This window comes from Hemiscyllium ocellatum, chromosome 40 (genome assembly GCF_020745735.1).
Source record: "Hemiscyllium ocellatum isolate sHemOce1 chromosome 40, sHemOce1.pat.X.cur, whole genome shotgun sequence".
In the NCBI taxonomy this organism is placed as follows: domain Eukaryota; kingdom Metazoa; phylum Chordata; class Chondrichthyes; order Orectolobiformes; family Hemiscylliidae; genus Hemiscyllium; species Hemiscyllium ocellatum.
Window position 1 is genome coordinate 27,225,078 of NC_083440.1, and position 144,179 is coordinate 27,369,256.

At 46.8% G+C, this 144,179-nt stretch overlaps 1 protein-coding gene across 1 annotated transcript; it reads right to left on the minus strand.

Moving 5' to 3' along the window:
- Window positions 1-70,702: 70,702 nt before the first annotated feature.
- Window positions 70,703-113,407, minus strand: LOC132834481 (paxillin-like). The gene is made up of 9 exons (XM_060853396.1): window positions 112,932-113,407; window positions 82,819-82,970; window positions 81,668-81,744; window positions 77,568-77,667; window positions 76,868-77,050; window positions 76,318-76,491; window positions 74,034-74,115; window positions 72,031-72,179; window positions 70,703-71,162 (listed from the first exon to the last, which is right to left on the minus strand). The coding sequence occupies exons 1-9, from the start codon at window positions 112,942-112,944 to the stop codon at window positions 70,890-70,892; spliced, it is 1,203 nt and encodes a 400-aa protein (XP_060709379.1). The 5' UTR covers window positions 112,945-113,407; the 3' UTR covers window positions 70,703-70,889.
- Window positions 113,408-144,179: the final 30,772 nt, after the last annotated feature.

Below are 144,179 nucleotides of genomic sequence, written 5' to 3' on the forward strand. Positions count from 1 at the left end.
CAAAAACAAATCTATATTAATTCAGTGATACAGTTACTGCCGAAATATCATGCTTATATGTATTATTTGTGATGATGCTTGAGGTGATTGGATAGAAACAACATTGTAAAAGGACTGACTTCTGACATCTCGGAGATATGAATTGATACAAGGGAACAGATGTAAGCATGCAGCAAGTTAATATACTTTCACCAAATATAACATACACAATGCAATAGCATGAATTTACAATACTATTGCATTGGGGGAGGGTGATCTTCAAACGCATAAAGTTTTTTAAGTTTGAGAAGGAAGTATTTGAGTCTGAAACTCGGGTCCTGAATCTAAATAAAGAATTGATGGATGAATGAGCAATGACAGATTGAGGAACCTTAATAAAGAAGTTCTCGGTGAATAGAGTCATAGTGATTAACACTATGGAAACAGACCCTTCTGTCCACCCCGTCCATGCCTACCAGATCTCCCAACCTAATCTAGTCCCACATAACAGCACCCGGCGCATACCCCTCCAAACCCTTCCTATTCATATACCCATCCAAATACCTCTTAAATGTTGCAATTGTACCAGCCTCCACCACATCCTCTAGCAGTTCATTGCATACACGTCCCACCCTCTGCGTGAAAAAGTTGCACCTTAGGTCTCTTTTATATCTTTCTCAACCTAATGATATGCCCTCTAGTTCTGGACTCCTCGACCACAGGGAAAAGACTTTGCCTATTTACCCTATCCATGTCCCTCATGATTTTATAAACCTCTATATGGTCACTCCTCAGCCTCCGACGCTCCAGTGAAAACAGCCCCAGCCACTTCAGCCTCTCCCTGTAGCTCAGATCCTCTAACCCTGGAAACATCCTTGTAAATCTTTTCTGAACCCTTTCAAGTTTCACAACATCTTTCCGATAGGAAGGAGACCAGAACTGCATGCAATATTCCAACAGAGGCCTAACCAATGTCATGTTCACCCGCAACATGGCCTCCTAACTCCTGTACTCAATACTCTGACCAATAAAGGAAAGCATACCAAACGCTTTCTTCACTATCCTATCCACCTGCGACTCCACGTTCAATGAGCTGTGAACCTGCACTCCAAGGTCTCTTTGTTCAGCAACACTCTCTAAGACCTTACCATGAAATGTATAAGTCCTGCTAAGATTTGCTTTCCCAAAATGCAGCACCTTGCATTTATCTGAATTAAACTCCATCTGCCACTTCTCAGCCCATTGGCCCATCTTGTCCAGATCCTGTTGTAATCTGAGGTAACCCTCTTCGCTGTCCACTACACCTCCAATTTTGGTGTCATCTGCAAACTTACTAACTGTACCTCTTATGCTCGCATCCAAATCATTTATGTAAATGACAAAAAGTAGAGGGCCCAGCACCGAACCTTGTGGCACTCCACTGGTAACAGGCCTCCAGTCTGAAAAACAACCCTCCACCACCACCCTCTGTCATCTACCTTTGAGCCAGTTCTGTATCCAAATGGCTAGTTCTCCCTGTATTCCATGAGATCTAACCTTGCTAATCGGTCTCCCATGGGGAACCTTGTCGAACGCCTTACTAAAGTCCATATTGATCACATCTACCGTTCAGCCCTCATCAATCCTCTTTGTTACTTCTTCAAAAAAACTCAATCAAGTTTGAGACACATGATTTCCCATGCACAAAACCATGTTAACAATCCCGAATCAGTCCTTGCCTTTCCAAATACACGTACATCCTGTCCCTCAGGATTCCCTCCAACAGCTTGCCCACCACCGAGGTAAGGCTCACTGGTCTATACTTCCCTGGCTTGTCCTTACCACTTTTCTTAAACAGTGACACCACGTTAACCAACCTCCAGTCTTCTGGCACCTCACCTGGGACTATCGATGATACAAATATCTCAGCAAGAGGCCCAGCAATCACTTCTCCAGCTTCCCACAGATTTCTCGGGTACACCTGATCAGGTCCTGGGGATGTATCCACCTTTAACCGTTTCAAGGCATCCAGCACTTCCTCCTCTGTAATCTGGACATTTTGCAAGATGTGACCATCTATTTTCCTGCAATCTATGTCTTCCATATCCTTTTCCACAGTAAATACTGATGCAAAATATTCATTTAGTATCTTCCCCATTTTCTGTGGCTCCACACAAAGTCCGCCTTGCGGATCTTTAAGGGGCCCTATTCTCTCCCTTTTGTCCTTAATATATTTGTAAAAACTCTTTGGATTCTCCTTAATTGTATTTACCAACGCTATCTCATGTGATAATTACTAAAGAGGAAGAAACTATTGAATGATTTTCAATATTGTTGTCTTCAGGTCAACTATAAGATAGGACAGTTGAGAATGTGCAGAACTGCCTGACTGTGGATTTGATCAGAAAGTTTTCTGATTCACAACTATTGACTAAGTCTGCATTGGTAATGCTTGGGTAGAGCAGTCGGTTTCAATTATGCAATCTCTTCCCAAAGACCGCTTTGGTGAGCACATTCCACATGTATGTGTGTGAGATCCTGTCAAAGACCTTCTACTCCAGGCTGTTGGGGGAGGCTTCCAACTCCGCTGTCCTGTCCTGCACATAGGCGATTCTATCCCTGGGAAGTGTGATGCTGACAGTACAGTCAGGTTTGCTCGGGGTGAATCACTGATCCGAAAGCACTTCTAAACCGATTGGTGATTAACTTAGTCAGATTATTTCATTTGACAACCATCAATGAAGTTGGTCGTTAGTAGTCCCTCGTCCCCTTCTGATTGCAAATGAGGGTGATGAAAACTTTTTTCATGGATGCACAAAGCCTACCTGGTAGAAGTATGCTAGGGCCTGGCCAATCACAGCTCACAGAGTCGAATACAACTCGTCTCTTCAGCGAGTCTTCCTCATTTCGATGGACTCGAGGGTCTTGGTCAGCACATCCGGAGATAATGGTTGGTGCAGCCTCTCTCATGTGCTGTCATCGAAGACCAACATGACAGCAAGGAATGACCAGAAAGCCGTGCTGTCTGTGGGCTTCGTGACAATCCGTCTGACACAAAAGGATTTGCTCATCCTCAGTATGTCAGTCTGAGAAAATGTTGCAGAACCATCTTCTTTCTTCAGGCTCTGAGCACATAGCACTCACCGTTCAACTTCTGGAAGACCAAAGGTGAGCACCTTCTCCATGGTGTGGACCTTGGACGAGGAGAGTATCTTGGAGGCTTCTGACGTACAGAGTGAGGCTCGTTGACGCTTCACGTCTGGGCGATCCTCCATGACATCAACCCCCATCGCATGCAGCAGGTGAGGATTCTGCACGCTTTTCTGGAGTTTGAGATTCCCCTTCACGGTTCTCCCTTTTAAGCACCTCTATGTTTTCTGGGATCACCTGTTACACGGTCAGATTCCACTTTCCCTTGCTGACCAGCAGGAGGCAGGGGCCAGAGAACAACGCCAACTTGACATCGGTGGACTTGACCAAAACACATCCTAATCTCTCTAGTCTCATTTCACAGGAGAAGCACTGGAGGCTGGTGAACATCTCTCATCCGGTTAGCACGGCTGCATTACAGCACCAAGGTCCCAGGTTCGATTCCAGCCTCCGGCGACTGAGTGTGGAGTTTGCACATCCTCCCCGTGTCTGCGTGGGTTTGCTCCAGTTTCCTCCCTCAGTCCAAAGATGTGCATGTCAGGTGAATTGGCAACGCTAAATTGTTTAGAGTGCTAGGTGCAATAGTCAGAGGGAAATGGGACTGGGTAAGTTACTCTTCGGAGGGCTGGTGTGGACTTGTTGGGCCGAAAGGCCTGTTTCCACACTGTAGGGAATCTAATCTAATCCACTTGCTCATGAAATTCTGTTTAAACGGGCAGGTGTTTGACTCTGTAGGCAGCATTCAGTATACTGAGCCCATTTGATTTTGATCACCAGGCCAGTCTCATCCTTCTTTCTTCTTTTCTCTCTCGTCTTCATCTTTTATCTTCTCTTCCTTGAGGCGGTGATAGTAGAGGAAGATGGCATCAGTGGTGTCTACAGCAGTTGTGAACCTTGAGCTGGAATCCTTGTGTCAGTCGTGGCTTTGTTGTGGTAGGCCCAGTTGACAAACCCATTATCTTGTTTGATTACATTGAAACGGTGTTAATTAGACAATGGAACTGAGATATTAAACCATTAAACTTGCAGCATTCACTGTCAAATTCAATCAATCCAGAGAGATATGCAAGGTTTCAACGTGACTGAACATTGAATTTATTGTTGCTGAGACATTGCAACAGGGTGTCAGGTGGAACAATAGACCTGAGTTTCAGTAGAACACTTTTCTTGAGACGGGTCAATTATAAAGAGGAATATAAAATATCCAATAAAGGTTTTATGCAACACCCATCCTGAAATAGAAACTGAATTTAAAATATGACAATGACGTTGTTACATTATAATACTGTTAAGTCACTGCAGTCGGAAATGACCAAGATAACGAGATAAAAGCAGGTCTGAAGTCCCACGGAAGCTTGTGGTTTAAAATTAACCTATTGGACGACAACCCGGTGCCGTGTGATGTCTGACATTGTCCACCCCAGTCCAACACCGGCACCTCCACATTAAAGCTGAAAGTCACTCCAATCAGAGAGATGCCACAGAGACCATCAGGACATCGAAGCAGGGAACTTGTGAGAAGGAAGAACAGCTCCAACTCCAACTAGACGAGCTTAATCGCACATTTTAAGCTCGTTTGCGGGCACAGATATTTCAGAACTGTTATGTTACTAGGGATATTAGAGGGAAAAAAACTGGTTTTGTAAAGTTGTATATTTATCGATCTTCTATTTCAAAACTAGTTAATCAAATGTGATTACTGGTGTTAAACGAGGCCTACTAATTTTGCAATAGGTCAGAATATATGAAAAAGAAGCCTACAGTGGATATGGTCAATGTCTACAGGGAAATGGTCATCTCCTTGTTTAATCATTTTGTCTTAGTATTTTTCAGGAGAAAAGAAATCATTAAGTAAAGTTTCACTCATGTCCTTTAGGGAAGGAAACGTCCATCCTTACCTTGTCTGGCCTTTATGTGACTCAGGACCAACAACAATGTGTTTGGCTCTTAACTGCCCTCTTTTAACTGCCCTCTTAAGGCCATAATTGCTATCCTTATTGGTGAGGTTCTCATCCCATGTAAGGCCACAGATGTTATGCTTGGGGTAAGAAAAACCCTGGTTAGATTTCATTGGGATTACAGGAAGGACCACACATTTGGAAGAATATATTGGCCTTAGAAGGAATACAGAGCAGATTTGCAAGAATGGTGCCTCTACTTTTGGAGTTTAGGGATGAGGACAGACTGCACAAATTAGGCCGGCTCTCCTTCGAAATTAGAAGGCAGGGTAGATAAAGATGAACTGTATTCCCTGGTTGGCGATTCTCGAACAAAAGGAAATAGTTTGTGAATTAGGGCCAGTGTGTCCAGGAGAAATGTTAAGAAGCACTTCTGCTTGGGGAAAGCTTGTGGAAAGTTGGAAGTCTCTTCTACAAATGGCATTTAATGCTGGTTCAGATGTTAATTTTAAAACTGAGATAGATTTTGTCTTTGTTATGCATACATATGCAGGAATAAGTCACAAATACAGGAGTGTATAAAGTTACCTTACAGATCCGCCATTGAATGGCAGAATACGCCTGAGAGGGCTGAATGGCTTGTTGCTATGTCCCTTTGACTATTAATCTCTTCCCAGAACCGATCCAAGGTATTTTCCAAAAGTGAGAAATGGGCAGCAATCAACTTTGACTCATTACAAGACTTTCACTTTTCAATGGTTCAAAGCTAGTCTGCTTCCCTCAACCGTGGCTGAAACTGTGAATTATACTGTTTTAGCAACATTTCCCTCACGTTTGTGCTCTAACTGGATATTATTATGGATTTTTACAAGTCTGCCCAACCTGCCCAGTCACTTTCCAAAAAAAAGTCCACCTCCCATTCTTGATGTTATGACATCCCCTCCAGAATTAGGCCAGTTAATTTATAATCTCACTCTTTACCAAATAGATTAAAAAATTCTCACATTATATATTATCCACCGATTGCCTAATAAATGGTTTAAATACACATAGAAATATCACATTAACTGACTGTGAAGAGCTGAAGTGCTTAGAGTAACGCACAGAGCCTTTATCTAAAATATTCCTTAACAGGAGAACAGATGGCCAGAGGCTTGCAAATTTCACTGAAAGATTTTGTTTTTAATTCAATGGACAAAGCATTGCTTCTTTTTCAATGACTGGATGAGTATTTGGTTGCCATTGATACACCCTGCAACCCTAGAATAGGAGAAGGCCATTCAGCCCCTCTCCGGCTTGTTACACTGGAACGGGATGCCATTCAGCTCAGATTACTCTTGACAGATGCTGGCAGACTTGCTGAGTTTTTCCAGCAATTTCTGATTTTGTTTTTGACTTACAGCACCCGCAGTTGTATCTGTTTTTATTCAGCACCTTCTCCAGCCTGCTACAAAAATGAGGCCATTTAGTAGCTGGAGGAGATGGCCTCGTGGGATTATTTCTGGACTGTTCATCAAGAGAGTCAGGTAATGTTCTGGGGGACCCAAATTTAATCCCAATACAGCAGATGGTAAAATTTGAATTCAGTAAATGTTTGGAATTGAAGAGGCTTATGATGACCACGGATCCAATATTAATTATCGATCCACTCATGTCCTTTCAAGAGGGAAAACTCCATCCTTAAATGGTCGGCAGTATCTGTGATTCCAGGCCCACAACAATGTGGTTGATACTCACTTGCCCTCTAGGCAATTAGAGATGGGCAAAAATGCTGGCGCTCGTCAGCAATGCCCACACTCCATGACTGAATGGAAAAGCCCCTTTTTGAGACTGATACAGAGGAAGAGGAGGAGGCAGTTTAGCTCAGTTTGAGGTGATAAAAAGGAGAGGTTGAAGGCCCCTCTCATGTGACCTTCCTGAAAATCCCCTTTACATTCTCTTCTCCAGGAGAATCACTCTCTCCATCCTACCCTGTCCTTTGCTCTCCTCCTTTGGGAGTCAAGGGATTGATGTTTCTATTCATGAACAGGTGAAACGGGTTCTCAGCTACTAACAGTGATTTTCTTCATTACTGATCTGAATGATTAATATGAATGGATATTTCATCGCACTCATGAACTGCTATCTGAATTTCGACTAAAGCAAACAATAAATAAATACCTTTGTGCTGCAAATTAAACTTGGCAGCAGCCATCCGACTTGATGAATTACACTTCGGCTCTATGTCATCTGCTCTTCTTATATTGTAATAAATGAATTTTATGACATGCACCAGCCACAGAAGTAAGAAGCTTTCAGATATGGCGAAGAGTAAATTCAGAGACCGCCTCCGGTTCTCCATCTGGAGTCAGTGGGACTCTGTCCCTGGCTCTGACCCTTCAGTCCGTTATGGACTCGATTAGCCACTAAAATATGTCTGCATCTCAGAGTGTTGAGCTGCAGGATTAAAGCAAATGGAACCAAAATCTGAAAATCTTGCCAAAGCCATTAAGTCCAACATATACAGAATCAGTGACATAGTTAGGTTTTATATACCATTCCCATGGAATATTATTAATGTTCAAATTTGGTTCAAATAAAGTTCTTTAAAACAAATCCGAGTGCAGGGTGCTGCTGGTACTGAAGTTGCAGTTCTCTCAGTGTAATTTGTTTCAGTGATGGTGAACTAGAATGAACAGTCTCATACTCCACACAGCAGTGGTTACACTGTGCACAGGGAGGATATTCAAGAGAGATTCCAGAAAATAATAATATCCCAAAGACTTGGGATTATATCAGATTTGTTTCAGCGCCGTTGGGTCACAATCTTGGAATTCATCCCCTGTGCTTTGTGGTGATGCTGTTGGTTTACCAATCTATTTTGTCACACTTTTTTTCTGTAAGCTGGGTTTAAGAGAGAGGTGAGGAGCTGTCTACTTGGAGAGTTAATAAATCAACAGTTTGTGAGGTCTTGGTTTCTTTAACAGTTGGAACAAGAGAAGCAGTCTGACTGGGTGTGGCCAGTTGTCACATACCAAGGTTTTTAAGTTTTTCCTTTCATGTTTAGATTTAGCTTGAAACAATCGCTGTTGTTGCATTGAATAAGTGAAAGCTTGTCTCTAAAACAATACATATCGTCCTGTATTGTTTTCCAACTTGTACACTAATCAACTTGCGAATGGGCAGAAAAGATAGCCCAAATTCTTAACCGGGACACTGCCTGTACTCCTCAGAAAGTAAGGATGTGAATTCAGTAGATCTGCAAACGGGTTCAGAGAAACAGATTTACAAGTCATTTAAACTAGCAATGCAACTTTACAAAATAATGAAAGTGGTAATTCATCAATTCAGTTCATTTATGAAGGAATAGAATTAAACAAATAAAAGCCTGATATTCAGCTAAAATCAGACTTTATTTTAAAAGTTCATATGTCATACTGGTCTGTACGTTACTGAAATGCGATATTTTGGTTAAATTCCTTCGAATCTTTGGCATTCTGCAGCATAGGGCGCCCGTTCCTGCACGCAGGGTCTGTTCTCCAGACAGGGTGAATTCCAGAATGAATCAACAACCTTAACATTCGAAAGTAGTAACGGAAGAAAAAGTGAGAAACAACAGATACGATTATAACAACAGACACAATCACATTCAATCATACACTCACTCTGTCAGTCACTTACAGGTGCATTCACAACATACTGACACACACACACACACACACACACACACACACACACACACACACACACGCACACACACACACACACACACACACACACACACACACGTAGAGCCTTACACGGCCATTATAACACTTCATCACAAAATCGTACATGCATTTCTCATACGAATCAAGCATACCGACAAGAAAACAGTTGTCTCTCAAGCCATCTCCACAACAAACCCAGGTACGACCCTGCACATAATGCCGTCTTGATGTTGAGTGACTCACACTCACCCACCTCTGGTATCACTTCTTTTGTCCATGTTAGAAGCAAGGCTGGAATGAGATCAAGAATGGACTGGCCCCGGTGGAACACAAACTGGCTGTCACTGAGCAGGTTATTGCTGAACAGGTCCTGCTTGTTGATGATACTTTCCATCCTGATGAAGGGCTTTTGCCCGAAACGACGAATTTCCTGTTCCTTGGATGCTGCCTGACCTGCTGCGCTTTAACCAGCAACACATTTCCAGCTCTGATCTCCAGCATCTGCAGACCTCACTTTTTACTCGATACTTTCCATCACTTTACTGATGTTCGATATTAGACTGATGAGGCAGAAATTGGCCGGATTGGCTGTTCTCTCCTTTTTTTTGCACACAGGATACAAGAGGGCAATATTCCACTTGCTCAGATAGATGCCAGTGTTGTGGATCCAAAGGAACTGCTTGACTCGGGGCACCACAAGTTCTGGAGCACGTGTCATCGGTGCCATTGCTGGAATGTTGTCAGCGCCACAACCTTTGTCCGTTAGGGAAGACCAAGATGAATCTACCAATCAGCACTTCTGTCTGAAGAGTTTTGTGAACGAGTTCAGCCTTGTTTTTGTACTGAGTCATTTGGATTCCCCATTGTGCATTATTGGAGATATATTTGGAGCCATGATCGCAAAGGGCTGCTTACCCCTCCCTAGGCAGAGAGAGGCAACTGGTGGTGAGTTTAAGCTGGGGGTCAGCACACCGTGCATGAGTGTGAAAGGAAGAGTCCTTCATGGTGACATTCTGATCGACTGGTTGCCATTGAACAGACACTTGATCAATTATGTCATTCATTATGCCAGATGTTTTGAATAATCTCAGTGCTCCAACACTGGCATGGAAAAGGCTCTTATGATGCAAGTGGTAGTGACCTTACCTCTGAAATACAAGAACTGTGCTTAAGTATGAGCAGCACTTGAGTTGTCTGAACAGGTTGTTAAAAATGGCTGCATTCTGTGAATTGTCACTTATGACATGAGTGCTCTCATGCTATACACCTGATAGGAACGAGTGTCTTCTTCCCAAATCTGATAGGACAGGTTTAAGGTGCCTGATGGAGTTCTGTACCATGAGATGGGATCCTTGTCTGATTCAAGGATCCATGGAGGGACCCGTTCCCTCATGAGAACTGCGTGTAATCGTGCCAGCTCTGTGAACATTGGAGAAACTCAGCAGGTCTGAGAGAATCTGAGGAGAAAGAAATTGGGTGAATGCTTCAAGTCCGGTTTGACTCTTCTTCACAATGGCTTCGAGAAGATAGGACCTAGGGCAGGAGCATTGATTCTGAGGGGAACGGGACACTGAGCAAAATTAGATGGATTCTGATACTCGTTAGTGGAACAGAACAAGGAAGGGTTGGATTCTGTTTCTAGACTGAGTGCGATCTCCAGATCCAGTCCAGTCCTGCGCAGTGTCCAAATCTCTCCAGTAATCAGACATATCTTGGGTGGGCTACATTTTCAGGGAATGATTGAGGCTGAAACTGATTCAATGTCGATGCTGCAAGTTTCCAGAAACCATGTACAAAGACAGAAAATGTGAGGGGGCATCATTTATTGAGGATTTGAGTCTGTGCAGACTATTTAAATGCTGTCCTGGAATGCATCAATTATAAAATGTGTTTTCTGGTACCTGTGCACCCAAAATACACTAAATTAAACCCAAGACCTTCTTATTTACGCTTAAACTGTACCTTCTGTTGAATATAGTGCACCAATTTATTCAATCTGTAATTTTCACTTCTTGTTCCCTTATAAAAGTCACCGAACTTTGAGGACAGTGACCACAATTCGGTGACTTTTACTCTAGTGATGGAGAGGGATACGTGTGCACTACAGGGCAAGAATTATAGCTGGCTGCAGGAAAATTATAATGTGGTGAGGCATGACTTAGGATGCGTGGCATGGAAAAGTAGGCTTCAAGGGAAGGTTGCAATCAATATGTGGACCTTGTTCAAGGAGCAACTATTGAGTGTCCTTGATAAGTATGTACCTGTCAGGCAGGGAGGAAAGGGTCGTGTGAGGGAGCCGTGGTTTAATAAGGAATTGGAATCCCTTGTTAATGGGAAGAGGGCGGCTTATCTAAAGATGAGGCATGAAGGTTCAATTGGCGTAATTGAGAGTTATAAGGTAGCCAGGAAGGATCTAAAGAGAGAGCTAACAGCAGCAAGGAGGGGACATGAAAAGTCCTTAGTTGTAGGATTAGGTGTGTCAGGAATAAAAGCATTACTCGGGTAGGAATAGGTCCGGTCAAGGATAGTAGTGGGAAGTTGCGTGTGGAGGCTGAAGAGATTGGGGAGACACTGAATGAATACATTTCGTCAGTATTCACTCAGGAACAGGACATTGTTGCCAATGTGAACATTGAGTCACAATTAATTAGAATGGATGGCTTTGAGGCATGTAGGGAAGAGGTGTTGGAAATTCTGGAAAGGGTGAAAATAGATAAGTCCCCTGGGCCTGAAGGCATTTATCCTAAGATTCTCTGGGAAGCAAGGGAGGAGATTGCAGAGCCATTGGCCTTGATTTTTATGTCCTCGTTGTCTACAGGAATAGCGCCAGAAGACTGGAGAATAGCAAATGTGTTTCCCTTGTTCAAGAAGGGGAGTAGGGATAACCCTAGTGACTATAGGACGGTGAGTCTCACTTCTGTTGTTGTCAAAGTCTTAGAGAGAATTGTAAGGGATAGGATTTATGAACATCTGAATAAGAATAATGTGGTCAAGGATAGTCAGCATGGATTTGTGAAGGGCAGGTCATACCTCGCAAACCTTATTGAATTCTTTGAAAAGGTGACTAATGAGGTGGACGAGGGTAAAGCGGTAGGTGTGGTGTATATGGATTTTAATAAGGCATTTGATAAGGTTCCCCATGATAGGCTACTGCAAAAAATACGGAGGTATGGCATTGAGGGTGAGCTGGTGGTTTGGATTAGGAATTGGCTGGCTGGAAGAAGACAGAGGGTAGTAGTTGTAGGTAAAGGTTCATCTTGGAGTGCAGTTGTTAGCTGTGTTCTGCAAAGATCTGTTTTGGGACCATTGCTGTTTGTCATTTTTATAAATGACCTGGAGGAGGGGCTAGAAGGTTGGGTGAGCAAGTTTGTGATGATACTAAAGTTGGTGGAGTTGTTGACAGTGAGGAAAGATGTGGCAGGTTACAGCGGGATAGAGATAAGCTGCAGAGCTGGGCAGAAAGGTGGCAAATGGAGTTCCATGTAGGTAAGTGTGAAGTGATTCACTTTAGTAAGAGTAACAAGAAGATGGGGTAGTGGGCTAATGGTCAGATACTTGGTAGTGTGGATGAGCAGAGGGATCTTGGTGTCCATGTACACAGATCTCTTAAAGTTGTCACCCAGGTAAATAGTGCTGTGAAGAAGGCATATGGCGTACTGGCTTATATTGGTAGAGGAATTGAGTTCCGGAGTCCTGAGGTCATGTTGCAGTTGGATAAGACTCTGGTGCGGCCGCATTTGGAGTATTGTGTGCAGTTTTGTCGCCATACTATAGGAAGGATGTGGAGGCACTGGAACGGGTGCAGAGGAGGTTTACCAGGATGTTGCCTGGTATGGTAGGAAGATCGTATAAGGAAAGTCTGAGGAACTTGGAGCTGTTTTCATTGGAGAAAAGAAGGTTTAGGGGTGACTAGATAGAGGTGTACAAGATGATTAGGGGTTTAGATAGGGTTGACCATGAGAATCTTTTTCCACATATGAAGTCAGCTATTACGAGGAGGCATAGCTTTAAATTAAGGGGTGGTAGTATAGGGCAGATGTTAGGGGTAGATTCTTTACTCAGCGAGTAGTGAGTTCATGGAATGCCCTGCCAGTAGAAGTGGTGGCCTCTCCCTCTTTATGACATTTAAACGGGCATTGGATAGACATATAGAGGATAGTGGGCAAGTGTAGGTTAGGTTGGATCGGCGCAACATCGGGGGCCAAAGGGCCTGTACTGCGCTGTATTTTTCTATGTTCTTGTTTAGTTAATTCACTTAGAATTGGTGTCTAGCCCTGAGGAAACTGCAGTCTCTCAAATTGCATCAGTCTTTACCTGCTGGCCATGGGAGCAGCACATCTCTTTGTTAGAACCACTGAAGGTATTCTGTGGCAGATTCAATATTATTATTTCCTCTATATTTCCTGAACCTCATCCCTGTGTGCAGTGTTCACAATGTTCTGCTTTATGCAGCGGTGAACTGATCTGTCCGGTTCACAGTCACATTCTGATTTAATCGATTTATTACAATCTGCTTCCTGATCATGAAAATGAAATATTTCACCAAGAAAAATGCAGATGTAATTTTCTCAATACAATGGGAGTTAATTTGCTTGATAGGGTTTTAACTCCATTGTTTCCATATGCTTCAATTTTGTTGATCAGTGCTCTGACAGTAAGACACATTTTCGTAACTAGACGTCCATCAGAGACTGCAGGGTCAGAACAAAGGGGAGAATCCCAGTGACACAAAGATGAAGAGCAGAAGAAAGTCTGTGATTTTACTTTTCACCATATCCAGCACCTTCATAATTCTGTGCTCAGTGCATGTTATGGAATTCTTTTATTTTCACATTTGGTGACATGAGACTTTATGAAATAGTCTCCAAACATTTAAATGCACCACATGCACTCGATATCCCTTACTATTTGCTGATGTTATCTTCGAGGAATTCCTGTCTGTCTGTAAAACATGAGTGTGTTTTGACGTCGTTCTCATAGTAACTTCAACATTTTCGCGATGTTTGATGTAAAACTGTCTGCGTGTCATGGTTTTCTCAAGTCTGCAATTGTTCCATGTTAGAGTGGCACTGTCACCCTCTATTCTGCCAGGCTGGTCCACTCTTCAGAATCTGCAGATTTTGGGAGGTACAACATTATGCGTCAATTTCAACTCCACTACATCACATTCCACAAAGCCCACATCCCAACCAACTATCCGCCAAACATACACACACACACACACACACACACACACACACACACACACACACACACACACACACACACACACACACACACACACACACACACACACACACACACACACACACACTGCTCCTGGATTAGTTTGAATGAAGTTCTCCAGACCTCTGGTAAACTAATCTTCATTGTCTTCAATTCTCACCTTGCAATAGACATTCGTGTCCTTCGGTTCACTGGAAATTATTTGCATCATCTTGTGTAAAGTTAGAACTAAATAAGTTGTTTAATTGCAGTGCCATTTCCTTGATTCGTATGGTCTACTTTTGGATTCAAAAAAACACACATTTTCTTGACTAATGATTTTGTGTTTACATGCCCTTAGCATTTATGTTCCCAGCAAGTTTAACCATTGGAGTCACAACATGTAGGAGAAGAAGTAAGCCATCTGCCAACCAATGTGGTCACACCTCATGGAGATTATTAATGGTGAACGATTGTGTTCACGTGTGAGAGAGATACAGATACAGTGTATTCATATAGGTACCCGATAATGCAGAAGTGGCCATTGAGGGGCCGGACGGGAGCATGAGATAGGGGGTAATGAGAAACACAGCGATAGGCTGAGACAGGGAGAGATAGAGACACAGAGAGAGAGAAACAAGCTGTGAGAGAGACAGAAAGAGAGGAGAAGGACTCCAAGAGGCTCTTAACGAGAGAGAAAGGGAGAGATGAAGGACAGTGAGAGGCTGAGAGAGATGGAGAGAGGGAGAGACACAGAGATAACAAGAGGCTGTGAGAGATAGTGAGAAATGAGAGCGTCAGTGAGAGACTGACAGAGCTAGAGATGAGAAAGGCAGTGAGGGGCTGAAAGAGTTGGAGAGGAGGACAGTGAGAGGCTGAAAGAAAAAGAGCAAGAAAGGAGAGGGAGAGCAGTATATTGACAGAGAGGAAAGAGTGAGTGAGAGCCTGAGACTGAGAGAGAGAGTCTGTTGGAAAGATACAAAGATAGAGACGTAGAGAGAAGAAGAGGTTGTGAAAGATTCAAAGATAGTGAGAGAGTGAACGACAATAGAGACAGCGAATGGAAGAGGGAGAGAGAGGGTGAGAGACAATGAGGCAGGAAGAGGGTTAGTGAGACTGATAGAAAGCATGTAAACAACTGCGAGAGTGTAAGACAGAGCAAAACAGAATGCTATGCAATACTCCAATCATGGTCTCACCAATGATTTGTGCAGCCATAATATGACGTCTCAACTATGCCATACAGTCGTCGTGAGACGCGATTTCCAAGGAACCAGGTAATTTCAACCCTTGGTTTTTCTGATCGAGGGCTCTACCATGAATTACCAATAATCTGCTGCCCTGGTTTGTCTTCTGTCAAACGTTGATGTTTTCTTAGAATGACAATCATCGTCATTCATTGTCCATTTGCTACTTCTGGATAAAAATTCCACTTCACAGAAGGTTAACATGACCATACAGCCAAAAATTAGGGGGACAATTCTTGTATTTCCGCTGTTTGAAGTCAGGAAGTGAGAAAGACTTGCTGAGACCATACAGAGAGTTTGGGGGCGCAAATATCTACCATAATAAATAAACGATTTGCAAATTCAGAAAATAAAAGTAGCAATTTTACATGCTGTGGCAGTCAACAGGATGACAAATACTGTGTGTGTGCAGTTCTTATCAGGCATTGGAGAAGGATAGGTAGCAAAAAGGCATCAAATTATTGCAATGCTGCACTGAAATTTTAAAACAGAGCTCGGGTCAATTGCGCCCCTTGATTTTGCACCCGGCCTGACGATGGCACCCAGTTTCCCACCCCCCCAACTTTCATTCTCGTAACTTTGTACCTCCACTACCCAAGTATTTCCACAAGCAATATGTAGGTTGGGGAACGTGCAGAGTCGATGTACAGGATGATATGCAAGTTTGCAGATGATACAAATATTGTCCGAGTAGTTTTGACAGTGAGGAAAATAGTGTCTGGTTAGATAGTTAGAGAAAGATTGGTCAGATGGACAGGTCAGTGGCCGGTGAAATTTAATTCTGATGAAAGTGAGGTGATGCACTTTGGTAGAAGTCTGAAGACAAGGGAGTACTCAGTGAATGTTGGGACACTCAGAAGGCCAGAAGAATAGAAAGATCTTGAGGTGATTGTCAGCGGATCCCTGAATGCAGCATGAGACGTTAATAGGTTAGATTAGATTAGATTAGATTAGATTAGATTAGATTAGATTAGATTTAATTACTTACAGTTAGTTAAGGAGGCAGGCAGGACACATGTCGTTATCATCGGGGCACAGATTATACGAGCAAGAAGATCCTGTGGAAGGTCTGCCAAACTTTGGTAAGGCCAAATTTAGTGCAGTTCTGGTCACCACATCATAGCGAGGATGTGATTGCATTGGAAGGAGCAAAGGAGCTTCCCCAGATTGTTGCTACGTGTGTCGCAATTTACCCATGGAGAAGGAAGCTTGATAAGCTCAGGCCGTTCTCTTAAGAACATGGATCTCGGTATATAGGACTATGAGATGCTGGACAGGGTGAGTAGGAAACAGTTGGTCCCGTTAGTCACAGGGCCAACAACAACGAGGCATAATTTTAAGCTGAAAGGCTAGACCTTTAAAGGGAACATGAGTAAAATAGTTCCCACTGATATCATGGAGGGGGCTGCACCTTTCTGTGTGGGATGGTCGGTGACCTCACAAACTTGAAAAGTACTTGGATGAGGACTTGAAATGTCACAACATTAAAGGCTCGGGGCCAAATGCTGGTGGATGGGACTGGTGCAGATTTATTGTAAATTTGGCGATGAGCTGAAGGAACTCTTCTGTTCCATAATTTTCTGCCGTAGTAGAATCCTGAAGTTAAGCTTCTGAATTAGTTTCAAGTGTGTTTTGCGTTTGTATCGAGAAAACGTATGTTAGTGTAAGTGTCTGCTGTTGTTGTTGTGACCGATGTTATTTTCAGGTTCTCTCTTGGAGTGCTCAGACATAGATAAAACTTAACAATGAGTTGTAAAACTGTATTAATAAGAGCAACAGTGTGAGGTATTGAAAGTTTGAATAACGTCAGCAAATTGAAGATCATCACTAAAAACAGGATCAACAAATCGCTCGATATTGGTGGGATTGATCATGAGTGAAATCGTGTTGCTGTTTTGAAGACAGGTTGGAATTAACATTGAGACGTGACGGCATCAGATTTATCCAGTCTTTGGGGTACTCAAATTCAGACTTAAATCTCAATGAGATCACATCATTAAAATAAAGCTGTAGCCGTAATCTGTTTGTTCAGAAACAAATTAAAGGTGTCTTCAAAGTTTCCCAGTGGAGATGTCACATCATATAACATAAGGCTGTCGAAAAATGTTAGCTCCAATTAAGAGCGAATTCTCCAAATCTGACAGGTTGAAAGCAGCAGGAAGGGAGAGGCTGTTTCATAAACAGCAAAATGCATCTTCCAAGACAAACGGTGGAAAAACTGTACGACACTGTCCTTGCCAGTGTTGGTATTCCTGGTAAGTCTTTTAAAATGCTATGTTATATAAATATCTGGATTCTATCATACTTATGTTAATTTATGACTATTAATAATATTATTTTAATTTAGCAAGGCAAATTCCAATGCCAGGCGAGAGTGTCCTCACTTACTGAGTTAAAAGAGAGCAGTTTGTCAATTGAGTCTACTCAGTATTGTGTAGCATTGTCTGTTTATCAATTCTGGGCAGAATGGTTTTGCAATGACGATGCATGGATTATTTTTTAGACTGATCACCGGCTCTGGCTTATCCCAGAAAATGTTTAGAACTATCACTTTCTGTCTCTGTGGTGGGTAAAAGCCTGCGATAGGTCAGATAAGTTTTGTAACAATCCACCTGTCAATGACATCAGGCTTTTCCCGGGTTTTGGTGTTAAGATATTTTGTTGATGGATCTGACTCAGGCAACTTGTTCCAACTGGGAGCCCAGATACAACGTGGGCATGGGATGGATTGAGCAGGTCGTTATGGAGTGGTAAGCGAGGGTCAACAGAAATGTGTTGATCACGGAGTAGGAAGTATGATGCATGTTGTTGAATTATTTGATTGTCAAAAAGACGTGTGATCTGTGCCAATGGTAAAAATGAAAAGATGTACAGTACTGTGCTGCAGATTTGAATCGGAAAAATGCTCAAATCTGGAGTGTTGTGGTTACCAGCTCTCTCACAGACAAAACACAACTTTGCCAAACTGGATGTTTCCCACTTTGCTTTTGGTTAATATTATCCTTTGATGTTCCCCAAACAATAATGGTCTATGGGAAGGTGCTCCCATGTGCATTCATTTTGGATTGCTGCTTCGTCTTTGGTCATCATTTTGAATACGTTAATATTGTTATTAATAATAATAGGTTGTTTTGTTGGCCCTGACATTTCAGTAAGGAAAAGCCTGTTTATATTTTTAGACTGATTTACTATGATGCCATAATAATACACATGAGCTGCAGGATGATGGTCTAGTCACATTATCATTAGATTATGAAGGCAGAGACCCAGATAATATTCTGGGGACCGAATTTAAAACAGTGAAGATCTGTGCGATGCACTTCGGACAATCGTTTCAGACTCAATGGCCCACGCGAACATTTTCTGCTCTGTATAATACTGGTGATCTCCGTAGTGATAGCTGGTTAAACCGTGGGGTTTTCTAGCTCCAGTGTGTGCTCCAAATCTGGCAGGGGCATCTGTATTCACAATGTGACAGCCGAGGAGAGAAACTTAGTGTGTGAGCTTGGGCAGGAAATTTTGCTTAATCTCAGGGAAAATGTCTGATTCTGAAACGGAATGTTGCAATGCTGCATGGATTCAGGGTTTATTTGTTTGGAAGCTATTGTATACAATCTTGGACAGCTGCCAAATATTCGCATTCTTATGATTGTGATGGGCATCCATTCATTGTGCAGATTGTCAGGATGTGTAAACCTGTACACAATGGGGGCACTCAATGCCCGATCATTTCTTCATCCATCCTGTGGAGGGCATCCATTCTGGGACACTGTGAACTGATTCAATGCCCTCTGCTAAAGTTCATGTAGCATGATTATATAATTCTGGAAGCATTCTGAGCTATTGAGACACCGAAACCGAATACAGCAATTTTGTAATCAATTTCCTGCTACATCTCTCCCATTCTTTGTTTTACTGAGATCAGTTATCACTGTGCGGATGTTATGGTGTTATGGGAAACTCCAGCCAGTCAGAGTCACTTATAAAGCAAGTGAATTCATCCAACGCTGAACCTAAAACAAAATTGAGTACATGACTGTGTATCTGTGACAACTCATGTTCTTCCCATCATCTTTTTTTTAAAAATCTGCAAGTGATTCAATTAGAGAGTGTGTTTCAGATACATTCAACTTCATATGACATGAAGCAAAAGATGTTTTTGTGTCATTACTCACAGTCTGGGCTCAGGCAGGGATAATGTTGAATCTGTAACTTCAAGTGTCTTTTTTCCTTTCTCTTTATTCCATTTACTATAATGCTAATTGTATTCCTGGCTCGGGGCAGGTGTGGTCTTTCGAAATGCAGCACTCGCTATCTGGTGGCCATGGCAGTGTCCGATCTACTGTTCATTGTTTTTCATTTCGTACTCTTCAAATTTTCACGTTATTATTACGCACAGTGTTTCCTGCACATTACTCCTGTTTGTAGTTTCATGTATACCCTGAATTGCTTGACCATTGATTGTTCTGTTTGGTTCACCGTTGCCTTTTCTTTTGATCGATTTGTTGCCATTTGTTTTCATCAGATGAAATCTCAGTATTGCACAGAGAAAACTGCAACACGTGTTCTCGCAACAATCTGTGTTTTCTTTGCTTTAAAAAACATTCCCAACTACTTTCGATTTAAACCTGGAAGGATTAGCGATAATGTCCCATGGTACTGTTATACCACGTCCAGTTATTATAATGACCCTCGGTGGAAAAGTTTTCAATATTTTGAACAGATTTTAACACCATTTCTCCCATTCACTTTTATTCTCTTTATTAATATTCTGACTGTCAGACACATCTTCGAGGCCATTAAGGTGCGCAAAGGTCTGAGGGGTCAGGGGAAAATAGACAACGATCCAGAGATAGAGAGCAGACAGAATTCCGTGGTTTTACTCTTCGCCATATGTGCCAGCTTCATACTTCTCTGGTTGGTTTTTGTCTTAAGTTTTTTTAATGTTGCTTATTCCTTGAATTCTGGTGCTGCTTCTCTCTTTCAACAAGTCGGATATATGTTGCGGGACTTAAATTGCTGCACAAACGCATTCATTTATGTGGTGACATAGAAAAAGTTCAGAGACCAGTTGAAGGACACTGTGAAATATCCAGTTATGAACATAATTCAGTTGATGGACTCGAAACATTAACTCTGTTTCTGTCTATACAATGCTAGTAATCAGGTGTACTTTATTTCAACACATTTCTATTTAATTTAAGCTCTTTCTGCAGGAGAGAACGCACATAGACAAGTGGCTAATAGTAAAAGTTTTAGAAAATGAAGTTGAGCTAAATAAATTCCAGCGATTAGATAATGTTTTTCAACAGAAATATGAATTTGAAAATGAGCTGAGGAATACACCAAAATACAAGGTGCAGTCGACAGCAAAGAAGGTTAGCTCAGAGCACAACTGTGTGGGCGACGCATTGGCACAGTGGTTTGCACTGCTGCCTCACAGCGCCAGAGACCCGGGTTCAATTCCCGCCTCAGGAGACTGACTGTGTGGAGATTGCACGTTCTCCCTGTGTCTGTGCGGGTTTGCTCCGGTTTCCTCCCACAATCACAAAGATGTGCGGGTCAGGTGAATGCTAAATTGCCTGTCGTATGAGGTAAGGGGTAAATGTAGGGGTATGGGTGGGTCGGTGTGGACTTGTTGGGCCGACGGGCCTGTTTCAATACTGTAAGTAATCTAATCTAAACAACGGGATTCTGATCAGATGCAGATGATTGTGAGGTGCTGCACTTTGGAAAGGCAAATCAGCACAGGAGATTGGTGAGATCATGAGAGCGTTACTGATCAAAAAGACATTGAGTTGCAATTTCGTAGTTCCTTGAAAGTGGATGCACAGATAAATAGGATAATGAAGAAGGTGTTTGGTATGCTTTCCTTTATTGGTCAGTGCATTAAATATTAAGAATGGGAGATCATGTTGCAGCTATACAGGACACTGGTTAGGCCACCTTTGGAATACTGCACGCAGTTTTGCTGTTGATATTATAGGAAGGAAGTTCTGAAACTTTTCGGGTTTCAGAAAAGCTTTACAAGGATGTTGTCAAGGTGAGAGAGATTGGGCTGTAGGGAGAGGCTGAAGTGGGTGTGGGACTGCTTTTCTTTACCTGGAGTGTCAGAAGCTGCTGGGTATCCTTATAGAGGTTTTTCAAAACATGAGGGCCATGGATGTGGTGAAGAAACGAGGTCTTGTCCGCGGGTTGGGGGAATCAAAAACTCGGTTTAAAATGAGGGAGGAAAGACAAAATAATCAAAGGGACTGAAGGGGTATAGTTCAGATGCAGAGGATAGTGTATCTGGAATGAGCTGCCAGAAGTATTGGAAGAGTCAGGTACAACTATCATGATTTAAAAGCATCTGTATGTGTACATGAATAGCAAGGGTTTAGAGAGCTTTGGGCCAAATGCTGGCAAATGGCCCTAGATCAGTTGAGGCCATCTGATTAGCGTGAATGAGTTGGACTGAAGGGTTGTTTCCATAGTACATCTCTGACTGTATGTTGATGCGGTTACCATTCAACATGTTTTCCTCAAACTGATTCGAATGTTCCACAGGAGTAAACTGCTCAAGAGATAAAGGTGTGCACAATCACCGTTGAACATATACTCCCCGTTAATCACATTTACCTGGTAGAGGATACCCAGTTTGCCTGCTGTTTAAAGTAATGCCTCACTGACTGGCTATCTCATAAACCTCTCAGAGAACACTATGTGTCAAGGACCATTTCATACTGAATATTCTTCAGGGGGAATTGGTGCAAACAAATAGAATGAACAGTTCCAGCTGATGTCATTGCATCAGAAATGAAGGAAGGTGGAAATACAATAGGGTTAAGCCAGGAGTGTGAGGGCTTGCACCTTGTTCAGAATGACTGTGAGCCGATCTCTGAACATTTATTTGTGTCTGTGTGTGTGTGTGTGTGTGTGTGTGTGTGTGTGTGTGTGTGTGTGTGAGAGAGAGAGAGAGAGAGAGAGAGAGAGAGAGAGAGAGAGAGGAACAACAACTCTGCCTTCAATGGGACACAATTTAAATGAATTCAAACATAATGAATAAAAAATTCCAATTCTGTCTCTCTGCCTGTTGTCTCTTTTCTTTAAAGTGTTACAATGTCAGTCTCATGAATCGCAATGTCACATGGTCATAGAAATGTACAACATGGAAACAGGCCCTTCGGTACAACTCGTCAATGCTGACCAGATATCCTAAACTAACCTAGTACCATTTGCCAACACTTGTCCCATATTCCTGTAAACTCTTCCTTTTCATATACCTATCGAGATGCCTTTTAAATGTTGTAACTGTACCAGCCTCCACCACTCCCTCTGGCAGGGCATTCCAAACACACACCATGCTCTGAGTGAAAATGTTGCACCTTAGATTCCTTTTAATTTCCGCCACCCTCTCACCCTCAACCTATGCACTCTAGTTCTGGACTCACCCAGCCCTGGGAAAGTGCCTTGTCGATGTATCTATCCATGCCCTTCTATAAGGACACCCCTCCACCTCTAACGTTCCAGGGAAAACAGTCCCAGCTGATTCAGCCTCTCCCTATAGCTGATACCCTCCAACCCTGGCACCATCCCTGTAAAAGATTCTGAGACCTTTCAAGTTTCAAAACATATTTCCAAGTGGAGAGAGACCAGAATTGTGCACAATATCCCAAAAGTGTCATAAATATTGTCCTGTAACAGGTTATAGTTCAACAGGTTTATTTGGAAGCACTAGCTTTTGGAGTGCTGCTCCTTCTTCGGGTGGTTGTGGAGTATAAGATTGTAAGACACAGAATTTAATATCTTACAACCTTATGATCTTATGCTCCACAAACATCCAATGAAGGAGCAGCGCTCCAAATGCTAGTACTTCTAAATTATCCCATTAGACTATAACCTGGCGTTGTGTGATTTTTAACTTTGTACATCCCAGTCCAACACTGACACCTCCAAATAATGTGCGGTCCAGCCGCAACATGATCTTGCAACTCCTGTACTCGATGCTCTGACCAATAAAGGGAAACATATCAAATGACATCTTCACTATCCTATCGATCTCCGACTCCACTTTCAAGGAGCTATGAACCAAGGTCTCCTCATTTAACAATACTCCCCAGGACCTTACCATTACATCATGCAATTTAATGGATCAATCCTATATCTCATCAATCAGCCAATCATCCGGGGAATGGGTCTAAACTAATTTCACCTTGTTTGGATCAATGTCTATGGTTATGTTGTGTGTGGAATCCAGTGTTACATTTCTGGGTTCGGCCTATTTATCTGCATGACGTTTTGCAGGAATTGGGCTTCATGCTGAAGCTTCTCAGTTGCTGAAGAAACACCACAATTTTTGTAGTGACCCAGACTAAATTCATACAGCAGCAGAAGAACGTGCTCAAATAGTCCTTTACCCAAATTAATCAATCAATCCAGAATGTTCTCATTCAGATTTGTATCCATGAAGCAGCTTGTTGCTATGGGAACAGTCCGAGGGTAGTGCTGGCATCTCCACCCTTGCCGCACATTGTACATTTCCATTTTTCTCTTCATGCAATGGATACAGAGAAACGTTCAGAGAAACTTGGACGAGGTGCAATAAGAGCATGCATCTTTTTGAAGACAGCATTCTAATTACTTTTTCATAAAAATATATTGTCAATAATTAAAAATAAAATATGCCAAGCAGCAAATCTAAATAATTGTTTTGAGCATTTGTTTGAGGGGCCAGAGGTTCAGCCACAGGTTCCAGTAGTTAAGAGATCCCAGTCCAATATATTATTGCTTCTGTATAGTATCCCAGTGGGAACAGATACAGGCTGGAATAACAAAACAGAAATTGCTGGAAAAGCTCAGCAGGTCTTGCAGCATATATAGAGAGAATTCAGAGACAACATTCCACATTAACAGCGAACACTTCTGCTGAAGGTCACTTCAGTTACCAAATTTCACCTTCTCTGAAACCTTTCACCAGCACCACACCCCTTCCTATGATGCAATCTCCTGCAGCTCCGACACGCCTCCCTATCTCTGAAAGCCTCTCCAGACCCTAAAACACTCCCTGAATCCGAATCCTCCTCCAGTCCGTCCACCACTCCCAATCTCTGTCACCTCTACCACTCTTTTCACTCCTCCCTCAATCAGTAAACCCCTCCAATCCTACAACCTCCCCTATCTCTGTTACCTCCTCCAGCCCCTACACCCCCATCTCTGTAACCTCCTCCAGCCCCTACACCCCCTCCCTATCTCTGTAACCCCCTCCAGCCCCTACACCCCCATCTCTGTAACCCCCTCCAGCCCCTACACCCCCTCCCTATCTCTGTAACCCCCTCCAGCCCCTACACCCCCATCTCTGTAACCCCCTCCAGCCCCTACACCCCCTCCTTATCTCTGTAACCCCCTCCAGCCCCTACACCCCCTCCCTATCTCTGTAACCTCCTCCAGCCCCTACATCCCTCCCCATCCCAGTAAGATCCTTCATCCCCTCCACCACACACCATGTCTTTAACCTTCTGGTGCGTATTTGGGAGGGGAGTGACTTCTACAAAGATTGCTCATCAGTGACAAACACATTGAGTTGTTTTTGTTGCATTCAGAGACGTGGGATATAACCGGTCCCTGAGGAAGGGCCCATCGCAGAGAGCACATTTCCCACTGAACCTGGGCTCGATCGGAATTTCTGTAAATCAATGAACTTTTCAATTCAATCCAGATCCGTTTACTGAAAAATGATATTGTAAAACTGAGAGTAACCAGCCATACGTGAATTAATGATGAGAAACTAGACAGGATTCATTTAGAATCTGAGAGTAACCGTGTATCTCGCAGGTATTGTCAGGAATATAACAGAGTATCTCACTTTGTTATCTCCGTAACCATTTTCTTTCATTCTGATTGCTTTCTGAAGATAGCACTGTGGATCTTGTCATTCACACTCCTATTTTTTACTTCTTCTCTTCTCACATTTCCCCACACCCCAGTCTTTGCACATTTTTGATCATTATTATCACATTGTCATCTCAGTATCTCTGCCCTCTCCCCATCACTGATTTTCCCTTCTGTTCTTTGTTCCACATTCCACATGAGTTACAAGGAACAATGCAGGCAGTTCCTTCTCGCACACAGTCGGTACATGGGCGGCACGGTGGCACAGTGGTTAGCACTGCTGTCTCACAGCGCCTGAGACCCGGGTTCAATTCCCGACTCAGGCGACTGACTGTGTGGAGTTTGCACGTTCTCCCCGTGTCTGCGTGGGTTTCCTCCGGGTGCTCCGGTTTCCTCCCACAGTCCAAAGATGTGCGGGTCAGGTGAATTGGCCATGCTAAATTGCCCGTAGTGTTAGGTAAGGGATAAATGTCGGGGTATGGTTGGGTTGCGCTTCGGCGGGTCGGTGTGGACTTTTTGGGCCGAAGGGCCTGTTTCCACACTGTAAGTAATCTAAATCTAAAAACATGATCACTCACTGAGATGCAGGGACACAGAAGGGTCATCAATTCTCAGACAGAGAGGATCAGACAGAAAGAGTATTCGGCCCGACCCCGATCCCACTGTGATTTATGTTTTATTTTAACACAAAAACCGGCCTGTAAAGCAATCGATTATAAGATTGAAATGTACTGTGTCAATCTCTCAATAATAATCCATAGGAACCAACTGAATAGTACATTACGGAAAGCCGTGTACTCCAAATGCTGTGAACATTAAATAAAACAAAATTGCTAGAAAATTTCAATCATTTTCTCTGATGTTTGATCATTGAAATGAATTATTATTATTTTTCTCTCCACAGGTGCTACGCGACCAGCCGAATATTTCTGGCACTTTCTTTTTACATCCTGTCCATTTTCCCCGTGTTCAAAAGGCATGTCAATAATTTAATTAAAACAGGCATTCGCGTAAAGTTCAAGGTATTTGTAATTGCTGTACAACTTATAAAACTATTAGTATGTTACAATATTAAAGATCCAATTACAGACACTATTATGGAGATAAACATTAAATATATTAACATAATCCATCAGGCATGCAATGAATAACAGAGATCTGAGTGTAAAGTGAACTTCAATATCACGTATAATAGCAAAGACTGGGAAATAAATTCGACTAATCACACACAGAGGCTGCGATATGTAGAGACTGAATGAACCCCAAAATCAGCTATGAAACATTTAACTTGTGGCACAGGCTTACCCTCTCCCATAACATCTTTTAAAAGCTGACTGAACTACAATAAGTGCTCCCCCACTGATACCTCAGTCACTGATCCTGCCTTATTCTCAAGAGAAGGTTGAGCTTTGCCCTTTCACTCGAAGGGCCATCTCTGTATTGATTGAGAAAGTTTCTTGAATGCAATTCCAAATCCCTCCTATGTAGTCCCAAGCTATGTTCCTAACGTTGAAATCGTATTCTGTTACAACCCCAAACTTTTGAAGACTATCTGTGATTTTCCTATGTATTCGCTCTTCAATTTCCCGCTGTCTGTTGGGGTGGGGTTTTGGGCGGGGGCGGGCTCTATAGTTCAATCTAGCAGAATGTGTTTCCACTTTTCAAGAAGGGTGGTAGAGAACACTCTGCAATAGTAGACCAGTGGGTTTCCATCAGTGTTAGAGAAACTAGCGGAGAACACTCTATAGGAGAGAATTCATCTCCACTTACAAAGACAAAGTGTTGATCATGGATAGTCGGAATGGCTATGTCAGAGGGACGTCCTGCCTCAAAAATCTGGTAGAGTATTCGTTGAGGTGACCAGGGTAGATGAGGTTGGGCATTTGATTTAACTGACATGCATTTCTATGAAGCCTTTGACAAGGTTAATAATGAAAGTAAATACGCCTGGCGTCTACAGTATCTTAACAAATTAACTCCAAAATTGGTTCAGTCAGAGGAGGCAGAAGGTGTTGATTGGAGGCTGTCTGTATAACTGGAGGCTGGTGTCCAGTTGTGTACCTCAGGGATCAGTGCTAGGTCCCTTATTGTTTTTGATATTCATAAATGATATTGATGTGTTTGGAGTGAGATGGGAAGGACGTGGTGTAGGTGGAGGGTCAGATTGGGGACATTAAGTACGTCTGCACGTACATTGACCAGGTGACTGACAGTGAGGAGAAACATCTCAGGTTAGTTAGAAAGACAATGATTGCTCAGATGAGTAGATCAGTGGCAGATGAAATTTAAATCTGATGAAAGTGAGGTGCTCGTTCACAGGTTGAATTTTCTAAGTGGTTTGTAAAACTGAATTAACAAGGAAGGTAATGTTAATGCAGTGTGCAGTAGAACAGCTCTCATGGATTTGTACAAGATGAGGTAAAGAATGATTGAATAGCCACAGCAAAATGAAGGTTATCAATGAAAGGAATATCAAAAGATGTTTAGATATTGCTGGGACAGATAGTGCTTGAAAAAATGCAGTTATTTCTGTTTGGAGATAAGATGCAATTATCATGTGAGACGGAGCAGCTTCAGATGAATCCATGGGGTACTCAAACATAGTGATACATCATTCAAATAAACCTGGTGTCGTAGGTTGTTTGTCGAATTTTTTTTTAATGAAGACTTAATCGCGATTTCCCATGGAGATATAGACAATATATAATAAGGTCTCTGGAGCTGTTAGCTCCAATCCCGAAAAAAACCTTCCAATTCTAACAAATTGCCAGCAGCAGGAAAGGAAAGGTTGTTTGACAAGCAACAAAATGCATCTTCTAAGGGAAAGGGTTGAAAAGGTGTATGACACCATCCTTGCCATTGTTGGTATTCCTGGTAAGTCTTGTAACAACTTAATTTGCATAAGTCTCTACATTTAATCATTCTTATTTTTTACCTATGGCTGATAATTATTTTATTTCCACTTAGCAAGGCAAATACCGATGCCAGATGACAGTATCTTCACTTACTGAGTTTAAACCTATTGGTTAGTCAATTAGGAGGATCCTCAATAATGTACAGCATTGTACGTTCCTCTATACTGGGTTCTATTTCTCTAAAACGCACTTGTACTGAGGACATATTGATGAAGTCTGGCTGAGCACCGGCCTTGACTTGACTTGTCCTGGAAAATATTTGGCAAGACCACTCTCTGTCTGGTAGTTCAAAGCCTGTTATAGATCAGATGGGTTTTGTAACAAGTCTTAATGATATCTGATGTTTCCTATTCCTTGATGTAAAGGTATTTTCCGGGTAGATCTTGCACAAACAGCTTGCTCCAAATGGGAGCCCAGATACAACGTGGTCAGTGGGTGAGCTGAGAAGTGGAGTGATCAATGAAGGTGGCATATCCTGTGTGCATTCGTCAGTCAGTGGATATGTGGGGGGATGTGAGGACAGATTACTGGGAGGGGTGTCGTGCACAGGGTTCCAATTATGATGTGCATGGTTGAATTATGTGATTGTCAAAATGCATGTGAGTTGTATCATTTGTAAAAGCATGCATGGGTACTGTGGTGAACAGTTCAGTCGGATAAACTCTGTGATCTGGAAAGTTGAGTCAGCAACTCTCCGACAGATGATCAAACAATTTGGAACAGCAGGATATTTCCCATGTTGCCCTTCATTGCTATTGTCCTTTGATGTTCCCCAATAGTCGATAACAGTCGATATGAAGTTCCCCTCTTGTGAATTTGTTTGGTCTTTGGCTCTCCATTTGCAAACGGAATTATTAGTCTCGGATGCCAAGCTGTGATACTATTCTGGTGATCGCCATGGAGAGTGCTGGGTAATCTATGGGGTGTTTAACCCAGGATAGATTTGAATCTGGTAGGGGGATCTCTGTTCACAAGGAGAGTGTCTAAGTGGGAAGCTTGGCCGCCTGAGCCTGAACATCAGGCAGGAAGCATTCCTTAATCCCAAACAAAATATGTGATAGCCAAACTGGAAAGTTGCAATGACCAATGCTGCATGGATTCAAATTTTATTTGGATGGGGGTCGGATTGGACACTCTTGGATAAATGTTAAAGTTCTTCTGATTGTTGTGGGTACCCAACTTGGGACATGGGGGTTTGGATTCATGGCTGAATACTTTCATGTTTCAAATTCTCAGAATGTACATTCATGTACAGAAGGGGAGTGCTAAATGTTTAATCATTTGTTGATCTAAACTGTGGAAAATTCAATGCCTGTCATTCATAACATGAGGATATACAATTGTGGAGGCAATCGGAGTTGTCGAGGCTCCAACACACAATATCTTCGTGTTGCAATCCGTGCCTTTGTGTGGGTGTTGTTGTCTTATGAGGAAATCCAGCCAGTCTGAGTAACCTGTGAAGCAAGTAAAATTAACCACTGTGGACAACCCTCAAAAAAAAATTGAGTTACATGACCTTGTTTCTGTGAGCAATCTGTTGCCCGTGTTTTTCCTATGTCTTTTAAAAACTGAATGATTCATTTAGAGAAAGCTTGCAATTTTTAGTTGAGAGTTTTTAAACTTCACATGACATAGGACAGCAATTATCTTTGTATAATTACTTATAGTCTGGGCTCAGACACAGGGAATGTTTGATCAGTGTCTTCAAGTCTCTTTTTTTTCCTTTTTCTCTCTTACAGTTTGTCTCATGATTATTGTAATCTTATCTCGGGGCAGGTGTGGTCTTTCTACATGCACTACTCGCTATCTGGTGGCCATGGCAGTGTCTGATCTACTGTTCATCGTTTTTAATTTTGTACTCTACAAATTTCCACGTTATTATTATGCACAGTGTTTCCTGGACATCACTCCTGTTTGTAGTGTAGTCTGTGTCCTGAGTAGATTGACCATCGATTGTTCTGTCTGGTTCACCATTGCTTTTTCTTTTGATCGATTTGTCGCCATTTGTTTTCATGAGATGAAATCTCAGTATTGCACAGAGAAAACTGCAACGAGGGTTCTAGCATCAACGTGCATTTTTTTTTCTTTGAAGAACATTCCCAATTACTTTCGATTTAAACCTGGGGTGGTTATCAACAATGTTCCATGGTATTGTTCAACAAGACGCAGTTATTTTAAAGACCGTCGTTGGGAAAGTTTTAAATTTTTTGAAAATTTGTTAACACCTCTTTTACCATTAAGTTTCATTCTGTTTATCAACGCTCTGACAGCCAAACATATTTTCGAGGCCATTAAGGTGCGTAAGCGACTGAGGGATCAGAGAAAAATACAGAACGACCCAGAGGTAGACAGCAGACAGAGTTCTATGATTTTGCTTTTTGCCATATCCACCAGTTTCATTCTTCTCTGGTTGGGGTATATTTTATTTCGCCTTCGATTCGCTGCTCACTTGGATCCTGCTGCTTTTCCTCTTTTTCTACAAATTATATATATGCTGCGGAATCTAAGTTGCTGCTCAAATGCAGTTATTTATGTGGTGATGCAGAAGAAATTCAGAGACCAGTTAAAGTATGCCACGAAATACCCAGTTTTAAAAATAATTAAATTGATGAATAAAACAAGCAACTGAGAGCCAACATGAGTTGCACCAACTAATGTAAGCGAGGAATCCACGTGAGGTATGGACCAAAAGGAGAGGGATGAGCAGCAGCATTTCTTCCAGATAATCATAGAGATTTACAGGATGGAAACGCACCCTTCAAACTCATACATGCCGACCAAATATCCGAACATAATCTAGTCCAATTTGATCACTTAGCCCATATCCCTTTGAACCTTTCTTATTCATATACTCGTCCAGATGCTTCTTAACTGTTGTAATTGCACCAGACTCCACCACTTCCTCTGGCAGCTCATTCCATACACGCAACATCATCTGCAGAGAAATGTTGTCCCTTTGGTCGCTTTTAATTCATTCACCTCTTAAACCTATGCTCTCTAGTTGTGGATATCCCCATCTCAGGGAAAAAGAATGTGCCTATTTACCCTATCTATGCGTCTCATCATTTTATAAACCTTGTGAAGGTCACCCCACATATTCTAATGCTCCAGGTAAAATAGCCACAACCTATTCAGCCTCTCCCTATAGCTCAAATCCTCTAAACCTAGCAACATCTTGTAAAGATTTCCTGAACTTTTCCAAGTTGCATGACATCCTTCTAGTAGGAGCGAGAGCAGAACTCCACACAGTATTCCAAAAGTGGCTGAAGCATTGTCCTGTACAGTCACAACATGTCTTCACAACTCCTATACACAGTGCGCTGACCAATGAAGGAGAACATACCAAACGTCTACTTCACTGTCCAATCTACCTGTGACTCCACTTTCAAGGAAGGATGAATCTGCAGTCTAACGTCTCCTTTTATTTAAGCAGCACCCCTGAGAACCTTACCATTAATTGGATAAGTTCTGGCCAGATTTGCCTTTCCAAAAAGCAGCATCTAGAATTTATTTAAATGACACTCCATGTGCCATTCCTCTGCCCACTGGCCCACCTGATGAAGATCCCAATGCACTCTGAGGTTTCCTTATTCAGAGTCCATTACACCTCCAGTTTTGGAGTCACCGGCAAACATATTGACTTTTCCTCCAATATTATTCAACTCATCTTTGTAAAGTAGTGGACCCAGCACCGATCCTTATGGCATGCCACTGGTCACCGGCCTTCAGTCTGAAAAGCAACCCTTCACCAACACCATCCGTCTTCTGTCTTTGTGCTGGTTCTGCATCTAAATGGCTGGTTCTCCCTATATTCCATGTGATTTTATGTTGTTAACCAGTCTACCAAGAGGAACCTTGTTGTAATCTGTACTGAAGTCCATATTGGTGGCGCACTCTGTTCTGCCCTCAACAATCCTCTTCACTACAAACTCAAAAAATGACTCGTTCAAGGAAGTGAGACATCATTTTCCATGCACATAGACATGTTGACTATCCCTAATCAGATCATGCCTTTCCAAATACATGCAAATCCTGTTCCAAAAGATTCCCTCCACCAACTTGCCCACCACCAATGTCAGACTCACCGGTCTATAGTTCCCTGGCTTTTCCTTACCATCTTTCTTAAATAGTGGCACCACGTTAGCCAACATGACAACACTCCTTTTCTGACAGGCAAGGAATGATTTCATCTGAGGAGCAAAACTAAAGAGATTGGAGAAGCGAAAGCCAGTGTAAAGTACTGTTCACAACGAGTATAAGATATTAGGTACTGACAAACAAAAACAAAACTGAAAGAGTAACTAGAACTGGACAAAAAATAAATTCATCCCAAGTCATCAGTTCTCATTGAGTGAAGTGGATATAAAAGAAATGACCCAGATGAAAGGCGAGCTATTCACGAAAGTTCAGAGTGGGAAAACCAACAATTGGCACATGTCCGCTCTGGCTCACAGCATTCTCTCATATATACACATGGAAAAAAGCTTTTCAAGTAAGCTTCTAATATAAAGAGTAAATAATATCTTGTTTGGATTCTGTATATTCAATTGCAAATTTATTTTCATCAGCAATTGATTGTGCTGATGCATTGCTGGGGAATGCCCAACCAGAGGCACCTCTTGACTCACTCTCTGCACCTTTCCAGTGACCCAGCACTCCCTCCTATTTGAGATTTTTTTTTAAAGTACCTCTTTAGACAAGTTATTGTCATCTGACCTAAAATAATCTTTAGTGGATCAACATCCACTCTCTTTATTTTGTCGCGATGAAGTACATTTTAAGTCTGTTTGGGATTATGCTGTGTTAAAGTGTACAGTGATGATGCTATCATGGTTAGTAAAGCCGTGTTCCAGGCAGACAACCTGGGTTTGGTTCCTGGCAATTGCAAATTGATATTTTTGCATTGAACAAATGGAAAACTCAAAGACTAAAGGAATTTGATCAGTTTGAAAATACCTATGGCTCTTATTCCAAGAGAGTAGGCATAGACAGAGGCAGCCCAGCCAAACTATTGACCTGCTGCTTTGTCTCACACCCCCTCCTTTCCTGCCTGCACCCTCTCATCCCACAGAGTTAACTCTGGCAGTGCTTCATCACTGGGGGAGTTGTGCACCGGTAGATAGAGCTGGGAACATAGAAAAACAAAGAAAATTTACAGCCCAGGAACAGGCCCTTCGGCCCTCCACGCCTGAGCTGATGCAAATCCACTGTCTAAACCTGTCGTCCAATTCCTAAGCATCTGTATCCCTCTGCTCCCCACCTCCTCATGCATCTGACCAGATGCTTCTTAAATGAATCTACCGTGCCTGCCTCTACCATCTCTGCTGGCAATGCTCTTACCACCCTCTGTGTGAAGTACTTGTCGCGTGCATCCCCCTTAAACTTTGCACCTCTCACCTTGAATGCGTGACCTTTCCTTATTGAATCCCTCACCCTGGGAAAAAAAAAGCTTATCTCTATCCACCCGGTCTATACCCTTCATGATTTTGTAAACATGAATCAGGTCCTCCCTCAATCTCCTTTTTTCCTAATGAAAACAATCCGAACCTACTCAATCTCTCTTCATAGCTAGCACCTTCCATACCTGGCAACATCCTCGTAAACCTTTTCTGCACCCACTCCAAAGTGTCCCATTCGTTCGGGAATGTGGTGACCAGAACTGTACACAGTATTTTAAATAGGGCGACCCAATGCCTTTTATAATTTTGACATGACCTGCCAGCTCTTATACTCAATAGCCCGTCTGATGAAGGCAAGCATACAATGTGCCTTCTTGACCACGCTATCCACCTGTGCAGCAACCTTCAGGGTACAATGGACCTGAACTCCCAGATCTCTTTGCTCATCAACTTCACCAAGGCTCTTCCATTTACAATACAGTTCGCTGTAGAATTAGACTCCCCAAAATTCAATGGGAGGAATAAACCCAGTTGGTTATAGAGAGCAGTGACAGGGAGGAGATGGGAGATAAGTCGACGGGTGGAGAAGGAGGTTATTTGAAATTGAAGAATACAATGTTGAGTTCTCCAGCCTGTAGTGTTCCCAGGTAGAAGATAAGCTGTTGTTCCTCCAACAGGGAATGTGGCTTGTTTTGGCAAGAGAGGAGGCCAAGGATGGTCATGTTGGAAAGGGAGTGTTTGGGGGAATTGAAATGGGCAGTGATTGGGAGGTTCAGTCAGCCCCTGCAGACTCGGCTGCGATGCTGGGTGAGCCTTTCCCAGTCACTCAAAAACTCCGCTTCCAAGTGCCAGCTCCTCCAGTCAGCTCCCAGCTTCCAACTCCCACTTTGAGGTTGGGTTTGATTTGATTTGGTTTTCCCAAGCAGTCTGTTGAAAGCTGCTGGTCAAGTTTCAGCTGCAGGCCCAGAGAAACAGCTGCTGGGGAAAAGAGACTCCATGCTGAGCCTTCATCTCTCTCCTGTAAGAAACTATCATTGAATTTAACCGTTTGCCAAGGGGATGACATGGGATATTGCAGGAAATCGGAACAGCTCTTTATTAAGTTGAGTTTTTGTGTCGGTTGGGTTTGCAAATAATTAGTGTATTCTAAATTGAATTTGTTTTTCTTTGTGTGTGAATAAATTCTGCTTTGCTTAAAACCGAGTAGTTTGACCAGTTACGTTGCTTTGGAATGTTTACCTTACATCTGCTTAAAACAATGAGAAAAGTTAGGACCTGGGCTACCTTCTTGATTTGATTTACGGGGGTCTGGCCTGGTTCATCATATTCATGAACGTATTCAAATATCTTTAATCATTGTAACTCGACTTGCATCCACAACTTTCAGGCTGTCTGCCTGGCCTTACACTCATTCTTGAAACATTTGGATAACAAGACTATCTCTGTCAGGCTCATAATCATTGACTAAAACTTGATACGCTATAATTCCAACCAAATATTCAAACTCCAAGGCCCGGGTCTCTGCTCCGCTCTCTGTAACTGGATTCTCAACTTACTGACACACAGAACAGAATCGGTGTGAACAGGTAACACCACCTCCTCCACTGGCACGGTGGCACAATGGTTCACACTGCTGCCTCACAGCGCCAGAGACCCGGGTTCAATTCCTGCCTCAAGTTTGCACATTCCCCCCGTGTCTGTGTGGGTTTCCTCCGGGTGTTCCAGTTTCCTCCCACAGTCCAAAAATGTGCAGCTTAGGTGAATTGGCCTTGCAAAATTGTCCATAGTGTTAGGTGAAGGGGTAAATTTCGGGGAATGGGTCTGGGTGGGTTGCGCTTCGGCGGGTCGGTGTGGACTTGTTGGGCCAAAGGGCCTGTTTCCAGACTTAGCAATCTAATCCTCAAGATGGCAGCCTGCAAATCTGTTTACTCAGCAGCTTTCTATACTCCCTGCACACTCATGACTGTGTGGTCAAATTTCATTCTATCTCCATTGGCAACTTCACTGTTGACACCACCGTTGTAGGGTGGATCTTAAACAATGACGAGACAGAACGCTGGAAAGAGATGAGGTGATTGGTGGTGTGGTGTGAAGACAGCAATCTCTACCTAAACGTCAAAATGAAAGAGCTGGCCATTGACTTCAGAACATTGAGAGGAGGTTTGCCTCTGTCTACATCAATAGAGCTGAGGTGCAAGTAGTCTAGTGCATCTAGTTCCAAGGAGTAACAATCATGAACGATCTGTCCTCGTCCACCACATTGACGTGACAGTTCAGAAAGCACAACAATGCCTCTAGTTCCGCAGGTGGCCATGGCAATTTAGCATATCCATGAAGACTTTTTCCACTTTTTGCAGATGCACCACAGAAAGCCTTGTATCCTGATCCATCACAGTTTGGTATGGCAGCTGCTCTGCCCAGGGTCATAAGAAATTACAGAGGGTTGTAAACACAGTCCATTATTCAAGCCAACCTTCCAACCATTGCCTTATAGAGTCATAGACCTGTACAGCATGGAAACAGGCCCTTCAGTTCAACTCGTCCATGCTGACCAGATGTTCTAAATTAATGTAGCCCCATTTGCCAGCATTGGACCCATATCCCTCTAAACCCTTCTTATTACTATACCCATCCAGATGTCTGTTAAGTTTTGTTATTGAGCCAATCTTCAGCAAATCCTCTGGCACTCCATTCAATACACGCACCATTCTCTGGGTGAAAACTTGATCGTAACGTCCCTTTTGAATCTTTCCCCTCTCAACCTAAAACTATGACACCTGGTTTTGGATATCCCCTGCCCCAGGGAAAAGACCTTGGCTATTCACACTCGCCATGCCCCTCACGATTTTATAAACTTCGATAAGGTCAGCCCTCAGTCTCTGATGCTCCATAAGAAATAGCCTCAGGCCATTCAGCCTGCTCCCAAAAGCTCAAATGCTTGAGTTTCTTCGCTGCCTTGGGAGAAAGCCCACGGAATGGAAGACACCTCTACTTCAGTCATAATCTCTTCCAGCTTTGCCGTCAGAGAGGCGATGCATGAAGCAACAGATTGAAGAACAGCTTCTTCCCTGCCGTGGCTAGAATTAGATTAGATTACCTACAGTGTGGAAACAGCATTCTGAATGGAGATTTCAAACTTAATGTTGATCTAACTCTCTGTGCACTTTCTCAGCAGCTGCAAACATTATATTGCTTTCTCTGTTGTATTACCCTTACGAACTTTGGATCGTATCATCTGCCTGTATTGCATGCAACACAAAACATTTCAATATACTGAGGGTAATGAAACAATAATAGGTCAAATCACTTTCTCTGGCAATTCATTCCAAATGCGAACCCCTCTCTGTGTATAAACGTTGCCCCTTATTCTTTTTTAAATCTTTCTCCTTTCAATTTAATGATAAACCACGAGTTTTGAACTCCACTATCCCCGGAGGAGGGGGGGGGGGGCATCTCTTGTCTTTCTCATTATGAATTACCCTTATGGTTTTATGAACCTCAATAACGTCACCCCTCAACCTTCAGTGCTTTGGTGAAAGCAGTCCAAATCTTATCGACTTCTTTTTGTCTTTGAATCCTCCTTTCCTGGCAACATCTTGGGTAATCTTTCCTGAGCTCTCTCCATTTTAATAATATCCTTCCTATAACAGGGTGACTAGAATGCACACATTAATTCAGAAGCTGCCTCACCAACATCCTGTAGAACCTTAACAAATGCCCCAACTCCGAAACAGTGACATGATGCTGGCATGAGGAAAGGCATTACCATCTCATCCACAAATGGAAGGGGGTACGACAGCAGACTGACCCCACTGTGGCTCTGTCACTGTCCCAGGGCAGAGCTTACTGACCCCACTGTGTCTCTGTCACTGCCTATTCATCCTCTCCCTGTAGCTCAAATCTTCCAACCCTGGCAACATCCTTGTAATGTTTTTCTGAGCCCTTTCAAATATCACAACATCCTTCTGATAGGAGGGAGACCAGAATTGTATGCAATATTCCAAAAGTGGCCGAACCCACAACCATAATATGACCTCCCAACTCCTATACTCAGTGCTCTGACCAATAAAGTTAAAAATCACACAATATCAGGTTATAGTCCAGCAGGTTTTTTTGGAAGCTTTAGGTTGCAGAGCGCTGCTCCTGCATCAAGTGGTTATCTTCTTCCTCAGGAAGCTGAAAAAATTGGAATGACAGCGAATACCCTTACCAACCTTTATAGGTGCGCCATCGAGAGCGTTCTATCTGGATGTTTCACTACCTGGTAAGGTAACCTTACTATTCAAGATCGGAGAAGGTTACAGAGAGTGGTGAACTTGGCCTGGGCAATCACAAAGGCCAACCTCTCATCCATAGAATCCACCTACCAGGCCCGCTGTCAAGGAAAGGCCGCCAGCATTCTCAAAGATTCATCCCTTCCCGGCATCTTCTCCCATCAGAGGAGAAGGTATAGAAGCCTGAACATACGCACCAGCTGGTTTCGAAACAGTTTTTACCCTACTGTTGTTAGAATATTGAACGGACTCAAACTTTTAGCATTTGCCTGTACCTGTGTTTTTTATTTTTGCGACTGTGCACTATTATTTACTATTTATGCTATTTAATTATGTGATCTGCCTATAATGCTTGCAAGACAAAGTTTTTCACTATGCCTCAGTACACGTGACAATAAATTCAATTCAAATAAACATATTGTGACTATAACCTGGTGTTGTGTGATTTTCAACTTTGTACATCCCAATCCAATATGAGCACCTCCAAATCCTGACCAATAAAGGAAAGCATACCAACCACCTTCTTCGCTATGTTATCTACCTGCGGCTTTACTTTCAAAGAGCTCTGAACCTGCACTCCAAGGTCTCTTTGTTCAGGAACCCTCCCTAGGACCTTACCATTAAGTGTACAAATCCTGCTAAGAATGTTTATCTCTACATCATATTAGTGAACTGACAGCAAGTAGTTTCTTAGTTTATTCCCCATCCTTGATTTGTCAGAACTATTTTAATATTCAAAACTATTGGTGACAGTTAGAATTCAGAGACACCAAGTAAAGAGTGCCTGGTCAGTTGGCACCACTCTGCCTGAAAATGGAGTCACCTTTCTGATCAACTGCTATGACACAAACAAAACCTTGTAATTGTGCCATAAATAGAAAGCGATCTCTGTTCACATTTGACAGCGGAGCCTCATACCAGGTAACTGTTCTCGCATTCACCTTCTCACCATTTCCTGAATATCTAGAAATTTTCTTTTGTCTAAAACCTTTTGCTTTACTTGTTTGCCTGGGATCGAAGGAACTTGCATTCTAACAAAACTAAGAATGTATCTTTCAACATTTCTCTACTATATATGTATGAAAGCCCTTTGAAACGGAAGGATTATATTTAGTTGGCACAGAAAAAGTCCTGTGCTGATTCCACCCCATCTCCTCCACTTCCCGCACTTCCGCCCTTGAACCCCGCCCCTCCAATCGCCACCAGGACAGAACCCCACTGGTCCTCACCTTCCACCCCACCAACCTCCAGATACATTGTATCATCCCCCGTCATTTCCGCCACCTCCAGACAGACCCCACCACCAGGGATATATTTCTCTATCCACCCCTATCAGCATTCAGGAGAGACCACTCCCTCCGTGACTCCCTTGTCAGGTCCGCAGCCCCCACCAACCCAACCTCCACTCCCGGCACCTTCCCCTGCAACCACAAGAAATGCAAAACTTGTTGCCCACACCTCCCCCCTCACCTCCCTCCAAGGCCCCAAGGGATCCTTCCATATCCGCCACAAATTCACCTGCACCTCCACACACATCATCTATTGCATCCGCTGCACCCGATGTGGCCTCCTCTACATTAGGGAGACAGGCCACCTACTTGCAGAACGTTTCGGGGAACACCTCTGGGTCACCCGGACCAAGCAACCCAACTACCCCTTGGCTCAACACTTTAACTCCCCCTCCCACTCCGCCAATGACATGCAGGTCCTTGGCCTCCTCCATCACCAGACCCTGGCCACACAACACCTGAAGGAAGAGCACCTCATCTTCTGCCTCGGAACCCTCCAACCACAAGGGATGAATGTAGATTTCTCCAACTTCCTCATTTCCCCTCCCCCCACCTTATCTCAGTCCCAACCCTCGGATTCACCACCGCCCTCTTGACCTTCAATTTTTTTCCCGACCTCTCCACCCCCACCCCCTCTTCGGCCTATCACCCTCCTCCTTCTACCTATCGTATTACCAGCACCCCTCCCCCAAATTCCCTCCCCCCTACCTTTTATCTCAGCCCACTTGGCAAACCAGCCTCATTCCTGAAGAAGGGCTTATGCCCGAAACGTTGATTCTCCTGCTCCTCGGATGCTGCCTGGCCTGCTGTGTTTTCTCCAGCACCACGTTTTCCAACCCCAGAGGAGAGCAGTCAGGCGGCCAAAAGGGGATGGGGGCAATACTGAGGCAACCAGAAAGAAAAGCTGAGGGAATCTACAGCCTTAAACATTGAGACTAAAATGTAATGTTGGATTATGGAGCACATCTGGTGCACACTATAAAATAGACAGGCAGGGAGGAGGGTAAGGCAATTAATGACAGTTGCCTTAACATCAGTGAATCTGTACAAACAGGACACAGAGTAATAACATTCACGGAGCTGTTCCTCTGTGAAATTTAATAATAGTACAGTCACAGAGATGTATAGCACGGAAACAGACCCTTCGGTCCAACCCGTCCATGCCGACCAGATATCCCAACCCAATCTAGTCCCACCTGCCAGCACCTGGCCCTAATCCCTCCAAACCCTTCCCTATTCATATACCCATCCAGATTTATGGCGGGTTTATACAGAATAACATATACCCCGGGAGGGAGTTACAGACTGGAATCTAATCGAGGGGTTCAGGGTGGGTTATATACAGAATAACAGATACCTGAGTGTGAGTTACAGACTGGAATCTAATCGAGGGGCTCAGGGTGGGTTATATGCAGATAAACAGATACTCCGGAGTGAGTTACAGACTGGATTCGAATCGAGGGGTTCAGGGTGGGTTATATACAGAATAACAGATACCCCGGGAGTGAGATACGGCCTGGAATCTAATCGAGGGGTTCAGGGTGGGTTATATACAGAATAACAGATACCCCCGGAGTGAGTTACAGACTGGAATCTAATCGAGGGGTTCAAGATGAATTATATACAGAATAACAGATAACCAGAAGTGAGTCCCAAAGTCACAGAGTCATAGAGATGTACAGCATCTAAACAGACCCTTTCATTCAACTCGTCCATGCTAACCAGATATCCTAACCTAGTCTAGTCTCTTTTGCCAGCACTTGGCACATATCCTTCCAAACCTTCCCATTCGTATACACATCCAGCTACATTTTAAATGTTGCAGTGGTACCAGCCTCCACCACTTCCTCTGAGAGCTCCTTTCATTCACGTACTACCCTCTGTGTGAAAACGTTGCTCCTTTGGTCTCTTTTTATATCTTCCTCTCTCACTCTAAACCTATGCCCTGTAGTTCTGGACTCCCCCACCCCAAGGAAAAAACTTTGTCTATTTATTCTGTCATTGCCCCTCATGATTTTATAAACCTCTATAAAGTCACCCCCTCAGCCTCCGACGCTCCAGGGAAAACAGCCCCAGCCTGTTCAGTCTCTCCCTGTAGCTCAAATCCTCCAACCCTGGCAACATCCTTGTAAATCTTTTCGGAACCCTTTGAAGTATCAGAACATATTTCTGATAGGAAGGAGAACAGAACTGCAAGCAATTTTCCAACAGTAGCCTAACCAATGTCCTGTACAGCCGCAACATGATCTCCCAACTCCTGTACTCAATACCCTGACCAATAAAGGAAAGTATACCAAATGCCTTCTTCACTTTCCTATCTACCTGCGACTCCACTTTCAAGGAGCTATGAACCTGCACTCCAAGGTCTCTGTGTTCAGCGACACTCGGACCTTATCATTAAGTGTATAAATTCTGCTAAGATTTGCTTTCCCAAAATGCAGCACGTCAAATTTATCTGAATTAAACTCCATCTGCCACTTCTCAGCCCATTGGCCCACCTGGTCAAGATCCTGTTGTAATCTGTCCACACTATCTCCAATTTTGGTGTCATCTGCAAACTTACTAACTGTACCTCATGCTCACATCCAAATTATTTATTTAAATGACAAAGTAGAGGACCCGGCACCGAATCTTGTGGTACTCCACTAGTCACAGGCCTCCAGTCTGAAAAACAACCCTCCACCACTACCCTCTGTCTTCTACCTCTGAGCCAGTTCTGTATCCAAATGTCTAGTTCTCCCTGTATTCCATGAGATCTAACCTTGCTAACCAGTCTCCCATGGGAATCCCTGTCGAATGCCTTACTGAAGTCCATATAGATCACATCTACCGCTCTGCCCTCATCAATCTTCTTTATACTTCTTCGAAAAACTCAATCAAGTTTGTGAGACATGATTTCCCATGCACAAAGCCATGTTGACGATCCCTAATCAGTCCTTGCCTTTCCAAATACATGTACATCCTGTCCATCAGGATGCCCTCCAACAACTTGCCCACCACCGAGGTCAGGCTCACTGGTCTATAGTTCCCTGGCTTGTCCTTACCACCCTTCTTAAACAGTGGCACCACGTTAACCAACCTCCAGTCTTTCGGCACCTCACCTGTGACAATAAATGATACAAATATCTCAGCAAGAGGCCCAGCAATCACTTCTCTAGCTTCCCACAGAGTTCTCGGGTACACATGATCAGGTCCTGGGGATTTATCCACCTTTCTGTTTCAAGACATCCAGCACATCCTCTTTTGTAATATGGACATTTTCCAAGGTGTCACCATCTATTTCCCGGCAGTCTGTATCTTCCATATTCTTCTCCATAGTAAATACTGATGCAAAATATCATAATCTAATCTAGTCTCTTGCTAGCACTTAGCCCATATCCCTCCAAATCTTCCCATTCATATACCCATTTAGCTGCATTTTAAATGATGTCATTGTATCAGCCTCCACCACTTCCTCTGGCAGCTCATTCCATACATGAACCACACTCTGAGTGAAAAAGTTGCCCCTTAGGTCCTTTTTATATCTTTCCCCTCTTACCATAAACCTATGCCCTCTAGGTCTGGACTCCCCCAACCCAGGGAAGGGACTTTGTCTATTTACCCGATCCATGCCCCTCATGATTTTATAAACCTCTATAAGGTCACCCCTCAGCCTCCGACGCTCCAGGGAAAACAGCCCCAGTCTATTCAGCCTTTCCCTGTAGCTCAAATCCTCGAACCCTGGCAACATCCTTGTAAATCTTTTCTGAACCCTTTCAAGTTTCAAAACATATTTCCGACAGGAAGGAGACCAGAATTGCACGCACTATTCCAGCAGTGGCCTAACCAATGTCCTGTACAGCCACAACTTGACCTCCCAACTCCTGTACTCAATACTCTGACCAATAAAGGAAAGCATACAAAACACTGCCTTCACTATCTTATCTACCTGCAACTCCACTTTCAAGGAGTTATGAACCTGTACTCCAAAGTCTCTTTGTTCAGCAACACTCCCTCAGACTTTACCATCAAGTGTATAAGTCCTGCTCAAATCTGCTTTCCCAAAATGCAACACCTCGCATTTACGTAAATTAAACTCTATCAAGTGGAATATAATTGAAGGTTTGGAGTGTTTTTAAACATACATGGGAATCTTACCTAGGTGGTTCGTGGTAAATCGTATAATCCCAACAGTGGGAAAACAATCCCTTCAGCCCGATAAGACCACACCGACCCTCAGAAGAATAAACCACCCAGACCCATTTCCCCACATTTACACCTCACTAATGCACCTCACCTACGCATCCCTGAACATTATGGGCAATTTTAACAGGGTTTGGATTGGATGGTTAATATGTAGGATAATAGATGGGAGATTTACTCTGTATCTAACACCCCAGTGTCACTATCCTGGAGTATTTGGTGGGGGAACAGTGTAGAGGGAGATTTACTCTGTATCTGACCCCCATTCTCCCCAGCCTCTGAGAGATTCAGATGGAGAAAGTTTAGAGGCACATGCATGGAGCTGCCCTGAGTGTGTTTGATGGGGATAGCTCAGCCACTGAATTGTAGATTTGCAGCCTTGGATCAGAATCCTGTGTGGCCATGCCCCATGCCAAAAATCGAGGATTTCTCAAATCTCAGACTGACCTGCTGTGGGTTCAAATTGTGTGTTGTCTACAAATAAAAGAAAACTAACGCACCTACAATTAAACATAGCTCTTTCTGGAACTTTGTGTGTCTGTTGGTTTCAGTGTCTTTAAACGGGATTGAAGATAAATGAGACAGTGTGAGATAGACACCATTGTAACCAGTATGGCAGTGCGTTACAAAAGGATATTAATCTCTTCAGTGAAAGGAGAAAACAAAGGACGATAGTCTTAAAAGTAGGATAGTGGGGAGTCAGTAAAATAGTATAGTTTATGACTTCAACACATAAGAGGATGAGAAAAGATTTGGAAATATTTCAGCAAAAGGAATTGATCGCAGGTCAATTTTAATTGTTCAGTGCAGACTTGCAATAATCTTATAATAATCTGAGAATAACCTTTTCAATCCCTGGTAAAATCTGGGGACATATTATGAGTCCTCCTAAATGTTGTTGAGTGATGGTTAACTTCCAATGTTAGTATCTGTCTATTTCTCTCCCATCTTTCAGAACACATGGAAACCTCCACATACAGCAGGTGAATCCTGTCTGGCTCAGCTCCTTTTTGAGTTGGTCCATGATGGGTAATTTCTCCTCTGGGTTCTTCCCTCTCATATCCAGTTGCTCTATATAAAAGTCACTAAAGCCCCACAATTTGATTGCAGTCCGCAGCTCACTCCTGGGTATCTGTTATTCTACATAGAATCGTCCCAAATCCCCTTGATAAAATTCCAATTTGTAACTGGCTTCCATTTAGAAGGGACTCTGTACACTAATCACCCGAATCCTTTGATTAGTTTCCAGTCTGTATCACACTCCTGGGTATCTGTTATTCCATGATTTAACCATCCAACCCAGGGATGTATAGGTGAGGAGCATTAGTCAGGGGTAAACGTGGGGAAATGGTTCTGGATGGGTTATTCTCCTGAGGATCGGTGTGATCTTGTTGGTCTGAAGGGCTTGTTTCCCCACTGTAGGTATTATATGCTTCACCCGGAACTCCCTCGATTAGATTCCAACATGTAACTCACTCCCATGTATGTGTGACTTGCATGTTTAAAAAACACTCCAAAACCTTCAATTATATTCCACTTGATGGAGTTGAATTTAGATAAACACAAGGTGCTGCATTTTGGGAAAGCAAATTTTAGCACGACTTATACACTTAATGCTAATATCTGAGGGAGTGTTGCTAAACAAAGAGACTTTGGAGTGCAGGTTCATAGCTCCTTGAAAGTAGAGTAGCAGGTGGATAGGACAAAGAAGGAGGTGTCTGGTATGCTTTCCTTTATTGGTCAGAGCCCTAGCCAGGTAGGATTCTGACCCAAAGCTGCAAATCTACAATTCAGTGGCTGAGCTGTTTCGGGTTTTGTAAATCATGTGTCTCTCAGATATTAGCAGCTTGGAAGGTAAGACAGACCTCGCTGGAATGTGACATTGTCTCTCCGCATTCACTGTAAACAGGTTCTGGAAGTTGCATTTTAATCACCTTCAGAGAGCTGTCTCTATTTCCAACCTCTGCTGGGATCAATGAATGGAAATGGCTTTTGAGACATTACCACCCCCCCTCCCTTGCTGAAAGCATTCCTGATCCAAATGGGTTAGGTGGACATCTTAGATTTTTCCACAGCCACCATTATATATGAGTACAGAACTGACGTTGACTTTATAAATAGGGAAATGCAAGAGAGACTGGCAACATCTATGCAGTTTGAAAATGTGAAACATTTATCCCCCACTAACAACTAAAATTCTCTGACCCTACCATCAATTAGAAAGGCAGAATGATAGACTGGGTGAATGGGCAAAACTACTTGGGGTTAGGTATTAGTGAAATCACCCTGATCCTGTCCCCATCAAACACACTCAGGGCAACACCATGAATGTCTCTGGACACTTTCTCCATCTGAATCTCTGAGTCTGGGGAGAATGGGGTCAGATACAGAGTAAAGCTCTCTCTACACTGTACCCCCGCCAACACTCCCAGGACAGTGACACTGCACTGTGAGATACAGAGTAAATCTCCCTCTCCACTGGGCCATCAAATGCTCCCAGGACAGGGACAACGCTGGGTTAGATCCAGAGTAAACATGCCTCTACCCTAAACTCAACAAATACTCGCAGCAGATCTTTGTACACAAATCGCAGAAAGCCAATGTGATGGTTTCGCCCAATTTCAGATGTGCTTTTGAGACATGTTCCCCTCTCCTGTGCTGACAGAATTCTTGATCCATAACTGAATCCTTCTCTGTTCCTGCCCCCAGATTAACATTGTACCATTTAGTCTGCATTGTCCCTTCTTAGTCGAATATCCAAACACCATCGCTTCCCATCTCACTGTATACCATCTGCAAGAGGCTGAGAGATTATCCTGTACCAACTATGAGGGGCTGTTTCAATCTGTGAAACCAGGATAAAAGATTCCGAAGGTGTCATCCATTTTCGGGATGTTGGTGGCAGCCATTTCATGTTAGCCGAGCACTCACATTGACTTTATAAATAGAGAGAGGCAAGAAAGAGTGGGAACTTGGGGAGTCCATCACTGGGTTAGATAGAGAGCATGTGTCCCTCTACACCTTCTCCATCTGAGTCTCCCAGAGTCTGGGGAGAATGGGTTCACATACAGAGGAAAGATCCCTCTACACTGTCCCATCAAGCACTCCCAGGTCAAGTGTCAGCACAGAGTTAGATACAGAGTAAACTTCCCACTACAATGTCCTATTGGCTACTCCCAGGAGAGGGACATATATTTGGATGCAGAGTAAAGATTTCTCTCCACTGTCCCCCATTAAACACTGCCAGGACAGGGACTGTAAGGTGTTAGATCCAGAGATAAGCTCCCTCTGCATTGTATTTAAACTGCCCATATTACAGTCACAGACAGTCACTCAGTCCATCTCTCTCTCTCTCTCACTCATACACACACACTCTCACTCACACATTCTCACTCATACACACACACGCACACACTCTCACTCACACACACACGCACGCACACACACTCTCATTCACTCACACACACTCTCACTCACTCATATACACACACACACACACTCACTCATACATACACACACACGCACACATACTCACTCACTCACACTCTCACTCACACACACACACGCACACACTCTCACTCACACACATGCACACACACACGCGCACACATGCACACACACACGTGCGCACACACACAACAAACATGGAAGGACTCTACAAATGCAACACAAAGTTCTCTGTTTGATTCACTCTGTTCTGTTCTGATTCCCCGTAGACTGCTGGTTTTGAACATCCATGTGGACAGTCGTCCTAATTCCATGTGCCATGTCCTGCTTCCAAATACAGCATCTGACTCCAATCCAGAGTGTGATCCTGGAGCCTCTCCGTGTTGGAGGGAGGTGACTCTGGAGCCTGACCCAGGTGTGTGAATGTCCTGTGTTCATCTGACATCCAGGGATTCTTTAAGGGAGCCATAATATTTGAAAATCCAAATATATTGTGGTCATTCCATATCCCTGTGAAACTGTGTGTGTGTGTGTGTGTTTGTGTGTGTGTGTGTGTGTGTGTGTGTGTGTGTATACCACCAGAGCCCTGCATTATTGGGTCAAATATGACTTCAGTTTGAAAATATTAAACATTGGGCTCACACTAGTGTCTAAGAGCCTGACTGTAGGTAGACATCCTGAGACATAGAGAGGGGGATATTTGCTGAGGATCTCTTGGGATTTTCCTGCTGTATGTGTGATTCCCAAAATCTAATTCTCTGTCTCCCTCTCTGTCGCTCTTTGTCCCCATGTCTCTCTGCCCCTGTGTCTGTCTGTCTCTCTCTCTCTCTCTCTTCCTCCCCCCCCCCTCCCCCTGCCCTGCTCGACATACAGCCATTTCTAACTTGATTTTCAATCTTTTATTTCTTTTCCCTTTCTCAAAGATACTGGCAGAGTTTGGGAATTTAAAACATGGAACACGTGCCTGCTAATAAACAGCCACATTTCTTCATCTCTGCTCCCATTGCTCCCCAACACCCCCTCTCGCCCTACACACGCACACACACACTCTCACAATATAGGCACTGTGCACAGGATTTGTCGGGGGGCGGGGGGGAGAGAGTCAGTGAGGGTCTGAGCTCAAGTATCATCACAGAAATGTCTGTGTGTGACAGAGTGAGACCATGCCTGTGTGTGTGTGTCCACCTGATGCACAGTTTCAGTGTCAATGCCATCATTCCATAATGTGACAGTAAATCACGTGTTTATGTAATGGTCCTGGAATGATCCACAAACCGTACAATGTCCATCACTCCCATTCACTCGCTCTTCCATGTGTATACACACACACACACCCTCACACACCACATTCAGTCTTTCATACACATACACTCTCACACTCGCAGACATCCACACTGATGTGCACAAGCTAACACATTCGCTCACAAATGCACTCTCAAACATTTTCAGACACATTATCACAATCTTTCTCTCCCTCTCTCTCTCTCTCACTCACTCACACACGTGGTTTCTCTCTGTCTCTCACACACACACTCTGTCTCACTCACATACACACATTTTCACTCACTCATTCTCTCTCGCACGCACTTCCATATACTCTCTCAGTCACACACGCACACTTTCTGACACACACCGACAACAGCCTCAGATTCACCATCTCTCACACTTGCTCTCTCTCTCTCTCTCTCTCACACACACACACACACTCTCTCTCTCTCTCTCTCTCTTGCAAACTCTCTCTTTCACTCTCACTCTCTGGCACACTCACACAGAAAGTGCATACACACATTCTTCCTTTCACACCCTCTCTCACATGCATGCACTTCCTTCCTCTCTTGTGTGCACACAATCTTTCATGCGCACACTCTTTCTAACATGCGCACACGCTTTCTTGCATACACACAAATTCTATCTCGTGTATGTGCACACTTGCACACGCAGACAATCTTTCTCTTGCGCATGCAAACCCACTCTCTCTCATGCGCGAACACTCATTCTCTCTTACGCGCACGCAGATTCCCTCTCTTGTGCATGTGCAAACGCACTCTTTTTCACACAAGCGCACTCTGTCTCTCACATGCACACAATCACGCTCGTTCTCTTCTACACACACATACTGTCGCTGGCACACACCCTTTCACATATGCACACACTTCCTCTCTCACTCTCACATTCTCTTTCATTCACACACGATCTCTCTCATGCATGTGCAAACTATGTCTCGCACACGCTCACTCTCTTTCTCAGTCACATGCTCAAATCTTCCCTCTCACAAGTGCGCACACTATCTCTCAGGTGCATGTGCACATTCTCTGTCTTTTGCACACACGCACTGTCTCTCGCACGCATAAACTTTCTTTCTCGCACGCATGCACTCTCTCTCATATACACGCACTCTTTCTTGCGTCTGCATGCACTCTCTTGCATGCATGCACTCTCTTTCTCTCATGCAGGTACGCAATCACCCTCTCGCAAGCCCTCTCTCTCACGCTCTCTCTTGCGCGTTCGCACATGCACACTCTCACATTCGCACACCTCTCATGTTTGCATATTCTCCTCTCATGCACGCTCACGCTGTCTTTCTGCTGCACAGTCACACGTGCTCTCTTTCACATGCACATTTTCTGTCGCACAAACACACTCATTCTCATATATTCACACACTCTCTCTCGCTTTCTGTCAACCACACTCTCGCACATGCACACACACTCACACGCATGCGCACACACTGTCTTCCTGTCACATGCACTCTCTCTTATGTGCAGGAACACTCTCTCCCTCATGCACAAACTCTCTTTCTCTCACACATTCTCTCTTGCACATACAATCTCTCTTGCTCTTGTACACGTGCTTACTCTCTTTCTCATGTGCACACATTCTCACACTCTTGCACAGATGTACACTCTCAAACACACTCTCTCTTTCACGCATGCACACAATTTCTTTGTCATGTACTCTCTCTCTCGCATGCACACACTTGCTGTCTCTCATTCTCTCTTGCGTGCAGGAACGCACTCTCATGTGTACACACTTTCTCATGCACAAACTCTCTTTCTCTCACACATTCTCTCTTGCACATACACAGTCTGTCTTGCTCTCACACACACGCGCATTCTGTTTCTCACATGTGTACACACTCTGTAAAACACACTATTTTGTGCATGAACACACTCTCTTTCTGTCATGCACACATTCTCTCTTTCTCTTGCAAGGAACACTCTCATTCTCTCCCCGTCGCCCCCCTCCTCCGTTCCCCTCCTCCCTCCACCCCTCCGTCCCCCTCCTTCCCACACTCTGCTTCGCCCCCTCTCCATCTCCCCTCTCCTTCCCTACCTCTCCTTCCCCTCCGCTCTCCTTTCCCCCTGTCTCCCTTGCCCGTCTCCTCCCCCCATTCCCCCTATCCTTCCTCCCCCTACCACCACCACCTCTCCTTCCAACCCCCCTCCTTACACTCCCCCCACCTTCCACTCCCCCGCCTTCCACTCCCCCGCCTTCCACTCCACCTCCTTCCACTCCCCCTCCTTCCACTCCCCTCCTTCCAACCCCCTCCTTCCACCCCCCCTTCCAACCCCCCCTCCTTCCAACCCCCCTCCTTCCAACGCCACCCCTTCCAACACCCCCTCCTTCCAACCCCCCTCCTTCCAACCCCCCCTCCTTCCAACCATCCCTCCTTCCAAACCCCTCCTTCCAACCCCCCCTCCTCCCTCCCTCCTCCCCCTCCCCCACTCCCCTCTTCCCCTCCCCCTCCCCTACCCTACCCCTCCCCCTTCCCCCTCCCCCTCTTTCCCCTCCTCTTTCCCCCTTCCCCTCCCTCTTCCCCTCCCTCTTCCCCTCCCCCTTCCCCTCCCCTTCCCCTCCCCTCTTCCTCCCTCCCACTCTTCCCCCGTCCCCTATTCCCCCCTTCCCCTCCCCCTCTTCCCTCCATCCCCCCTTCCCCTCCCCCTCTTGCCCCCTCCCCCTCACCTCCCCCCTTCCCCCCTCGCTCCCCCTCCCCCTCTTCCCCTCTCCCCTCCCCCTCTTCCCCTCTCCCCTCCCCCTCTTCCCCTCTCCCCTCTTCCCCACCTCCCCCTCTTCCCCACCTCCCCCTCTTCCCCCTCCCCCTCTTCCTCCTCCTCTTCCCCCTCTTTCCCCCTCCCCCTCTCCCCCCTTTCCCCCTCCCCCTTTTCCCCTTTCCCCCTCTTTCCCCCTCCCCCTCTTCCCCCTCCCCCTCTTCCCCCTCCCCCTCTTTCTCCCCCCTCTTTCCCCTCTTCCCCTTCCCCCCCTTTTCCCCCCCCCCCTCTTTCCCCACTCTTCCCCCCTTTCCCACCTCCCCCTCTTTCCCCCACTCTTCCCCCTCCCCCTCTTTCCCCCACTCTTCCCCCCTTTCCCCCTTCCCCCTTCCCCCTCCCCCTCTTCCCCCTCCCCCTCCCCCTCTTCCCCTTCCCCCCTTTCCCCCTCTTACCCCCTTCTTTCCCCCTCTTTCCCCCTCTTTCCCCCTCTTGCCCCCTCTTCCCCCCTCTTTCCCCTCTTCCCCCCTCTTTCCCCCTCCCCCTCTTTCCCCCTCCCCCTCTTTCCCCCCTCCCCTCTTTCCCCCCCTCTTTCCCCCTCCCTCTTTTCCCCCTCCCCCTCTTTCCCCCTCCCCCTCTTTCCCCCCTTTCCCTCCATTCTCCCTACTGTCCTCCCCCACCTCTCCTCCCCCTCCCACATCCATCCCCCCTTCCTTCCTCTCCCTTTCCTTCCTCCCTCCCGCCCTCCTTTCTCCCGCCCTCCTTCCTCCCGCCCTCCTTCCTCCTGCCTTCCTTCCTCTCGCCCTCCTTCCTCCTGCCTGTTCGTTTGTGTGTGCATGTACAGGCCCTGCCTGTTCCTGTGTGCGTGCATGGGACAGGCCCTGCCTGCTTCTGTGGGTGTGCATGTACAGGCCCTGCCTGCTTCTGTGTGTGTGTGTGTGTGGGACAGGCCCTGCCTGCTTCTGTGTGTGTGTGTGTGGGACAGACCCTGCCTGCTTCTGTGTGCGTGCGTGGGACAGGCCCTGCCTGCTTGTGTGTGTGTGGGTGTGGGACAGGCCCTGCCTGCTTGTGTGTGTGTGGGACAGGCCCTGCCTGCTTCTGTGTGCGCGCATGGGACAGGCCCTGCCTGCTTCTGTGTGCGTGCGTGGGACAGGCCCTGCCTGCTTCTGTGTGTGTGTGGGACAGGCCCTGCCTGCTTCTGTGTGCGTGCGTGGGACAGGCCCTGCCTGCTTCTGTGTGTGTGTGTGGGACAGGCCCTGCCTGCTTCTGTGTGCGTGCGTGGGACAGGCCCTGCTTCTTCTGTGTGTGCGTGTGTGGGACAGGCCCTGCCTGCTTCTGTGTGTGTGTGTGTGTGTGTGTGTGTGTGTGTGTGTGTGTGTGACAGGCCCTGCTTGCTTCTGTGTGTGTGTGTGTGGGACAGGCCCTGCCTGCTTCTGTAGACATGCGTGGGACAGACCCTGCCTGCTTCTGTGTGTGTGTGTGGGACAGGCCCTGCCTGCTTCTGTGTGCGTGCGTGGGACAGGCCCTGCCTGCTTCTGTGTGTGTGTGTGGGACAGGCCCTGCCTGCTTCTGTGTGCGCGCGTGGGACAGGCCCTGCCTGTTCCTGTGTGCGTGCATGGGACAGGCCCTGCCTGCTTCTGTGGGTGTGCATGTACAGGCCCTGCCTGCTTCTGTGTGTGTGTGTGTGTGTGTGTGGGACAGGCCCTGCCTGCTTCTGTGTGTGTTTGTGTGGGACAGGCCCTGCCTGCTTCTGTGTGCGTGCATGGGACAGGCCCTGCCTGCTTGTGTGTGTGTGTGTGTGTGTGTGTGGGACAGGCCCTGCCTGCTTGTGTGTGTGTGGGACAGGCCCTGCCTGCTTCTGTGTGCGCGCATGGGACAGGCCCTGCCTGCTTCTGTGTGCGTGCGTGGGACAGGCCCTGCCTGCTTCTGTGTGTGTGTGTGGGACAGGCCCTGCCTGCTTCTGTGTGCGTGCGTGGGACAGGCCCTGCCTGCTTCTGTGTGTGTGTGTGGGACAGGCCCTGCCTGCTTCTGTGTGCGTGCGTGGGACAGGCCCTGCCTGCTTCTGTGTGTGCGTGTGTGGGACAGGCCCTGCCTGCTTCTGTATGTGTGTGTGTGTGTGTGTGTGTGTGTGTGGGACAGGCCCTGCCTGCTTCTGTGTGTGTGTGTGTGTGTGTGTGTGTGTGTGTGTGTGTGTGTGTGTGTGTGTGTGAGAGAGAGACAGGCCCTGCTTGCTTCTGTGTGTGTGTGTGGGACAGGCCCTGCCTGCTTCTGTAGACGTGCGTGGGACAGACCCTGCCTGCTTCTGTGTGTGTGTGTGGGACAGGCCCTGCCTGCTCCTGTGTGCGTGCGTGGGACAGGCCCTGCCTGCTTCTGTGTGTGCGTGTGTGGGACAGGCCCTGCCTGCTTCTGTGTGTGTGTGTGTGTGTGTGTGTGTGTGTGTGTGTGTGTGGGACAGGCCCTGCCTGCTTCTGTGTGTGTGTGTGTGTGTGTGTGTGTGTGTGTGTGTGTGTGTGAGAGACAGGCCCTGCTTGCTTCTGTGTGTGTGTGTGTGGGACAGGCCCTGCCTGCTTCTGTAGACGTGCGTGGGACAGACCCTGCCTGTTCCTGTGTGTGTGCGTGGGACAGACCCTGCCTGCTTCTGTGTGCGAGCGTGGGACAGGCCCTGCCTGTTCTTTGTGCGAGCGTGGGACAGGCCCTGCCTGCTTCTGTGTGTGTGTGTGTGTATGTGTGTGTATGTGTGTGTGTGTGGGACAGGCCCTGCCCGCTTCTGTGTGTGTGTATGTGTGTGCGTGTGTGACAGGCCCTACCTGCTTCTGTGTGTGTGTGTGTGTGTATGGGACAGGCCCCGCCTGCTTCTGTGTGTGTGTGTGTGTGTGTGTGTGTGTGGGACAGGCCCTGCCTGCTTCTGTGTGGGTGTGGGACAGGCCCGGCCTGCTTCTGTGTGCGAGTGTGGGACAGACCCTGCCTGCTTCTGTGTGTGTGTGTGGAACAGGCCCTGCCTGCTTCTGTATGTGTGTGTGTGTGTGTGTGTGTGTGGGACAGGCCATGCCTGCTTCTGTGGGCGTGCGTGGGATAGACCCTGCCTGCTTCTGTGGGCGTGCGCGCGACAGGCCCTGTCTGCTTCTGTGTGTGTGCGTGGGACAGGCCCTGCCTGTTCTTGTGTGCATGTGTGGGACAGGTCCTGCCTCCTTCTGTGTGGGTGCGTGGGACAGGCCCTGCCCGCTTCTGTGCGCGTGCGCGCGATATGCCCTGCCTGCTTCTGTGAGTATGCACACGATAGGCCCTGCCTGCTTCTGTGGGTGTGCGCGCGATAGGCCCTGCCTGCTTCTGTGGGTATGCACACGATAGGCCCTGCCTGCTTCTGTGAGTATGTGTGCGATAGGCCCTGCCCGCTTCTGTGCGCGTGCGTGCGATAGGCCCTGCCCGCTTCTGTGGGTGTGCGCGCGATAGGCCCTGCCTGCTTCTGTGTGGGTGCGTGGGACAGGCCCTGCTTGCTTCTGTGTGTGTGCGTGCGATAGGCCCTGCCTGCTTCTGTGGGCGGGCGTGCGTGTTTGACAGGCCCTGACTATTTCTGTAAGTGTGTGAATGACAGGCCCTGCCTGTTTCTCTGTCTGTGTGTGTGTGTGTGTGTGTGTGCGTGTGTGTGTGTGTGTGTGTGTGTGTGTTTTTGAGACCGTGGCTGTGTGTGTTTAAAAGACCCTGCCTGCTTCTGTGAGTGCATGTGAATGACAGGCCGTGCCTATTTCTGTGTGCATTTGGATGACAGACCGTGCCTGTTTTTGTGTGCATTTGGATGACATGCCGTGTCTATTTCTGTATGTGTGTGTGTGTGTGTGGGACAGGCCCTGCCTGCTTCTGTGTGGGTGTGGGACAGGCCCGGCCTGCTTCTGTGTGCGAGTGTGGGACAGACCCTGCCTGCTTCTGTGTGTGTGTGTGGAACAGGCCCTGCCTGCTTCTGTATGTGTGTGTGTGTGTGTGTGTGTGTGTGGGACAGGCCATGCCTGCTTCTGTGGGCGTGCGTGGGATAGACCCTGCCTGCTTCTGTGGGCGTGCGCGCGACAGGCCCTGTCTGCTTCTGTGTGTGTGCGTGGGACAGGCCCTGCCTGTTCTTGTGTGCATGTGTGGGACAGGTCCTGCCTCCTTCTGTGTGGGTGCGTGGGACAGGCCCTGCCCGCTTCTGTGCGCGTGCGCGCGATATGCCCTGCCTGCTTCTGTGAGTATGCACACGATAGGCCCTGCCTGCTTCTGTGGGTGTGCGCGCGATAGGCCCTGCCTGCTTCTGTGGGTATGCACACGATAGGCCCTGCCTGCTTCTGTGGGTGTGCGCGCGATAGGCCCTGCCTGCTTCTGTGGGTATGCACACGATAGGCCCTGCCTGCTTCTGTGAGTATGTGTGCGATAGGCCCTGCCCGCTTCTGTGCGCGTGCGTGCGATAGGCCCTGCCCGCTTCTGTGGGTGTGCGCGCGATAGGCCCTGCCTGCTTCTGTGTGGGTGCATGGGACAGGCCCTGCTTGCTTCTGTGTGTGTGCGTGCGATAGGCCCTGCCTGCTTCTGTGGGCGGGCGTGCGTGTTTGACAGGCCCTGACTATTTCTGTAAGTGTGTGAATGACAGGCCCTGCCTGTTTCTCTGTCTGTGTGTGTGTGTGTGTGTGTGTGCGTGTGTGTGTGTGTGTGTGTGTTTTTGAGACCGTGGCTGTGTGTGTTTAAAAGACCCTGCCTGCTTCTGTGAGTGCATGTGAATGACAGGCCGTGCCTATTTCTGTGTGCATTTGGATGACAGACCGTGCCTGTTTTTGTGTGCATTTGGATGACATGCCGTGTCTATTTCTGTGTGCGTGTGATTGACAGGCCGTGCCTGTATCTGTGTGCGTGTGATTGACAGGCCGTGCCTGTTTTTGTGTGCATTTGGATGACAGGCCGTGCCTGTTTTTGTGTGCATTTGGATAACAGGCCGTGCCTGTTTCTGTGTGCATTTGGATAACAGACCGTCTCTGTTTTTGTGTACGTGTGAATGACAGGCTATGCCTGTTTCTGTGTGCATTTGGATGGCAGGCCGTGCCTGTTTCTGTGTGCATTTGGATGACAGACAGTGCCTGTTTCTGTGTTTTTGGGAGACCATGCCTGTTTGTGTGTGTGTGTGTGTGTATGTGTGTATCTCCATCTAGATGCACAGTTTCCGTGTCAATGCTGTCACTCTGTAATGTGACTGTGTGTAAACCGCGTGTTTATGTAACAGTCCCAGTAATGATCCACAAACCATAGAACATCCATCACTCTCATTCACTCATTTTCTCTCACGTGTTCACGCACACACACACCCTTGCTCATCGCATTCCTGATCCATAAGGAATCCTTCTCTGTTTCTGCCATCCGGGTTAACATCGGACCATTGAGTCTGCATTGGCCCTCAGTCTAACATCCAAACACCATCACTTCCCATCTCACTGTATTCCATCTGCAGGAGGCTGAGAGATGATCCTATACAAACTGAAGGGCTGTTTTAATCTGCAAAAACAGGATACTCTGTATCCCTTTCTGTCTGTTTCTCTCTCTCTTTCTGTCTGTCCCTGTATCTCTCTGCCTGTCTCTCTTTCTTTCTGTCTCTCTCTCTCTCTGCCTCACTGTCTCTCTCTCTCTCTCTCTCTCTCTCTCTCTCGCTGTCCCTGTATCTCTCCGACTCTCTCTGTCTCTTCAATCTTTTATTTGGGTGACGTTTTGCTCTTTCTGACAAATGGAAAGCCCTCAGCACTCTCAGGAATTCTGTGCTTCTTATTAATTGGTTAACAACAGTAAGGAAGTTTCTCTGAGTGGTTTACTGAGATGACATCAGAAATCCTGTGGACCACTTTCATCCTCAGACACATTCCCAATGACCGTAAACAGCATCTGCTTGGATCTTCCTCAAGTCTACTGCTCCTCCCTATTCTCTCCATTGGCAATTTGTGTATCATCTGCACATTGCGATATGTCTTGTTTAATGGAGGGATGTACAGAGTAATGCAGATAGTGTACAGAGAGCTTTAATGACTCCTGGGACAGGTACAGCACAAGGGAGAGCTTTCTATGATGCTGCAGTCAAATATCTGAAGGTCAGGCATTCCCAAGCAGAGACGCAGAGTTAAACTCAGTTTAAACTGCATCTATCACACACACACACACACACACACAGACTCAAAGACATTCACCATCTCACTATTGTTCTTTCACGTACTGTCTCTCACTCTCACGTACTCACACTCTCGCACTCTCTCTCGGTTTGGTTCTTGTGTGTAAATGAACCACGGTGACCTGAGGTGGAGGATGGGATTAGGGATTTGAGCTCAGTCATCAGGGTTGATCATATTCAGTGACAGAGCATGCTCGAGGGGCCGAATGGCCTACGCCTCCTACCTTGTATGTTTCTGTGTGATGTTTCCAGGGTCACTGACAAGACTCTCATTGGGTGAGAGGGAAAGCTATGGGGACGACCAAAAAGGCTGTGACCCGGTATGGACAGCCTCACTGAGTGGGCAAGTCATTGGCAGATGGAATATAATGTGGAGAAATGTCCATGTGCAGCACAGATTTCCAAACTAACTCAGTGACAGATTAAAATCCCCGTTCTCTGCCCAGTCCACACTTCCAGACCCAGGCAGGTTTTGTCCCTCAGTTTCTGACTGGATATTATTACATTGCAACATGAAGGTACTGAGTGCAACAGAGTTTGCTACATCCCGTCATATCATCGACTTTGCTGTCAGTGTTTTGTGAATTATATTTAAGATATTGGCAAGTGGAACAGCACATACTGGAACGTGGTTTGCAGGGGGAATAGAAAAGGCACAATGTTAGTGTTTGAAATGGTGAGAAATTCTGAAACATTTTTGTCCAGGGGGTTTGGCTGATCTTGTACATAAACATCAGAAAATTAACATGATGATAGTGTCAGCAGATAGGAGGACAAATGATACATTGACTGTTCTTGCCAGGAGGTTTTGTTAGGAACATGAGCTTAACATGACAGGGAGTGAGTTACAGACTGGAATCTGAATGAGGGTCTCTGGGTGGTTTACATACAGAATAACAGATACCCAGAAGTGAGTTGCTGACTGGAATCTAGTCAAAGGTTTGAGGTGTTGAGGTGGTTAATGTACAAAGTCCCTTCTAAATGGAAGTCAGTTACAAATTGGAATTTTATCAACAGGATTTGGGACGATTATATGTAGAATAACAGATATCCAGGAGTGAGCTATAGATTGCAATCAAATTGAGGGAATTGGGCGACTTATAGACAGAGCAACGGGATACAAGAGGGAAGAAACCAGGGGAGAAAGTACCCACCGTAGACCAACTCAAAAATGAGCTGGGCCAGACAGGATTCACCTGCTGAGAAACCCCTGAATTTGGGATGAAGCCTAGCCAGACAGGATTCTGATCCAAGGCTGCAAATCTACAATTCAGTAGCTGAGCTATTTCAGGTTTTGGATATTTGAGTTTCTCAGATGTTAGGATCTTGGAAAGTAAGACAGACCTTGCGGGAATATCACATTGTCTCTCCGCATTCACTGTAAACAGGTTCTGGAATTTGCATTTTAAATCACCTTAAAAGAGCTGTCTCCATTTCCTATCTCTGCTAGCATCAACGAAAGGAAGTGGCTTTTGACACATGCCCCTTCTCCCTTGCTGAAAGCATTCCTGACCCAAATGAGTCAGGCAGACATCTTAGATTTGTCCACAGTCTCTATTTTATATCAGCACAGCACCGACATTGATTTTATAAATAGGGAAATGCAAGAGAGACTGGCAACATCTGTGCAGTTTGAATATATGAAACATTTATCCCCCAGTAACAAATAAAATTCATTGACCCTACCATCAATAAGAAAGGGAGAATGATAGACTGGGTGAATGAGCAAAAACTGTGAGGTGAAATCACCCGCCTCCCTGATCCTGTCCCCATCAAACACGCTCAGGGCAGCTCCATGAATGTTCCTCTAAACTTTCTCCATCTGAATCTCTGAGAATGGGGTTAGATACAGAGTAAAGTTCCCTCTATACTGTCCCCCATCAAACACTCCCAGGACAGGGACAGCACGGGGTTAGATACAGAGTAAAGCTCCCTCTATACTGTCCCCCATCATACCCTCCCAGGACAGGGACAGCACGGGGTTAGATACAGAGTAAAGCTCCCTCTACACTGTCCCCCATCAAACACTCCCAGGACAGGGACAGCCCGGGGTTAGATACAGAGTAAAGCTTCCACTACACTGTCCCCACATCAAACACTCCCAGGACAGGGATAGCACGGGGTTAGATACAGAGTAAAGCTAACACTACACTGTCCCCACATCAAACACTCCCAGGACAGGGATAGCACGGGGTTAAATATTATGTGCAGTTTTGGTCTCCTTACGTAAGAAAGGATGTATTGGCACTAGAGGGGAGTGCTGAGGAGCTTCACCAGGTCGATTCCAGAGTTGAGGGGCTTGGTTTATCGGGAGAGGCTGAGTAGATTGGGATTATATTCATTGGAATTTACAAGAATGAGGGGGCATCTTTCAGAAACAGATAAAATTATGAAGTTAGAAGTAGAACGGATGTTTCCACTGGCGGGTGAAACTGGGACACCAAGGAGTAGCCTCAAAATTAGGGTGAGACAGTTTAAGGACAGAATCAGGAAGGGAATTCTTCACCCAGAGGGTTGTGAATCTGTGGGATTCTCTGCTCAGTGAGGTGGTTGAGGCTTCCGCATTGAATGCTTTCAAAGCTAAAATAGATCATGTTTTTGAACAGTAAATTCAGGGTTAAGGTGAGTGGAGAGTAAGTGGAGCTGAATCCACAAAAAGATCAGCCATGATCTTATTGAATGGCGGAGCAGGCTGGAAGGGCCAGGATAGTGACAGCACGGGGTTGGATACAGAGTAAATCTCTCTCTATACTGTCACATCAAACACTCCCAGGACAGTGTTAGAAATGGGGTAAAGTGTTGTTTTTGCAGATATAGAAAAAGCACACAGAAATGGGGTACAGCAAGAGAACTATTAACCCTGCAGGTATTTGGGGACTTTTCAGTGTATAATTGTGGTTAATTAAATACTAACTTTGGTGTGTCATTACTATAACAACAAGTTCTTTTTGTAAAATTATGCTTTCAGCAAAAAGCTGAGATAACCGAAATGCTTGAGCTACACAAAATGATACAAGTTAGTGAAATGTCCGAGGATGGAATGTACCAGTAGAATTGATACGAAATGTTTAACCAGATCTAGATGTACTGTCGACAAAATAAATGTATGTGTCAGCACTTACAGAAAGGGAGGTTGCCAACCTGGGGAAGGGGACAGTAATAAGTGTGGGGCACAGCTGGGCAGTGGTCTGGCACAGTGAGAGAGATTGGGTAATTAGGAGTCTGGAGAGATGACCTCACTCAGCTCAAAGGGTATAACTGTACACTAACCTAAGCTCTAATTTGCTCATTTGCTTATGCAATTGAAGCCCTTACTTGCAAGTTGGTAATAAATTGTCTTGTTGCCAGTTTTGGTGGTCTCGCCTAAGTTTTATTGAATTTTGTTTCTAACAGATTTGGGGGCTCGCTCTGGGATCCCAAGCTCCGGTCGCTGGGCATTCTTGGAGATACGGAATAGGTACACCTCGCTGATTTCGGCGATCCCTAATCTTCCCTTGTTGCCGAGACGGCTTTGGACGAGCGTGATCCAGACTGGGAGACCCTGGAAACAAGACGGGTTGAGACGCAGCGGGTTCGCTCGGGTTACTCTTGTGCACAGGACCCAGGTAAGAAAAAGGTATTGAATAAGTATTATCCGGGCGACCAGGGTAGACAACGGTATTTGCTGCTATCACCGTGGGGCAGGGAGCACTGACACATGGAGGGTCGGGTAACTTTTATACACAAAACCCGGGTAAGATATATTTGTATATCTCCGGGTGACCAGGGCAAGCAACGGTTGTTGCTGCCACTGCCGTGGACTGGCATGCGGCGGGTAACGTTTGTGTACAGAAGACCTGGGTAAGATATATTTGTATATCTCCGGGCGACCGGTGCTGTGGGACAGGGCACGCTGACACGCGGTGGGTTTGGTTAGGACAACTCTTGTGTATAGTGTATACAAGACCCGGGCAACTGGGTGAACCGGGGTGAGCAGTGATAGTTGTCTGGTTAAGCAACAGTGGTTGCTGCCGGACATCGTCGCGGGACGGAGAATATTCGACCAGGTAACTCTTGCGCACAGACCAAGGTATGAAAAGGGACCTTTAAGTATTACCTTGGTGGTCAGGACGACCTTGGTGGTTGGAGTGACCTTAGGTGGTCGGGCACATATGAGAAGTACGGGGAATTGGCAACACATAAATTAAGGTATTTAATTTGAAGAGTGAGGTGTCTACCTGATTCGATCACCCAGCCTTAGACCGGTTGGGAAAAGGGGAAATCCCCCCATGCGAAGGTCAGGACCCTGAAGTGGGTGTGGAAGAAGGTGACACCAGACCTCAGTAAGGTTAACTAAATTACATAAAGAATCGCCCGATCGTAGAAATGGGGAATAAAAATAGTGATTTAAGTTTAGAAGGGGACATGGGAGGGACGTCCGAGGACCACATCCCAACGGGCAGTCCTTTAGGAAAAATGTTAAGAGATTGGAAGTACAATCCTCGGACGCGGGGAAAGGATAAAAACCGATAAAATGTCAACGAATAATAGCCTTACAGTCAGGAGGAATCAGATTATGCTTCGTGTCAGAAGGGCTAGTAGCTGAAGGGCTACTGAGGGTGCATTTCATAACTAACGTATGGCCAGACGCCCAGAAAAATATTCAAAAGCTAGAGGAGAAACTCCAAGTGTCTGGGAGACATGGTGTCTGTGTGTGTGTGCGAGAGAGAGAGAGAGAACAGAGCTGAACAGCTAGTAGAAAGTTTAACCCTTTGTGATTCAGTGTGAATGCACATTTGTTTGTTGGTGATTGAATGTTCCCTGGAGCTTGAGATCGGGGACTGTTTTGAATCTGATTTCTATTATGGAAATTTTAACATGATTTCTTTTACGGTTAAGGATTTTGCAAGATTATGAAATAAAATGTTCTTTTTACAGGTCATGACTGCCTTACTATCAGTTTCTAACTAATCCCTTTTATCCTTACATGAAAACGATTTATGGAGGACAGTTGAAGTTTTAACTTGAACAGACAAATCCTTTCAAGGCAGCTCTGGTTATTTCACAACCTATAGCATTGTAATTGAGTATTGACTGGTCAGGACTACTTGGGAGGACTAGTTTTGGATTTGAATCAGGGGACTGGAGCCCGGTGATTGTGGTGGATTTCAGAGTTGGGAACTGTGTGCATTTTGAATATTAAACACTGAATAAATGAATTTATAATATATAAATATATATTTACAAGTAAGATTCCAAAATGTACAGGCTTTTAAAAAAAGCAAGCATAAATTGATACAGGGTTACACGGAGCAAGAAATATTGCAATATTTCTTTAAAAGAATCAAGGTCTAAACAAAACATTGGGTGACGAGGAATGGCCGTGAGGTGCCCTAAAGCTGTTTAGTTGGATAAATCAGCTCAGCAGTTGATCTGGAAATGTAACATGACGAGCAGAAACAGAAGGCAGAAATAATGATAAGCCACGGTTAATGAGGTAATAAAGAAAAGGACAAAACTAAGAGGATAAAGAAACCGGAATGGTGGTGGGCAACATGTTGAAAATAAAGTGAGGAGAATGGATGGGGGAGGAGATATTAAGGGGTCTGGTAGAGAAGAACAAGGATCAAAGTGGAAATCCCCACAGCCGGGATGTTATTACTGTGGAAAGACAGGTCACTTTAAGAGAGAGTGTCCAGATCCGAAATAGGAAGTAAAGCCAGTGCCGTTTATGAACCTTGATGAAAAATAGGTGTATCAGGAGCTCCTGCCCCCGGGGACCCACCAGGAACCCTTGATAAATTTAAAGGTGGGACCTTACAAAGAGGACGCAGTTTTCCTACTCGATACGGGGGCAGCAAGGTCATCCTTAAAGTTTAAGCCCAAGGGAGTGGGAACGAAAAATAAAGTTAATTGGATTATGGCAACAGTTTGGTGATGAGAGGCACGAAGAATCAGTTTTGCGTCCATGACGAGATATTGCCACCGAATTGGGGATTTAATTAACTGCAAAAGGTGCTGTGGAATCTGTTGAGGTTCTTAAAAATGAATGTGCTCGAGCAAAACAATTACGGAAACAGAGTGAGAAGGCACAAGTGACGGGTAAACAAACAGAACTGCGCGATTACAGTTTTTAAAATGTTTTAGTCACTTGTTGTGTTTCCACCCTGAATTATATAAGATATGTAATTAATAATTAATATCTATAATAATTCAATTGTGTTAGCCTGAATCAATATTAATTGGCAGGATTCCTTCATACATTCTCAGTGACCTGTCATATTGATTCATGGTTAATTTAAAACATGACTGCATTAATTCATTGTTAATTAAAGAGTAGAAAGCTACATTACTGGCCAGAGTGTGTGCAGGCAGTGGCAGCAATAGCCTTATTGGTAGAGGAGAGTCGGAAACTTACTTTTAGGGGAACTTTAGAAGTCAGCACCCCACATCGGGTACGGTCAGGGGAAGAAAGGGGCATGATTAGAAGAGCTGCTCTGAGGGAATAAAAAAGACATCGGGTGGGTGAGGGAGTGATACCAGCCAAAAACAAATTCCCCAATGTGGACCCACGTTGGAAGGGTATGGATGAACATGCTAGAGGAAAAATGAGGGACTTTCGAGAAATGGTCATTTTGGGTATTAAAGAAGTAGCACTTCAATTTTTTAAAGCCTTTAAAGTAAGACATGAACAGGTGAAAGCCCCTTCAGCCTTTTTACAGAGATTAAAAGAAGCCACTAGAAACTATTCGGGAATGAATCCCAATGATCCGGGAGCACAGGGACTTTTAAAGGTCCAATTTGTGACTAAATCGTGGCCGGACATACAAAAGAAATTACAGAAATTAGAAAGCTAGAGTGAAAAATAGATAGAAGATCTGTTATATGAGGCACAGAAAGTGTGTGTGAAAAGAGAAGTGGAGAAACAAAAACAAAAAACTAAAATAATGGTTGCAGCAGTTCAATAAATTACGACGAGAAAGTTAGAATCAGAGAACAGATAGAGATCAGATGGTAGGGGAAGGAAGCAACTGGCAGGATGTTATTACTGCGGAAAAACAGGACATTTTAACAGACAATGTCCAAGGTTAGGACGACAAAGAGAAGCGGTAGCATTGATGATTTTTGATGAAGCTTAGGGGAGTCAGGGGTTCCCTCCTCCTGAGACCCACTGGGAACCTTTGATAAATGTAAAGGTGGGACCTGAAGGAGAGGAAACAGTGTTTTTAGTGGATACAGGAGCAGCACGATCATCCCTAAACTTTAGACCTAGCGGTGTTAAATTAACTAACAAAGGTCTCAAGGTTTCTGGTGTAAAATGCAAAGAATTCTTAAATCAGGATGCAGGACAATGGCTCACAGACTCTAGGATCTTGAAATATGAGACAATCTTAATAGAACAGGATGACCTTGTGTTAGTCACAGACAGTTGCTTGAATCCAGCTGCATTTCTGTGGTGGAGAGAGTGGGGGGTGGCCCCTGGCAATCCAGAACATGACTGCCTTGATATTACTGAATATCAGACTAAAGTGCGAATGAACTTAAGAGACGTACCGTTGCATGCGAGAGCTCGGTTGTTTATTGACGGGTCCTCCCGGATGATTGAGGGTAAAAAGCACAATGAATATACTGTAGTAGACGGGATAGAGGGAAGCATTATCGAGGCTGAAAGACTGCCTAACGGCTGGTCAGAGTTCAATGATAAGTTTTTAAAGAACTATATTGTGGCGCTTGGCTCTTCTTTGTCTATTCTTAGGAATAAAGGCCTGTTGGTACAGACACCGCCACTCGAGTTTGCAGTACATCGAATATAACTGGGGTGATTGGGTCCTGATCAAGACCTGGAAAGATACCAAACTGCACCCAAGCTGGGAGGAACCATTCCTAACCCTCCTAGCTAGTGAAACAGCTGTCTGGACTGCTGAGAAAGGGTGGAGTCATCACACTTGCGTTAAAGGTCCTGTGGCGGATTGGCACGCTCATCCTACAGACAACCCTCTGAAAGTTAAGCTGAGAAAGAAAGAATGAACTGAGACAAAAGGCTGTTTTAACGTATGATTATATATATATCATTGTTATTGATTGTAAGGGCTGTGTGGACTCACCTCTCCCTGGCACCTAAAAGATTAAGTCAGATAGGCAGGACGGTAGACAGGGGTTAAAGTTGGGCGGGTATTAGTATACTATAGTATTGTAACATTAGTAGTACTAACTATTCAATGAGATGGGAAAAAAAATCACTTTACTTCACTATGCCAAAATTATGCTGAATAAAAGGGACTTGCCGACTGTTGGGTCTGTGAAGAGGTCCCACACCATGGCAAATCTGGAATCCCCATCTCGATAATACCGTTCACTAAAAAGGAAGTATACGATGTACAACAATTTGATGTGGGTTCAAATAATACAAAATGGAGATTTGAAAGAAACAAATATAGCTTTGCGGGATGGTTCCCAAGGCCAGCTCCGAAAAATCAGGGCGCTGTTGATAGTCTTAGAATTTCCCCACCGAAAGGAGCAGTAAATACCACCTGTTACTGTAACCAGAATGATGCTAAACCTTTCCAACTAGGAAAGTCATCTTGTGTCCACACCAGTCAAGCCACTGCCCCGACCACTCCCCGAATATTAAACGGAACATATTGAGTATGCGGTCTGAAGGCCTATCCATTTATTCCCGGGGAAAAATATGTTTGTGTGATCAACACTTCCTCAAAACCAGAAAGGTTGCTGTTACCTCGCTTATATAGTCCCTCACCTCCAAGTAGAAAAACATGAGCCCCTCCTGGGAAAGGAGGAGGGGGGATAAGACGTAAGACCCGAGAGGTCTCTGATGAAGACCGTCTGCCGTGGACACTGCTCCCAAACTACGGCACTACAAGGTTAGGTGTGGAAACACAGAAACTGGCAGCCGCCCTTGAACATTTAATTAATGATACCGCTGGCGCAATGGGAGAAACTCAATCCCAAATATCGGCCATAACCACTGAAATGATTGCCACAAGACTAGCTTTACAAAATCGAATGGCTTTAGATTATCTTTTGGCCGAAAAAGAGGGAACTTGTGCTCTGATCGGTAAAAAATGCTGCACCTTCATCCCAGCCACCTCTTCCATAGTGGAAGACAAGGCAGAAATAATAAAGAAAAAGATAAACCATATCAGACAAATCGGAGGTGAACTCTAAAAAGATGAAGGATGAGGATGGGAATGGGGTAACTGGAGATTGACCAGGTGGGGAAAATGGTTAGTGAATTTAGGCATTTATGTGCTACTAATAATTGTAGGTTTACTGATAGAGTTTAATGTGTTAAAATGACTAAGCTGATAATGTCTTTGGGAGGACAACAACCAATAATGGTCGTGACAATAGCACAAGCGCAAGAAAGCGAGAGTAACAGACTACTCCTAGAGTTTGAAAAAAGACAAACGTAGAAGGACAGAAATGACCAGATTGAGAACCTCGACACCATAGGGTGAAATCAGGACAGAAAATAAGATTGTAAAAAACAACAAATGGTTAAGAAAAGAAATGGGGGAGTTGTTAGAAATGGGGCAAAGTGTTGTTTCAGCAGATATAGAAAAGGGGTACAGCAAGAGAACTATTAACCCTGCAGGTATTTAGGGACTTTTCAGTGTATCATTGTGGTTAATTAAATACTAACTTTGGTGTGTACTTACTATAACAACAAGTTCTTTTTGTAAAATTATGCTTTCAGCAAGAAGCTGAGATAACCGAAATGCTTGAGCTACACAAAATGATACAAGTTAATGAAATGTCCGAGGATGGAATGTACCAGCAGAATTGATACAAAATGTTAAACCACATCTAGATGTACTGTCGACAAAATAAACGTATGTGTCAGCACTTATAGAAAGGAAAGTTGCCATCCTCGGGAAGGGGGCAGTAAAAAGGGTGGGGCACAGCTGGGCAGTGGTCTGGCACAGATTGGGTAATTAGGAGTCTGGAGAGATGACCTCACTCAGCTCAAAGGGTATAACTGTACACTAACCTAAGCTCTAATTTGCTCATTTGCTTATGCAATTGAAGCCCTTACTTGCAAGTTGGTAATAAATTGTCTTGTTTCCAGTTTTGGTGGTCTCGTCTAAATTTTATTGAATTTTATTTCTAACAACAGTGACAGTGTGATGTTATTGTGGTTCTGTTCGCCGAGCTGGAAGTTTTTGTTGCAAACGTTTCGTCCCCTGGCTAGGCGACATCATCAGTGCTTTGGATGCAGTGTGATGTTAGATGTAGAGTAAATCTCCTTCTGCACTGGCCCAAGAGCCTGGAGATTATTAGGTTGTTAATCATAGAGCTTGCTTGGAGATGAGGAGAAGGTGGGACTGGTGTTCAGAGTTGGCCTCCCCCGGGTCATGATGGGCTCGGTCTCATGGGAACTGTCTCTCTGGTCACTCTGTGCGAAGTGTGACTTCACCCTGCCCCGTTCCCCACCCTGTCCCCCACCTCTGGGACCCAGTCTCTCTCTCCCCTGTTGCTGCCACCCGTCCCCCATCGCTATGGTGACCATCTCGTTAGCTGTGACCTCACAGCTCCTAGTCAATCCTGAGGAAGGACAGAGTGTTGCTAGCTATGGTGCGGCCATGCCCCCTCCCTCCCTGCGGTGGATGTGGTTTCCTCAGCTCTCCAACAACCCAGTCTCACCGTTGGCCATTCTCACTGATCGAGTGATCAGGACATGGAGGGTTGTGCCCGTGACATGCCCAGTCCCAATTGTTACCTTGGACACTGCTTTCCCTGTGGGTGACCCATGAGACTTTCCTGTTCACATTGTTTGGTGCCGGCTTGCCCACCACAGATGCCACTTTGCTGCCCCCCACCCCTCCTTGCCCACATCCTCACTCGTCCCCATATCCAGCGAGCTATCCAGCACGACGGTGATGGGTACATGGAAGCTGATTGAGCCAGTCTGACAGGCTCCCCAATTCTCCAGTCTCACTGCTCACTGTCTCCGGGCACACCCGGCAGTGCCTCATCAACAGGAAGGTGGCATTGACCACAAAGGGCTCTATCCCAGGCTCTTCCCTGGTGGAGTCTGACTGATGGGCAGAGCTGAAAGTGTTGATTGAAGATTCGTTGTGTGGGGGGGTCAGTCCATTGGGGGTTGATGAGTTGCTCTGGAGGCAAATATTACAGACGATGAGAGTAGACAGAATCCCAATGGACGCCTGTTCTTCATCTGCGTGGGTTTCCTCTGGGTGCTCCCGTTTCCTCCCACACTCTAAAGATGTGTAGGTTAGGGTGGATTGTCATGCTAAATTGCCCCATAGTTTTCAGGGATATGTAGGTTATGGGTAATTTAGCATGGCCAATCCACCCTAACCTACATATCCCTGAACACTATGGGTAATTTAGCATGGCCAATCCATCCTAGTGTTCAGGGATGTGATGGTTAGGATGGATTGGCCATCCTAAATTATCTTTAGTGTTCAGGGATGTGTAGGTCAGTTGCATTCATCAGGGGTAAATGTTGATTAATGTGGAACAGGTTTGGGTGGAATACCCAATAGGTTCGGGAGGGTCGGTGTGGACCTATTGGGCCGAAGGACCTTTTTTCACACTGTAGGGATTCAAAGAATCTCCAACCAGTAGAAATTGTTTCTCTTTCTCTGCTCTGACATTTCCTGAGAGTACTCCCTCTGTGAGTACAGTGACCCATCTTGTCCACAGTGCTGTAGATACAAGGAAATGCAATGTTACTGACCAGACCATAGGGCAGCTCCTCATTAGAGAGAGAAAGAGATGACTGGTGGTGGTTTAACTGAAAAGTCACCATCCCACAGGTGAGGGGAGAGGCTGAGAAGGAGAGTCCTTCATCGGAAGCTCTGCTATTGCAGTATACACCAGCTGTCAGAGCCAACTGAGCGAACCAATCTCAACCGAGGCTCACCCACCCCTGTATCAGCCAATTATAGCCAGCCCACACTCTGATAGGGAGCCTGGAGGAAGGCTATTTGGCCAACTCCAGCCAGAGGGAGGCTGGTGAAGGATGCAGGCCTCTCCCACCCGGTCTACTGAAATGGAGCTGGAGACCAGAGCACATCCGGCCTGCTTTTAGAACATAGAACATAGAACATAGAAAAATACAGCGCAGTACAGGCCCTTCGACCCTCGATGTTGCGTCGATCCAAGCCCACCTACCCTACACTAGCCCACATTCCTCCATATGCCTATCCAATGCCCGTTTAAATGCCCATAAAGAGGGAGAGTCCACCACTGTTACTGGCAGGGCATTCCATGAACTCACGACTCGCTGGTCTCCCCATGACTGTCCTCATCCACCTTGCGGTGAGAGACTACGAGGAGCTTTGAGGAGATTTCACTTTTCACTCAGGAAGGTTGACGATGTAGTCTATATGGATTTCAGTAAGCCCTTTGATCTGGTTCCATGTGGTAAGCTGCTCTGGAAGGTTCGGTCGCATGGAATTCAGGGAGAGCTGGCAAATTGGTTACCATTGGCTTGAGAGTAATCGTGGATGGATGCTTATTGGACTGGAGACCTGTGAATACTGGAATGTCTCAGGGGGTCAGTGCTGGGCCCACTGCTGTTTGTTATTGATATCAATGATTTGGATGAGACCTATCCCATCTCGATTTCCACATTCATTGTTTTTGGAGGTTTATTTGGAGTGTGTACAATTCAGAAATAATGCAATGAACAGCAGACAGGAGCTCACGCGGGAAGAAATCCATCTGCGCAGTGACGTGAGGAGACCAAAAGAGGGTGCCAATGTATCACGTTCTATCCTCCTGTGAAGGAGTAGCCCTGGTTTAGGGGAACTCCAGCCTGAGAAAGAAACCTTTCATCAGACACAACGGGGGTGGGGGGGGAGGGGGGGAGGTGAAAGGCAGCTTGTGACAGGGATACTGAGAGCTTAAACACAGAGATTGACAGGCTAAGTAACTGGACAAAACACGCCAAATTAAACAGTGTGGGACACTCTGTTCTTTTGTCCTCCATTCCAAAATGAACAAATTCAAAGTGTTATTTAAATGTACAAACGGGTTGGGTCTGTTTCCGTGCTGTACATCTCCAACATTCTGTGCGCTGGTGCATGAGGCAAAATTTAGCCTCCAGCGGGAGTTTCGCCCTGTGAGGGATTGAAACTGGGAGAAGGAGAGATCCTACCCGACAAAACACAGAGTAGAGGACAATGGGAATAGCTTACCCCCCCGGTGAGAAAAGAAACCCAAGAGGGTGGAAAGGAGGGGAAGCGCCTCAAGTGTTCCCACCGCTCCCTCACTTTCTTTGACACTCTCTGACTCGCGCTCTCACAACACACACTCCCTCTCAACGTAGGGTGGCACGGTGGCTCAGTGATTAGCACTGCTGCTTCAAAGCACCAGGGTCCCAGGTTCGATTCCAGTCTTGGGTTCCTGTCTGTGTGGAGTTTGCACATTCTCCCTGTGTCTGCGTGGGTTTCCCCCGGGTGCTCTGGTTTCCTCCCATGGTCCAAACATGTGCAGGTCAGGTGAATTGGCCATGCTAAATTGCCCTTGGTGTTAGGTGCATTAGTCATGTGTCTGGATGGGTTACTTTTCGGCGGGTCGGTGTGGACTTGTTGAGCCAAAGGGCCTGTTTCCACACTGTAGGGAATCTAATCTAATCACTCTGTCTCTCACACACACTCTCTGCCACAGAATTGCTTTCACATACACAGTCTCTCACTCTCTCACACATACATTCTCACATCTATATGCTGTCTCTCATGGCCTGACACATTTTCTCTCACACACACACTTGAGCAGGCACACACTTGTAGAACTTTACAGATTCTCACAATCTTACAGATAGCTCTCACACACCCTCCAGCACTACCTGTCACTCAAACAAACTCAACCACAAACTCTCCCTCCCTCAAAGTCACACTTACACACACTCTGTCACACGCGCTCATGTGTGTGCAGGGAAGGGTGGGTGGAGGTTTAAATTATTTCTTGGTCTCTGTGTCACCAGTTCCCCCCCATCACAGCCCTCCCCACCCACCCAGTACTCCTCATCGTCAGCATTTCCAATAAGGCAAGCATTGAGAATGGAAAGCAGCACGTTTATTGCATAAGGTGAGCGGCCCAGTGAATCATGATGAGCAGACAGCAGGCTGTGGAATCGATGTTTGCGTTGACATCCATGTCCTTCCTGTTGGGGGTGCTGGTCAGGTGAGGCTCCTGCAGGCAGAGAGAGCGGGGAGTCGGAGGGACCTGGGAAGGTGCTGCCTAAAGTGTGCCGAACAGCTTGAGGAAGCACGGGTTGCAGTAGGGTTTGTCCTTGTGCTCCTTGAAGCTCCCCAGGCTGAGCTGCTTGAGGCAGAACGCACAGACAAAGTGCTCTGGGTGGAACCTCCGGCCCAGTGCCGATATGCAGCGCCCGCTGATGGGTTTTTGGCACCCGCTGCACAGTGTCCCCTGGCGCTGGTGCCAGTGCAGCTCACAGTAAGGCATCCCGTTCAGTTCGAAGAAACTGGCGCCAGCGAACGGGGTGAAACACTCCTGGGGTGGGTTTTGGGGGGGCGGTAAAGGAGAACGGGAGTAGTTACCCTCTCGTACAGTAGGAGGCAGCGACGAGCCTGCCTGGCCCCTTCAACCTCACCCACTGAAACAGAAAGGAAACCGGATCACCTCCCCCCTCATCCTTCCACCCATTCCCGATGCTTTTCCCTGAAATTGGCCCATCAATTTCACACCAACACTCCAACAGAGTAACCCACCCAAACCCAAACCCAAGCCCAATTCCCATTACTCTATAGTAACCCTTGACTAATGCATTTAACATAGGCATCCCTGAATACTATGGGCAACTTACCACAGCCAATCCACCCTAACCTAAACATCCTTGGACAATGTGGGTAATTTAGCATGGCCAATCCACCTTAACCTGCACATCATCTTCAGGGATGGAGCTACAGGAAGAGGCGGGATAGGCTGGGGCTGTTTTCCCTGGAGCGTCGGAGGCTGAGGAGTGACCTTACAGAGGTTTATAAAATCACGAGGGGCGTAGATAGGATAAATCAACAGATTCTTTTCCCTGGGGTGGGGGAGTCTGGAACTAGACAGTATTGGTTGTGAGAGGGGACAAGATTTAAAAGGGACCTAAGGGGCAACTTTTTCATGTGGGGGTGGTGCGTGTATGGAATGAGCTGCCAGAGGAAGAGGTGGAGGCTGGTACAATTGCAGCATTTAAGAGGCATCTGGATGGGTATATGAATAGGAAGGGTTCAGAGAGATATGGGCCAAGTTCTGGCAGATGGGACTAGATTGAGTTGGGATATCTGGTCGGCATAGAGCGAAGGGTCGGTTTCTATGCTGTTTAGCCCTATGTCACCCACATCAAGGCCTTCGTCTGACCCCTGACACTTACCCTGCACACAAAGCACTCTGGATGCCAGACACTGTTGAGAGCAGATAGATAATTGTCCAACACTGGGTGATCACAGCTGCCACACTTGGGAGCGAACATGTTGAAATAGTCCTTGCGGCAGTACGGCTTCCCACCTTTCTCATGGTAACCTGGAAGGGAAGAACGAGAGAAGGATGTGACGCGTGGGAACGGGGCAGTGAACACACAACCTTCGGACCCGGTACAGGGCGGGAGAAAGCAAGAGAGGGTCAGAGGGATCTGACACCAGCGCATCAGGCACAGGGCCTGACCTTCAGGTCCATCGGCTCTCTATATCAACCCGTTCAGAGATGGTGGGACAACATTTCCCAAACAGGTTGGGTCTTAGAACCTGGGTCTCCTGGCTCAGAGGGAGGGAACTACCACCGCGTAGCAAGTAACTCACCCCAACATTCAAGCCCATTAGCAGTGTCGGCCCTGAATATCGGTTATGGGCCACAGCAGCCTTTCTGAGCGTGACTACTTTGGTGATGGGTCCGTTTTCAGTTTCAATGCCATCTCAAGAATTTCTCTGCCGGGACATCACTCTACCTCAGTCTTCCCATAAAGGGGAAAGCACAGAGGATGGAGCGAATGGCCTGGGCTGATTTCTTTCGCTCGGAGAATGCCATCCAATGGCTGGATTGTCTCTCCATAACCTTCGACCCTTTTAGCTCGGGGACTCAGTGGTTCGTACTGCTGTCTCACAGAGACAGGGACCCAGGCTTCGTTCTGCCATGATCTTATTGAAAGGGACAGCAGAATCGATGGGCCACATGGCCTACTGTTGCGTCCAGTTCTTATGTTCTGATTTTGAGGCACTGTCTGCGGTTGAGCGCTAGAAGGTTCGGTTTCAAATCCCACCCATTTCTTATGAGAGCAGAATTTATGCCATTCAGACCACTGAGTCTGCTCTGCTAGTCAATCATGGCTGATACATTTCTCAATCCCGTTCTCCCCCTTTCTCCTCGTAACCCTGGATCCCCTTAATACTCAAGAACCTATCCAGCTCAGTCTTAAGTAGACTGAACGACCTGGCCTCCCCAGCCTTCTGTGCCAGTGAATTCCATGGGTGAAGATGTTTCTCCTTATCTCCACCTGCCCTTTACCCTAAGGCTGTGCCCTCAGGTCCTAGTCTCTCCGACCAATGGAAACGTCTTCCCAACATCCCCTCTGTCAAGGCCATTCAGAAGTCTGTATGTTTCAATTAGAATGCCCCCTCATCCTTTTGAACTCCATTCGCAAACATCCCTCCTATGTTAAGCTAACGACAGTAATAAGGGATCAATATCATCTGGAGTATCTCTTGGGGGTGTCACAGAACGGGTCCCATTTTTCTAAAAGCTGTTCCTTTTCTCGACAATACTGTGTCCTTGGTATTTTTCTGAGAGGTAATTAGGCTGATTTGATACAGATATTGAAAGGCATTGAGAGGCCTTTTTGTTTATATGTAAACAGATGAGACTTGAGACCAAAGTGGTCATATTTTAGAAGTGACCTGTATAATGAAAGGGGAGTGGTCTGCTCTCTGCCTGAGCAGTTTAGTTCAGTCCAGAACTAGTTGGAAGTTCAACACTATGCTGTGTGGAAATTCTCTCTCTCTCTCTCTGTATCTGTCTCTCTCTCTGTCTCACTCTCTCTCTCTCTCCTTCTGCTCGTCTATCTTCAACCTGTAAGCATCTGTTTTTCAAAAGGGTTTGCTTATTGGGGCCTGTTGTGTATATGCGGAGCAGCATAATTAGGTCTAGTTTGGATAGACTGAGTTCTACATTCTTTATTCTGTCCTTTGTGTAAGATGGTGAAGAACTTTTTCGGTCTGTTTTATAACCTGGTAGTCAATCTCGCTAACTTACTCTAGGTAATTTTCACTGTACACTTACCCGAAATGTTTTGAGCGGTCTGGCCTACTCCACAACAAGGGCAAATCGAAATCTCAGCGCACCACTCTCAGCGGGGTGATCAGCGACCACTCCTGAAACACTTACCCTCACTTCCGAATTTCTCACCGCAGTGAGCGCAAAAAAAATGGTCCGGGTGCCAGGTCTTGTCCAGCGCCGTGAGAACCTTCTGTAAAGTGGAAAGCGGAGCAAAATTAAGAAGACAGGTTTCACCCCGTCAGAAGACGCAGAAACATTCCTCTCAGGCTTCTCCGCAGATGGCCTGAGGACCAACAAGGCCAAATCTTACAGGGAAAAAAAAATAACAGAAATCATTGGAAAAGCTCAGCGGGTCTGGCAGCATCGCTGGAGAGAAGTCGCAGTTGACATTTCAGGTCGAATAACCTTTCCTCAGAACTGACGGTAGCTAGGGAAAATGTCGGTTTACATGCGGAAGGTAGGGGGAGGGGGAGGAATAAACAATAGATGGGGAAAGAGCCCACAGGAAGAGGAGAACCATTGGACCGACAGAGAAGAGGATAATGACCTGGCTGGGAGGGGGGACAACCGGTAATGGGGACTGTTGGTGGCTCAGGGGCGGTAGGGTGTCTCAGTGGTTGGCTCTGTTGCCTCACAGCACCAGGGACCCGGGTTTGATTCCATCCTTGGGGCGACTGTCTGTGGAGTTTGCACATTCTCTCTGAGTCTGTGTGGGTTTCCTCCAGTTTCCTCCCACAATCCAAAGATGATCAGGTTAGGGTGGATTGGCCATGCTAAATTGCTCCATAGTGTTCAGGTATGTGTAGTTTAGGGTGGATAGGTCGTGCTAAATTACCCCATAGTGTTCAGGGATGTGTAGGTTAGGGTGGATTGGCCATGCTAAATTACCCCATAGTGCTCAGTGATGTGCAGGTTAGGGTGGATTGGCCATGCTAAATTACCGATAGTGTTCAGGGATCTGTAGGTTAGGGTGGGTTGGCCATGCTAAATTACCACATAGTGTTCAGGGATGTGTAGGTTAGGGTGGGTTGGCCATGCTAAATTACCACATAGTGTTCAGGGATGTGTAGGTTAGGGTGGGTTGGCCATGCTAAATTACCCCATAGTGTTCAGGGATGTGTAGGTTAGGGTGGATTGGCTGTGCTAAATTACCCATAGTGTTCAGGGATGTGTAGGTTAGGGTGGATTGGCTGTGCTAAATTACCCATAGTGTTCAGGGATGTGTAGGTTAGGGTGGATTGACCATGCTAAATTACCCCATACTGTTCAGGGATGTGTAGGTTAGGGAGGATTGGCCATGCTAAATTACCCCATAGTGTTCAGGGATGTGTAGGTTAGTGTGGATTGGCCATGCTAAATTACCCCATAGTTTTCAGGGATGTGTAGGTTAGTGTGGATTGGCCATGCTAAATTACCCCATAGTGTTCAGGAATGTATAGGTTAGGGTGGATTGACCATGCTAAATTACCCCATACTGTTCAGGGATATATAGGTTAGGGTGGATTGGCCATGCTAAATTACCCCATAGTGTTCAGGGATGGGTAGGTTAGGGTGGATTGGCCATGCTAAATTACCCATAGTGTTCAGGGATATATAGGTTAGGGTGGATTGGCCATGCTAAATGACCCCATAGTGTTCAGGGATGGGTAGGTTAGGGTGGATTGGCCATGCTAAATTACCCCATACTGTTCAGGGATATATAGGTTAGGGTGGATTGGCCATGCTAAATTATCGCAGGTTAGGCAGCATCCAAGGAACAAGAAATTCGACGTTTCGGGCCAGAGCCCTTCATCAGGCCCGAAACGTCGAATTTCCTGTTCCTTGGATGCTGCCTGCCCTGCTGTGCTTTAACCAGCAACACATTTTCAGCTCTGATCTCCAGCATCTGCAGACCTCACTTTTTACATGCTAAATTACCGCATAGTGCTCAGGGATGTGTAGGTTAGGGTAGATTGTCCGTGCTAAGTTACCCCATAGTGTTCGGGATGTGTAGGCTAAGTGCATTAGTCAGGGCTAAATGTAGAGTAATAGGGTAGGAGAATGGGTCTGGGTGGGATACGCTCTGAGGGTCAGTGTGGACTTGTTGGGCTGAAGGTCCTGTTTCCACCCTTCGGGATTCTTTGTTCTGTGTAACAATAGGTCATGTGGGAAAGTGAGGACTGGACATCAGAGTCAAGAAGGTGGTTTTGGAAAAGCTCAGCTCCAAGGAGCAGGAGAATCGATGTTTCAGCCAAAAGCCCGTCACCAGGAGTAAGGGTAAAAACATTGGCAGCCAATGTTGCCGGGTCCCGAAACTACCGAGAACGCGCTGCGAACCCGGAGCTCTGAAGGAGAGCCAGACCAGACTGGAAGCATTAACCGTGTCCCGCAGTGGGGCTCAAAGCGGACTTACGTCGAGAATGGGTCCACCACAGTACGCGCAGCGAGGGCAGAACAAGGTGTGGTAATCTTTCTCGCAGTACGCCCGGCAATCGCGCTCGTAAAATCCCCTCAGCCCGATCTCTTCGTGGCAGTGTGCGCAAACAAAATGCTCCGGGTGCCAGTTCATGCCCAACGCCGTGACAATCTGGGGAGGATCCAAAACAAACACCAAGTTCACTGCGTCAGTTAACGGTGCCTCCAGGCAATTGCTGGCTCACTACGTGTCCGCGAGACCCATGAGGCAAAGGAAGAGGAGGTGGCTCTTCAAAACCTCAAGCCTGCTTGGCCATTCCATAGGATCCCGGCTGATCCTGATGTTCCTCACATCCATTTTCCTGCCCTCTAACCCCTGATTCACCCCCCACCAGACCCATCAAGAACCCGTTGCAACCCTAAATGGACTGATGAGGGCCAAGCGTTGGATGCTGTTTATCTAGACTTCAGCAGCGTTCCAGATGGGAGACTGGGAAAGCCTCTCTGGCCCAGTTGTCCCCGGATGCCAGCGGAAGAGAGGGACTCACCGTGCCGATGATCGGCTTCCTGCAGGAGCCGCAGAGCCCCTTGGCGTCGGTGCTGACCCCCAGCTGGTGGAGGTCAGATTCCAAAGCGCCCAGTATGTTGTCCAGGTTCGTCTCTGCTCCCGGGGGAGCGGCTTCCCGGGCGGAGACGGGCGCTCGCTCTTCCAGCCCGCTCGCACCAAGGATCTGGAGGGAAGAGACAAGTCAGAGTTCAGCATTCCGGCCGGGAATCTGATCCCCCCCACCCCACCCACCCAAACCCTCCCTTCACCGCCCTGCTGAGGATCTGGGACAGGAGCAGATCGAGACCGGGGGCGAAGGGCGCCCCCGGAATATCCTCTTAAAACCGCCAGGTCAAGGAGGAGTGTGGACCTGAGGGACGGGCACAGTTTGCCCAAGTTAACGAAGAGGCAGGTGCAGCATTCCCGTGAGTTACACGTTCATTCCCGCCTATGGTCTGTTAACAGCTCAGCATTTCTATGGCTGGTCTACTTCAGTTTCTGGTCAATGGGGACTCCCAGGATGTTAATAAGTGGCTGGGTGGGGAGATGCAGTGACGGTGATGCCATTGAATGTCAAGGGGGGGCCATGGTTCGATTCTGTCTTGGTCACTGCCTGGCACACCTGACGATAGCCGCCACGTTGTCATTCCAAACCTGAGCGACGCCCTGATATGGTTCTCGATCTTATCAGGACACCTTACGCAATTCAGGTTGGCCATGATGTCATCGAGCTGTTGGGCCGCTGACTTTGAACTCAGGAGCTGGGTTTCCGTGGTAACCCGAGGACCCTCGGCGTCCTTGCTGCAAGAGAAATGGAGATGCGATGAGTAAACGCTGCAGGTTTGGCGAGGGTCTGTCGAACGGAATTGAAGAGACGGTGATAACTCCTGGACTGGTACAATCCCATTGGTCTCCGCCCACTGGTACTGTCAACGCGGTCATCCTCATTGACATCATTGTGGTGAACAACTATTGCCAACTTGAGGGGAATGACCTGTCCACATTGGCGTTGGTGAGGTGAAGGGGTACCCAAAGTGGCCTTAAAGGGACGCCATCTTACCCTTCCCACCCCCTTCCCTGTATCATGCAATCATGAAGGGCGTAGCTAGGGTGAATGGCCAAGGATGCTTTCCCCAGGGTGGGGGAGTCCAGAATCAGGGGGCATAGGATTAAGGTGAGAGGGCGAAGGTATAAAAGGGACCCAAGGGGGCAACTTTTTCACATAGAGGGTGGTGCGCGTATGGAATGAGTTGCCAGAAGAACTGAAGGAGGCCGGTACAACGGCATTTAAAAGGCATCTGGATGGCTACGTGAATAGGAAGGGACGTAGGCTAAATGCTGGCAAATGGGACCAGCCTTATTCAGGACGTCTGGCCAGCATGGATGAGTTGGACCGAAGGGTCTGTTTCCGTGCTTTCCGTCTCTGTGACTGCATGACAGCAGGGATGGGGAGGGGGGGGTCAGAGTTGGCAGGGGAGGTTGGGAGGCAGGTGGTCGAGCTTCTGAAATGATTTGCCCATCCTCGCTACCCACTAAGCTGTAGGCTAGCCCGCCTAACCTTGCCCCAAGGTTCGGAATACACTGGCAAGTAATGACCCACCAAAGGGACAATTCCAACCCATCTGCACTAGGTTGGGGGGGGGGGTGTTAGGGGAGAGGCAAAGAAATTAGTGGAAAGGTGTTGGAATCTGCAGAGCCACCTCATCAAGACCTCGTCCTGGAGGTCTCTCAATCAAAGGTCTTCTGACCAGAATGGTTGGATTTACTGAGACTGTGAAGTAGGGATGAGCGAGGGAAACCCCTTCCTCCAGCAACTGATATCGATAGCTAGATGGCGTTCATCTGGATACAGGAAGGATGCTATCGAGGGGTCAGAAGAGATGTTGTCGGTTATGGAAGGTTTGAGTTGGAAGGAGAGGCTGGACATGTTGGAACTTTCCTGTTTCACCGGAGCGTTGGAGGTTGCGGGGAGGGCAACCTGATGGAAGTTTACAAAATAATGAGTGTAGGTAGATGTCAATGGCAGCTGTCTTTTCACGAGGGTGGAGGTTTTAGAGACTGGGGGGCGGGGCAGGTTTTTAAGGTGAGGGGAAAGAGGTTTAAAAAAAGACACGAGGGGAAAAACATTTTACAAAGGAGGCAGTTCGCTTCCTGAGGGAGTGGTGAACGTGAGCACCCTTCGAGTGTTCGAAGGGTAAGGCCAAGAATAGGTAGGTAACGTTCGGGCCTATGGGAGAGGGGGAAGCAGCCAGGGTCAGATCAGTTTAGGATGATGTTCAGCATGGACTCTTGGCAGAAGTGTCTGTTTCCGTGCTGTATGACTCTATCACCACGGTTCACAGAGATATTCTGCAAGGGAGGCATTGCTCAACCACTGCGTTCATTTCAAAAGGAATAAAGCTGCCAAAATCGCTGCCTGTTGATTGGATTTCGAAGAGTTTAATCAAGCCAGACAGAGGTGAAAACCACACAAGGTGTATAATAGATGTAGCTTATCACCAGGAAAGGGGCGGAGGGGATGTGGGGGGAGCGGGGCCACTTGTGACACGATGAGTAATTAGATGTTGAAAATGTTCAGCCTGATTTAATGCAAGATTAAATCTCAAACGTTCCAAAAAAGATCTGCAGAATGACAAAGCAGAGATATTTGCGAGGTGACACTGAGGGATGTGAAATTAGCTGCATAGGTCATCAGTGCAGCTGGTTCAGCCGGACTCACTGGTCTCCTGTGCAGTAACATTTAATTACACTTTAGACTTTTATCAGTAAATGTTATTAAAGGGAAGAAATGGGCTCCCTTAACTTTGTGACGATACCACGGCCTTAAGAGGTGCACTTTGTCCCCTGGTTTGTTTCGGTGAAGAGAGGTTGAGACAGAGGTGTCAGTTGGTGTAGTCGGAGCCAATGAAGTAATCAGTATGTGGGGCTTTAAGGTTTTTTTTAAGTTGGAACAATAGAAGCAACCTGAACGGGTGGGATCAAGGTCTGCCAGAGCCGAGTTTTAGATTGAGCTTGTAACAGTTGATGGGATCCTGAAGCTGGGTTTGGAAGCTGCAGTGCAACTCTCCCTGCTACTCTATCTCTCTCTCTCTCTCTTTTTCTCCCCCTCTCTCTTTTCTCCCCCCTTTCTCTTTCTCCCCATCTCTCTTTCTCTCTCTCCCTCTCACTCTCTCTCTCTCTCTCTCCCTCTCTCTCTTTCTTTCTCTGTCTCTTCCTCTCTTATTCTCCCTCTCTCTTTCTCTCTCCCTCTCTCTCTCTGTCTCTTTCTCTCTCTCTCCCTCTCTCCCTCTCCCTCTCTCACACACAGATTTCTCTCGATATTTTTCCCTCCTGCACTGGAGAATGACCTGTGGGACAATCCATTTTACTGAATTTGCCTTTGCCGAGGGTGTGTTGATGGGAATGTTCTGTATTGGAACAGTTACTGTTTAATAGTTGAATAATCTCTTATTCTGCTAAGTTTTCCAATTGACTTATTTCAGCTACAGCGGTTGAATAAAGTGTGTTGTGCTTCAAGCCTGGTAGTTTGACCAATCCAATTGCATCCAGAACGCAGTGTCTAGAACTTGCCTTGAGATTAACAAAATGTTAGAGTCGGGCTATCCTCTCCAAATATTTTTGAGGGGGTTTGGTTTGATCCATAACAACTTAGAAGGAGCGATGTTCCAAAATACTTGCCACTATAAACTTCATTGCTCTGCTGTTCTTTAATGAAACTTTATCTTATGCCACTAGATTTTAATTCACTCTGGAAGGAAAGGTGAAATAACGATGCGACTTTGTGGTGCTGTGTGTATTGGATATCCCTCATTAACGCTGGTACAAATTGAATTGAGCATGAGGATCAGACCATTAAGAGACTAATTCTGCCCAGACCCTCAGCACCCAGCAGTCTTCATATTGTTTCAGATGTTGTTCCATGCAATATGCAGAAAAACTGCTCATCCCCCACCCCATTCTAAAATGAAAGTCTGAAGTTCTGGAGTCCTTTCTTCTCGGTCAGGTTTGCAGAGCCATGAATTATCCTGATCCTGCCCTTCTGATCAGAGACTGAAAATTTAAACCAATATGTCTGATGCATACATTTTCTGTAATGTATTAGTTCTGAAAGGTTTTAATGTGGTGGCATGGTGGCTCAGTGGTTAACACTGCTGCCTCACAGTGCCAGGGACCGGATTCGATTCCTGCCTCAGGCGACTGTCTGTATGGAGGTAGCACATTCTCCCTGTATCTGTGTGGGTTTCCTCTGGGTGTTCTGGTTTCCTCCCACAGGTCAGGTAAATTGCCCATAGTGTTTGGTGCATTAGTCAAGGGTAAATAATAGGGTAGGTGAATGGGTCAGTGTGGACTTGTTGGGCCGAAGGGCCTGTTTCCATACAGTAGGGAATCTAATCATGAGAGAGGACTGGACGTCTTCCAGTCGAGTTGCATGCAACCACAGCAGAGTCGGAATCGGGGGAGCAATGGGCAGGCCATTCTCCAGCCGCCTCTGCTGTTCCATGGGCTGCTGTGATAGTAACCTCACACCCCCTGACTAGCAACCACCAGCACTACCACCTCCAATCTCCCCCACCCATAAAAAACCGCTGCATCAAATAATCTGCCAAGGAGTTCTAGCAGGTCAAGCTAAGGAGTGACTGACCTTTTCTGCATTGCTCAAGGCTGCATTTGTGTCTCATCATTCGGAGCGCCCATCGACTATGAAGGAAGGGGGCAGTGGGTTGACCAACTCATGCACACACTCTTCAGTCAAGAACATTTTCAACCTCAATGGAAGCAGCGCAAGTGGCAGCCAACTCACCTGCCAACTGGAGGACTTCTGTTAGCTTCATCTCCCGTGACCTTTGCTACTTCGTTCAGTCGGGTCTGGTAGACTGCCTGAAAGTGGGAGAGATGTGCAGAACCCACATCAGAGGCAGCAACGATCAATAATTTATCCCGACCACGTTGCCAGACAGATCTCTGCTACCATAAGGGGCGGAAATCTGATTCACGACCCCTCCAACCACCCACCGCAGGAGCCCATACCTTTGAAATCAAAAGGTATGGGAATATTTGATCATTTCATTTCCTGTTTTGGCGCCCACTCAGATGTCAGTCCAAATGCATGACCTCCCAGCTCAGAGACAGAACACTGCTGCGGTGCCCCATTCATCATAAATTTAACAAAAAAACTTTTTTAATTAAACTATTTTTTCTTCACCCGTTCAGAGATGTTACACCCTCTCGTGGGACTTAAGCCCGGGACTCCAGTTCCAGTGGTGTGGACCACATCAAATTTGTATTTTTTTTAATTCAACCTATTTTTCCAATCAACCTGTTCAGAGATATTATTGCACACAAACTCTGAAGCAAGTGGGACAAGAATCCAGGTCCCTTGATCCAGGGTAGACACACTATGCCAAAATAGGGCACTCGTTGCCTTTCTTTTCAATTTAATCTATTTTTCGAATCAACCTATTCAGAGATTTGATTGCACACACCTCTGGACTAGGTGGGACATGAACCCAGGGCTTTTTTATTCAGGGGTAGGGACATTATCACTGTGCCATAAGAGGACCCTCATCATTTCTTTTTTATAGTTAACCCATTTTTCTTGTCAGCTTGTTATTGTGAAGGTCTGGAGCAGGTGGAACCTGGGCGTCCTAGTCCAGAGGTAGGTGCATTGCCACAGCGCCTTCATCATCCTTGTCAGGAGATGAAGGAGAATAGTTTCATTGGCCTGCAATTTACCTGAAAAGCCAGCACGGGGGAATGATGGTGGGATTAAGCAGACTGACCCATCAAGCTCTTAGCAAACGATATATTCCAGCAAGTCCTAACGTGGGACTTGAACCTGGATGCATTCAACACATCGAGGAGATGGGTGAACGACCCTCGGCTCACAACACCGTAGCGCCATCCGTCGCTGTTGGTGAGCCCCGGGGCTAAAGTTGTTCAGAGAATTCTTACTTGTAAGAGCACTGGGTTGGACCCATCTGGCGCCGGTGGACTGCTCTTCGCGGGGCACGCTGCGATGAGGTTAACATCCGAGGAAGCTTGCGGGGTCGGGTCTCCTTCCCGGCTGCTCACAGAGGTTTGCTCAAGTTCAGCCAACAATAAGTCTGGAAGCACACGGGGGAACCAACAGACCATGATCCGAGTCCGCCATGAAATCCCGACCAATGCCCCGGACGCCAGCTGAGGAAATCTCACTCACCCTGGCCCTGGGGTTTCCATTTCCGAATGAAGGCACCGTCCACCCGTTATGCTTCACCCAAGGGGGGATACAGCACAGAAGGAGGCTGCCCGTTCCCCTGGTTCCTGTACTGGCCAATCATCTACTCTAACCCCATTGTGCAGCCAGGTCTAAATAACCATCCAATTCCCCTCTTGAAGGCCTCGATTGAACCTGCCTCCCCAACATTTCCAAGCAGTGCTTCCCAGACCCTGACTACTCTTGTGTAAAAGTGCACTTCCTCATCTATTTAGGGCGGCACGGTGGCACAGTGGTTAGCACTGCTGCCTCACAGCGCCAGAGACCCGGGTTCAATTCCCGACTCAGGCGACTGACTGTGTGGAGTTTGCACGTTCTCCCCGTGTCTGCGTGGGACTGCTCCGGTTTCCTCCCACAGTCCAAAGATGTGCGGGTCAGGTGAATTGGCCATGCTGAATTGCCCGTAGTGTTAGGTAAGGGGTAAATGTAGGGGTATGGGTGGGTTGTGCTTCAGCGAACCTGTGTGGACTTGTTGGACCAAAGGGCCTGTTTCCACACTGTAAGTAATCTATCCCTTGCTTCCATGGCCTCCTCGTTCTTGTTCCTTTAGCAAGCGGGGAACAGTTTCTCCCTGTCCACTAGCTCCAGCGCGCTCACGATTATGAAGCCCTCTATCAAGCCTCCCTTCAGCCTACATCTCTCAGATGAGAAATCCCAGCTTTCTCACTCCCCACACTCTTGGCTGAATTTTCCCATTCCTGGTATCATCCCCCTAAAAGCCTCCTGCACGCTCTCCTTCTCTCACATTCACGCCCTTCCTTCGTGAGACACCTACAACATGTACACAGTGAAGTCGAGCCAGTTTCCTGCAAATGCCTCCCTCCTCTGATACCTGTTAATGAAGCTGAGAACGCCGGGCAGTTTCTCAACTGCTCTCTCGACCTGATCTTCAACGGCCTGTGCGCACTCAAACCAGTGTTCCCCCCTGCTCTTGCACTCCCTTTGAAGTTGCGTACCTGCTTCTTTACGCATTGCGTTTCAATGTTCTTCCAACCAATATGCACCATCTTCCACATCTCGGCATTAAATCTCATCTGCCACCTATCCACACCAATCTGTCGAGATCCCTTTGGAAATTTACTCATGGGTCTATTGCAAGTTTAAACACCCCACCCACCCGAAAATCCATGTACACCACATTAACGGTGTGTTAATGCCATTGAGCCTGTCACCTCTTCAGAACAAAACTCCAGTACGTTTGTTCAACATGATTTCCCCTTTAGAAATCCATCCCAGCTCTCCCACATGTGACTTTTTTAAAAAATTCAGTGGCTGTTATTTCTGTCATAGAATTATGGAATCCTCACAGTGTGAAAGCAAGCCATTCGGCCCATCGAGTCCACGCTGACCCTCCAAAAGCATCCCAGCCCGCACCTATCCCTGTAACCGTTCACTTCCCAGGGCTAATCCGCCTAGCCTGGACACAATGGGCAATTTAGCGCGGCCAATCCACCCAAATCTGCATATTATTGGACTATGATTCGAAATGGATTAGAATCTCTACAGTGTAGCAATTTCCTCTCCACAGCCCATCGTTTCCATTCACTTTGATTCGCTTAAAATCCATTAGATACCCTGCAGTGTGAAAACAGGCCCTTCAGCCCGACAAGTCCACGCTGACCCTTCAAAGAGTAACCCACCCAGACCCATTCACCGAACCTAAATTTATCCCTGACTAATGCACAATGAGTAATTTAGCATGGTCAATCCACCCTAACCTGCACATCCCTGAACACTATGGGGTAATTTAGCATGGCCAATCCACCCTAACCTGCACATCCCTGAACACTATGGGTAATTTAGCATGGCCAATCCACCCTAACCAACACATCCCTGAACATTATGAGGTAATTTAGCAAGGTCAATCTGCCCTAACCGACACATCCCTGAACACTATGGGGTAATTTAGCATGGCCAATCCACCCTAACCGACACATCGCTGAACACTATGGGGCAATTTAGCATGGCCAATCCACCCTAACCTACACATCCCTGAACACTACGGAGTAATTTAGCATGGCCAATCCACCCTAACCTTCACATCCCTGAACACTATGGGGTAATTTAGCACGGCCAATCCACCCTAACCTACACATCCCGGAACACAATGGGGTTATTTAGCATGGCCAATCCACCCTAACCTACACATCCCTGAAAACTATGGGGTAATTTAGCATGGCCAATCCACCCAAACCTGCACATGCCTGAACACTATGGGGTAATTTAGCATGGCCAACCCACCCTAACCTACACATCAGTGACCACTATGGGTAATTTAGCATGGCCAACCCACCCAAACCTACACATCCCAGAGCACTATGGGTAATTTAGCATGGCCAATCCACCCTAACCTACACATCCCTGAACACTATGGGTAATTTAGCATGGCCAATCCACCCTAACCTACACATCCCTGAACACTATGGGGTAATTTAGCATGGACAAACCACCCTAACCTACACATCCCTGAACACGATGGGTAATTCAGCATGGCCAATCCACCCTAACCTGCACATCCCTGAGCACTATGGGGTATTTTAGCATGGCCAACCCAACCTAACCGACACATCCCTGACGACAATGGGTAATTTAGCATGGCCAACCCACCCTAACCTACACATCCCTGAACACTATGGGTAATTTAGCATGGACAAACCACCCTAACCTACACATCTCAGAACACTATGGGGAATTCAGAATGGCCAATCCACCCTAACCTGCACATCCCTGAGCACTATGGGGTAATTTAGCAAGGCCAACCCACCCTAACCTACACATCCCTGAGCACTATGGGTAATTTAGCATGGCCAACCCACACTAACCTACACATCCCGGAACACTATGGGTAATTTAGCATGGCCAATCCACCCTAACCTACTCATCCCTGAACACTATGGGTAATTTAGCATGGCCTATCCACGCTAACGTACACATCCCTGAACACTATGGGTAATTTAGCATGACCAACCCACCCTAACCTATACATCCCTTAGCACTATGGGTAATTTAGCACGGCCAACCCAACGTAATCTACACATCCCTGAACACTATGGGTAATTTAGCACGGCCAATCCACCCTAACCTACACATCCCTGAACACTATGGGTAATTTAGCATGGCCAACCCACCCGAACCTATACATCCCTGAACACTATGGGTAATTTAGCATGGCCAATCCACCCTAACCTGCACATCCCTGAGCACTATGGGGTATTTTAGCATGGCCAACCCACCCTAACCGACACATCCCTGACGACTATGGGTAATTTAGCATGGCCAACCCACCCTAACCTACACATCCATGAGCACTACGTGTAATTTAGCATGGCCAACCCACCCTAACCTGCACATCCCTGAACACTATGGGGTAATTTAGCATGGCCAACCCACCCTAACCTACTCGTCCCTGAACAGTATGGGTAATTTAGCATGGACAAACCACCCTAACCTACACATCCCTGACGACTATGGGTAATTTAGCATGGCCAACCCACCCTAACCTACACATCCCTGAACACTATGGGTAATTTAGCATGGCCAATCCAACCGAACCAACACATCCCTGAACACTATTGTTAATTTAGGATGGCCAATTGACCCTAACCAGCACATCCTTGAGCACTATGGGTAATTTAGCATTGCCAATCGACCCTAACCAACATATCCCTGAACATTATGCGGTAATTTAGCACGGCCAGTCCTCCCTACCCTACACATTCCTGAACACTATGGGTAATTTAGCATGGCCAATCCACCCTAACCTACACATCCCTGAACACTACGGAGTAATTTAGCATGGCCAATCCACCCTAACCTTCACATCCCTGAACACTATGGGGTAATTTAGCACGGCCAATCCACCCTAACCTACACATCCCGGAACACAATGGGGTTATTTAGCATGGCCAATCCACCCTAACCTACACATCCCTGAAAACTATGGGGTAATTTAGCATGGCCAATCCACCCAAACCTGCACATGCCTGAACACTATGGGGTAATTTAGCATGGCCAACCCACCCTAACCTACACATCAGTGACCACTATGGGTAATTTAGCATGGCCAACCCACCCAAACCTACACATCCCAGAGCACTATGGGTAATTTAGCATGGCCAATCCACCCTAACCTACACATCCCTGAACACTATGGGTAATTTAGCATGGCCAATCCACCCTAACCTACACATCCCTGAACACTATGGGGTAATTTAGCATGGACAAACCACCCTAACCTACACATCCCTGAACACGATGGGTAATTCAGCATGGCCAATCCACCCTAACCTGCACATCCCTGAGCACTATGGGGTATTTTAGCATGGCCAACCCAACCTAACCGACACATCCCTGACGACAATGGGTAATTTAGCATGGCCAACCCACCCTAACCTACACATCCCTGAACACTATGGGTAATTTAGCATGGACAAACCACCCTAACCTACACATCTCAGAACACTATGGGGAATTCAGAATGGCCAATCCACCCTAACCTGCACATCCCTGAGCACTATGGGGTAATTTAGCAAGGCCAACCCACCCTAACCTACACATCCCTGAGCACTATGGGTAATTTAGCATGGCCAACCCACACTAACCTACACATCCCGGAACACTATGGGTAATTTAGCATGGCCAATCCACCCTAACCTACTCATCCCTGAACACTATGGGTAATTTAGCATGGCCTATCCACGCTAACGTACACATCCCTGAACACTATGGGTAATTTAGCATGACCAACCCACCCTAACCTATACATCCCTTAGCACTATGGGTAATTTAGCACGGCCAACCCAACGTAATCTACACATCCCTGAACACTATGGGTAATTTAGCACGGCCAATCCACCCTAACCTACACATCCCTGAACACTATGGGTAATTTAGCATGGCCAACCCACCCGAACCTATACATCCCTGAACACTATGGGTAATTTAGCATGGCCAATCCACCCTAACCTGCACATCCCTGAGCACTATGGGGTATTTTAGCATGGCCAACCCACCCTAACCGACACATCCCTGACGACTATGGGTAATTTAGCATGGCCAACCCACCCTAACCTACACATCCATGAGCACTACGTGTAATTTAGCATGGCCAACCCACCCTAACCTGCACATCCCTGAACACTATGGGGTAATTTAGCATGGCCAACCCACCCTAACCTACTCGTCCCTGAACAGTATGGGTAATTTAGCATGGACAAACCACCCTAACCTACACATCCCTGACGACTATGGGTAATTTAGCATGGCCAACCCACCCTAACCTACACATCCCTGAACACTATGGGTAATTTAGCATGGCCAATCCAACCGAACCAACACATCCCTGAACACTATTGTTAATTTAGGATGGCCAATTGACCCTAACCAGCACATCCTTGAGCACTATGGGTAATTTAGCATTGCCAATCGACCCTAACCAACATATCCCTGAACATTATGCGGTAATTTAGCACGGCCAGTCCTCCCTACCCTACACATTCCTGAACACTATGGGTAATTTAGCATGGCCAATCCACCCTAACCTACACATCCCTGAACACTAGGGAGTAATTTAGCATGACCAATCCACTCTCACCTACACATCCCTGAACACTATGATTAATTTAGCATGGCCAATCCACCCTAACCTGCACATCCCTGAACACTATGGGGTAATTTAGCATGGCCAACCCACCCTAACCTACACATCCCTGAGCACTATGGGTAATTTAGCATGGCCAACCCACCCTAACCTACACATCCCGGAACACTATGGGTAATTTAGCATGGCCAATCCACCCTAACCTACTCATCCCTGAACACTATGGGTAATTTAGCATGGCCAATCCACCCTAACCTGCACATCCCTGAGCACTATGGAGTAATTTAGCATGGCCAACTCACCCTAACCTACACATCCCTTACGACTATGGGTAATTTAGCATGGCCAACCCACCCTACCCTACACATCCCTGAGCACTATGGGTAATTTAGCATGGCCAACCCACACTAACCAACAAATCCCCGAACATTATGCGGCAATTTAGCACGGCCAGTCCGCCCTAACCTACGCATCCCTGAACACTACGGAGTAATTTAGCATGACCAATCTACTCTCACCTACACATCCCTGAACACTATGGGTAATTTAGCATGGCCAATCCACCCTAACCTGCACATCCCTGAACACTATGGGGTAATTTAGCATGGCCAACCCACCCTAACCTACACATCCCTGTGCACTATGGGTAATTTAGCATGGCCAACCCACCCTAACCTACACATCCCGGAGCACTATGGGTAATTTAGCATGGCCAATCCACCCTAACCTACACATCCCTGAACACTATGGGTAATTTTGCACGGCCGATCCACCCTAACCTACACATCCCTGATCACGATGGGTAATTTAGCATGGCCAACCCACCCTAACCTATACATCCCTGAGCACTATGGGTAATTTAGCATGGCCAACCCACCCTAACCTACACATCCCTGAACACTATGGGTAATTTAGCATTTCCAATCCACCCTAACCTACACATCCCTGAGCACTATGGGGGAATTTAGAAAGGCCAACCCACCCTTACCTACACATCCGTGACCACTATGGGTAATTTAGCATGGTCAACCCACCCTAACCGACACATCCCTGAGCACTATGGGTGATTTAGCATGGCCAACCCACCCTAACCTACACATCCCTGAACACAATGGGTAATTTAGCATGGCCAATCCACCCTAACCTACACATTCCTGAGCACTATGGGTAATTTAGCATGGCCAAACCACCCTAACCTACACATCTCTGAACACTATGGGGTAATTTAGCATGACCAATCCACCCTAACCTACACATCCCTGAACACTATGGGTAATATAGCATGGCCAATCCACCCTAACCTACACATCCCTGAGCACTATGGGGTAATTTATCATGGCCAATACACCCTAACCTACACATCCCTGAACACTATGGGGTAATTTAGCATGGCCAATCCACACAAACCTACACATCCTTGTGCACTACGGGGTAAATTAGCATGGCCTATCCACTCTCACCTACACATCTTTGAACACTATGGGGTAATTTAGCATGGCCAATCCACCCTAACCGACATATCCCTGAAAACTATGGGGTAATTTAGCATGGCCAACCCACCCTAACCTGCACATCCCTGAACACTATGGGGTAATTTAGCATGGCCAACCCACCCTAACCTACACATCCCTGAACACTATGGGTAATTTAGCGTGGCCAATCCACCCTAACCTGCACCGCCCTGAACACTATGGGGTAATTTAGCATGGCCAATCCACCCTAACCTACACATCACTGAACACTATGGGTAATTTAGCTGAGCCAACCCACCCTAACCTACGCAAGCTGAACACTATGGGGTAATTTAGCACAGCCAATCCACCCTAACCTGCACATCCCTTAACACTATGGGGTAATTTAGCATGGCCAACCCACCCTAACCTGCACATCCCTGAGCACTATGGGTAATTTAGCATGTCCAACCCACCCTGACCTACACATCCCGGAACACTATGGGTAATTTAGCATGGCCAACCCACCCTAACCTACACATCCCTGACCACTATGGGTAATTTAGCATGGCCAACCCACCCTAACCTACACATCCCTGACGACTATGGGTAATTTAGCATGGCCAACCCACCCTAACCTACACATCCCTGAGCACTATGGGTAATTTAGCATGGCCAACCCACCCTAACCTACACATCCCTGAACACTATGGGGTAATTTAGCAAGGCCAACCCACCCTAACCTACACATCCCTGAACACTATGGGTAATTTAGCGTGGCCAATCCACCCTAACCTGCACCGCCCTGAACACTATGGGGTAATTTAGCATGGCCAATCCACCCTAACCTACACATCACTGAACACTATGGGTAATTTAGCTGAGCCAACCCACCCTAACCTACGCAAGCTGAACACTATGGGGTAATTTAGCACAGCCAATCCACCCTAACCTGCACATCCCTTAACACTATGGGGTAATTTAGCATGGCCAACCCACACTAACCTACACATCCCTGAGCACTATGGGTAATTTAGCATGTCCAACCCACCCTAACCTACACATCCCGGAACACTATGGGTAATTTAACATGGCCAACCCACCCTAACCTACACATCCCTGACCACTATGGGTAATTTAGCATGGCCAACCCACCCTAACCTACACATCCCTGACGACTATGGGTAATTTAGCATGGCCAACCCGCCCTAACCTACACATCCCTGAGCACTATGGGTAATTTAGCATGGCCAACCCACCCTAACATGCTCATCCCTGAACACTATGGCGTAATTTAGCATGGCCAACCCACCCTAACCTACACATCCCTGAACACTATGGGTAATTAAGCGTGGCCAATCCACCCTAACCTACACCGCCCTGAACGCTATGGGGTAATTTAGAAGGGCCAATCCACCCTAACCTACACATCACTGAACACTATGGGTAATTTCGCTGAGCCAACCCACCCTAACCTACACAAGCTGATCACTATGGGGTAATTTAGCACAGCCAATCCACCCTAACCTGCACATCCTTTAACACTATGGGGTAATTTAGCATGGCCAACCCACCCTAACCTACACATCCCTGAGCACTATGGGTAATTTAGAATGGCCAACCCACCCTAACCTACACATCCCGGAACACTATGGGTAATTTAGCATGGCCAACCCACCCTAACCTACACATCCCTGACCACTATGGGTAATTTAGCATGGCCAACCCACCCTAACCTACACATCCCTGACGACTATGGGAAATTTAGCATGGCCAACCCACCCTAACCTACACATCCCTGAGCACTATGGGTAATTTAGCATGGCCAACCCACCCTAACCTGCACATCCCTGAACACTATGGGGTAATTTAGCATGGCCAACCCACCCTAACCTACACATCCCTGAACACTATGGGTAATTTAGCGAGGCCAATCCACCCTAAACTACACCGCCCTGAACACTATGGGGTAATTTAGCATGGCCAATCCACCCTAACCTACACATCACTGAACACTATGGGTAATTTAGCTGAGCCAACCCACCCTAACCTACACAAGCTGAACACTATGGGGTAATTTAGCACTGCCAATCCACCCTAACCTGCACATCCCTTAACACTATGGGGTAATTTAGCATGGCCAATCCACCCTAACCTACACATCCCTGAACACTATGGGTAATTTAGCATGGCCAATCCACCCTAACCTACACATTCCTGAGCACTATGCGTAATTTAGCATGGCCAAACCACCCTAACCTACACATCCCTGAACACTATGGGGTAATTTAGCATGACCAATCCACCCTAACCTACACATCCCTGAACACTATGGGTAATTTAGCATGGCCAATCCACCCTAACCTACACATCCCTGAGCACTATGGGGTAATTTAACATGGCCAATACACCCTAACCTACACATCCCTGAACACTATGGGGTAATTTAGCATGGCCAATCCACACAAACCTACACATCCTTGTGCACTACGGGGTAAATTAGCATGGCCTTTCCACTCTCACCTACACATCTTTGAACACTATGGGGTAATTTAGAATGGCCAATCCACCCTAACCTACACATCCCTGAACACTAAGGGTAATTTAGCATTTCCAATCCACCCAAACCTGCACATCCCTGAGCACTATGGGTAATTTAGCATGGCCAATCCACCCTAACCTACACATCCCTGAACACTATGGGTAATTTAGCATTTCCAATCCACCCTAACCTGCACATCCCTGACGACTATGGGTAATTTAGCATGGCCAACCCACCCTAACCTAAACATCCCTGAGCACTATGGGTAATTTAGCATGGCCAACCCACCCTAACCTACACATCCCGGAACACTATGGGTAATTTAGCATGGCCAACCCTCCCTAACCTACACATCCCTGACCACTATGGGTAATTTAGCATGGCCAACCCACCCTAACCTACACATCCCTGACGACTATGGGTAATTTAGCATGGCCAACCCACCCTAACCTACACATCCCTGAGCACTATGGGTAATTTAGCATGGCCAACCCACCCTAACCTGCACATCCCTGAACACTATGGGTAATTTAGCGTGGCCAATCCACCCTAACCTACACCGCCCTGAACACTATGGGGTAATTTAGCATGGCCAATCCACCCTAACCTACACATCACTGAACACTATGGGTAATTTAGCTGAGCCAACCCACCCTAACCTACACAAGCTGAACACTATGGGGTAATTTAGCACGGCCAATCCACCCTAACCTGCACATCCCTTAACACTATGGGGTAATTTAGCATGACCAATCCACCCTAACCTACACATCCCTGAACACTATGGGTAATTTAGCATGTCCAATCCACCCTAACCTACACATTCCTGAGCACTATGCGTAATTTAGCATGGCCAAACCACCCTAACCTACACATCCCTGAACACTATGGGGTAATTTAGCATGACCAATCCACTCTAACCTACACATCCCTGAGCACTATGGGGTAATTTAACATGGCCAATACACCCTAACGTACACATCCCTGAACACTATGGGGTAATTTAGCATGGCCAATCCACACAAACCTACACATCCTTGTGCACTACGGGGTAAATTAGCATGGCCTATCCACTCTCACCTACACATCTTTGAACACTATGGGGTAATTTAGCATGGCCAATCCACCCTAACCTACACATCCCTGAACACAAAGGGTAATTTAGCATTTCCAATCCACCCTAACCTGCACATCCCTGAGCACTATGGGTAATTTAGCATGGCCAATCCACCCTAACCTACACATCCCTGAACACTATGGGTAATTAAGCATTTCCAATCCACCCTAACCTGCACATCCCTGACGACTATGGGTAATTTAGCATGGCCAACCCACCCTAACCTACACATCCCTGAGCACTATGGGTAATTTAGCATTGCCAATCCAACCGAACCAACACATCCCTGAACACTATTGTTAATTTAGGATGGCCAATTCACCCTAACCTGCACATCCTTGAGCACTATGGGTAATTTAGCATTGCCAATCGACCCGAACCAACATGTCCCTGAACATTATGCGGTAATTTAGCACGGCCAGTCCTCCCTAACCTACACATTCCTGAACACTATGGGTAATTTAGCATGGCCAATCCACCCTAACCTACACATCCCTGAACACTACGGAGTAATTTAGCATGACCAATCCACTCTCACCTGCACATCCCTGAACACTATGATTAATTTAGCATGGCGAATCCACCCTAACCTGCACATCCCTGAACACTATGGGGTAATTTAGCATGGCCAACCCACCCTAACCTACACATCCCTGAGCACTATGGGTAATTTAGCATGGCCAACCCACCCTAACCTACACATCCCGGAACACTATGGGTAATTTAGCATGGCCAATCCACCCTAACCTACTCATCCCTGAACACTATGGGTAATTTAGCATGGCCTATCCACGCTAACCTACACATCCCTGAACACTATGGGTAATTTAGCATGACCAACCCACCCTAACCTATACATCCCTGAGCACTATGGGTAATTTAGCATGGCCAACCCAACCTAATCTACACATCACTGAACACTATGGGTAATTTAGCATGGCCAATCCACCCTAACCTGCACATCCCTGAGCACTATGGGGTAATTTAGCATGGCCAACCCACCCTAACCTACACATCCCTGACCACTATGGGTAATTTAGCATGGCCAACTCACCCTAACCTACACATCCCTGAGCACTATGGGTGATTTATCTTGGCAAACCCACCCTAACCTACACATCCCTGAACACAATGGGTAATTTAGCATCGCCAATCCACACTAACCTACACGTCCCTGAGCACTATGGGTAATTTAGCATGGCCAATCCATCCTAACCTACACATCCCTGAACACTATGGGTAATTTGGCATGGCCAATCCACCCTAACCTACACATCGCTGAACACTATGGGTAATTTAGCTTGGCCAATCCACCCGAACCTACACATCCCTGAACACTATGGGGTAATTTAGCATGGCCAATCCACCCTAACCTACACATCCCTGAACACTATGGGTAATTTAGCATGGCCAATCCACCCTAACCTACACATCCCTGAACACTATGGGGTAATTTAGCATGGCCAATCCACCCTAACCTACACATCCCGGAACACTACGGGGTATTTTAACACGGCCAATCCACCCTAACCTACACATTCCTGAACACTATGGGGTAATTTAGCATGGCCAATCCACCCTAACCTACACATCCCTGAGCACTATGGGGTAATTTAGCATGGCCAACCCACCCTAACCTACACATCCCTGACGAATATTGGTCATTTAGCATCGCCAATCCACCCTAACCTACACATCCCTGACGAATATTGGTCATTTAGCATGGCCAACCCACCCTAACCTACACATCCCTGAGCACTATGGGTAATTTAGCATGGCCAACCCACACTAACCAACATAACCCTGAACATTATGCGGTAATTTAGCACGGCCAGTCCACCCTAACCTACACATGCCTAAACACTATGGGTAATATAGTATGGCCAATCCACACTAACCTACACATCCCTGAACACTAGGGAGTAATTTAGCATGAGCAATCCACTCTCACCTACACATCCCTGAACACTATGGGTAAATTAGCATGGCCAATCCAGCCTAACCTGCACATCCCTGAACATTATGGGGTAATTTAGCATGGCCAACCCACACTAACCTACGCATCCCTGAGCACTATGGGTAATTTAGCATGGCCAACCCACCCTAACCAACACATCCATGATCACTATGGGTAATTTAGCATGGCCAACCCACCCTAACCTATACATCCCTGAGCACTATGGGTAATTTAGCATGGCCAACCCACCCTAACCTACACATCCCTGACGACTATGGGTAATTTAGCATGGCCAACCCACCCTAACCTGCACATCCCTGAGCACTATCGGTAATTTAGCATTGCCAACCCACCCTAACCTACACATCCCTGAAAACTATGCGGTAATTTAGCATGGCCAATCCACCCTAACCTCCAAATTCCTGAACACTATGGGTAATTTAGCATGGCCAATCCACCCTAACCTACACATCCCTGAACACAATGGGTAATTTAGCATCGCCAAACCACCCTAACCTGCACATCCCTGAACACTATGGGGTAATTTAGCATTGCCAATCCACCATAACCTACACATCCCTGAACACTATGGGGTAATTTAGCACGGCCAACCCACCCAAACTACACATCCCTGAACACTATGGGGTAATTTAGCACGGCCAATCCACCCTAACCTACACATCCCTGAACTCTATGGGTAATTTATATGGCCAATCCACCCTAACCTACACATCCCTGACCACTATGGGGTAATTTAGCACGGCCAACCCACCCTAACCTAAACATCCCTGAACACTACGGGGTATTTTAGCACGGCCAAACCACCCTAACCTGAACATTCCTGAACACTATGGGGTAATTTAGCATGGTCAACCCACCCTAACCTACACATCCCTGAACACTATGGGTAATTTAGCGTGGCCAATCCACCATAACCTACACCGCCCTGAACACTATGGGGTAATTTAGCATGGCCAATCCACCCTAACCTACACATCACTTAACACTATGGGTAATTTAGCTGAGCCAACCCACCCTAACCTACACAAGCTGAACACTATGGGGTAATTTAGCACAAGCAATCCACCCTAACCTGCACATCCCTTAACACTATGGGGTAATTAAGCATGGCCAACCCACCCTAACCTAGACATCCCTGAGCACTATGGGTAATTTAGCATGGCCAATCCACCCTAACCTACACATCCCGGAGCACTATGGGTAATTTAGCATGGCCTATCCACCCTAACCTACACATCCCTGAACACTATGGGTAATTTAGCATGGCCAATCCACCCTAACCTGCACATCCCTGAGCACTATGGTTAATTTAGCATGGCCAATCCACCCTAACCTGCACATCCCTGAGCACTATGGGGTAATTTAGCATGGCCAATCCACCCTAACCGACACATCCCTGACGACCAAGGGTAATTTAGCATGGCCAACCCACCCAAACTTACACATCCCTGAACACTATGGGTAATTTAGAATTGCCAACCCACCCTAACCTACACATCCCTGAACACTATGGGTAAAATAGAATGGCCAATCCACCCTTACCTGCACATCCCTGAACACTACAGGGTAATTTAGCATGGCCAATCCACCCTAACCTACACATCCCTGAACACTATGGGGTAATTTGGCATGGCCAATCCACCCTAACCTACACATCCCTGAACACTATGGGGTAATTTAGCATGGCCCATCCACACTAACCTACACATACCTGAACCTTATGGGTAATTTAGCATCGCCAATTCAACCTAACCTGCACATCCCTGAGCACTATGGGGTAATTTAGCATGGCCAATCCACCCTAAACTACACATCCCTGAACACTTTGGGGTAATTTAGCATGGCCAATCCACCCTAACCTACACATCCCTGAGCACTATGGGTAATTTAGCATTGCCAACCCACCCTAACCTACACATCCCTGAACACTATGGGGTAATTTAGCATGGCCTATCCACCCTAACCTACACATCCCTGAAAACTATGGGTAGTTTAGCATGGCCAATCCACCCTAACCTACACATCCCTGAATACTATGGGAAATTTAGCATGGCCAACCCACCCTAACCGACACATCCCTGAACACTACGGGGTAATTTAGCACGGCAAATCCACCCTAACCTACACATCCCTGAACACTATGGGTAATTTAGCATGGCCAATCCACCCTAAACTACACATCCCTGAGCACTATGGGGTAATTTAGCATGGCCAATCCACTCTCACCTACACATCACTGAACACTATGGGATAATTTAGCATGGCCAATCCACCCTAACCGACACATCCCTGAAAACTATGTTGTAATTTAGCATGGCCAACCCACACTAACCTACACATCCCTGAACACAATGGGTAATTTAGCATCGCCAAACCACCCTAACCTGCACATCCCTGAACACTATGGGGTAATTTAGCATTGCCAATCCACCCTAACCTACACATCCCTGAACACTATGGGGTAACTTAGCACGGCCAACCCACCCAAACCTACACATCCCTGAACACTATGGGGTAATTTAGCACGGCCAATCCACCCTAACCTACACATCCCTGACGAATATTGGTCATTTAGCATGGCCAACCCACCCTAACCTACACATCCCTGAGCACTATGGGTAATTTAGCATGGCCAACCCACACTAACCAACATAACCCTGAACATTATGCGGTAATTTAGCACGGCCAGTCCACCCTAACCTACACATGCCTAAACACTATGGGTAATATAGTATGGCCAATCCACACTAACCTACACATCCCTGAACACTAGGGAGTAATTTAGCATGAGCAATCCACTCTCACCTACACATCCCTGAACACTATGGGTAAATTAGCATGGCCAATCCAGCCTAACCTGCACATCCCTGAACATTATGGGGTAATTTAGCATGGCCAACCCACACTAACCTACGCATCCCTGAGCACTATGGGTAATTTAGCATGGCCAACCCACCCTAACCAACACATCCATGATCACTATGGGTAATTTAGCATGGCCAACCCACCCTAACCTATACATCCCTGAGCACTATGGGTAATTTAGCATGGCCAACCCACCCTAACCTACACATCCCTGACGACTATGGGTAATTTAGCATGGCCAACCCACCCTAACCTGCACATCCCTGAGCACTATCGGTAATTTAGCATTGCCAACCCACCCTAACCTACACATCCCTGAAAACTATGCGGTAATTTAGCATGGCCAATCCACCCTAACCTCCAAATTCCTGAACACTATGGGTAATTTAGCATGGCCAATCCACCCTAACCTACACATCCCTGAACACAATGGGTAATTTAGCATCGCCAAACGACCCTAACCTGCACATCCCTGAACACTATGGGGTAATTTAGCATTGCCAATCCACCCTAACCTACACATCCCTGAACACTATGGGGTAATTTAGCACGGCCAACCCACCCAAACCTACACATCCCTGAACACTATGGGTAATTTAGCACGGCCAATCCACCCTAACCTACACATCCCTGAACTCTATGGGTAATTTATATGGCCAATCCACCCTAACCTACACATCCCTGACCACTATGGGGTAATTTAGCACGGCCAACCCACCCTAACCTAAACATCCCTGAACACTACGGGGTAATTTAGCACGGCCAAACCACCCTAACCTGAACATTCCTGAACACTATGGGGTAATTTAGCATGGCCAACCCACCCTAACCTACACATCCCTGAACACTATGGGTAATTTAGCGTGGCCAATCCACCATAACCTACACCGCCCTCAACACTATGGGGTAATTTAGCATGGCCAATCCACCCTAACCTACACATCACTTAACACTATGGGTAATTTAGCTGAGCCAACCCACCCTAACCTACACAAGCTGAACACTATGGGGTAATTTAGCACAAGCAATCCACCCTAACCTGCACATCCCTTAACACTATGGGGTAATTAAGCATGGCCAACCCACCCTAACCTAGACATCCCTGAGCACTATGGGTAATTTAGCATGGCCAATCCACCCTAACCTACACATCCCGGAGCACTATGGGTAATTTAGCATGGCCTATCCACCCTAACCTACACATCCCTGAACACTATGGGTAATTTAGCATGGCCAATCCACCCTAACCTGCACATCCCTGAGCACTATGGTTAATTTAGCATGGCCAATCCACCCTAACCTGCACATCCCTGAGCACTATGGGGTAATTTAGCATGGCCAATCCACCCTAACCGACACATCCCTGACGACCAAGGGTAATTTAGCATGGCCAACCCACCCAAACTTACACATCCCTGAACACTATGGGTAATTTAGAATTGCCAACCCACCCTAACCTACACATCCCTGAACACTATGGGTAAAATAGAATGGCCAATCCACCCTTACCTGCACATCCCTGAACACTACAGGGTAATTTGGCATGGCCAATCCACCCTAACCTACACATCCCTGAACACTATGGGGTAATTTGGCATGGCCAATCCACCCTAACCTACACATCCCTGAACACTATGGGGTAATTTAGCATGGCCCATCCACACTAACCTACACATACCTGAACCTTATGGGTAATTTAGCATCGCCAATTCAACCTAACCTGCACATCCCTGAGCACTATGGGGTAATTTAGCATGGCCAATCCACCCTAAACTACACATCCCTGAACACTTTGGGGTAATTTAGCATGGCCAATCCACCCTAACCTACACATCCCTGAGCACTATGGGTAATTTAGCATTGCCAACCCACCCTAACCTACACATCCCTGAACACTATGGGGTAATTTAGCATGGCCTATCCACCCTAACCTACACAACCCTGAAAACTATGGGTAGTTTAGCATGGCCAATCCACCCTAACCTACACATCCCTGAATACTATGGGAAATTTAGCATGGCCAACCCACCCTAACCGACACATCCCTGAACACTACGGGGTAATTTAGCACGGCAAATCCACCCTAACCTACACATCCCTGAACACTATGGGTAATTTAGCATGGCCAATCCACCCTAAACTACACATCCCTGAGCACTATGGGGTAATTTAGCATGGCCAATCCACTCTCACCTACACATCACTGAACACTATGGGATAATTTAGCATGGCCAATCCACCCTAACCGACACATCCCTGAAAACTATGGGGTAATTTAGCATGGCCAACCCACCCTAACCTGCACATCCCTGAACAGTATGGGTAATTTAGCATGTCCAAACCACCCTAACCTGCACATCCCTGAGCACTATGGGTAATTTAGAATGCCCAACCCACCCTAACCTACACATCCCTGAACACTATGGGTAATTTAGCATTGCCAATCCACCCTAACCTGCACATCCCTGAGCACTATGGAGTAATTTAGCATGGCCAACCCACCCTAACCTGCACATCCCTGACGACTATGGGTAATTTAGCATTGCCAACCCACCCTACCCTACACATCCCTGAGCACTATGGGTAATTTAGCATGGCCAACCCACACTAACCAACAAATTCCCGAACATTATGCGGTAATTTAGCACGGCCAATCCACCCTAACCTACACATCCCTGAACACTATGGGTAATTTTGCACGGCCTATCCACCCTAACCTACACATCCCTGATCACTATGGGTAATTTAGCATGGCCAACCCACCCTAACCTATACATCCCTGAGCACTATGGGTAATTTAGCATGGCCAACCCACCCTAACCTACACATCCCTGAACACTATGGGTAATTTAGCCTGGCCAATCCACCCTAACCTACACATCCCTGAGCACTATGGGGTAATTTAGCATGGCCAATCCACCCTAACCTACACATCCATGACCACTATGGGTAATTTAGCATGGCCAACCCACCCTAACCTACACATCCCTGAGCACTATGGGTAATTTAGCATGGCCAACCCACCCTAACCTACACATCCATGAACACTATGGGTAATTTAGCATGGCCAATCCACCCTCACCTACACATTCCTGAGCACTATGGGTAATTTAGCATGGCCAAACCACCCTAACCTACACATCCCTGAACACTATGGGGTAACTTAGCATGACCAATCCACCCTAACCTACACATCCCTGAACACTATGGGTAATTTAGCATGGCCAATCCACCCTAACCTATACATCCCTGAGCACTATGGGGTAAGTTAGCATGGCCAATACACCCTAACCTGCACATCCCTGAACACTATGGGGTAATTTAGCATGGCCAATCCACCCTAACCTACACATCCCTGAACACTATGGGAATTTAACATGGCCAATCCACCCAAACCTTCACATCGCTGAGCACTACGGGGTAAATTAGCATGGCCTATCCACTCTCACCTACACATCATTGAACACTATGGGGTAATTTAGCAAGGCCAATCCACGCTAACCGACACATCCCTGAAAACTATGGGGTAATTTAGCATGGCCAACCCACCATAACCTGCACATCCCTGAACACTATGGGGTAATTTAGCATGGCCAACCCACCCTAACCTACACATCCCTGAACACTATGGGTAATTTAGCGTGGCCAATCCACCCTAACCTACACCGCCCTGAACCCTATGGGGTAATTTAGCTTGGCCAATCCACCCTAACCTACACATCACTGAACACTATGGGTAATTTAGCTGAGCCAACCCACCCTAACCTACACAAGCTGAACACTATGGCGTAATTTAGCACGGCCAATCCACCCTAACCTGCACATCCCTTAACACTATGGGGTAGTTTAGCATGGCCAACCCACCCTAACCTAGACATCCCTGAGCACTATGGGTAATTTAGCATGGCCAACCGACGCTAACCTACACATCCCGGAGCACTATGTGTAATTTAGCATTGCCAATCCACCTTAACCTACACATCCCTGAACACTATGGGTAATTTAGCATGGCCAATCCACCCTAACCTGCACATCCCTGAGCACTATGGGGTAATTTAGCATGGCCAACCCACCCTAACCGACACATCCCTGACGACCAAGGGTAATTTAGCATGGCCAACCCACCCAAACTTACACATTCCTGAACACTATGGGTAATTTAGCATGGCCAACCCACCCTAACCTACACATCCCTGAACACTATGGGTAAATTAGAATGTCCAATCCACCCTTACCTGCACATCCCTGAGCACTATGGGTAATTTAGCATGGCCAACCGACGCTAACCTACACATCCCTGAACATTATGAGGTAATTTAGCACGGCCAGTCCGTCCTAACCTACACATCCCTGAACACTATGGGTAATTTAGCATGTCCAATCCACACTAACCTGCACATCCCTGAACACTACGGAGTAATTTAGCATGACCAATCCACTCTCACCTACACATCCCTGAGCACTATGGGGTAATTTAGCATGGCCAACCCACCCTAACCGACACATCCCTGACGACCAAGGGTAATTTAGCATGGCCAACCCACCCAAACTTACACATCCCTGAACACTATGGGTAATTTAGCATGGCCAACCCACCCTAACCTACACATCCCTGAACACTATGGGTAATTTAGCATTGCCAATCGACCCTAACCAACACATCCCTGAACATTATGAGGTAATTTAGCACGGCCAGTCCGTCCTAACCTACACATCCCTGAACACTATGGGTAATTTAGCATGTCCAATCCACACTAACCTGCACATCCCTGAACACTACGGAGTAATTTAGCATGACCAATCCACTCTCACCTACACATCCCTGAGCACTATGGGGTAATTTAGCATGGCCAATCCACCCTAACCTACACATCCCTGAACACTATGGGGTAATTTAGCATGGCCAATCCACACTAACCTACACATCCCTGAACACTACGGAATAATTTAGCATGGCCAAACCACTCTCACCTACACATCCCTGAACACAATGGGGTAATTTAGCATGGCCAATCCACCGGAACCGACACATCCCTGAACACTATGGGGTAATTTAGCATGGCAACCCCACCCTAACCTACACATCCCTGAACACTATGGGTAATTTAGCAAGGCCAATCCACCCTAACCTACACATCCCTGAACACTATGGGGTAATTTATCATGGCCAATCCACCCTAACCTACACATCCCTGAACACTATGGGGTAATTTAGCATGGCCAACCCACCTTAACCTACACATCCCTGACGACTATGTGTCATTTAGCATGGCCAACCCACCCTAACCTACACATCCCTCAGCACTATGGGTAATTTAGCATGGCCAACCCACACTAACCAACATATCCCTGAACATTATGCGGTAATTTAGCACGGCCAGTCCGCACTAACCTACACATCCCTGAACACTATGGGAAATATAGTATGGCCAATCCACACTAACCGACACATCCCTGAACACTAGGGAGTAATTTAGCATGACCAATCCACTCTCACCTACACATCCCTGAACACTATGGGTAAATTAGCATGGCCAATCCACCCTAACCTGCACATCCCTGAACATTATGGGGTAATTTAGCATTGCCAACCCACCCTAACCTACACATCCCTGAGCACTATGGGTAATTTAGCATGGCCAACCCACCCTAACCTACACATCCATGATCACTATGGGTAATTTAGCATGGCCAACCCACCCTAACCTACACATCCATGATCACTATGGGTAATTTAGCATGGCCAACTCACCCTAACCTACACATCCCTGAACACTACGGGTAATTTAGCATGGCCAATCCACCCTAACCTACACATCCCTGAACACTATGGGGTAATTTATCATCGCCAATCCACCCTAACCTGAACATCCCTGAGCACAATGGTATAATTTAGCATGGCAAATCCACCCTAACCTACACATTCCTGAACACTATGGGGTAATTTAGCATGGCCAATCCACCCTAACCTACACATCCCTGAGAACTATGGGGTAATTTAGCATGGCCAACCCACCCTAACCTACACATCCCTGATGACTATGGGTCATTTAGCATGGCCAACCCACCCTAACCTACACATCCCTCAGCACTATGGGTAATTTAGCATTGCCAACCCACACTAACCAACATATCCCTGAACATTATGCGGTAATTTAGCACGGCCAGTCCGCCCTAACCTACACATCACTGAACACTATGGGTAATATAGTATGGCCAATCCACACTAACCGACACATCCCTGAACACTAGAGAGTAATTTAGCATGACCAATCCACTCTCACCTACACATCCCTGTACACTATGGGATAAATTAGCATCGCCAATCCACCCTAATCTACACATCCCTGAACACTATGGGTAATTTAATATGGCCAATCCACCCTAACCTGCACATCCCTGAACATTATGGGGTAATTTAGCATGGCCAACCCACCCTAACCTACACATCCCTGAGCACTATGGTGTAATTTAGCATGGCCAACCCACCCTAACCTACACATCCATAATCACTGTGGGTAATTTAGCATGGCCAACCCACCCTAACCTATACATCCCTGAGCACTACGGGTAATTTAGCATGGCCAACCCACCCTAATCAACACATCCCTGAACACTATGGGTAATTTAGCATGGCCAACCCACCCTAACCTGCACATCCCTGAGCACTATGGGGTAATTTAGCATGGCCAACCCACTCTTACCTACACATCCCTGAACACTATGGGTAATTTAGCATGGCCAACCCACCCTAACCTGCACATCCCTGAGCACTATGGGTAATTTAGCATGGCCAATCCACCCTAACCTACACATCCCTGAACACCATGGGTAATTTAGCATCGCCAAACCACCCTCACCTGCACATCCCTGAGCACTATGGGTTAATTTAGCATTGCCAACCCACCCTAACCTACACATCCCTGAACACTATGGGGTAATTTAGCATGGCCAACCCACCCAAACCTACACATCCCTGAACACTATGGGGTAATTTAGCACGGCCAATCCACCCTAACCTACACATCCCTGAACACTATGGGTAATTTATCATGGCCAATCCACCCTAACCTACACATCCCTGAACACTATGGGGTAATTTAGCACGGCCAAACCACCGTAACCTACACATTCCTGAACACAATGGTGTAATTTAGCATGGCCAATCCACCCTAACCTACACATCACTGAGCACTATGGGGTAATATAGCATGGCCAATCCACCCTAACCTACACATCCCTGAACACTATGGGTAATTTAGCATGACAAATCCACCCTAATGTACACATCCCTGAACACTACTGGTAATTTAGCACGGCCAACTCACCCTAACCTACACATCCCTGAACACTATGGGTAATTTAGCATGGCCAATCCACCCTAACCTACACATCCCTGAACACTATGGGGTAATTTATCATCGCCAATCCACCCTAACCTGAACATCCCTGAGCACGATGGTGTAATTTAGCATGGCAAATCCACCCTAACCTACACATTCCTGAACACTATGGGGAAATTTAGCATGGCCAATCCACCCTAACCTACACATCCCTGAGCACTATGGGGTAATTTAGCATGGCCAATCCACCCTAACCTACACATACCAGAACACTATGGGTAATTTAACATGGCCAACCCACCCTAACCTACACATCCCTGAACACTATGGGGTAATTTAGCATGGCTAATCCACCCTAACCTCCACATCCCTGAACACTATGGGGTAATTTAGCATGGCCAATCCACCCTAACCTACACATCCCTGAACACTATAGGTAATTTAGCATTGCCAATTCAACCTAACCTGCACATCCCTGAGCACTATGGGGTAATTTATCATGGCCAATCCACCCTAACCTACACATCCCTGAACACTATGGGGTAATTTACATGGCCAATCCACCCTAACCTCCACATCCCTGAACACTATGGGTAATTTAGCATGTCCAATCCACCCTAACCTGCACATCCCTGAACACTATGGGTAATTTAGCATCGCCAATCCAACCTAACCTGCAAATCCCTGAGCACTATGGGGGAATTTAGCATGGCCAATTCACCCTAACCTTCACTTCCCTGAACACTATGTGTTAATTTTCCACGGCCAACCCACCCTAACCTACACATCCCTGAACACTATGGGGTAATTTAGCACGGCCAATCCACCCTAACCGACACATCCCTGAACACTATGGGTAATTTAGCAGGGACAATCCACCCAAACCTACAAATCTCTGAACACTATGGGTAATTTAGCATGGCCAATCCACCCTAACCTACACATCCCTGAACACTATGGGTAATTCAGCATGGCCAACCCACCCTAACCTACACATCCCTGAACACTATGGGTAATTTAACATGGCCAACCCACCCTAACCAACACATCGCTGAGCACTATGGTAATTTAGCATGGCCAACCCACCCTAACCTTCACATCCCTGAATACTATGGGTAATTTAGCACGGCCAACCCGCCCTAACCTACACATCCCTGAACACTACTGGGTAATTTAGCACGGCCAATCCACCCTAACCTACACATCCCTGAGCACTATGGGTACTTTAGCATGGCCAACCCACCCTAACCTACCCATCCCTGACCTCTATGGGTAATTTAGCATGGCCAACCCTCCCTAACCAACGCATCCCTGAGCACTATGGGTAATTTAGCATGGCCAACCCACCCTAACCTACGCATCACAGAACACTATGGGGTAATTTAGCATCGCCATAACACCCTAACCTACACATCCCTGAGCACTATTGGTAATTTAGCATGGCCAACCCACCCTAACCTACACATCCCTGAGCACTGTGGGTAATTTAGCATGGCCAACCCACCCTAACCTACACATCTCTGAGCACTATGGGTAATTTAGCATGGCCAACCCACCCTAACCTACACATCACTGAGCACTATGGGTAATTTAGCATGGTCAACCCACCCTAACCTACACATCCCTGTACACTATGGGTAATTTAGCATGGCCAATCCACCCTAACCTACACATCCCTGAACACAATGGGTAATTTAGCATGGCCAACCCACCCTAACCTACACATCCCTGAACACTATGGGTAAATTAGCATGGCCAATCCACCCTCACCTGCACATCCCTGAGCACTATGGGTAATTTAGCACGTCCAACCCACCCTAACCTACACATCCCTGAACACTATGGGTAATTTAGCATGGCCAATCCACGCTCACCTGCACATCCCTGAACACTATGGGTAATTTAGCATGGCCAACCCACGCTAACCTGCACATCCCTGAACACTATGGGGTAATTTCGCATGGCCAACCCAACATAACCTACACATTCCTGAGCACTATGGGTAATTTAGCATGGCCAACCCACCCTAACCTACGCATCCCTGAGCACTATGGGCAATTTAGCAAAGCCAATCCACGCTAACCTGCACAGCCCTTAACACTATGGGGTAATTTAGCATGGCCAATCCACGCTAACTTGCACATCCCTGAACACTATGGGGTAATTTCCCATGGCCACCCCACCCTAATTTACACATCCCTGAGCACCATGGGTAATTTAGCATGGCCAACCCACCCTAACCTACACATCCCTGAGCACTATGGGTAATTTAGCAAGGCCAACCCACCCGAACCTACACATCCCTGAACACTATGGGTAAATTAGCATGGCCAACCCACCCTAACCTGCACATCCCTGAGCACTGTGGGTAATTTAGAACGGCCAACCCACCCTACCCTACACATCCCTGAACGCTATGGGGTAATTTAGCATGGCCAATTCACCCTAACCTACACATCCCTGAACACTATGGGTAATTTAGCACGGCCAATCCACCCTAACCTACACATCCCTGAACACTATGGGGTAATTTAGCACGGTGAACCCACCCTAACCTACACATCCCTGAACACTACGGGGTAATTTAGCACGGCCAATCCACCCTAACCTGCACATTCCTGAACACTGTGGGTAATTTAGCACGGCCAATCCACCCAAACCTACACATCCCTGAGCACTATGGGGCAATTTATCATGGCCAATCCACCCTAACCTACACATCCCTGAACGCTATGGGCCAATTTAGCATGGCCAACACACCCTAACCTGCACATCCCTGAGCACTATGGGCAATTTAGCAAGGCCAATCCACGCTAACCTGCACAGCCCTGAACACTATGGGGTAATTTAGCATGGCCAATCCACGCTAACTTGCACATCCCTGAACACTATGGGGTAATTTCCCATGGCCAACCCACCCTAATTTACACATCCCTGAGCACCATGGGTAATTTAGCATGGCCAACCCACCCTAACCTACACATCCCTGAGCACTATGGGTAATTTAGCAAGGCCAACCCACCCGAACCTACACATCCCTGAACACTATGGGTAAATTAGCATGGCCAACCCACCCTAACCTGCACATCCCTGAGCACTGTGGGTAATTTAGCACGGCCAACCCACCCTACCCTACACATCCCTGAACGCTATGGGGTAATTTAGCATGGCCAATTCACCCTAACCTACACATCCCTGAACACTATGGGTAATTTAGCACGGCCAATCCACCCTAACCTACACATCCCTGAACTCTGTGGGGTAATTTAGCACGGTGAACCCACCCTAACCTACACATCCCTGAACACTACGGGGTAATTTAGCACGGCCAATCCACCCTAACCTGCACATTCCTGAACACTGTGGGTAATTTAGCACGGCCAATCCACCCAAACCTACACATCCCTGAGCACTATGGGGCAATTTAGCATGGCCAATCCACCCTAACCTACACATCCCTGAACGCTATGGGGCAATTTAGCATGGCCAACACACCCTAACCTGCACATCCCTGAGCACTATGGGCAATTTAGCAAGGCCAATCCACGCTAACCTGCACAGCCCTGAACACTATGGGGTAATTTAGCATGGCCAATCCACGCTAACTTGCACATCCCTGAACACTATGGGGTAATTTCCCATGGCCAACCCACACTAATTTACACATCCCTGAGCACTATGGGTAATTTAGCATGGGCAACCCACCCTAACCTACACATCCATGACCACTATGGGTAATTTAGCAAGGCCAACCCACCCTAACCTACACATCCCTGAACACTATGGGTAAATTAGCATGGCTAACCCACCCTAACCTGCACATCCCTGAGCACTGTGGGTAATTTAGCACGGCCAACCCACCCTACCCTACACATCCCTGAACGCTATGGGGTAATTTAGCATGGCCAATTCACCCTAACCTACACATCCCTGAACACTATGGGTAATTTAGCACGGCCAATCCACCCTAACCTACACATCCCTGAACACTATGGGGTAATTTAGCACGGGGAACCCACCCTAACCTACACATCCCTGAACACTACGGGGTTTTTTAGCACGGCCAATCCACCCTAACCTACACATTCCTGAACACTGTGGGTAATTTAGCACGGCCAATCCACCCAAACCTACACATCCCTGAACACTATGGGGTAATTTAGCATGGACAATCCACCCTAACCTGCACATCCCTGAACACTATGGGGTAATTTAGCACGGTCAACCCACCCTAACCTACACATCCCTGAACACTATGGGGTAATTTAGAACGGCCAATCCACCCTAACCTGCACATTCCTGAACACTATGGGTAATTTAGCACGGCCAATCCACCCTAACCTACACATCCCTGAGCACTATGGGGTAATTTAGCATGGACAATCCACCCTAACCTACACATCCCTGAACACTATGGGTAATTTAGCATGACCAATCCACCCTAACCTACACATCCCTGAACACTATCGGTAATTTAGCACGGACAACCCACCCTTACCTACACATCCCTGAACACTATGGGTAATTTAGCATGGCCAATCCACCCTAACCTACACATCCCTGAACACTATGGGTAATTTAGCATGTCCAATCCACCCTAACCTACACATCCCTGAACACTATGGGTAATTTAGCATTGCCAATCCAACCTAACCTACACATCCCTGAACACTATGGGGTAATTTAGCACGGTCAACCCACCCTAACCTACACATCCCTGAACACTACGGGGTAATTTAGCACGGCCAATCCACCCTAACCTACACATCCCTGAGCAATATGGGGTAATTTAGCATGGACAATCCACCCTAACTTACACATCCCTGAACACTATGGGTAATTTAGCATGACCAATCCACCCTAACCTACACATCCCTGAAAACTGTGGGTAATTTTGCACGGCCAACCCACCCTTACCTACACATCCCTGAACACTATGGGTAATTTAGCATGGCCAATCCACCCTAACCTACACATCCCTGAGCACTATGGGTAATTTAGCATGTCCAATCCACCGTAACCTACATATCCCTGAACACTATGGGTAATTTAGCATGGCCAATCCACCCTAACCTGCACATCCCTGAACACTATGGGGTAATTTAGCATGGTCAACCCACCCTAGTGTTCAGGGATGTGTAGGTTAGGGTGGGTTGTCCATGATAAATTACCCATAGTGCTCAGGGATGTGTAGGTTAGGGTGGTTTGGCCATGCTATATTACCCATAGTGCTCAGCGATGTGTAGGTTAGGGTGGGTTGGCCATGCTAAATTACCCATAGTGTTCAGGGATGTGTAGGTTCGGGTGGGTTGGCCATGCTTAATTACCCATAGTACTCAGGGATGTGTAGGTTAGGGTGGATTGGCCGTGCTAAATTACCCAGTAGTGTTCAGGGATGTGTAGGTTAGGGTCGGTTGGCCGTGCTAAATTACCCATAGTGTTCAGGGATGTGTAGGTTTGGGTGGTTTGGCCGTGGGAAATTCCCATAGTGTCCAGGATGTGTCGTGTGGGTGCATTAGTCAGGAGAAAATGACCTGGGTGGGCTACCCTTCAGAGGGCTGTTGTGGACTTGTTGGGCCAACAGACCAGTTTCCACACTGTACAGATTCCACGGTGTGGAACACCCTCTCACATCTTATCCCTCGCTCCAGGGGATTGGATTGAGTTTGGGGGTCTGCTTCGGTGGTAGGGTTCGACACCCCGGGTGAGAGGTGTGGAGCTCTACCCTGAGGGCTTCACAAGCCAGGATTGTAGGTGTTAACTCCCGAGGGCTGACCCCAGATGCCAGCCTGGCGTGGACGGCTGACTCATATCGAATTCCCCCCCCCCCCACCACCCTGTCAGAGGAAGTGAGAGGACCACAACAGGAAGCCGCTTGCTCATGCCTCTGCAGGCTGAGCATTGAGCTCCTGCAAACACTTCCAAGGGGAAACCTCAGGCTTGCTCATTGCAACCGATATCTTTTCGATTAGTCTGACACAGGATCCCAACTTGCTCAAGGGACCAGCAATTTGTGCCCAGCATTTTTTTTTTTGCGCGAAGCATTTCAGTCGATTTCGCTCACGGTCTCCTTTGGCGCTCACAAAAGCAGCTGCGATCAAAACGAGAAGCGAAACAGATGAGCGCGCAACCTACTCTGAGACGTACTCTTCCCCCGTTCTGAAACCGCAGCCCTGCAGAACTAGCACTCCAACTGCTGGCGTTTCCGTTCACAGAATTTTGCTGTTAAATAGCAGCAGTGACAAAGGATGATTAATCCAGAAACCCAACTCAAAACCGAATCGTGAAAAGAGAAGTTGCAATCTCCAACCGTGCGCACTGGTGGGGTTTATACGTGATGAATAAATGCGAGAATTGTGGACTAGCCTTCAAATTTTGTGGGAAGATCGTGTTTCACGACGTTTTTAAAAATCCACACGCAAGACGTGGGTGTCCCTGGCTGAACATAGCATTTATTGCCCCATCCGTAGTTCCCCCCTTCAGAAGCTATGGGACCGGGTGGGGGGGAATGGTTGACCTGTCTCCTTGACCCGCTGCAGTCCATGTGCTGTGGGTAGACCCACAACATCCCTGAGGGAGGGAGGGAATTCCAGGATTCTGATCCAGCCACACTGAAGGGATGGTGATATATTTCCAAATTAGGGCGGTGAGGGGCTCGAAGGGGAACTTGCCCCAGGGGCAGTGTGAGACGCTGTGTCCTTGACACGGGGAGAGGATAGGTGACTGATGTGACAGGATTGTGCAAATCACTGACACAGAAAAATGCACTGTTTCCACCGACTCCTCTCATAGACTCACAAGAGTTCAACTCACAAGCTTTGGAAACTCCCTTTCTCTGCCTCCTAGTCTTTTCTCTCTACTGCCGTAACTCTCTCTCTCTCTCTTTGCACAGGCAGGTGTTATTGGTGACTTACCCAGTTCGTCCATGGGGGCAAGGGCAGAAGGACAAGAATCTTGCCCTCTTGACTGCTGTTATTCTTGAGGTGTCTCTCTCTGGGTGGAGGTAATTGGACTCTCACCTCTCTCTCTCTCTCTCGCTGTTCTCCGCCTCTCAGGAAATGCAGACTCACCCCACTTTGACTCATACGGCGCTGATCTGAAATCCGGGGTAGTCAGAGGAACCCACCACACCTCCTCCCTCTCCCTCCATTCTGCCTACTCAGCCTCTGATTCATTGGCCCATCGAGACCCTCCCTCTCCCCTTACTGAACCCCACCTATCCCACTTTTCCTCTCTCAGGTACCTTCAATACCTTTAGCCACTAGAAATCTAAGTCGTCATAGAGATGGACAGCACAGAAACAGACCCTTTGGTCCAACCCGTCCATGCCGACCAGATATCCCAACCTAATCTCGTCCCACTTGCCAGCACTTGGTGCATATCCCTCTCAACGCTTCCTCTTCAAGTACCCATTTAGAATCCTTTTAAATGTTGTAATTGTACCAGCCTCCACCACTTCCTCTGGCAGCTCATTCCAGACATGCACCACCCTCTGTGTGATACAGAGCTGGGAAAAAAAAATTGGTTAGACGGTGGTTGTGTTCCATGGATTAACTGGACGGATTTTTTTTTGTTAACTGTGGATATCTGGTGATTCCGTTTCTCTCCTAAGTATATGACGTTGCTTCTCGACCACTGTCTGAGTGAAGATGTTTCTCCCTCATCTCAGTCCAAAATGGTTTCCTGCACATCCTGAGGCTGTGACCACTTGCTCTGGACGTCAGCGGGTGAGTCAGAAAACAGTCAAAAATAACTACCTGACTAGTCCAGTCCCACCATCCAGCAGGTGGCATTTCACACCTTTCTGCACAACTGAATGCGGCAAACGTGTTTTATTATCTGACTCCTAACAAATTGATCAATATTCCAGATGGTCAGGAGGTCATCAAGGTAAAAACACAGACTAAGTGATAGGAATGTCATGTAGGGAGTATAGACATCACTTCTATACTTGATTTAAAGGAGGCGTCACTTAAATTATTGTGCAATATTGAAACATACCAGCAGAGAAGCCTTCTTACTCGCACCCTCAACTGACTACCTCAGACATTATAGTGTTTGAGAAGAAATTGACTCGAAATTGAATAAACTGTTGGTATTTATGTAGCCATTCGATTGAACCATTCGGGGCAGCATGGCGGGGTGGCACAGTGGCTCAGTGGTTAGCATTGCTGTCTCACGACGCGAGGGACTCAGGTTTGATCCTAGCCTCAGGCAACTGACAGTGTGGAGTTTGCACGTTCTCCCCAGTGTCTGCGTGGGGTTCCTCCGGGAGCTCTGGTTTCCTCCCACAGTCCAAAAGATGTGCTTGTTAGGGTGGATTAGCCGTGCTAAATTACTCATAGTGCTCAGGGATGTGCAGGTTAGGGTGGATTGGCCATGCTAAATTACCACATAGTGTTCAGGGATGTGTAGGTTAGGGTGGACTGGCCATGCTAAATTACCCCATAGTGTTCAGGAATGTCTATGTTAGGATGGATTAGCCATGGTAAATTACCCCATAGTGTTCAGGGATGTGTAGGTTAGGGTGGATTGGCCATGCTAAATTACCCCATAGTGTTCAGGGATGTGTAGGTTAGGGTGGATTGGCCATGCTAAATTACTCCATAGTGTTCAGTGATGTGTAGGTTAGGGTGGATTGGCCGTGCTAAATTACCCATAGTGTTCAGGGATGTGCAGGTTAGGGTGGATTGGCCATGCTAAATTACCCCATAGTGTTCAGGGATGTGTAGGTTAGGGTGGATTGGCCATGCTAAATTACCCCATAGTGTTCAGGGATGTGAAGGTTATGGTGGATTGGCCATGCTAAATTACTCCATAGTGTTCAGGGATGTGTAGGTTAGGGTGGATTGGCCATGCTAAATTACCCCATAGTGTTCAGGGATGTTTAGGTTAGGGTGGATTGGCCGTGCTAAATTACCCATAGTGCTCAGGGATGTGTAGGTTAGGGTGGATTGGCCGTGCTAAATTACCCATAGTGTTCAGGGATGTGTAGGTTAGGGTGGATTGGCCATGCTAAATTACCCCATAGTGTTCAGGGATGTGTAGGTTAGGGTGGATTGACCATTTTCAATTACCGATAGTGTTAAGTGCATTAGTCAGAGGGAAATCGGTCCAGGTGGTTTAATCTTCGGAGGTTCGGTGTGGACCTGTTGGGCCAAAGGGTGTGTTTGCACACTGTCGGTGGATTCTAATCTGAACCACAGGTGTATTTGCGCTGAATTAAACAAATTGAAAACTAGAATAATTGAACAGAATAATACAGAAAACTCTACTGTATTTCAGGTATGAAAGTTTTCAATGTGATTGAGGAGTTCTGCCTCTCCCATGGATATAAAATTGTGTTTATAGTTGGTGTCCGTGGCAGTGTTAGACAGTAGCTTTTCAGACTGGAGGTCTGTGACCAGCAGTTCCTCAGGGATCAGTACTGGGTCCACTTTTGTCTGTCAGTTATTTGAATGATTTGGATGAAAACGTAGGAGATGTGTTTTCTCGGTTTGCAGATGACACCAAAATTCCTGGTCTAGTAGTCAGTGAAGATTATCCCAGATTACATTGACGTCATGATTGTGATGATGCTGTTTATTTAGTATGGTTATGGGGGCCTTGGCTTTTCTTTTCAGAGAGATCGCAAAGACATAAACTTTGAAAAATTTAAGTTTTGATGGCTCTTAAGGCTAGTTTGATTACAGCTAACAGATACTGCCTCAGGTAAAAGACTTTCAGATTAAAAAGAAAACACTTGTACAACCAAAGGGGAATAGCCAGTACTCTCAGCTCAGCCTTTCTCTTGTTAGGTTTGGTGAGCAAGCAATAGTGTTGTAGAAGCTGCTGGACCCAAAGAAACAGGTGCAGGCTGGTACTCTCTCTCCCTCTGACATCTCTCCTGGTCGACCCTGGGTTTGATTTTACTGTTTGTGCCAAGGGGTGATTATGAGGATTGTTGCAAGTATTTGGAACAGCATCATTAAGTTGGGACGATCTGTTGGGTTTACAGAGAGGTGAAGTTATTTTGTAATCGGTCCTATTTTGTTTGTGCTCTGTTCGGCAATCTTGCAAACAAATTCTGTTTTGTTTAAAACCAGGTGGTTTGACCAGCTGCATCCCTCCTGGAATATCCACTGTACACCTGCTTTAAACAACTAGCAAAGTTAAGGTCTGGGCTTGATATGTTTGAGGAGGTCTGGCCTGGTCCAGTACAGATCGGAAATGGAGGAAATTTGTTCTGTCGCTCCAAACGGGGATTAGGTTTGCTGGACATGAAGGCAGCGAGCGGTAGGTGTTTGTGTCTCTCGTTCTGGGTGTTGAATTCGATTGGTTGAAGACAGTGCGTGGGAGAAGAATGGCTCTTTCAGTCAACATGTGTTTAATGGATGTGGAAGAACTGACCTTGGGGGTTTTACACAAGATGATAAGGCCGAGCTGTTGGAATTAGCAGCCAAGCTAGAGTTGGAGCTGCCTCCTTCCCTGAGGAAAGGGGAGATAATTACAGCAGCAGCTCAGCACCTACATTTGCTGGGAGCACCATCAGAATCTGGAGGGATGGCGAAAGTTCAGCTGAAAATGAAGCCGCTTGAGTTTAGAGGCAAGAGACAAGAGAGGGGCAACAGAACTGAAATAGGTTGAATTGCGATTAAAAGCAGAGGAAAGAGAAAAAAAAAGAACAAATTGTTTCAGCAGGACGGAAAGGAAAAGAGAGAGAAAGAGGGGGAGGGGGAAAGAGAGGAAGTTTGAGAGGAGTTCAAACATTCGCTTTCCCAAGTAGCGAGAGCAGAGTGTGTGGGAGAGGAGCGAGTTCAAACAGTAAGGTTCGCAGCTGAAATAGCTGATGATTTTGAGTTGGTCCAGAAAGCAAAGTTTGACTTCCGACACCAATTCCAATCCAGCAGGGATAGAAACTGGGGAGAAGAGAAATCCTCATGTGGAAAGGGAAAGGTGGATCTCGGTGAAGATCATAAGGATAACTCACCCCAGGGTAAAAAGGGAAACCCTTGAGGGAGACAGAGAAGTTAGAAAGCCCCAGTGTTCTCACTGCGATAACGTAGGTCACATGAGATCACAGTGTTGGTGGGTTAGGAGAAACGCTGGCTGCCGGATGTAGGAAAACAGGATAAGCCAGTGAGTTTTGTTGGAGTGGGAATGGAAAGCACAGTGAGGGCTAGACAGTTTCACTGGAATGTATAACCTGGTCAGAGGTTGGGCCAGTCCTTCTTAAACCAAATTGAACTGAATTGAATTAATTGTCACGTGGACGGAGGCACAGTGAAAAGCTTTGTCTTGTGAGCTGTCCGGGCAGATCACAGAGTTACGTAGCATAGGTAAGTCAATAATAGGTAAACAGCGGCAAAACCAAAAAACACAGGGACAAGTGAATGTTAAGAGTTTGTGAGTCCACCCAGTATTCTAACAACAGTGGGGTAGAAACTGTTTTGAAACCGGCTGGTGTGTGTGTGTACAGGTTTCTGTACCTTCTCCCCGATGGTAGAGGTTGTAGAAAAACATTGCCAGGGTGGAATGGATCTTTGAGAATGCTGGCGGCCTTTCCTTGACCTGGTAGATGGATTCTATCGATGAGAGGTTGGCCTTTGTGATTGTCTGGGCCGAGTTCACCACTCTCTGTAACCGTCTCCGATCTTGAATGGTACAGTTGCTGTACTAGCTAGTGATACACCCAGACAGGATGCTCTCGATGGCACACCTATAAAAGTTGGTAAGGGTATTCACCATCGTGCCAAATTTCCTCAGATGCCTGAGGAAGAAGAGATGTTGTTGGGCCTTTGTAACCAGTGCGTCCACATGAAGAGTCCATGTGGATGACCACTCCCAGGAGCTTGACACTCTCCACTCATTCCATCTCTGTGCTGTTAATGTGTAGGGGGCATGAGTAACATCCTGCTAAATGTCAATAATGAGTTCTTTAGTTTTGCCAGCATTGAGAGCTAGGTTGTTCTCAATGTACCATTTTTCCAAGTCTTCCACTTCCCATCTGTAGTCTGTTTCGTCGCCTTCTGAGATTGGACTGACTACGGTGGTGTCATCAGCGAACTTGTAAATGGCATTAGTCTGGTATTTGGCGACACAGTCATGGGTATACAGTGAGTACATGCCTGCAACAGTAGAATTTACTCACATAGGCCAGAAGCCTATCAGGTACAGAGGTTACAAAATTAAGAGATACAGGACCCTCTCGATCTGTGAAGCTGAAAGATGAGGAGAGATGGGGAGCATTATTGCCAGAAATGGTGCAAGTAATGAAAATTCAGGGCAAGACGAGAAGTGTTCAGTTATGTAAAGTGAGGTTAGAGTGTCCAGTGAAGAGTGGAGAACTCATGGTAGGAGTACTGGACAAACTCTCAGCTCCAGGAATACAACTTGCAAATGATATAGCTGATTCACAGGTAGGAGTGCTGCCTACTATAGCTGAAAAGCCAGGGGAAACTCAGGCAACTGAACTATTGTAGGACACATATCGTGGGATTTTTTTTTCTCTTGATTGTGTGGTAACGAAGTCACAAAGTCACCAGTTGAAACAGGAGCGATCAAAGAGTATATGTAAGAAAATGTAAGTGGAATTAGCAGAGACCCTGTTTGATCAGATGGTGGAGACAAACTAGGAGCAGTTAGATGACAGCAGAAATTTTTAGCTCAGAGGAATTAACTGAGTTACAACAGGAAGATGAAAATTCAAAGCAATTGAATCAAAACACATACGTGGAAAAAGCATTTGAATGTATCCCTGAATGTTATTATCTTAAAAATTATGTCTTAATGAGGAAATAGAGACCATCACCTATTCAGGCAGGTGAGAAATGGGTAGATGTTCATCAAGTCATATTGCCAGTGGGTTATAGAAAGGAGGCTGTGTGGGTGGTGCATGAGCTACCACTTGGGGGACATCTGGGAGTGAGGAAAAACTCAAGCTAAAACATTTTTTTAGCGGCCTGGACCACACAAGCATGTAGTTGAATTTTGTGAGACGTGTCATGCATGTCAGGTAACCAGAAAACCACAGGCAGTAATAAAATCCCACACCTTTAATGTCTGTCCTACACTTGAGGAACCTTTCATAAGAGTCTTTATTGATTGCATAGGACTCCCTCCTCAAACAAAAAGTGGTCATTAGTATTTGTAAACAATAATGGATGGGTCCACTAGATTTCCAGAGGCTGTTCCATTACACAATATCACAGCAGAAAGGATCAGAGACGAGTTATTCAAATTATTCACTAGATATGAACTATCCACAAAGATACAAACAGATCAAGGGTGAAGCTTCACATTGGAATTATTCAAGGCTGTTATAGACAGCTTAGGAATAAAACAATTCAAATCTACAGTGTACCATCCAGAGTCACAGGGAGTGCTAGAAAGGTGGCCTCAGACATTAAAGACCATGTTGAGGGCTTATAGTCATCACTATCCAGATGATTCGGATAAGGGAATTCCGTTTGTGTTTTTTTTGCGATTAGTGATGCACCAAAAAAATTGACCAAATTCAGTCCATTTGCATCAGTTTTTGGACATGAAGTGAGAGGGCCACTAAAGTTGATGAAGGGGAAATGGGTAAGTCAGAATTCAGAGACCACATGTTTGGACTACGTCAAATTTTCGGAAATGATTAAATAGAGCAGAGTGTTGGCTAGGCAACATTTAAAAATATCACAGCATACAATGAAACAGGAAGCAGACAAGACACCAAACATTCACAGTTTTGCAATTGGAGATAAGGTATTAGTGATATTTAGGTTTAAAAGCAAGATTTAGTGGACCTTATCAAATTGAAAGGAAATGGAGTGAGGTGACCTACTTGATAAGGACTTCAGATAGAAAGAAACCTCACACAGTGTGTCATGTGAATATGCTCAAAAGTTATTTTGACAGGGAAGGAAAGGCAAATATTATTGGTTACACCCAAGAGGGAAGAACCAAGTTCAGAGGATTCTGAATTGAACATTCCTCAAATTAAATTGGACAATGAGGAAGTTGTGAAAAAGAGGGATAAATTATTAAGTTACCTTCCAGAGGAATATTGAAAAGACCTGAAAGAGTTATAACTATCAACATGGGGAGATTTGTGGGAATAAACTGAGAAGCACTAGCTTAATTATGCATGATGTAGATATACGAGATGCTGTTCCAATTAAGCAACATCCTTATAGGCGTAACCCTCTGAAGTTGGCACAGGTTCAAAAGCAGATTGAACGCATGCTCCAAAATGACGGAATCGAACTGAGTTACAGTGACTGGAGCTCACCCATAGTCATGGTGCCAAAGCCAGATGGTACCCAATGGTTATGTGTGGACTGTCGCAAAGTCAACGCTGTTACAAAGACAGGTGCATATCTAATTCTGCGTTTAGAAGACGGTGTTGAGAAAGCGGGACCAGCAGCTTGCATTTCCAAGTTGGATTTGCTCAGAGGCAATGAGCAGGTACCTTTGTCCGAATGAGTGAAGGCAATTTCGGCTTTTGTAATGCTGAATAGGCTGTAAAGTCATGTTGTTGGGTATGAGAAATTCTCTGAGACTGACTAATAAGGTCATTGCTGCATTACCCAACTGTGTCGTATACATAGATGACCTGGTGATGTTTTTGTCGTACATGGAAGGAACATTTGTGACATTTATCAGACTTGCTTGATGGACTTCGGGAGGCAGGCTTGGTGATAAACCTGGCTAAAAGTGAATTTGCCACAGCTCAAGTCACCTTTCTAGGGCTGTGTTACTGGGCATGGACAAATGGCCCCACGGGATGCAATAACAAAGGGGATCGGGGGGAGTTTCCCACACCATCGACAGAAAGAGCAGGACGACGGTTCCTGAAATTGAGTGGACTTTACCGAAAATTTGAACCAAATGTGTGGCTGCTCCACTCATTATCTTGCTAGAGAAAGACAAGACATTTCAGTGGACAGCCGACTGTCCGAAGGCATTTGACAGCCTGAAAGCTGTGTAAACCACTGCCCCAGTGTTAACCACATCTCATTACGCAAAGGTAGCCATCATTACAAGTGATGTGGGTATTGGTGCTGTGCTCTTACAGGGAGATGGCAAGATAGATTAGATTAGATTAGATTCCCTACAGTGTGGAAACAGGCCCCTTGGCCCAACCAAGTCCACACCGATCCTCCGAAGAGTAACCCACCCAGACCCATTTCCCTCTGACTAACACACCTAACACTATGGGTAATTTAGCATGGCCAATCCACCCGATCTGCCCGTCTTTGGATTGTGGGAGGAAACCGGAGCACCCGGAGGTAACTCATGCATACACAGGGAGAATGTGCAAACTCCACACAAGGTATTTCTCCAGGAAATTGAACATTCATCAGCAGAAATATTCGACAGCCGGAGAAACAGACTTTGAGCTTGGTGTTGGCGTGACAACGTTTCAGTGTTTATATGTTGTCAGTAACGTGACTGAGACATTCATATACACTGATTGTAACCCATTGACGTTTGTGGAGAAATTTAAGGACAGAAATACCAGACTGTTTAGATGGAGCTTAGGGCTGCAGCCATTCAATTTGAAAAGTGTGCACATGGTGGGATGAGAAAATGTGATTGCCAACACATTGTCAAGCTATGGGTGAGAAATGGAGGCGTTCGGTGGCAGGAGTAATTCAGACTGGAACAGAATATAGTTGTGCATGTTTTCACATTTATAGTCAACGTAATGTATGTGTGTGCTATAGGGTACTAACAGTTTAAAATTAAGGGCTTTTAAAATGAAGCCAACTTTGGAAATTGATGGTTGATTTTTTTTAAGGGGGAGTGGTATGATGCTGCGCTCCTTTAACAAGGTTATGGTGTCCTTGGTTTTTATTTTAGAGAAGTCATATACTCCGTAAAGTCTACGTTTCGATTGGTTTCAGGGCTAGTTTGATGATAGCTAACAGATACTAACTCAGGCAAAGGGCTTTCAGGTTACACTGAAGGGAGAGTGACCAGTTCACCCAGCTCAGCTTCTCTCTGATTTGGTTTGGTCTGACAGTCTGACCATTCACTGAAAGCAGGCAGGCAGCCGGACCCAAGGATGCAGGTCCTTGCTGATCCTCCCTCGCTCCGATATAAGACTGTGTGTTTGATTTTATCGTTAGTGCCAAGGGGTGCTTACGGGGATTGTTGCAAGCATCATCTGTTGGGTTTTAGGATACGTTAAGTTATTCTGTGTGAGAAACAAAGCAATAATTTCAGTCCGAGACAAGATCTGAATCAGTCGTGTCATTTATTTCACGCTTGCAAGTGGGTGTGATGTCCACAAGGCAGGGACAAAACACACTGAATTCAACAAATACTCGATATTTATATAATTTGGTTCCTACATATTTTTTTCTTATTTCATTGTTTCCCTCCCTGTTTACATCCTCCACTTCCCTAAGACCGGTACCCATTACTCCTGTTTATCTTGTGTCTTATCCGGTCTTGTCTGTGACAAAAATGCTCATTCCTGTTCTCACAAGGCCATTTGCCCTCATCCTGCTGTGGGCACATCCTTGCCTTACCATTATTTACTCCCTCCATCTGTGCCTCCCCTCTCAGCATCTTAAGACCCTTTTAATTGGGGTTTGTTCCTGTATTTCTGTAAAAGTGGGAAACAGATGTTTATACCTACTGTTTATACAGGCATATTGAGTTTAACTGGCTGTCTTCACAGCATCTTACCATTGGTTTACATCCCATTTCTTTCTTGCATACATTTTTTAGCTAATGCAAAAAAACAATCATGCATCTCCTCCACACAGCCCCCATCCCAGCAGACCCAGCCCCTGGCCTCACACCGATGTGAGTTCATTCACCTTGTGTCAGAAATTATAATTGCTAAAGTAACACCAATCCACCTATATCCCACATTCTGCATTCTGTTATCTTTTGTTTGTGTTTCATTTGGTAATCTTGTAAATAAGTTCTGTTTCATTTAAAACCAGAACCAAAACGTTAACTCTGATTTCACTTCACAGATGCCGCCAGACCTGATGAGCTTTTCCAGCAACCTCTGCTTTCATTGCTGACCTCAGGCTCCCTTGGCTGTGATTTCCCAGATGAGCCCTTCTTAAAGAAAGTACCAACGTTGACTGTTCTCCAGCTCTGTGGGACCTCTCCTGGGACGAAAGAGGATTTCATGCAAGGCCCGCAAGCACTTTCAACCCTTGCCTACCTCAGCATTCCAGAATAGATCCCATCAGGTCTTGGGGACTTGTCTCCCATTATGTTTTTCAAAACGCCCAACACCACCTCCTTTTTTCAAATTGACAGGCCCCAGAAAATCAACATGAGACTCACCATGTTCTTCTCCCGGCTGGATCCCGATGTCAAGAAGCTCACCCACTTCCTCTGACTTCACACGCAAATTCCCTCCTTTGGTCCCTGAGTGGACCTACCCTTTCCCGAGTTACCCTTTTGTCCCTGATATAATATAAGACACTGTTACAACACGGGTACACCCCTCTGCTAATTTAAACCAGTCATACAGAAAAGATTTGCCCCACGCTGTAATTTATTAAAATTTGAGAAGCAAAGAGTTATCTCAAAAGCCACTACGTAAAGTAAAAATTACCACCTTTATTCCTTAAGTCTAACAGAGATTATTATCTAACAGTTATTTACAACTCCTTTTTCTTAAACCTATCTTTTACCTTCCCCTCTAAAATATTAGTCGGATTAAACAATCCCAATTACAATTTTTTTTCAAAAATCTCACGATTCATTGGTTTTAATTTTTTTTAGATTAGATTACTTACAGTGTGGAAACAGGCCCTTCGGCCCAACAAGTCCACACCGACCCGCCGAAGCACAACCCACCCATACCCCTACATTTACCCTTTACCTAACACTACGGGCAGCTAAGCATGGCCAATTCACCTGACCCGCACACCTTTGGACTGTGGGAGGAAACCGGAGCACCCGGAGGAAACCCACGCAGACACGGGGAGAACGTGCAAACTCCACACAGTCAGTCGCCTGGAAGCTCAGGGTCTTTTTTTTTAACCAGGCAGAACGTAGGTATTCTATGAAGTGGTCACCCAGTAGAAAGTGAGGACTGCAGATGCTAGAGATCAAAGTCGAGAGTGCGGTGCTGAAAAAGCACAGCAGGTCAGGCAGCATCTGAAGAGCAGGAGAACCAACGTTCCTGGCAAAAAGTTTTCCAGCCTTAAGTCAGTGATAGGGAGATTCATAGGGCCAGAATTTACTGACGTTGAGAAACATGTGGACTTATTAACAATAAGCAGCATGGCTTTGTGCAGGGGAGGGCATACTTATTTGAGAAATTGATAAAGATGATTGAGGGCAGGGCAGTGAATCTTGTCCACAGGGGTTACCCGAACACCCATTATCCGAAATTCTGATTATCCAAACAAGATCGCAAGGCCTCGATATTGGCTAAACCGTGTTATCTGGCATTCAATTATCCAGATATTCGAATACCCGAACAAAATACTCCCTGCTTGTGTCATTTGGATAATCACGGTTACTCTGCATAAGGACTGAGCAAGGTGAATGACAAGGTTCCCCATGGCAGTCTGATACAAAAGGGGAAGTCACATGGGGGAAGATGGAAACAGAACGGGCTTGGTCTTCGAAGACAGAGAGGAGCGGTGGAAGGATTGGAAATCAATGACCAATGGTATTCCACAGGGATCAGTGCTGGGACCCCTAATGTTTGTAATCTCTATAAACAACTTGAAGGACAATGTAAGTAGCCTGATTAGTACATTTGCAGATGACACAAGGCTGGGATGTTTATTGATAGCTGACCTGGAAGGTTCAGTTTCAGACTTTTCGTCACCATTGTAGGTAATATCTTCAGTGAGCCTCTGGATGAGGCTCTGCTGGTGATTGCTGCTTTCCATTTAGATGCTTAGATTTCCTTGGGTTGGTGATGTCATTTCCTGTGGTGACATGATTTTCTATAGTGATACCATTACCTATTCTATTCCTCAGGGGATGGCAAAAGGGATCCAAGTCAATGTGTGCAACGACTGTAACAAACACTACATTGGAAAAACAGGCAGAAAACTAGGATGCAGGAACACCAACTAGCCACAAAACGACATGACCCTCTCTCACTAGTATCTGTACATACCGATAAGGAAGGACACCACTTCAGCTGCAACAACACATCCATACTAGGACAAGCCAAACAGAGACACCCACGAGAATTCTGATAAGTACGTCATTCCAACTGGAACTTGACTTGGCTTTATCACCCATTTATCATCCACTGAGAAAAGGAGCAGGACCTGACATCACTGTAGGAAATGACATCATCAGCCCAATTTAGCATGGCCAATCCACCCTCACCTACACATCCCTGAGCACTATGAGACAATTTAGCATGGCCAATCCACCCTAACCTACACACCCCTGAACACTATGGGACAAATTAGCATGGCTAATCCACCCTAACCTACACATCCCTGAACACTATGGGGTAATTTAGCATGGCCAATCCACCCTAACCTGCACATCCCTGAACTCTATGGAGTAATTTAGCCTGGCCAAACCACCCTAACCTACACATTCCTGAACACTATGGGGTAATTTAGCATGGCCAATCCACCCTAACCTGCACATCACTGATCACTATGGAGTAATTTATCATGGCTAATCCAAACTAACCTACACATTCCTGAACACTATGGGGTAATTTAGCATGGCCAATCCACCCTAACCTACACATCCCTGAACACTATGGGGTAATTTAGCATGGCCAATCCACCCTAACCGACACATCCCTGAACATTACGGGACAATTTAGCATGGCCAATCCACCCTAACCTGCACATCCCTGAACACTATGGGGTAATTTAGCATGGCCAAACCACCCTAACCTGCACATCCCTGTACACCATGGGGTAATTTAGCATGGCCAATCCACCCTAACCTGAACATCCCTGATCACTATGGGGTAATTTATCATGGCCAATCCACCCTAACCTACACATTCCTGAACACTATGGGGTAATTTAGCATGGCCAATCCACCCTAACCTGCACATCCCTGAACACTATGGGGTAATTTAGCATGGCCAATCCACCCTAACCTGCATATCCCTGAACACTACAGGACAATTTAGCATGGCCAATCCACCCTAACCTGCACACCCCTGAACACTATGGGATAATTTAGCATTGCCAATCCACCCTAACCTGCACATCCCTGAACACTATGGGGTAATTTAGCATGGCCAATCCACCCTACCCTGCACATCCCTGAATGCTATGGGGTAGTTTAGCATGGCCTATCCACCCTAACCAACACATCCCTGAACACTGTGGGTAATTTAGCATGGCCTATCCACTCTACCCTGCACATCCCTGAATGCTATGGGGTAATTTAGCATGGCCAATCCACCCTAACCTACACATCCCTGAACACTGTGGGTAATTTAGCGTGGCCTATCCACCCTAACCTACACATCCCTGAACAATATGGGATATTTTAGAATGGCCAATCCACCCAAATCTACACATCCCTGAACACTATGGGGTAATTTAGCATGGCAAATCCACCCTAACCTACACATCCCTGAACACTATGGGGTAATTTAGCATGGCAAATCCACCCTAACCTACACATCCCTGAACACTGTGCGGTAACTTGGAATGTCCAATCCACCCTAACCTGCACATCCCTGAACACTACGGGGAAATTTAGCATGACCAATCCACCCTAACCTACACATCCCTGAACACTGTGGGGTAATTTAGCATGACCAATCCACCCTAACCTACACATCCCTGAACACTATGGGGTAATTTAGCATGGCCAATCCACTCTAACGTACACATCCCTGAACACAATGGGGTAATTTAGCATGGCCAATCCACCCTAACCTGCACATCCCTGAACACTATGGGGTAATTTAGCATGGCCATCCACCCTAACCTACACATCCCTGAGCACTATGGGTAATTTAGCATGGCCAATCCACCCTTACCTACACATCTTTGGAGTGTGGGAGGAAACCGAAGCACTCGGAGGAAACCCCTGCAGACACGCGCAGAATGTGGAAACGCTGCACAGACTGTCTGGAATTGTACCCAGGTCCCCGGCGCTTGAGGAAGCAGTGTTAAACACTGACCCACCCTGCTGCCCCTTAAGCCAACTGTTTAAATTCAAATTGTCTTCAAAACAGCAACCAGTTCAGGTATGCATATCACAACCAAATGTTAAGTGTGCCTGGTCCCCTTACAATGCAATCCCATATCACTGTTGCTCTCCCACGTCTTATAGTTCCCACATGAATTGAAGTGGGTTACGTTGGGGTAAGGTTCCTTCAGAGTGGGAAAAACCTGATGTAACTTTATTTGGAAAGGAAGGAGGGCAGAAAGCAGGAAACAAGGTTAATTTCTGTCAAAGGCATAATGTTAAAAGTTTGCATACTTCAGTTTGTCCAGTATGATAGCAATTCGTGCTAGTATTGTAAGGGGTGGATGCAGCTTTGTCACAGGAAAATAAAATGAGAATAGAGGACCCAGTAGGACATTTCTGTAAAACAAGTTGTGGTCCCAGTTTTATTCATTCAGCAATTTCCCCTCCCGGCCGCCAGAGGGAGCGGTTACGCTTCGCCACTCTCGCCTCTCGCTCACTGCCCGCCTCCTCCACGTCAGTCCGTTCACGCTCGTGGTGGCCAGCTTGTGTGACGTCGTTACGTTCCCCCCACCTTGCGCCTTTGCATCACCCGTCGGGTGTAGCGCGGCTCTGTGTCACTGATGGAGACCTTTCAATTCCGCAAAGGATTGTGGGAAGGCCTACTGCCATTGTTCCATCCGCTGCAGGACCTGTCCCCCCCAACCTGAACAACACATAATTCAGTGCGAGTTGATAACTCTGTACGTTAAAAAATAGCGAAATGAGGCCAGTTCGACTATATATTCAGGCAGATGAGGAAACATGTCATTTAATATTTCATTAAAAAAGGTAATTAATCTTGAAATGTAAAAGAAAAATAGGGAATATTTTACAGTATTCCTGATAAATGTTGTGAGTACTTTTTAATTAATGTCCAATATCAAGCATTAATAATAAATGCTTTTTGTAAATTTGATATGACTTTAAAATTAGGTTTGTGACATACCTGCAATGCCCAGGAGATGGCAATCAAGTTTTGATAGTGAATGTGTGACCTTGACAGATTTCAGCAGAAGGAAATTGTGGGAAGTGATAACTGCCTTGTGTTCAAACAGCTTTTACATTTTTGACTCAACTACTTCCTGGCGCTTGCAGGCGAACTGTTAGATGAAAAAGTCGAACAGCTATGTAACATGCCATGAACTACTGTTAGAACTTGAATGCATTTATTTAATAATCTTACATTGTTGTGTAATGTGTTTATGCAAAAGTGTACAATAAACTCATGTTCCATAGCATAAAAGAGTTTTGATTCGTAAGAATCTCAAGCTCATTGAGGTAGACTCGCCGAATTTATTTGTTCATTCAGTTTGGCTAAAGATTGTGTTTATTTGTGTGTTTCAACTGTTCCAGATTCGAAACGGCAACTTTGTGTTTGTGTTCAGGAAGTGGGTGGGAGTGGCGGTGTCACAACGGAAATACCTCGGCTCCTGATTTTCACCTCCCCCCTCAGCACTTCGCTTTCTGAAGGTGACTTGCTTTCTGGGGCATGTCCAGCTATTGATTCCTTTGAGTCATAGGATCATAGAGATGAACAGCATGGAAGCAGACCCTTCTGTCCAACTCAGTCTGTGCTGGCCAGATATCCCACGTCAATCTAGCCTCACCTGCCAGCACTCTGCCCATATCCCTCTAAGCCCTTCCCATTCATAAACCCATCCAAATACCTTTTAAGTGTTGTAATTGTACAAGCCTCCAAGGCTCATTCCATACACGTACCACTGTCTTGGTGAAAGAGTTGCCCCGTAGGTCTCTTTTATATCTTTCCCCTCTCACCCTAAACCTATGCCCTCTAGTTCTGGATTCCCCCACTCCAGGGAAAAGCCTTTGTCTATTTATCCTATCCATGCCCCTCATTATCTTATAAACCTCTATAATGTCACCCCTCAGCCTCCAATGCTCCAGGGGAAAAAAGCCCTAGTCTATTGATCCTCTCCCTGTAGCTCAGACCCTCCAACCCTGGCAACAATCCTTGTAAATCTTTTCTGAACCTTTTCAACTTTCACAACATCTTTCCGATAGGAAGGAGACAGGAATTGCACGCAATATTCCAACAGTGGCCTAACCAATGTCCTGTACAGCCGCAACATGACCTCCCAACTCCTGTACTCAATACTCTGACCAATAAAGGAAAGCCTACCAAATGCCTTCTTCATTATCCGATCTACCTGCGACTCCTTTCACTTGCTAGACATGCTTTCCTTTCACTTTGCCATTTTCTATCCATTTTGAATGTGAGGGAGAGAAAAAAAAAGTCTATTTCAATGGATTAGCTTATAACCTACACATCCCTGAACACTATGGGGTAATTTAGCATGACCAATCCATCCTAACCTGCACATCCCTGAGCACTATGGGTAATTTAGCATGGCCAATCCACCCTAACTGCATATCCCTGAACACTATGGGGTAATTTAGCATGGCCAATCCACCCTAACCTACACATCCCTGAACACTATGGGGTAATTTAGCATGGCCAATCCACCCTAACCTGCACATCCCTGAACGCCATGGGGTAATTTAGCATGGCCAATCCACCCGATCTACATGTCTTTGAACTGTGGGAGGAAACCGGAGCACCTGGAAGAAACCCACACAGTCCCGGGGAGAATGTGTATACTCCACACAGAGAGTCGCCCCGAGCTAGGAGCGAACCCGCGTCCCTGGTGCTGTGAGGCTTTCCCAACTCACTGCACCTCCTCCCCCTTTCATCCCTTTAGCCCCTAAGTACTGTATCCAACTCCTGCTTGAAAACCTTTCATGTTTTGGCTGTAACCATTTTCCGTGGCAGCGAATTCCAAAGGCTCCCCACCTTATCCCCATACTCTGGGCAGCTAATCTAACCAGCCGGCAAAGTACGGGTTGCAGCACAGGTGGATAGGGTGGTCAAGAAGGAAGATGCCATGCTTGCCTTCATTGGACAGGGTATTGAGTTTCTGGATGTAGGTTTGCTCATTGAGCTGGAAGGTTCCTTTCCAGACATCTCATCACCCTCCAAGTAACATCTTCAGTGAGCCTCCGGATGATGCACTGAAGGTGGAGCCCGCTTTCTATTTCTAGGTTTGGGATTCCTTGGGGTTGGTGATGTTATTTCCTGTGGTGGCGTCATATCCTATGGTGATATCATTTCCGGCTCCTTCTCTCAGGTGGGCTCCAAGTCAATGTGTTTATTGAGAGTTTGTTAAGTAGAAGAGCTGGCAGGTCATGTCAAAATTGTACAAGACATTGGTTCGGCCGCATTTGGAATACTGTGCTCAGTTCTGGTCGCCGCATTACCAAAGGGATGGGGACGCTTTGGAGTGGGTGCAGAGAAGGTTTACGAGGATGTTGCCTGGTATGGAAGGCGCTAGCTATGAAGAAAAATTGAGTAGGTTCAACTTTTATCATTCAGATAAAGGAGATTGAGGGGGGGCCTGATTGAGGTTTACAAAATCAGGAAGGGTATAGACAGGGTGGATAGAGATAAGCTTTTTTTCCCAGGGTGAGGGATTCAATAAGGAAAGGTCACGCGTTCAAGGTGAGAGGTGCAAAGTTTAAGGGGGATACACGCGGCAAGTACTTCACACAGAGGGTGGTAGGAGCTTGGAAAGCGTTGCCAGCAGAGGTGGTAGAGGCAGGCACGGTAGATTCATTCAAGATGCGTCTGGTCAGATGCATGAGGAGGTGGGGAGCAGAGGGATACAGATGCTTAGGAATTGGACGACGGTTTTGGACAGTGGATTTGGATTGGCTCACACTTGGAGGGCCGAAGGGCCTGTTCCTGGGCTGTAAATGTTTTGTACAGTGCAGTTTGGCCCCTCACCCACACACCTTTGGAACATGGCAGGAAACCCACGCAGACACGGGGAGAATGTGCAAACTCCACACAGACAGTTGCCCCCCCTCCCCCCCCCAGGCTGGAATCGAAGCCGGGTCCCTTCCAGATGGAACTTGTCATGGGGTTTGGAAGGTGCAGTCTGCGGCTCTTCGGTGAATTTCGGCAGATTTCCCCGCTGTTATCCGACTTTTAGAACGGGCCTGTCATAGAGATGGACAGCATGGAAACAGACCCTTCGGCCCAACCCGTCCATGCCGACCAGATATCCCAACCCAATCTCATTCCACCTGCCAGCACCCGGCCCATGTCCCTCCAAACCCTTCCTATTCATATCCCCATCCAGATGCCTCTTAAATGCTGTAATTGTACCAGCCTCCACCACTTCCTCTGGCAGCTCATTCCATACACGTACCACCCTCTGGGGGAAAACGTTGCCCCTTAGGTCCCTTTTATATCTTTCCCCTCTCACCCTAAACCTATGCCCCTCTAGTTCTGGACTCCACCACCCCAGGGAAAAGACTTTGTCTATTTACCCTATCCATGCCCCTCATGATTTTATAAACCTCTATAAGGTCACCCCTCTCAGCCTCCGACGCTCCAGGGAAAACAGCCCCAGCCTGTTCAGCCTCTCCCTGTAGCTCAGACCCTCCAACACTGGCAACATCCTTGTCAATCTTTTCTGGACCCTTTCAAGTTTCACAACATTTTTCCGATAGGAAGGAGACCAGAATTGCACCCAATATTCCAACAGTGGCCTAACCAATGTCCTGTACAGCCGCAACATGACCTCCCAACTCCTGTACTCAATACTCTGACCAATAAGGGAAAGCATACCAAACGCTGCCTTCACTATCCTATCTCCCTGTGACTCCACTTTCAAGGAGCTATGAACCTGCACTCCAAGGTCTCTGTGTTCAGCAACACTCCCTAGGACCTTACCATTAAGTGTATAAGTCCTGCTAAGATTCGCTTTCACAACATCCTTCGTGTCGCAGGGAAGACCAGAATCGAACACAGTATTCAAAAAGTGGCCTCATAACGCCTGCGGATTGGGATTGGAACCTGCTGTGGCAACTGAATGAATCCGATTTTAAAACCTGGCAAAATCCGCAATTAGGAGGCTAAATAATAACCACCATGAAACTGTTGGGGAGAGTCTGATCTGGGGCCCGATAATGCCTTTCCATGAGGTCATCCTACATGGTCAGGCCTACGCGTGACCCACAGCCACGTGGGTGACTCTTAGTGCCCACTGGTCAAATAGGGAAGGCCCAAAAATGGTGGGAGGTGCCCTCATCTTCTGCCTGAATGAAAACGTGATGGGCAGTGGTGGTTGGGGGAGCAGGTATTGTCAGTGGGTTACAGGGGACCAAGGACACCGACTCCGAAACAGCCTTGTTCAATTGCCAACGGGGACTGACATCACCATCATGTCTGAAGGACGGTGAAAACGTTTTGAACAAAGAGACGGTCTCTTTGGCGGAGGGCAGCAATGGACAGCAACAGTTGTGTCACCTGGGGCTCAGGACAACCAGGAGAGAGGAGGGGTGGCTGGTTGTTGTGGGATTGGTGGACCAGGGCTGAACTGTCCACTCCAGGCCAGCCACGCTCTCTCTCACACTCTCTCTCTCTCTCTCTCTCTCTCTCTCTCTCTCCCCACCCCCCCTTCATCTTGTTCCCTTTCTCTTCATCTTCCTGAAGGTGCAGTGAGGCCGGAGTGGTGTTGCTGGTGACTCCTGGCTTGTAGGCATGACGCACGGACTCCGGGAATGGTGGTGTGTGTGAGCTGGCTGCTGTAGGCCAGAAGCAGGGATTCCTGGCTGTGGTAGATCCGGAGCGAGGACTCCTGGCTGTGGTAGGCCTGGAGCTGGGATTCCTGGCTGGGGTAGGCCTGGACTGCGGATTCCGGTCAGTGGTAGGCCTGGAGCAGGATTCCTGGTGGCTGTACTCCTGCAGTGGGGATTCCTGGCTGTGGTAGGGATGGAATGAGGGCTCCTAGCTATGGTAGGCCCGAGCTGAGACCTTTGGCTGCTGTAGGCCCAAAGCGAGGGCTTCGGGCTGCTATAGGCCTGACGGAAGGATGCCTCACTGTAATAGGCCCAGAGTGACGACTCCTGGCTGTGGTGGATCCGAAGCAAGGATTCCTGGCAGCTGTAGGCCCAGAGCAGAGACTCCTGGGGGTTTTAGACTGGAAGCAGAGACTCCTGGATGTGGTATATCTGGAGTTGGGATTTCTGACTGTTGTATATCTGGAGAGGGGATTTCTGGCTGTAGTAGACCTGGAGTGGGGATTCTTGGCTATGGTAGGCCGGAAGCAGGGATTCCTGGCTGTGGTAGGCCTGGAACCAGGACCCTTGGCTGCTGTAGGCCCAAAACGAGAACTTCTGGCTGCTGTAGGCCTGGCGCGAGGATGCCTCGCTGTGGTAGACCCACAGCGGCAACTCCTGGCTATGGTGGACAAGAAGCAAGGATTCCTGGCTGTGGTCGGCCTGGAGTGGGGATTCCTGGCTGTTGTATATCTTGAGTGGGGATTTCTGGTTGTTGTATATCTGGAGTGGGGATTCCTGGCTGTGGTATATCTTGAGTGGGGATTTCTGGTTGTTGTATATCTGGAGTGGGGATTCCTGGCTGTGGTATATCTTGAGTGTGGATTTCTGGCTGTTGTATATCTGGAGCGGGCATTCTTGGCTGTGGTAGGCCTCCAGCAGGGGTTCCTGGCTGTAGCAGACCTGGAGCAGGGCATTCCTGGCTAGGGTAGGCCCACAATGAGGACTCCTGGCTGCTATAGGCCTGAAGTAAGGATGCCTATGGAAGGCTCAGAGCAGGGAATCCTGACTGCTGTAGGCCCGGAGCCGGGATTCCAGGCTCTGGTAGGCATGCATTGAGGCGTCCTGACTGTACCAGGCCTAGAATGTGGACTCCTAGTTGCTGTAAGTCTGAAGCAGAGACACCTAGCTGTGGTAGGCCGGAAGTGGTGACTCCAGGCTGTGGTAGGCCTGGAGCTGGGATTCCAGGTAGTGATAGGCCCAGAGCATGGACTCCTGGCTGCTGTAGGCCTGGGGCAGGGATTGTTGGCTGTGGTTGGGATGTAGGGGGTCTCCTGGCTGTGGTAGGTCTGGAGTGGGCATTTCTGGTAGTAGTAGGCCTGGAGCAGTGATTCCTGGCTGTGGTAGGGCTGGAGCGGTGACTCCCAGCTGTGGTAGGCCTGGAGCAGTGATTCCTGGCTGTGGTAGGCTTGGAGCGGATATTCCTGTCTGTGGTCATCCTGGAACAGGGATCCTAGCTATGGTAGGCCTGGAAAGGGGATTCCTAGCTATGGTAGGCCCAGAGCCAGGACCCTTGGCTGCTGTAGGCCAAAAATGAGAACTTCTGGCTGCTGTAGGCCTGGCGCGAGAATGCCTCCCTGTGGTAGACCCAGAGCAGCGACTCCTGGCTATGGTGGACAAGAAGCAAGGACTCCTGGCTGCGGTCAGCCTGGAGTGGGGATTCCTAGCTATGATAGGCCTGGAGTGGGAATTCCTGGCTGTGGTAGATGAGAAGTAAGGACTCCTGGCTGCTCCAGGCCCGGAGCAGGAGCTCCTGGCTGCTGTAAGCCTGGAGCAGGGATTCTTGGCAGTGGTAGGTTCAGAGCGATGACTCCTGGCTATGATGGACCTGAAGCAAGGACCCCTGGCTGCTGTTGGCTCGGAGCAGAGACTCCTAGCAGTGGTAGACCGGAAGCAGGGACTCCTGTCTGTGGCCGACCTGGACCGGGGATTCCTGGCAGCTGTAGGCATGGAGAGGGCATTCATGGTAGTGGTAGGCCTGGAGTGGGGATTCCTGCTGGTTGTAGATCTGGAGCAGGGATTCCTGACTGTAGTACGCCTGGAGCAGGGATAGGTTTAGGGTGAGAGGGGAAAGATATAAAAGAGACCTAAGGGGCAACTTATTCAAGCAGAGGGTGGTACGTGTATGGAATGAGCTGCCAGAGGAAGTGGTGGAGGCTGGTACAATTACAGCATTTAAGAGGCATCTGGATGGGTATATGAATGGGAAGGGTTTGGAGGGATATGGGCCGGGTGCTAGCAGGTGGGACTAGATGGGTTGGGATGTCTGGTCGGCATGGACGGGTTGGGCCGAAGGGTCTGTTTCCATGCTGTACATCTCTATGACTGTATGTCTCCTGGCTGTGGTTGGTATAGAGTGGGGTTTACTGACGGTGGTAGGCCTGGAGCAGGGACTCCTGGCTGCAGTAGGCCTGGAGCTGGGTGTCTTGGCTATGGTAGGCCAGGAGTGGGTATTCCTGGATGTGGTAGACGTGGAGTGGGACTCCGGCTGTGTTAGGCCTGGAGTGACAATTCCTGGCTGTGGCAGGCCTGGACCAGGGACTCCTGGCTATTCTAGGCCTGAAGTGGAGATTCCTGGTTGCTGTAGGTCTGAAGCAAGGGTTCCGACCCGTGGTAGGCCTGGACCAGAGACTCCTGCCTGTGGTAGGCCTGGAGCAGTGACTCCTGCCTGTGGTAAATCAGAAGCAGGGATTCCTGGCTACGGTAGGCCCAGAGCAGAGACTCCTGGCTGTGGTTGGCGTGGAGTGGGACTCTGGCTGTGATAGGCCTAGACCAGAGATTCCTGGATGTGGTAGGCCCGGGACGGCGATTCCTGGCTTTGGTGGACCAGAAACAAGGACTCCTGGCTGCTGTAGGCCCAGAGCAGGGACTCCGGGTGGTGGTTGGCTTGGGGCAGGGACTCCCGGCTGTGATAGGCCCAGAAGGAGGACACCTGGCTGTGGTAGGTCTAGAGCAGTGACTCCTGGCTGTGGTAGATCTGGAGCAGTGACTCCTGGCTGTGATAGATCTGGAGCGGTGACTCCTGGCTGTGGTAGATCTGGAGCGGTGACTCCTGGCTGTGGTAGATCTGGAGCGGTGACTCCTGGCTGTGGTAGATCTGGAGCGGTGACTCCTGGCTGTGGTAGGCCTGAAGCAAGAATTCCTGGCTGTGGTAGGTCTGGGGCAGTGACTTATGACTGTGGTAGGCCTTGAAGAGGGATTCCTGGCTGCTATAGGCCTGAAGCAAGGATGCCTGTGGAAGGCTCAGAGCAGGGATTCCTGGCTGGGATAGGCCTGGAGCAGGGTTTCCTGGCTGCAGTAGGCCTGAAGCAAGGATGCCTGTGGAAGGCTCAGAACAGGGATTCCTGGCTGGGATAGGCCTGGAGCAGGGATTCCTGGCTACAGTAGGCCTGAAGCAAGGATGCCTGTGGAAGGCTCAGAGCAGGGATTCCTGGCTGTGGTAGGCCTGGAGCTAGATGTCTTGGCTATGGTAGGCTTGGTGTCGGGATTCCTGACGGTGGTAGGCCTGGGCTGAAAATGTGTTGCTGGAAAAGCGCAGCAGGTCAGGCAGCATCCAAGGAGTAGGAGAATCGACGTTTCGGGCATGAGCCCTTTCCTGAAGAAGAACTCATGCCCAAAACGCGACTCTCCTGCTCCTTGGATGCTGCCTGACCTGCTGCGCTTTTCCAGCAACACATTTTCAGCTCTGATTTCCAGCATCTGCAGTCCTCACTTCCTCCTAGGTGGTAGGCCCAGACCAGGGACTCCTGGCTGCTGTAGGCCTGGAGCTCGGCGTCTTAGCTGTAGTTTGCGTGGAGTGGTACTCCGGCTGTGGTAGACCTGGAACAGGGATTCCTGGCTGTGGTAGGCCCACAACGAGGGCACTGGCTGCTATAGGCCTGAAGCAAGGATGCCTGTGGAAGGCTCGGAGCAGGGATTCCTGGCTGTGGTAGTGTTGGAGCAAGGTCTCCTGGCAGTAGTAGGCCTGGAATGGGGACTAGGAGAAAGTGAGGACTGCAGGTGCTGGAGTACCAGAGTTGAAAAATGTAGTGCTGGAAAAACACAGCAGGCCAGGCAGCATCCGAGTAGCAGGAGAACTGACATCTCGGGCATAAACCTAAAGAAGGGCTTATGCCCGAAACGTCGATTCTCCTGCTCCTCGGATGTTGCCTGGCCTGCTGTGTTTTTCCAGCAACACATTTTCAGCTCTGATTTCCAGCATCTGCAGTCCTCACTTCCTCCTAGGTGGTAGGCCCAGACCAGGGACTCCTGGCTGCTGTAGGCCTGGAGCTCGGCGTCTTAGCTGTAGTTTGTGTGGAGTGGTACTCCGGCTGTGGTAGACCTGGAACCGGGATTCCTGGCTGTGGTAGGCCCACAACGAGGGCACTGGCTGCTATAGGCCTGAAGCAATGATGCCTGTGGAAGGCTCAGAGCAGGGATTCCTGGCTGTGGTAGGCCTGGAGCAGGGATTCCTGGCTGTGGTAGGCCTGGAGCAGGGATTCCTGGCTGTGGTAGGCCTGGAGCAGGGATTCCTGGCTGTGGTAGACCTGGGGTGAGGATTCCTTGCTGTGGTAGGCCTGGAACAGTGACTCCTGACTGCTGTAGGCCTGGAGTGGGGTTTCCTGCCTGTTGTAGGTCTGAAGCAAGGATTCCTGGCTGTGGTAGTGTTGGAGCAGGGTCTCCTGGTGGTGGTAGGCCTGGAGCAGGGATTCCTGGCTGTGGTAGGCCAGGAGCAGTGATTTCTGGCAGTAGTAGGCCTGGATCGGGGACTAGGAGAAAGTGAGGACTGCAGATGCTGGAGTACCAGAGTTGAAAAATGTAGTCCTGGAAAAGCGCAGCAAGTCAGGCAGCATCCGAGGAGCAGGACAGTTGACGTTTTGGGCATGACCCCTTCTTCAGGAATCCTGATGAAGGGCTCATTTCCGAAACGTCGACTCTCCTGCTCCTTGGATGCTGCCTGACTTGTTGCGCTTTTCCAGCAATTCATTTTCAGCTCGAATGGGGACTCCTAGTTGCTGTGGGTCTGGAGCAGGGACACCTGCCTGTGGTAGGCTGGAATCACTGACTCCAGGCTGTGGTAGGCCTGGAGCTAGGATTCCTGGCAGTGATAGGCTCGGAGAAGGGACCCCTGGTGGTGGTACACCTGGAACGTGGACTCCTGGCTGCAGTAGACAGGAAGTAGGTATTCCTGGCAGCTGTCAGCCCAGAGCCGGGACTCCTGGCTGTGGTAGACCTGGAGTAGGCATTTCTGGCTGTGGTAGGCCTGGTGTTGGCATTCCTGGCTGTGGTAGACCGGATGCAGAGATCCCTGGCTACCGTAGTCCCAGAGCATGGACTCCTGGCTGTGGTAGGCCTGGTACAGGGACTCCTGGCTGCTGGTTGTGTGCCTAGTGCTGGGAAATGGGACTACAATAGATAGGTAGTTTCACAATAACTGTGAAGGAGATTCCTGCACTTTGTTTTTGGTTTGAAAGTGAGTAACCACTTGTTATGAAGTTAAATGTGCGTACTGTGCCTTGAAGAGAGAGTGACTGCTGTTCTGTGCTGAGAGCTAACAAGGGCAGTCTCAGAGTGCACTGGAAAACTGAACATATGTCACATTTGGCCATGAAATGGATACCTGAGTCTGTTGCTAGTTTGACAACAATTCGAATATGAACCAATCAGTTTAAATTATGCTCCCTGCCCCAGATACTAAAACCCAATTGCGTTTGAACTTTCAGTTTTGCCAGCATCTGACCCAAAGAGATGAGCCAATATTGGGGATATAAACAAGGCAGACATTTTGAAAATCGGACAGAGTTAATTGCCATTGAGACTGACCCAAGAAATTAGCCAACACTCTCTTTCAAATGTACTTTTTCATATGAAACATCTTTGTGGTTAAAAAAAAACAGAAAGACGACCCAGGGAGATCTTTAACCGGAAGACGAAAGACACAGAAAATTACAGCGGCTGTGTGGTTACGAAACTAAGTTGATGTAAATTTAATAAGTGTTTTGTTGGAACAGCATATTTTATCGAGTTGGAGGCAGTTAAGAGAAAGGGAGGCTGAGAGTTGTGAATAGTTGTTGTTTAATGTTCACTGTTAGAGTTAAAGAGTAAATTGATGTTGTTTTCTGGGAATATGGGAGTTCTCTGTTACTCATATTTTAACACATTACGAGGGGAGGTAAGCTTTTCTGGGTGTTTGGTTTGACTAACAGAAGGGTTCACCACCGTGACGCAATACAATGCTCATTGGAAGCACTGTTTACACTGCTTACTGGCAGCTTACCGCAGTCGGACGAGCACCAAGGAGATTCAGCCAGCAATGTGTCACTGATTGGTCTGTAGGGTGCTGACCGGTTGTCAATGACAAAGACTTTCTGCCCGGCAACAACGATATGATTGGCCCACAGGCAGCCGGACACATTGTGGTGAGGATAAGCATAAGAACTGTTTGAAATGGTTTCATGTTCAAATCAAAGTTTGAATTCATTTACCCTCAACTTTTTATAGGTGCGCCATCGAGAACATCCTGTCTGGGTGTATCACAACCCGGTATGGCAACTGTACCATTCAAGGTTGGAAACGGTTACAGAGAGTGGTGATCTCGGCCTGGACAATCACAAAGGCCTACTTCCCATCTATGGAATCCATCTACCAGGCCCCGCTAACAGGGAAAAGCCAACAGCATTCTCAAAGATACATCCCACCCTGGCAATGTTTTTCTACAACCTCTACCATCGGGGGAGAAGGTACAGAACGCACGCACCAGCCGGTTTCGAAACAGTTCCTACCCCACTGTTGTTAGAATACTGAGTGGACTCACAAACTCTTAGCATTCGCCTGTGCCTGTGTATTTTGGTTTTTGCTGCTGTTTACCTATTATTGACTTACCTATGCTACGTAACTCTGTGATCTGGCCCAGACAGCTGACAAGGCAAAGCTTTTCACTGTGCCTCAGTCCACGTGACAATAAATACAAATCAATAGCAACCCGAAACATACTCAAGCCCAATGTGGAAACGCATCCTCTTTTCATTTTAACATTCAATGGGCACGGCTGTACTTGGTTGATTTACTTGATAAATATCTGCATTTACTTGAGGCTAGCGTTTTTATTTTTTAACAAAACCAAACACACGAACAGAAGTAGGACATTCAGAACCTCAGGCCTGGTCTACCACTCAGTGGTCTGGGGCCTAACTCCAACTAACTGCCTTTGGCCCCCACACATCCCTTTGTCCCTATGCTCACCAAACACTGCACTGCAAAGGTTGCTGGACTTCCGTTTTCCCCAGGATATCCAAAACCAACGCTTCTGGATGCTCATAAGACAGAAGAGCAGAAATTAGGCTATTCAGCCCATCGGATTTCTTTCTAAGACAAAGCCCGCTTCTGTCTGGGTCTCCCTGGGCCTTACGCGGCCTCGTTGCTAGGCAACAACTCAAGTGCCAGCTCCTCCACCCTTGATTCCCAAAGCACCGTGCACCTGAAAGGTTATTCTTTTCAAAGGTCATGTTCAAATCGATTTCCAGATAACTCGGAGTCAGTCACAACTCAAAAATGAAAACCAAGTTGCATTAGTATTGAACACAACTGTTATGTACAAAATCAAAACAATGGGAGGCCAGACATGGTTCTGTACATCTCCAAGGCAAATCTTTCACGTAAGGTCGCATGGGCTGGCTCAGTGGTTAGCATCGCTGCATCACGGCGGCAGGGACCCAGGTTTACTCTCAGCCTCAGGCAACCGGTCTGTGTGGAGGTTACACATTCACCCCACCTCTGCGTAGGTTTCCTCCAGGTGCCCCAGTTTCCAGCCATACTCCAAAGATGTGTAGGTTAGAGTGGATTGGCCACGCTAAATTACCCCATAGTGTTCAGGGATGTGTAGGTGAGGGGGATTGGTCATGCTAAATTACCCCATTGTGTTCAGGGTTGTGCAGGTTAGGGTGGATTGGCCATGCTAAATTATGCCATAGTGTTCAGGAATGTATAGGTTAGGGTGGATTGGCCATGCTAAATTACCCTATAGTGTTCAGGGATGTGTAGGTTAGAGTGGATTGGCCATGCTAAATTACCCCATAGTGTTCAGGGATGTGTAGGGTAGGGTGGATTGGCCATGCTAAATAACTCAGTGTTCAGGGATGTGTAGGTTAGGGTGGATTGGCCATGCTAAATTAACCATAGTGCTCAGGGATGTGTAGGTTAGGGTGGATTGGTCATGCTAAATTACCCCACAGTGTTCAGGGATGTGCAGGTTAGGGTGGAGTGGCCATGCTAAATTACCTCACAGTGTTCAGGGATGTGTAAGTTAGGGTGGATTGGCCATGCTAAATTACCCATAGTGTTCAGGAATGTGTAGGTTAGGGTGGATTGGTCATGCTAAATTATCCCATAGTGTTCAGGGATGTGTAGGTTAGGGTGGATTGGCCATGCTAAATTACCCATAGTGTTCAGGGATGTGCAGGTTAGGGTGGATTGGCCATGCTAAATTACCCATAGTGTTCAGGGATGTGTAGGTTAGGGTGGATTGGCCATGCTAAATTACCCCACAGTATTCAGAGATGTGTAGGTTAGGGTGGATTGGCTACGCTAAATTACTCCATAGTGTTCAGGCATGTGTAGGTTAGGATGGATTGGCCATGCTAAATTACCCCATAGTGCTCAGTGATGTGAAGGTGAGGGGGATTGGCCATGCTAAATTACCCCATAGTGTTCAGGGATGTGCAGGTTAGGGTGGATTAGCCATGCTAAACTACCCCATAGTGTTTAGGGATGTGTAGGTGAGCGGGATTGGCAATGTTAAATTACCCCACAGTGTTCAGGGATGTTTAGGTTAGGGTGGATTGGCCATGCTAAATTACCCATAGTGTTCAGGGATGTGTAGGTTACGGTGGATTGGCCATGATAAATTACCCCATAGTGTTCAGGGATGTGTAGGTTAGGGTGGATTGGCCATGCTAAATAACTCAGTGTTCAGGGATGTGTAGGTTAGGGTGGATTGGCCATGCTAAATTAACCATAGTGCTCAGGGATGTGTAGGTTAGGGTGGATTGGTCATGCTAAATTACCCCACAGTGTTCAGGGATGTGCAGGTTAGGGTGGAGTGGCCATGCTAAATTACCTCACAGTGTTCAGGGATGTGTAAGTTAGGGTGGATTGGCCATGCTAAATTACCCATAGTGTTCAGGAATGTGTAGGTTAGGGTGGATTGGTCATGCTAAATTATCCCATAGTGTTCAGGGATGTGTAGGTTAGGGTGGATTGGCCATGCTAAATTACCCATAGTGTTCAGGGATGTGCAGGTTAGGGTGGATTGGCCATGCTAAATTACCCATAGTGTTCAGGGATGTGTAGGTTAGGGTGGATTGGCCATGCTAAATTACCCCACAGTATTCAGAGATGTGTAGGTTAGGGTGGATTGGCTACGCTAAATTACTCCATAGTGTTCAGGGATGTGTAGGTTAGGATGGATTGGCCATGCTAAATTACCCCATAGTGCTCAGTGATGTGAAGGTGAGGGGGATTGGCCATGCTAAATTACCCCATAGTGTTCAGGGATGTGCAGGTTAGGGTGGATTAGCCATGCTAAACTACCCCATAGTGTTTAGGGATGTGTAGGTGAGCGGGATTGGCAATGTTAAATTACCCCACAGTGTTCAGGGATGTTTAGGTTAGGGTGGATTGGCCATGCTAAATTACCCATAGTGTTCAGGGATGTGTAGGTTACGGTGGATTGGCCATGATAAATTACCCCATAGTGTTCAGGGATGTGTAGGTTAGGGTGGATTGGCCATGCTAAATTACCCCATGGTGTTCAGGGATGTGTAGGTTAGGGTGGATTGGCCATGCTAAATTACCCCATAGTGTTCAGGGATGTGTAGGTTAGGGTGGATTGGCCATGCTAAATTACCTATAGTGTTCAGGGATGTGTAGGTTAGGGTGGATTGGCCATGATAAATTACCCCATGGTGTTCAGGGATGTGTAAGTTAGGGTGGATTGGCCATGCTAAATTACCCCATGGTGTTCAGGGATGTGTAGTTTAGGGTGGATTGGCCATGCTAAATTACCCCATAGTGTTCAGGGATGTGTAGGTTAGGGTGGATTGGCCATGCTAAATTATCCATAGTGTTCAGGGATGTGTAGGTTAGGGTGGATTGGCCATGCTAAGTTACCCCATTATGTTCAGGGATGTGTAGGTTAGGGTGGATTGGCCGTGCTAAATTACCCATAGTGTTCAGGGATGTGTAGGTTAGGATGGATTGGCCATGCTAAATTACCCCATAGTGTTCAGGGATGTGTAGGTGAGGGTGGATTGGCCATGCTAAATTACCCCATAGTGCTCAGGGATGTGTAGGTTAGGGTGGATTGGCCATGCTAAATTACCCATAGTGCTCAGGGATGTGTAGGTTAGGGTGAATTGGCCATGCTAAATTACCCCACAGTGTTCAGGGATGTGTAGGTTAGGGTGGATTGGCCATGCTAAATTACCCATAGTGCTCAGGGATGTGTAGGTTAGGGTGGATTGGCCATGCTAAATTACCCCATACTTTTCTGGGATGTGTAGGTTAGTGTGGATTGGCCATGCTAAATTACCCCATAGTGTTCAGGGATGTGTAGGTTAGGGTGGATTGGCCATGCTAAATAACTCATAGTGTTCAGGGATGTGCAGGTTAGGGTGGATTGGCCATGCTAAATTACCCATAGTGCTCAAAGATATGTAGGTTTGGGTGGATTGGCCATGCTAAATAACTCATAGTGTTCAGGGATGTGTAGGTTAGGGTGGATTGGCCATGCTAAATTGCACGTAAGGATCATTGATTAGCACGTGTCGGTTTGCATATAAAACAATCCAGCACAGAACAGGCCCTTCAGCCCTCAACGTGATGCCAACCCATGAACTATTCTCATTTCGTCCCCCTACACTACCCCATCATCATCCATGTGCTTATCCAAGGACTGTGGCTGAGTTAACTACATTAGTTCAAAGTTTGGGAGACGATTTGTACCTCGGGTGCTCGTTGTTGTGGTTGTGTTCGCCGAGCTGGGAATTTGTGTTGCAGATGTTTCGTCCCCTGTCGAGGTGACATCCTCAGTGCTTGGGAGCCTCCTGTGAAGCGCTTCTGTGCTGATTCCTTCGACATTTATATTGCCTTGTCTCTGCCACTTCTGGTTGTCAGTTGCTGTCCGCTGCAGTGGCCGGTATATTGGGTCCAGGTCGATGTGCTTATTGATTGAATCTGTGGATGAGTGCCAGGCCTCTAGGAATTCCCTGGCTGTTCTCTGTTTGGCTTGTCCTATAATAGTAGTGTTGTCCCAGTCGAATTCATGTTGCTTGTCATCTGCGTGTATGGCTACTAAGGATAGCTGGCCGTGTTGTTTCGTGGCTAGTTGGTGTTCATGGATATGGATTGTT

Excerpts from the sequence above, each read along its gene's own strand:
- LOC132834481 (XM_060853396.1), bottom strand. Across the intron at positions 81,745-82,818 it reads CCAACCCAGTGCTCTTACAA|GCAGTCTACCAGACCCGACT; the intron begins GTAAGAATTCTC and ends TCCCACTTTCAG. Across the intron at positions 76,492-76,867 it reads GGAAGCCGATCATCGGCACG|ATTGTCACGGCGTTGGGCAT; the intron begins GTGAGTCCCTCT and ends GATCCTCCCCAG.